The sequence below is a fragment of the Manihot esculenta genome, chromosome 2 (assembly GCF_001659605.2).
Source record: "Manihot esculenta cultivar AM560-2 chromosome 2, M.esculenta_v8, whole genome shotgun sequence".
Classification (NCBI taxonomy): domain Eukaryota; kingdom Viridiplantae; phylum Streptophyta; class Magnoliopsida; order Malpighiales; family Euphorbiaceae; genus Manihot; species Manihot esculenta.
Genome location: NC_035162.2, coordinates 27680096 through 27824274, shown reverse-complemented (window position 1 = coordinate 27824274; position 144179 = coordinate 27680096). Strand labels below are relative to the sequence as shown.

The window sequence follows — 144179 nt, the reverse complement described above, 5'->3', positions numbered from 1 at the left end:
AGTCTGCTAAAATTCGTGGCTGTCAATGAGAGTACCTTTTTATAGAGATTAGGTGCTGCCCTAGGTCTTCCTTGCTTCCTAATTAGTGTAGAGGCTGCCCATAATGCTGCCCATGCTCAACTTGCTGCTCAAGTTGTTGCAGAAGAGGAAAGAATCGGACTGCAAGGCTTCAGAAGGGAGTTGGTGTGCAGATTGCTTTCAGAATAGGAAAGGGACGTACCTTGTGCTTGAAAAGGAAGGAAGAGTGATTCAAGGCTGCCAATAGAGGAAGATGGCGCGGCTTGACCTTCAGGAGAGAGATGTGCGCGCGGATGGCATTGAATAAGAAGGAGGCGCGCGGATGGTGCTCTGCAGAAGAGGCAGGCGCGCAGATGCTTCTGAATAGGAAGTACGAGTTGTCCAGATTTCCTATTGAGGTGGAGCTTCTTTTGAATCTTGAATCTGGACTAAATAAAGGCCAAGTGCATTGAGATCTCCTTCCTGAATAGAGAGTGGTGCGCGGATCATGCTGCAGAAGGAAGTTGGCGCGCGGTCATTAAATGCAGAAGGGAAAGTGCATCTGTCCAATCTTTCCTTTTTAGGTGGAGCCTTCGTTTGAATTTTGAACGCTGAACGCAAGAGAGGTAAGTGTGCCTTCATGAGATCTTGCTGCCTAAATTGAAAGATATGACTGCTGCAGTGTGTGCACATCTTTGAACAAGGAAAGAGAGATCTGCGATTCAAATTTCAAATAATCTTCTGACTGAGCTTTCCTTATTTACTTTTGCTTCTGCACTTTCCTCATTTGAAGACTTTCCTTTTCTGAAAACTTGCCTTATTTGAAAACTTTCCTTTCTTGGCACATGTTCTAAATAAGGCAGGAAAGATTCTGAAGTTCAAATTTCGGACAGTTTGCTAATTGTGCTTTCTGACTCTTTCCTTATTTGGCACTTTCCATATATGAAGACTTTCCTTATTTGGAACTTTCCATATATGAAAACTTTCATTTTCTGGAACTTTCCATATTTGGCACTTTTTGTCAGTTTTAAGAGCATTTTCTCCAGATTGTCTTTTCACACATAAATTCTACAAAACATGAACAAAACCACCAAATTAGGTAGAAAAGGTGCAAATAAATATCATTAAGATCATGATAATATGGCCTAAAATATGCTCAGTCAAATTGACCCATTACAAGACTTCTCACAGCAGAGGTTAGTTCAGAAATTTGAGAAGTGAGAGCAGATATACTTACTTCATTGACTCTCCTTGGTAGCTGCCTTTCATCTCCATATTGTCTAGATGCAGCTGCAAGTGTTGAAATCAACTCTCCAATTGCTAGAGGTGTTCTATCTTCAATTGAACCTTCACATGCTACATCAATGAATTTTCTTTCGGATGGTAGCAAACCTCCATAGAAATATTCTATGAGTGATTTATCTGAGATGTCATGTTGTGGGTAGCTTGTGCACAATCTCTTGAATCTTTCCCAATACTCATACAAGTCTTCAGTCTCTTTTTGTTTAATGCCACTAATCTCTCTCCTTATGCCTATGGCTTTAGAAGTTGGGAAATATTTATTCAGAAAAGCTCTCACCATACCATCCCAAGAAGTGATTGAACCAGGTGGTAGGTAGAATAGCTAATCTTTGGCATAATCATCAAGTGAGAATAAGAATACTCTTAATTTCACATGCTCTTCAGATATGCCTTGTGGCCTCATGGTAGAACACACTATGTGGAATTCCTTCAAGTGTTTATGGGGATCTTCATTCTCTAAACCTCTGAATTTAGGTAGGAGGTGTATCAAACCTATTTTTAGCTCAAAAGGGGCTGTTAAGGGCGGATAAGTGATGCAAAGAGGTGTTTGGTCACCTATAGGTGCTGCCAACTCTCTTAGTGTTCTTTCTCTTGGAATTGGTACCCTTATTGCTTGATTTTCTAGTTCAATTTCAGCCAAGAAAGCAGGTTCAGCTGGTCTTCGAACTGGTGCAGCAGGTTGCACATGAAATTCAGCCATCTCAGCGGTTGTTTGGGCAAACTCAGCAAAGTTGTGTTCTGTTTCAGTAGCTTGCTGTTTTGTTTCAGCAATAAGTGTTGCTGGTTCAGCTGGTTCGGCAATTTTTTGGTGCAATTGTGGTAGTTTCAGTGTGTGCTATCCCTTGGACAGCAGCAGCTTTAGCAGGTGCTGTTTGGACAGCAGCAGCTTTAGCAGGTGCTGTTTGGACAGCAACCGTTGATGAGGATGGCTTTGAGGCTTGACTCCTCGGGTTGGCTTGCTTCCTCAATTGTTTTGCTGTACGCTCAATTTCTAGATCGTAAATTAGAGTTTCCTTGCATCTAGCCCTGGTCATGAAAGAAAAATAAATTAGTTAAATCAAGTTTCCGACAACGACGCTAATTTTTGACTGTGCGATTGTCGAAGCCGGTCAAAAATAACTTTTTTGGTTATCCACAATTTTACAATAGTAGATAATGGTAAAAGGATCGAATCCACAGGGAATTGATACTTACCTATTTTCCTTATCAAAGACCAAGTAAATAAACTGAAAATAAAATAAAGGGGGGTTTTGAGATTGATGAACTAGTCTAGAATTAAAAGTAGTAAGGTAAAGCAAATAATAAAGTAAAGGAAATTCAATAATGAGAAAAGCCTAGTTGAAGAATTGGATCCACTTCAGTTGTTGGGATTTATCATTGACACTTATATTCTTTTATTGACTCAATAAATTAGTTATGGAGTGAAAGACGCTTCTCACCTCCTGTAATACCCGGCTAGACTCCGGCAACGAAATTCCTACCGTCCGGTGGAATCTCGGATGTCGAAACTCTCTAGAGGGGTAAAATCATGTTTTCATAAAATGTTTTAATGTATTTTATGGTTTTAGGTAAGAATGGAATTGAGTTTTGAATGAAAAAGACCATGGAGGCATTTCTAGGTTCGGCCGCCGAACATGGGATAGTTTCGGGGGGTAAGTTAGGCTTCCGAAAGTGGCTCAGGTTCGGCCACCGAACCCCATGTTCGGCGGCCGAACTTGCATGAGTTTTGTCTCTGGAGGGAACCTTCGGCCGCCGAAAGTGCCGCCGAAGGTGCATGACTTTCGGCTCTAGAGGGACTTTCGGCCGCCGAACCTACCGCCGAAAGTGCCCTGTTCAGCCTTCCTTTGCATGATTTCTATGATTGTTTTAAGGTGTTTTAGGGGGTTTTTGGGGAGTATTTTTAGAGTCATGTTCATGTTGTTTGGTCCCTCATTTGAGTCCACCTGTGTAGGTTCGGACTTGAGGAACCGAGGACCCCAACAGTGAGATAGCTGCTTTAGTGTCTTGTCAGAGCTAGCCTGAGGTGAGTAGAATAAACCTTTATGTTTCAAACCAATTAAATAAAAGCTTTAGCATGATTCACGCATCATGAATACCATGAGATATATTAGGTTGTTTGCATTAGAATTCACGAATATGTTGCATTGCATATTATGTTGTTGATGTATATGAACATTGAATGATCCATTAGTCCTCGTATGAAATGATATGGAATGATATGATGATGATATTGTATGGAAGTCCAGGAAGACCCATTCGACGTCCCTGGCACTTTGGAATGTTATGATATGTTATGTAAGAGAAAGACCAGGACCCATTCTACGTTTTGGCACTATGGAATATGTTGAGAGCTATTGGTGATAAGTTCATCCTTAATGTAATTTGTTTGTGATGTGATGCATTCCATGAAAGCATGTAATTAAAAGTAATGTTTTATTATTCTGCTCACTGGGCTCTAGTAGCTCACCCCATTTCCCTTAACCCCCAGGTTTGCAAGTACGGGATAGATAAGGAAGTCAAGAGTAAAGTTATGTTTTATGTAATAGCTAGTTGTGGACATGAGAAAGACATTGTAATGATGTTTATTGAGGATTAGAGATTGTGCTTGACCCTATGTGTTTGGTTATCCCTTTGATACATGATCTATAAAATGTTTTATGATGATAATGTGTAACCAGGCTTAATGTATGATATGATACCCCATTGGAGCATTTGATGAGGACTCCAGTGTGTGGTTTATGTTGATGGGTATGTGCATGCACAGGTTAAGCTTGGTAAAAGAAAAGAAAAAAATTTACAGTTTCATGTTTATGTATGATCATGTATGGGATTAAACAGGATCTGGATCCTAGCACCGGTAGCGGTCCGGTTTCCGGGCTGTTACACCTCCATATCCCTCCTTAAGCATAGATTAACTAGGAAACGTTCTCTAATTAATCACGAATCAACAAGTTGCCAAGGAACGTCCTTGGGGCTTCAGCATCATACAACTATTAATTGCATTAAGAAATAGAGAGACCTAATTCTAGCTACCCAAACGTATGGTGAGCTTGCTAGATTATGCAATCTCCTTGGTTTTTACACCAAGAGTTACTTGTGTTTGAATAATTCAAGCAATTACGGACTTAAACTACTCAAACTAATAAATTATCACTTTGCAATCAAGAATCAATTGGCCCTATTGATCTAAACAACAAAGCAATAATAGAATTAAGCATGAAATTGCATAAATATTGATAAATAAAAGATAAACAACATGAGTTCAGATCTCACAATCCATAAACAAACTGAAGTTTCACCTAATCTTCAACTAGAAAAAGGGTTTCAGCCACTCATGGCTGAAACTAAAACAAAAATCAAGAAAGAAAACAAGAATGGAGGAGTGGAGGGGGCAGTGGTGCGGCGGCAAGAGGCGTGCGACTACTGTGGTGATTTTCGAAGAGGAGATGATCTTTTTCTTGCTGGTTTGCTGTCTCTTTTATAGCTCAATAGGCTGCCCTTAGTTTCTTGATTTGTTGGAGTTCTTTTCCTATTTGGGATTGGATTCTTGGAAGGCAATTGAATCTTCTTGAGATTTGGCTTCCTTGGTATGTGGGATAAAGTGCTGAGGTGTCCTGAAGATTTGCTGAGCTGTCCTCACGTGTTTGGGGAGGAAAAGACCTCTTGAAGGCTTGATTTCCAAGTTTCTCGTGTTTCTGCTGTCTGCTGTTGCAGGTTCTGTTTGCCCGGGTTGTTTGGGCAAACAACTCGGTCAAACAGTCTGTTATGTCATTTTGTCTCTGTTCTGTGGGTCTGTTTGCCCAGTTTGTTTGGGCAAACAATTTGGTCAAACAGCAAATCTGCGCTTTTCTCATCCTTCTCCCATTTCAGCTTCAACTTGGTTTGGGCAAAGCAGGCTTGTTCTCTTTTGTTTTAAGGCCATTTTCACCAAATCACCTTTTTACACCATTTCCTGTAAAATAAGATCAAAACCGTAAAATTAGGTAGAAAATGTGTAAATTAGCATTAATAACAACATGAAAAATGGGTCTAAATTTGGCTTGATCAAGGATCAAGGATCAAGGCATATTTTGGTCAGTTTGATCCGTTAGCTTATACCTTCCTTCTATTTTTTTTTCCTTTTGTCTTCTAGTGACATGTAACCACCGTCATGCATCTGTACATCTTGTTATTGTCACATTGGGCCATACGTACGGACGTATTATATGCTTTCCCATCATTAGGTGGTCATTTAATTCCCTCCGAAGCTAAGTGGATATGATTCTAAATGTCCAAAGCTCTGTTGCCCCATGGATCCATCAAATTGATTGGGCTGGACCTCCTACACATAGGCCTGAGCCCTATATTGTCCAGTTTGTCCAAGCGAGTCCTGGACTGTGTATTGGGGGATATCCTGTGTATTGGATTTTGATAGGGTTATGTCCTAACCTTTCCAACGTGGACTCAGTAATAGCTTGGGTATCCAAGGCCTGGTGGTCATTAAGTGCGCCTTTACCTGCTCATTAATTATTCCATGATTAATGAGGGGTTAAATTTCAAAACTCTAATTATTACTGCGTGATCAAACATAATTTAGGCACATTTTTCCTACTATTATTAGTACTGAATTAAATATTTTCTAGCTAGTTTTGTAATTTTGGTTATATTTTACAAAAACGCATAAAGAAAAGGAGATTTGATGAAAAATGGCTTAAAAACGTAGAAACTGACTTGACTAGGTGATTTGGGCAAATTGTACAGTGTATTTCACAGAGGCCAAAAGATTGCACAGAAATCTGAAACTAATCAGACCTACAGATAGTGATTTGCCTATAATGATTTGCTCAAATCAACTGGGCAAATCAACAGATTGACTAGAGAGTTGCATGAAAATTCAGAATTGCCCAGACTCACATAAACAGTTCTTAGACAGTGATTTGCCCAGAATGATTTGCCCAAATCAACTGGGAAAATCGACAGTATGCACAGAATCAGCAGCAGGCAGGAAAAATTCTAGATTTGAAAATTTAGAGACCTGGTCATCACATTAAAAATGCGGGGCCCACGCTAGAATCTCCTCAAACATACGGCACAAAGACTTCTTTAAATCAAGGACTTTTATTCATGAAGAAGCACATTTAAGGAAGGAATCCAAAATCAAATCAAAGAAGAATTTCATTTCAAAAAGGATTGCTGCTAGGGTTTTAATGCCTATTTAAACATAGCATTGAAGACAGCCAAGGAGAGAGCATCAAATCACAATTTCGGACAGCACCGAATCTGCATCTTCATCTCTTTTCTCTTTTGTGTTTACATTGCAAGCCATGAGTGTCTAAATACTCTATCTCTAGTTGAAATTAGAAAGAAATTTTAGTTTCTATATGAATTGGGAGATCTAAACTCCATTGTTAATCTTTTATTTTCAATATTTATGCAAATTCTATTCTTCATCTTATTATTACTTTGTCATTAGATCAATAGGGCCTGTTGTTCTTGATTTCAAAGTAGTGTATTATTAGTTTGAATTCTTGAAGTCCGTAATTGTTTAAATTGTTCAAATACAAGTAACAATTAGTATAACAACTAAGAAATTGCATAATCTAACATAAACTCACCATGCGGCTGGTCAGTTAGAATTAGGTCTCTCTATTACTTAAAGCAGTTGAGAGTTGATAAGTAAAAATTCCAAGGACGTTCTTTGGGCGATTTATTGGCTAGTGATTAATTAGCAAACGTTTCCTAATAAATCTAAATCTAAATCTAAAGAGAGATTTAGTTATGTGGAGCATCTTCTATAACTAAAACTAATTTATTGAAATGAATAAAAGAATTCAAGTATCGATGATCAATTTTCAAATTAAAATGGATTCTACACTTCAACTAGAACTTGTTTACATTGATTTATCTCTCCTTTAATTATCACTTTCTTTAATTGCTTTAATTTTTATTTCACTCATTATAAAAATCTCCCTTATTTTATTTTCATTGTTTATTTGTCCTCGTCATTGTTTGAAAAGTCATAGTGTCAATTCCCTGTAGATTCGATCCTATTACCACTATACGCATTTCTTAATATTTATATTTTAATAGGTTATTTTTTGTGGTTTCGACACCCATCACTGCGCGACTCTAGGAGTGCTCTTTTCAAAATGTCTTCTTTTTGCCTTTACCCATTTCATATTTACGCTTTTGATTCCACTTATTTTTCTGCCTTTTGCACTGCTTCTGCTATTTCGCCATATCTCTTCTCTATAATTTCTATTTTTCTTATTGAGGTACATTTTACTCTTCTCATGACTTCCGTTAGAATTCTCGATGTTGTGTGTCTAGTGTCCTCTATCACCCCTTCCTCTCTTTCTCAATTCTTTTCTAGCGACTATGTTGATACCACCATATATAAGATTAGAGCTCGCCTTCCTAATAAAAGGATTGTCCTTCCTAACCCACCTTCGGTGGGCTTAATAGATGCTCAGTAAGGGCGCAACCTGGTCTTCTTTGTCAAACAGTGCGATTTCGGGTTGACCTTCCCTTTTACCCCTTTCTTCATTGAAGTCTTCCGTCACTTTAGGGTGACTCCTCGTATGTTGTCTCCCAATTTCATCCTATTCATGTGCTGCTTTGAGTCTGTTTATTTGTGCTGAGATTTTGCCCCCTCTATTTCATTATTTTGTACTTTCTTTTGTCTCGTTAGGTCCACTCATGGGTTCTACTACTTTGGTCCCCGGGTAGGGTTGTCCATCTTTGCCGGGTATAAGGACTTGATAAAAGGTTGGCTTGAGGCCTTTGTGATAGTTGAGCTAAATGAGAGCTCGGGGATCAATTGGGATGTCGAACTCTCTTGGTAGGAAGTCCCTTAAGGCTGAAACGACTTTTCTAGGTTAACTGAGGTGGAGCAAGTCTACCTTCTTCGACTGACCTCTATAAAGAAGAAGTATGACGTCGAGAAGTGCATGTTTATGTCCAGCCTTTGAGACTGCCGGGAAGTTGGTATTATTACTTTTTTGTTTTTCTTTCTTGTTGTATTTTCCTTTTGTTACATTGAGTTTTAACTAGATTGATATTTTCTTTTCAGCTTCTGCCATACCCATAGACACCATCAAGCTTCCAAAAAACTTCACCTTATCTAGGGAAAGCATGAAGGCAACTCTAGCAGCCTTTAAGCCAACAAGACGGTGCCTGACATAACCTAGGAGGTCTTCCAGGCTGCAGGCCCTGCAACTGTAACTCATCGTGCTGCCCCTGCCCCTGCGCCTTCTCCGGCCTTGGTACTTGTCACAAGGAGTTCTCACTTCGAGGCCTCGAGGACGTCCATTCCTGCTAAGGCACTGGCTCTAACCAAGACTTTGTCTACTCCTAAATAGACTCCTAAAGAGCCCATCGCACTTAGCAAGTCCGTCGAGAGTAGCTCGACAGAGGGCATTAGGGTTGTCTCTCTGGACGTCCCACCCCTCTAAGCTGCGAGGGCTGTTGTGATTGGAGGCGAGGCTGGCAAGTGGGCCCAAATCTCGGAACCTATCACTGAGAGTAGGGCTGCCAAACGAGCTCGCACTATAGAGCCTGCGAGAATAACCCCTCCCCCCTCAGCAGACAAGGGGAAGAAAGCAGTGGAGCACCTATCGTATGCTCCTGACAACGAGCTGTTGAATGCCATTGAGGTGACCCCTGAGTCCACGCAAGCTTATGCAGCTAAGATGTTGTATGAAAAGATGTTCGAGGGATTCCGGATGCTTCTGATCCTCGTTTCTTAACTTTTATCAACCACCTCGCCTGCTCCACCAAGCAACATGAGGTTTTTAACTCTCGCTCTTTGGATGACCTTAGGGATAGTTTGAGGGAGATGTTCCTCATGGTAAGTCATATGCTCTCTTAAGGATATCTCTGATTTCTTTGGCTTTTTAACCCTATTTTTGTTTTTTTGTGGCAGGCCCTTGGGGCATTCATAGAGATGATGCCTAAAACTAGTCCTTTCAGAGCTCGATGGAGCAGTGTATTGCTGAGGAGCACCGAGATGAGAAAATTGTTGCCACTGGTGAGGCCCATGGACATATCATTGTGTTCCAAGGGCAAATCAAGGACCTCACTAAGCGACTGGGGAGATAAGGGAGGAGGTTACCTAGACTTCCCAATGAGCTTCTACGGTTGAGTCTCAGCAAGATGAGGCCTTAGTACAATTGTCCTCTTTGAAGGAATCCTGCCACCAACATGATGATGCCAAGGCCCAGTGTGATGATGCTAAGGCCCAGCGTGATGAGGCCTTAGCTCGTGCTTTTGTCCTTTAGTAGGAGCTCAATAAATACATTAAGGACTTGAAAGGTATGGTTTCAGCGGCAGAGGAGTCCTGCCTTCAGCAACAACAAGTCCACCAAAAGGTCTCTGCCCTAAAGGAGTGGTGTACTTCATTGCTAAGGGATGCCCGAGCTGCAGAGGACAAGGTCCAGCAAGCTCGTGAGGAGCGTTTGCAAGAGTACAAGAACTCTGCAAAGCTGAAGGATAAAATCTAGCAGGCCTGTGAAGCGCAACTAGAGGAGTATAAGGCCTCTATGGAGCTGAAGGAAAGAGTGTACAAAGAGGCCTTCCATATGTTCGCTTCGAGTTTCAACCAAGGCCTTAAAGCAATTAGAGATGCTCCCTCAACTCTGTTAATGGACCTACGAGTCCCCAAAGAGGATTCTGACGGTGAGGAGGTGTGCTACGGAGAGGATGATAACCCTTTGCCTAAGAACACTCCTCATTTGTCTTCTGAACTGCAGGGGGGACTACTGTAGAGAATAATCTTGTAAATGATTTAGTCAGTTCTGCTCTCCCTTCCCCTACTGCCTTTGTAACTCATTCCAACAGTAAATAAAGATTTTAATTTTTTGCTATTTTTTCCCTGTCTGCTTTTATTTTCCTTTTTTATTAGATTTACTTGTATTTTCATACTTAGGCTGTTTTTTTTTTGTGTATTGCCTGTGAACTGTACCGGGCTGATTGCTCGTTGGCTTATTTTGCTTGTAAAGCATCTTACTTGTTATATTGTGTTTTCTGTCTATTGAATGCCTTAGTATTTTTATGTTCCCTTGAAGCTTTTAGCTAACTGGGTCTTTGTATGTTATCGCATTTAATTTTCATACAACCCTCTATCTCAGCTCATATTGCCTTCAAGTTACATATTTTACTTTTATTTGTATTCTGTCATTCGTGGGTTTGTTTTTGGATTTTAGTGATAAATCTTACTTTTATTTTGATTTTGCCTTGGCTTTGCTTTCCTTTGGGCTTTAAGAGCACTGAACTCTTTTTCGAGGTCAGCATTGTGCCTTGGTTTTGCAAGGCTTAGATTAGTCTTTCAGTGAGCAGTACTCCTTAGGTTAATTTTACTATGTGTTGGGCTCTATCATGAGGTCGGCCTCATGCCTTAGGTTAGTTTCTCTAAGAGTCGGGCTCTTTCGTCAGGTTGAAATCTTGTTTTCTTGCGATTTGAGCCCTTTGGTGAGGTCAAAACTAGGTTTTTTGCTTATATTTCTGTGATCCGAGCCCTTTTGTGAGGTCGTAACCAAGTTTTGACTTATACTCCTGTACGATCCGAGCTCTTTCTATGATGTCGGGACCAGGTCTTTGCCTCATTATCCTGTGAACCAAGCTCTTTTATGAGGTTGAAACTAGTTCTTTACTAGTTTTCCTATAATCCGAGCTCCTTTACAAGGTCAAAATTAGGTTTTTTGCTTGCTTTCCTGTGATCCGACTAGGTTCTTTACTTTTTTCCTATGATCTGATCTCCTTTGTAATGTTGGAACCATGCCTTAGCTTTATTTTTATCTGGACATTGTAGACGCCAAGGTCTTTTCTTGAAGTCGACCTCATATTTTTTGTTCGTTTTCTTTTAGCTTATAGCCTTGCTGGTATGGGTCCTTGACTGTGCGGTTGTTGAGGCTGGTCAAAAATAACCTTTTTGGTTATCCACAATTTTACAACTATAAACAGTGGTAAAAGGATTGTATCCATAGGGAATTGATACTTACCTATTTTTCTATCAATGATCAAGTAAATAAACTGAAAATAAAAATAAAAGGGGTTTTGAAGTTTGATGAACTAAACTAGAATTAAAAGCAATAAAGTAAAACAAATAATTAAGTAAAGGAAATTCAATAATGAGGAGAGTCTAGTTGAAGCATTGGATCCATTTCAGTTGTTGGGATTGATCGTTGATACTTAGGTTCTTTTATTTGATTTAATAAATTAGTTATATGGGTGGAAGACGCTTCTCACCATCATATCCCTCCTTAAGCATAGATTAATTAGGAAACATTCACTAATTAATCACTAATTAATAAGTTGCCAAGGAACGTCATTGGGACTTTTGATTCATACAACTGTTAATTGCATTAAGAAATAGAGAGACTTAATTCTAGCTAACTTAACGTATGGTGATCTTGAGCTAGATTATGCAATTTTCTTAGTTTTTACACTAAGAGTTACTTGTGTTTGAATAATTCAAGCAATTACAGACTTAAATTATCAAAACTAACAAATTATCATGTTACAATCAAGAATCAATTGGCCCTATTAATCTAAACAACAAGGCAACAATAGAATTAAGTATGAAATTGCATAAATATTGATAAATAAAATATGAACATATTAGGTTCAAATCTCCCAATCTATTTAACAAACTAAAAATTTCACCAATTCTCCAACTAGAAATTAGGGTTTCAGCCACTCATGGTTGAAACTAACATTGAATTAAAGAAAGAAAACAAAGAAAAGTAAATTTGGACTGCTAGGGCAGCTTCGGCCAGCTGCTGTGGTTACTGTCCCTCTTCGGTTTCTCCTCTCTCTGATGTCTCTTTTTACTGCTGGAAGGCTATGTATTTATAGCTGAATGGAAACCCTAGGTCAGCCCTTAATTGGATGGAATTCTTCTCCAATTGGGACTTTAATTCCTTTTGAAATTGTGTTTCTGTGCACTTAAGGGGCTGCCGTCGGCTAGGGTTGCTGTTGAGGGGTGTTTGATAAATTACTGATGTGTCTTGATGTGATTGAGATAGGTTAGAACTCTGAAAATTCGAATTTTGGCTTTTCCTGCGTTTCTGTTGAAAAACTATTTTACTAACTATTTGATCACATAGCCAGTCAAACAGTCAGTTCTGGGTTGTTTCTGCACTGTTGAAAAACTGTTTAATCCTCTGTTTGATCAAACAGCCGGTCAAAAAGCAACTCTACACTGTTCTTTTCCTTCTCATTTCCTGCTGTGAAGTCTGTTTGACTAGCTGTTTGAACAAATAGTAGGTCAAATAGCAAGACACTTCATTTCCAGAAGGCTGTTTGAACTGTTGTTTAATCAAACAGCTCTTACCACCCCAGCTTGTCTTCTTGGCTTTTCTTCCATTCAATTGAATTGCTTCCTTAGCCATTTCTTGAGGATAGTTTTGTAACGACCCAAAAATCGGACCGCTACCGGCGCTAGGATCCAGGTCGGCTTAAGGCCGCCGGAACCCGTAGCAAGCCTGACATACAACCTGTAAACCTGTTTAACCCCATACATGATCAAGAACATACATAAAAATTAAAAACTTTTCTTTCATTCATACATCAAACTCAACCTGTGCATGCACTGAACATAATCATAAACATGATCCCTCTGTGGGATCTCATCAATGCCCCAATGGGCGATACAACATATGTTGAGTTGGTTTACATAAACATCATAAAAGATCTAGGATCATGCATTAAAAGGGATACCTTACACATAGGTCAAGCACAATCTCTAATCCTCAATATCATTACATTACATAACTATTCATAACTTTACAATTTATCATATCCACATTCTATCTATTACATACAAATGACTTCAATACTCTTGCTGACCTCCTGGTCTACCCTGTACCTGCAAACCTGGGGAATTTGGGAGAGGGGTGGGCTACTAGAGCCCAGTGAGCAGAATAATAAAACATTTATATTAAAAGTTCATGGAATGCGTCACATCACAACAAATCATATCAAGGATGAACTTGTCACCATTTAGCCCTCTACATATTCCAATCATGCCAGGGGCGTAATGCAGGCCACACCTGATCTTTCTCTTATACATAACATAACATACATAACCAACGGTGCCGGGGGCGTAGTGCAGGCCACATCCGGTCTTTCTCTTACATAGTGCCAGGGGCGTAGTACATGCCACACCTGGACTTCCATATCATATCGTCATGTCATAACATATGAGGGCTAATGGATCATTCAACATTCATCCACAACAACAACAACAACATATTGTGCAATGCAACATATTCGTGATTTCTAATGCAAACAACCTAAAATATCACATGGTATCCGTGATGCATGAACATGCTCAAAACTGATTTATTTACTTGAAACATAAAGAGTTATTCTACTCACCTCTGGATAGCTCTGACCAGACACTGGAGCAGCTGACTCACTGCTGGGGTCCTCAGTTCGTCGGGTCCGAACCTACACAGGTGGACTCCAATGAGGGACCAAACATACATGAACATAACTCTAAACTACTCCCCAAAAACCCCCTAAAACATCATGAAACAAACATAGAAAAACATGCAATGGAAGGCTGAACAGGGTAGGTTCGGCGGCACCTTCGGCGGCCGAAAGTCCCAGACAGAGACGAAAGTCTCTTTTGGGGGGCAACTTCGGCAGCCGAAAGGCCTGCCTCCCAGGCAGGTTCGGCGGCCGAAAGTCCTTCGGCTGTCGAACCTGGTTTCTGCCGAAGGGCAGAAACTTGGTTCCCTTTGCACAAAAGCCTCCCCTTTCCACTTCAACATGCATACAACTCATTCAAATCATGCATAGATACATACATCAGCTCCTAGGGGCTTCAAACTATCCTAAACCCCATCTACAACACATCAAGCATCCACATTGCTCATAAACACAAATAAAACCCATAAACCTAACCATAAGCTAAACATGCATTCTACCCCATAGATCTACTTAAAACTTACTTAAAACATGCAATAAGGTCAAGATCGGCCCTTACCTCTTGAAGATCGAGAGAAGAACGACCCTAGCTCGGAAAAATGGGAGAGAGAGAGTTCCTTGAACCTCCAAGCTCCAAAACTTGCTCAAAAGCTCAAAACCTTCAAAACAAAGTTGCAAACTCATAAAAATCATGAAGAATGGAAGGAAGAAACTCAAGATCGGTGAGGGACAGCGGAGAGCTCACCTTGGCCGAAAATGGGGAGAAAAGCTTGCCCATTTCGGCTAAGGGACCCCTTTATAGGTGGCTGGCCAGGCCACGTTCGGGAGCCAAAAGTGCCTCCGCATGCATTCCATGTTCGACGGCCGAACATAAGGTTCGGCGGCCGAACCTGGACTTCCCTCACATATGCTTTCGGGGGCCTAAGGCACACCCGAAGCGCATGCATGTTCGGCGGCCGAACTTGGGGTTCGGCGGCCGAACCTGAGTTTTCCTCCAAGGTTGTTCTCATGCAAAAACTCATTTCCTTTTTACTTAAAATCATGAAATACATTAAAACATTTTAAGAAAACATGTTTCTACCCTACTAGAGGCTTCCGACATCCGAGATTCCACCGGACGGTAGGAATTCCGATACCGGAGTCTAGCCGGGTATTACATTCTCCCCCCTTAAGAACATTCGTCCCCGAATGTTCCTCAACTAGCACATGCAAGGCATACAACATATCATATACATAAAACACATGAAACATATAAGAAACTAACCTTAGAAAAGATAAGGGTATTGCTGGAGCATGGACTCCCGTGTCTCCCAAGTGCATTCATCCAAATTGTGGTGGTTCCACAGGACTTTCACCATCGGGATTTCCTTGTTTCTCAGCTTCCTGATCTGGGTGTCTATGATCCGTACAGGCTGTTCAACATAGGTGAGATCCTCTTGGACCTCCATATCAGGCTCACTAAGAACCTTGCCCGGATCTGACACAAACTTTCTCAACATTGAAACATGGAAAACCGGATGGATTCTTTCAATTGAAGCAGGTAAATCCAGCTTGTACGACACATTCCCAATCTTTTGCAAGATTTCAAAGGGTCCGATGTATCGTGGGGCTAGTTTACCTTTCTTCCCGAAGCGAACCACTCCTTTCATAGGAGACACTTTGAGCAATACCAGATCCCCCTCCTGAAACTCTACCTGTCTTCTGCGGATGTCTGCATAACTTTTCTGTCTGCTTGCAGCAGTCTTGATCCTTTCTCTGATTATGGGTACTACCCTGCTGGTAATCTCTACTAGCTCAGGCCCTGCCAAGGCCTTTTCTCCAACTTCTTCCCAGCAAACAGGTGATCTGCACTTCCTCCCATACAAAGCTTCATATGGAGCCATCCCGATGCTAGCATGATGGCTGTTATTGTAGGCAAACTCCACCAAGGGTAGATGCTGCCTCCAAGAACCGCCAAAGTCCAGCACACACATTCTAAGCATATCCTCTATGGTCTGGATGGTCCTTTCTGATTGTCCGTCCGTCTGTGGATGGAAAGCAGTGCTAAAATCCAACCTGGTACCCATGGCGTTCTGCAGACTCCGCCAAAATCTGGAGGTGAACTGGGGCCCTCTATCGGACACTATCGTAACAGGAACCCCATACAGTCTGACGATCTCATCGACATACACCTGCGCCAACTTGTCCACAGAATAGCCACTCTTGACAAGGATGAAGTGAGCAGATTTGGTGAGTCTGTCCACAATCACCCATATGGAGTCCAATCTGTTGGACGCCGCCGGTAACCCCACTACGAAGTCCATAGCTATATTCTCCCATTTCCACTCTGGAATAGGTAGCGGGTTAAGCATTCCAGTCGGCTTCTGATGTTCCAGCTTCACCCTCTGACACACTTCGCAGGCTGACACAAACTATTCCACTTCTTTCTTCATAGCTGGCCACCAATAAACCTTCTTCAGATCTTGATACATCTTGGTGGCTCCGGGGTGAATACTGTATCTTGAATTATGAGCCTCTCTCATAATGTCTCCTTTTAGCCCTATGTCATCTGGTACACATAGTCTGCTCCCATAGCGGAGGATCCCTTTGCTGTCGAATCTGAACTCACTATCTTTGCCTGACTGAACAGTCCTGGCAATCTTCACTAACTCTAGGTCCTCATGCTGTTTCTGAGCCACCTGCTCCAGAAACACGGGTGCCACTCTCATCTGGGCTACCAAAGCACCTGTACCAGACATCTCCAACTGTAGACCTTCCTCAATGAGCTTGTAAAACTCTTTCACTATTGACCTCCTCTCTGCCGATATGTGGGATAAACTACCGAGTGATTTCCGGCTTAAGGCGTCTGCCACAACATTCGCCTTACTCGGATGGTACTGAATCTTGCAATCATAGTCACTCAGCAGCTCCACCCATCTTCTCTGTCTCAAGTTCAAATCTCTTTGACTCAGGATGTACTGCAGGCTCTTATGATCTGTGAAGATCTCACATTTAACCCCATAGAGGTAGTGCCTCCACATCTTGAGTGCAAAGATTACTGCTGCCATCTCCAGGTCATGTGTGGGGTAATTCAACTCATGCTTCTTTAGCTGCCTAGAAGCATAAGCAATCACCCTTTCATTCTGCATTAGCACACAACCGAGTCCCACACGGGACGCATCACAGAAAACTGTGAAATCCTTATTGCTAGCTGGCAAAGCTAACACTGGTGCTGACGCTAACCTCTTCTTGAGCTCTTCAAAACCCTCTTCGCACTGGTCGGTCCACACAAACTTTTGATTCTTCCTGGTTAACCTGGTCAGAGGAGCTGCAAATTTTGAGAAGTCCTGAACGAACCTCCTATAGTAACCTGCCAAACCCAAGAAACTTCTAATCTCTGACACTGAAGTGGGTCTAGGCCAGTTAGCCACAGCTTCTACCTTCTTGGGGTCCACCTCTATCCCATTTTCTGTCACAACATGCCCCAAGAATGAAACGCTCTTCAGCCAGAACTCACACTTGGAGAACTTGGCATACAAGCCATGCTCCCTCAAGGTCTGTAGAACCATCCTCAGATGATGGGCATGCTCCTCTGCATTCCTGGAATACACCAAGATATCATCTATGAAGACAATAACGAAGTGATCTAGTTACTGGCTAAACACTCTATTCATGAGATCCATGAATGCTGCAGGGGCGTTGGTTAACCCGAACGGCATTACAAGGAACTCAAAATGCCCATATCTGGTCCTGAAAGCTATCTTTGGCGCATCTTCCTCTCTGATCCTCAGCTGATGATACCCGGACCTCAGATCTATTTTGGAGAAACAACCCGCTCCTGCTAGCTGGTCGAATAGATCATCGATCCTTGGCAAAGGGTACCTATTCTTGGTAGTGACTTTGTTCAACTGCCTGTAGTCGATACAAAGTCTAAGGGATCCATCCTTCTTTCTGACAAACAAGACTGGAGCACCCCAGGGTGAGGTACTCGGTCAAATGAAGCCCTTGTCTACCAGCTCTTGCAACTGTTCTTTCAACTCTTTCAATTCTGCTGGTGCCATCCTGTAAGGAGGGATAGAGATCGATCGGGTTCCAGGCATCAGTTCTATCTCGAACTCTATCTCCCTAAAAGGTGGTAAACCTAGCAGTTCGTCTGGGAACACATCCAAAAACTCTCTGACCACCAGCACCGAGGCGGACTCTCTAACCTGACTGCTAAGCTCTCTCACATGAGCCAAATACCCCTGACATCCCCTCCTAAGCAACCTACGAGCCTGAAGAGCTGATATCAGACCTCTAGGTGTACCCCTCCTGTCTCCTCTGAAGACTACCTCTGACCCATCCTGACCTCTGAACCTGACTACCTTGTCCCTGCAGTCCAAGGTAGCACCATGGGTAGATAACCAGTCCATCCCTAGAATGACGTCAAAATCTGTCAAATCTAGAACCACCAGGTCGGCGGACAAGCATCTTCCCTCAATAAAAACAGGACTACACTGGCAGACTGACTCTGCCACTGATGGATCACACTTGGGTCCACTGACCCAGAGAGGACACTCTAACCCAGAGATCATCAACCCCAACCTCTCAACGGCTCTCGGAGCAATAAAAGAATGAGATGCACCAGGGTCCATCAAGGCATACACATCTAAACAACCAATGACTAAGTTACCTGCCACCACGGTGTTAGATGCATCTGCCTCCTGCTGTGTCATCGTGAAGATCCGTGCTGGAGCTGATGGACCTTCACCTCTAAAACCCGATGAAGAAGAGGCTGCCCCTCTCCCTCTACCTCTACCACTGGCCTGAGTCGTGGCTGGAGCTGCTGGTTGCGCTACACTACCAGAAGCTGTCTGTTGGGACTGTGCCATCGGGGCTGTTCTTGGACATTCTCAAGACATATGCCCCTCCTGACCACATCTGTAACAGGCTGTCGTCCCAAACCGACATACTCCCCTGTGTGGCTTACCACACCTTGCACAAACTGCATTATCCGCACCAGAGCTTGAGCCACTTCCAAATCCCAGACTGGACTTAACCTTGTTCCAGAACTTGTTCTTCTTCGACTTCCTAGGGCCTCTGTCCCACTTTTTACTACCTGAAGCTGCTGCACTCAGAGAAGAAGAGCCTGGGGTCTTAGAACCAGAAGGCTGTGCCACTGACTGCTTGACTTTCCCCTCGATGATAGCACTAGCCTCCATCCTCCTAGCCATATCCACTATATGGCATGGAAGCTCTCCCTATCTGCGAACTGGATCAAGGAGGAATACCTGGAGTGAAGTTTCATGATATACCTCCTTGACTTCTTCTGATCTGTGTCAAGAGTTTGCCCTGCAAACGGCAACAGCTCCAAGAATCTGTCGGTGTACTCCTCTACACTCATTTTCTCTATCTACCTTAACTGTTCAAACTCAATCATCTTCAATTCTCTTGAACTGTCAGGAAAAGCCCATCCTGCAAATTCATTTGCAAACTCCTCCCATGATAGGCTGTCCAACCTCGGGCTCACATAGTTCTTAAACCACTCACGGGCCTTTTTGCATTTTAATGTGAACCCAGCCATCTGAATGGCTCTACTGTCATCTGCCCCTATCTCATCTGTAATTGTTTTGACCCTCTCAAGGTACACAAACGGGTCATCACCGGTTTTAAACTGGGGAGCACCCAGCTTCATATAGTCGGTCATCTTGACCTTGCTCCCACCAGATGAGCTAGGCTTAGGCATATGGGTTGCTGGAACTGTAGGTTCTGCTGATGGTGGAGGGGGTGCAACATTTTCTGAGGTAGGGTTTGCTGGATGTGGATAGTAAGGTGGGGGTGGATACATTGGGTATTGTGAATATGGTGGGTAGTAGGGTGGGTATGGCATCTGTGTGGGATAAGGGGTAAAACTAGGGTAATCCGATGTACCTCCCATCGAATACCTGGGATTTTGTGAGAAGTGTGGGTAGTGGGGTGGCTGAACATGTAACAGCCCGGACGTGATCCCCGGCACTGTTACCGCTCACACCCAGGGCTATCCCTCGCCTGGCCTCTTGCCACCTCGGGCTTTCCACTGGCGTATGAACAGCTCTTAACATCCCTTCACCCTCACGGGTTCCAGGCAGGATTTGTCCCCTTGGGTTCTCGTCAAACGCATCCTTCCCCAAGTGGATTTGGCCCAAATTTCCCTTAGGAAATTAGGTCGCCTCCCCCACTGCTCGAACCCTTGACCTCCCACTTTAAGGGAATAGTCTGGTGAGAGTGAGTACCAATTATTCCAACAATTGGTACTCACTCTCACCAGACTATTCCCTTAAAGTGGGAGGTCAAGGGTTCGAGCAGTGGGGGAGGCGACCTAATTTCCTAAGGGAAATTTGGGCCAAATCCACTTGGGGAAGGATGCGTTTGACGAGAACCCAAGGGGACAAATCCTGCCTGGAACCCGTGAGGGTGAAGGGATGTTAAGAGCTGTTCATACGCCAGTGGAAAGCCCGAGGTGGCAAGAGGCCAGGCGAGGGATAGCCCTGGGTGTGAGCGGTAACAGTGCCGGAGATCACGTCCGGGCTATTACATAAAAAGGTGGGGTAAAACTAGGGTAATCCGATGTACCTCCCATCGAATACCTGGGATTTTGTGAGAAGTGTGGGTAGTGGGGTGGCTGAACAAATCCCGAGGCCTGAGTGCCTCCTTGGGACTCTCTCATTCCCTCTTCTGACATGCTAACTCCCAGACTGCCATCCCTCCTCTGCTCTACGTCCATATCATCCCCCATGTCCTCTGACATTCCTCCCTGAACTGTTCCCCTCACTGATCTGCTTCTACCCAAATCCAGAGACCTTCTAGGGTCTCTTACTGCTCTTTCTCTGTTAGACCTACTAGACATTGCCCTAGGCAATGTAGGAGGACGGGCGCTCGTGCCCTCATCCTCAGGTGGCACTCCAGTCAATCGTGCAGATCGACGAGTTTCTCTCATCCTTTTTCCTGAAAAACAGCACAAAACACATAAACATTCGCATCATATGGTTCATGTGGGAACACATGAACCCGCATCACATACATCACATAACAATCGTAACATTAATGCACATGCATATTATCATGGCATTTCACATAATTATACAAGACAGGACTCCACATCCTATCCTAGTGGACATGATCTTTCCTATTGTGCTTGACCTTCTATAACATCTATGAGCCCGACACTCTAGGTCCGATCATATGAACCTAGAGCTCTGATACCATTCTGTAACGACCCGAAAATCGGACCGCTACCGGCGCTAAGATCCAGGTCGGCTTAAGGCCGCCGGAACCCGTAGCAAGCCTGACATACAACCTGTAAACCTGTTTAACCCCATACATGATCAAGAACATACATAAAAATTAAAAACTTTTCTTTCATTCATACACCAAACTCAACCTGTGCATGCACTGAACATAATCATAAACATGATCCCTCTGTGGGATCTCATCAATGCCCCAATGGGCGATACAACATATGTTGAGTTGGTTTACATAAACATCATAAAAGATCTAGGATCATGCATTAAAAGGGATACCTTACACATAGGTCAAGCACAACCTCTAATCCTCAATATCATTACATTACATAACTATTCATAACTTTACAATTTATCATATCCACATTCTATCTATTACATACAAATGACTTCAATACTCTTGCTGACCTCCTGGTCTACCCTGTACCTGCAAACCTGGGGAATTTGGGAGAGGGGTGAGCTACTAGAGCCCAGTGAGCAGAATAATAAAACATTTATATTAAAAGTTCATGGAATGCGTCACATCACAACAAATCATATCAAGGATGAACTTGTCACCATTTAGGCCTCTACATATTCCAATCATGCCAGGGGCGTAGTGCAGGCCACACCTGGTCTTTCTCTTATACATAACATAACATACATAACCAACGGTGCCGGGGCGTAGTGCAGGCCACATCCGGTCTTTCTCTTACATAGTGCCAGGGGCGTAGTGCAGGCCACACCTGGACTTCCATATCATATCGTCACATCATCACATATGAGGGCTAATGGATCATTCAACATTCATCCACAACAACAACAACAACATATTGTGCAATGCAACATATTCGTGATTTCTAATGCAAACAACCTAAAATATCACATGGTATCCGTGATGCATTAACATGCTCAAAACTGATTTATTTACTTGAAACATAAAGAGTTATTCTACTCACCTCTGGATAGCTCTGACCAGACACTGGAGCAGCTGACTCACTGCTGGGGTCCTCGGTTCGTCGGGTCCGAACCTACACAGGTGGACTCCAATGAGGGACCAAACATACATGAACATAACTCTAAACTACTCCCCAAAACCCCCTAAAACATCATGAAACAACCATAGAAAAACATGCAAAGGAAGGCTGAACAGGGCAGGTTCGGCGGCACCTTCGGCGGCCGAAAGTCCCTCCAGAGCCGAAACCCAGGCAGGTTCGGCGGCACCTTCGGCGGCCGAAAGTCCCAGACAGAGACAAAAGTCTCTTTTCGGGGGCAACTTCGGCAGCCGAAAGGCCTGCCTCCCAGGCAGGTTCGGCGGCCGAAAGTCCTTCGGCTGCCGAACCTGGTTTCTGCCGAAGGACAGAAACTTGGTTCCCTTTGCACAAAAGCCTCCCCTTTCCACTTCAACATGCATACAACTCATTCAAATCATGCATAGATACATACATCAGCTCCTAGGGACTTCAAACTATCCTAAACCCCATCTACAACACATCAAGCATCCACATTGCTCATAAACACAAATAAAATCCATAAACCTAACCATAAGCTAAACATGCATTCTACCCCATAGATCTACTTAAAACTTACTTAAAACATGCAATAAGCTCAAGATCGGCCCTTACCTCTTGAAGATCGAGAGAAGAACGACCCTAGCTCGGAAAAATGGGAGAGAGAGAGTTCCTTGAACTTCCAAGCTCCAAAACTTACTCAAAAGCTCAAAACCTTCAAAACAAAGTTGCAAACTCATAAAAATCATGAAGAATGGAAGGAAGAAACTCAAGATCCGTGAGGGACGGCGGAGAGCTCACCTTGGCCGAATATGGAGAGAAAAGCTCGCCCATTTCGGCTAAGGGACCCCTTTATAGGTGGCTGGCCAGGCCACGTTCGGGAGCCGAAAGTGCCTCCGCATGCATGCCATGTTCGGCGGCCGAACATAAGGTTCGACGGCCGAACCTGGACTTCCCTCACTTATGCTTTCGGGGGCCTAAGGCACACCCGAAGCGCATGCATGTTCGGCGGCCAAACTTGGGGTTCGGCGGCCGAACCTGAGTTTTCCTCCAAGGTTGTTCTCATGCAAAAACTCATTTCCTTTTTACTTAAAATCATGAAATACATTAAAACATTTTAAGAAAACATGTTTCTACCCTACTAGAGGCTTCCGACATCCGAGATTCCACCGGACAGTAGGAATTCCGATACCGGAGTCTAGCCGGGTATTACAAGTTTGACCAAGTATCTTTGGCCAAAAGTATATTTGAGGGATTTTAGGCCATTTTTCACCAACTTTACATTTTCTACTATTTTCTGCAAAACAAGATCAAAACCATAAAATTAGGTAGAAAATGTGTAATATATCATTAACAATAACATGGAAAATGCGCCTAAATTTGGTTCGAACAGTCCTCATTATTGGCCTTTATCCTCTCAATCGGTTTTGGGGTGTCGACGGTGTAACGACCCAGAAACTAAAGCACTACTGGCGCTAGGGTTCAGATCGATTTAAGGTCGCCAGAGTCCGTAGCAAACCTATAATACATCTTGTGCACCTGATAAAAATCCCATACATGCTCACATAAAAACCAAAACTTAAACATTCCATGAACTAAAACTCGACCTATGCATGCATCAAAATTGAAAATATAAACCCATACTAGAGCCCTCATCAAATGCTTCAGTATAGTAAACATCACATGCCTCAAGTTTAGTTCAAACATAACTCATAATTAAAACTTTTACATAAGGATAATGAAAATAGGGATTACAAGGTCAAAAACTAGGGTAAAGCACAATTCTAATCCATTAAATAATACATGTCCACAATTATACTATTACATTAGACTGTACCAGCAACTATGCCGACTTCCCTAATCTATCTTTGACCCTGCAAACCTGGGGTTAGGGGAAAAGGATAAGCTACAAGAGTCTAGTGAGCAGAATATAAAAACAGTTTCATAAACATATGATCGAATGAAATGCGTCACAACACAAACATTACATATCAAGATGGACTTGTCACCAGTAACTCTCTATATATTCCAATAATGCCTGGCCCACAATGGGAGCTCCTCAGAACTTCCTCTTAAACAGAACATAACATATCCATAATGCCAGGAGCGTAGAATTGGCCTTGACCTAGACTTCCGTATCATATCATAACATATTATACTCGAGGGCTAGTGGGTCATCCAATATCCATCCACATCAACAGTAAATTATGCAATGCATCATATTCGTGAATCCTAATGCAAAACAACCTAATAAATATACATGGCATTTGTGATGTATGAGCATGCTTAACAGATTTAATTTCTCAAAATAATGATTCAGTTTAGTTCTACTCACCTTTGGCTGATGCTCGCCTAACACTGATGCAGTTAATTCACTATAGGCCAATACGGTCTCCCAGGTCCGATCCTATACAGATGGACTCAAATGAAGGACCAAACATAACCTTTACAAGACTCTAGACACATCCCCAAAAATCCCCTAAAACATACCAAAGCATGCATACAAAACAAGCAAAAGAAGGCTGGGCAGGGGACTTTCGGCGGCAAGTTCAGCGGCCGAAAGTCCCTCACAGATCCGAAAGTCAGGGTCTTTCGGGGGCAGGTTCGGTGACCTAAACTCCACACAGAAAGTCAGAGACTTTGGGAGCAGGTTCAGCAGCCTAAATCCTACACAGATTTCAAAGTTGAAACCTTCGGAGGCGGGTTTGGCGGCCAAAAGGCTGCCTCCACAAGCAGGTTCGGCGGCCGAACCTTGTTTTGGCCGCCGAACCTGAGTTCTCCAGCAAGGTAGAACCCGATTCTGCCCTATGCACACAGCCACCAAACACTCCGATCCTCACACCCAACTATTCATAAGCATTCATACTCACTTATCATGCAAAAAGGACATAAAAACTAGTCTAATCCCCATCAAGCAACCACAAAAACAACACAGGAGCAAACATTCATCATCAACCTAATCCAAATCCTAAAACTTTAGATTTAACCATTTCATGCATTAACAACCCTTAACCCCTTCTTAAACTTATTTAAAACATATGAAAAGTACAGATCTAGACTTACCTCTTGGAGATCTAGAGGTGACAGTAACTCCAACTTGGAGATGAGGTAAAACGGTCTCCGGAGGTCTCCAAGGTTTAAAAACTCAGATTCAAGCTCAAATCTTCAAAAACAAGAGAAAACTCATGAACTTTTTGAAAGATTTGAAGGAATTTCAACAAGAACATCAAAGGGAGGGCATGGACCTACCTCTGCCCAAAAATGGAGAGAAAACATTCTCATTTTCGGGCTGAAGGCCTCTTATAGGTGGCTGGATAAACCACCTTCAGCGGTCAAATAGGAAGGTCCTGCGGCGGTATGAAAGAACCACATTCGACGGCCGAACTTGATGGTTCGGCGGCCGAACTTGATGGTTCGGCGGCCGAACTTGATGGTTCGGCGGCCGAACCTGGGGTATTCCTTCAAAACTCTTTTCTTTCTTTTTAACTCAAAACCTTAAAATTTCAAATTCATTTTATGAAAACCTTATTTTACCCTTCTAAGGAGATTCCAGCTTCGAGATTCTGGATTCCAATGGGGATTCCATCGGAAGGTTGGAATTCCGACACCGGAGTTTAGTCGGGTATTACAGACGGTCTTATTTTCGAGATCGGCCACCTACCTCATTGTGGATTCATCTCCCCAACTAATTTTGTAGTACCGGTGGTCTTATTCTAAGATCGGTCACCCACTTTATTGGAGTCTTCATTTCCTCAACCAGTTTTGTGGTGTCGGCAATCTTATTTTCAAATTGGTCACTACCTCATTGAGGGCTTCATCTCTCCAACCGATTTTGTGGTGCCGACAGTCTTATTCTAAGACCGGTCACCGATCTCATTGGAGTCTTCATCTCTTCAACCAGTTTTATGGTACCGGTGGTCTTTTTCTAAGACCTATCACCCACCTTATTGGAGTCTTCATCTCCTCAATCGGTTTTGTGGTGTCGGCAGTCTTATTTCTGAGACCGGTCACCTACCTAATTGAGCGCTTCATCTCCCCAACCGGTTTGTGGTGTCGGCGTTTTTATTCCAAGACTAGTCACTCACCTCATTGAGGTCTTCATCTCCTCAACTAGTTTTGTGGTGCTATCAGTCTTATTTTCAAGACCGATCACCTACCTCATTGAGGGCTTTGTCTCCCCAACCGATTTTATGGTGCTGGCGGTCTTATTTCAAGATTGTTCACCCACCTTATTGGGGTCTTCATCTCCTCAATCGATTTTGTGGTGTCGGCGGTCTTATTTTCAAGATCGGTCACCTACCTCATTAAGAGCTTCATCTCCCCAACTGGTTTTATGGTGCTAGCGGTCTTATTCCGAGACTAGTCACCCACTTCATTAGGATCTTCAATACCTATTCAAGAGTGCTTTAGGAGTAAAAAAGAGCATAATTTTATTCATATTTCAAGCACATCAGTTACATTGTATACTTTTATGGGAAATACCTCTTTAGGTGTTGGATGTTCCAAGCGTGAGGTTCTGGATTTCCTTGCAGGTCTTCAATTCAGTATACCTCGGGTCTAATGACCTTGGTAATTCTGAATGGGCCTTCCCAGGTTGGCACTAGTTTCCCAACAGCAACTCTTCTTCTCGTGGCTTCTAATCTTTTTAAGGCTAGATTCCCAACCTTCAAGTTCCTCTCACGGACTTTCTGGTTGTAATACCAAGCTGCCTTCTGTTGATAAGCAGCTGTTCACACTTGTGCGTCATCTCTTATTTCTTTTAAGGCATCCAGGTTGCTTCTCAATTTCTCACCGTTGGTGCTTTCATCATTGAATTGGACCCGGTGAGTAGGGATCTGTAGCTCTACGAGGACTACAGCCTCTGTCCCAAATGCTAAAGGTGTCTCCCCTGTTGGTGTCTGAGGTGTAGTCCGGAATGCCCACAAGAAGCTATGTAGCTCGGCTGCCTAGTTGTTTTTAGCATGTCTAACCACTTCTTTAGCCCTTGGAGGATAGCTCAATTCATCACTTTAGTTTGGCCGTTCATTTATGGATGAGCTACTGAGGAGAACTTGCGCTATATACCAATATTTCTTGTAAAATCTTGAAAAGAGTTGTAGTCAAACTGCTTCCTATTGTCTGATATGAGCATCCTGGGTATCCCAAATTGGCATATAATGTTGCCCCATATGAAGTTTATTACATTTCGGGCTGTGATGGTGGATACGTCTTCTGCTTCGAGCCACTCAGAGAAGTACTCCACGGCTACAATCACAAACCTTTTCTATCCTACAGTATTGGGGAACGAACTCAGGATGTCTATCCCCCAATGTGAGAACAACCATGGGCTCGATATGCTTAACTGTGGCACAACCGGGCTGTTGATAGCATTGGCGAATCTTTAACAAATATCACATCTATTCACAAACTCCCCAGCTTTGTAACACCCCTTACCCTATCAAAGTGTAGACAGAGCAAAGAATGTCACAAGTTATACCTTTTTAGATATTTTAAAACTAAATAATTTTCTTTATCTGTAATTACTAAGTTATTAGGTAGTTCAAGTAAATTTCATAAAGAGATTAAAGTAAATGTGAGATTTTAAACCAAAATTTTGGCAGAGTTTCCACTGTTTCATCAGCATTTCAACCTGTAGTACATAAAAAAATCACACTTATAAATATACTATCAACTGTCATTTGTTATCTTACTATTATTTAATTTAGCACACATTTCATAACAACATCACCCCTTATATTTCAATGGATATCATCAAATGCAAATGCTTAACTCTTTTTCTTTATCCATACATAATTACATTATTTGATTTACATAACCTTTATAACCCACTCTATTTAATATGTACATGCCAAAATATAAATGTACTATGACTCAGAGACTCAAAACAACCAGCTATGATAATGGCCTTAATGTTTGATGTAGACCTCTAATGACCTCCACGTGCCTACTTTATCTACAACCTGCGTGAGGTAAAAACCAACACGTTGAGCTAATGCTCGGTGGGTGATTGCAAATAAAATGATAAAATAGAGCAAACATGTTCACGTATATAGATAATTAAGTAAACAATTACAAACTTGTCAAATGTAGTTAACATGATACAAAGCATACCTGTCAAACTTCTTGGTATAAAATATGAGTGTCACATGTATCCTTGTGCACGACAAGAATTTCCTTCACATTCAATAAAAACATCTTCTTTTGCCTTTATTGCACATTTTATATTTATAGCAAATAACCATAGCTTAGTGTATGCAATAGATGCAGACATGTTAACATTCACTGATAATTTCACAAAATACATAATTACATTATTTGATTTACATAATCTTTATAACCCACTCTATTTAATGTGTACATGCCAAAATATAAATGTACTATGACTCAGAGACTCAAAACAACCAGTTACGATAATGGCATTAATGTCTGATGTAGACCTCTGATGACCTCAGCGTGCCTACTTTATCTACAACCTGCATGAGGTAAAAACCAACATGCTGAGCTAATGCTCAGTGGGTGATTGCAAATAAATAATAAAATAGAGAAAACATATTCATGTATATAGATAATTAAGTAAACAATTACAAACTTGTCAAATGTAGTTAACATGATACAAAACATACATGTCAAACTTCTTGGTATAAAATATAAGTGCCATATGTATCCTTGTGCACAGCAAGAATTTCCTTCACATTCAATAAAAATATCTTCTTTTTCCTTTATTGCACATTTTATATTTATAGCAAATCACCATAGCTTAGTGTATGCAATAGATGCAGACATATTAACATTCATTGATAATTTCACAAAATTGAGTATCAATCTTAATTAGGTTCTCAGCCCTTATAAACACATAGTAGGGTCGACTAGGTAGATAAGGAGTTATAATGGTAGGCACAGGATGCCAAACGGTAGGCATAGGGTGCCAAATGGTAGGCTCAGAGGCCAAAACTGTGAAAGCAGGGCTTTGTGGCCATACTTATGAGGTACATGATATGTAACCTCAAATATAGATCATGTATCGGTAGTAGTACTGCGAACTCTGTATGTTTATATAGCATGCCATACCCTTAAACTAACCTCGACTCCTATTAAGTTTACCAGGGCCAAGTATCATTAATTCAATGTATCAATTGTTCAATGTAAATGCATGTCATTTGAAACTATTTAAATTCATTTCCAAAGTACATATATCATATGCCAAGGTTAACAAGATGAGAAACTCATGGCAAATAGTGTAAAACTTTATTGACTTAGCATTCCAATATTGCATCAAGTTAATCCATTTCTTGCATTTCGTAATATTAATAAGTAAAGAATGACAAATTTTACTCAAATCATCATGCATAAATAGGTATTATTGTCAAGGAAGTAGGTTCGAAAATAAGTACGATAAGAAAGCACGTGCGCAATTCTTACCAATTAAGCAAGCATGTCAATTTGTATGCATGTCAATTTTTATGCATTTCAATTTGAGAAAACTGCATTCTGCCATATATTGCATAAACTTTTCAAGTAGTTTAGAGTTACAATTTGACTTCAGTTTCTCATAAAAAATGTACATTTATGTCTTATCTTTCCAACAAAATATAATTCATACAAATCTGATCACCCTAACTTAAATTATGAATTTTTCTTTACAAGCTGATCAATAAGTTCTTAATCATTCTAGTATTGGTACTTGTTTATAGCATCACAAAATATATCAGATTCATGCATTTTTATACAAATTCAAGCTTAAGTGTCTTCTATAAAATTTTAGGTATACTTCTTAGGATTCATTTGGCACTGGTCTTAACAAATTTAATTGAGTAGATAATTACTTATGGTATAATTAATACACTCTATTCCAGATACTCTAACATTGTGTCCAATTTAGGATCACTTATAATTTACATTATCTTACCTACAGATTCAGAATTTGGTCAACTTAGAAAAATTTTATCTCTTTGCCTCAGCTTTCATTTTTTATATCTTAGGCCTAATTTCAATAACTGCATAATAAGTTATGAAGTCGTTAACACAAGCTGCCCTATTACAACCTATTCTGCCAGGTTTGCACTTTTAGCTCTCATGTTAAATTTCTTTACTCTAAACCTTTCAAATACCATTTTAATATTCATATAACATACAATAAAAGTAATATTTCCAGCAAGTAAAATTAATCCCTAATTTCACATATTCATGATAAAATCAAAGGAAAATAGAAAATCATACAGACACCAAACCTTTCTTGAATTTCTCTTTCTTTTCCTCTTCTATTCTCTAGCTATCTCCTTTCCCTTTGATATTATTTCACCTAGGTCAATTTATATCTTAGGAAAGGATTGAATAAATTGAAAATTAAACCTTTATAATTCAAATTCATGCATGAAGAAATGAGAAGATGCTATTTCTTACACATTTCTAAGCCCACCTTTGATTTTCAAGTTTGGTGCATATGAAACCCTAAACTTTTCTTCTTCAATTTTTTTATTATTTGTCTCTTTCTTTAGCTATTGATCTTAGGGTGAATTTTGGTTAAAGAAAGAAATTGATTGGGTGAGAGTTTGGCTTAGCTTTGGTGGGAGAAAGAAAAGCAAAGTTTTTTTTTCCTTGAAAATGGAGTGACCTATGGCAAAATGAAGGAAGGAAGAGGACAACCTCTTTCTTTTTTTCATTTTCTTGGTCATTTCTTTCATTCTTAGTTAGGTGACACATGGATGGTTTAGGTGAAGAGGTGGGAAACATGAAGGACTAAACTGAATTTTATCTTTAAACTTCCATATTCACACTTTAACCTACTAAACTCTTTACCATGTTTCAATTTAGTTTTCAAACTTTCAATATTCATAGATTGACCTACTAAATTATGCTTTTAGCCTTTAGAAGTCCTTTTCACTTAAGTAAGCGTGACGGATTATAACAAGCACCTGAAGTAAGCACGTCGAGAAACCGAAGCACCTCCCTTAAGTGACTCATTTCCAACTCGCTAATCACATTATCTATTTTATTTTTGGATGTGCCTGTTTCTTTATTTGAGTTTTCTATGATTCAATTATTAACAACTTAGAGTTATACTAGCACCTCCCCTAAGTAGGTCGGAGTAAACTAGCACCTCCCCTAATGCCACTTGCTCTAGTAGTGAAATAGCCTAACCCATAGCTAGTGATGTCACTACTCTAGTTATGGGTTTGAGGATGTTACAAGCTTCCTTCTTTATTGTAGGCCAATAATATCCCTGCCGAAAAATATTGTTCGCTAGTATGGCTGCCCCCTCATGAACTCTGTAGACCCCTTGGTGTATCTTTTGGATTACTCTGGTCGCCTCTTCTAGGTCTACACATCTCAGCCACTGGCTCGATTTCACCCTCCGGTATAGGGTCCCTCTTAATGCTTGGTAATTGACAGTCTTAGCTGAAATTTTTTAGGCTTCTACTTTATCCTCGGGCAATTTCCTAATTTCAAGACACTCTAGGTATGGGGTCATCCAGTTTCGTTCTTCATTAATCTACATGATGAGGGTTGACTTTTTGAAGGATGGGGGTGTCTATTTGCTGCACATACACTTCCTCTGAGAATTGTTCTAGTTCTTCCATAGATAATTTGCTGAGTAAGTCTGCCTCTTCATTCTCTTCTCAGGGTATTCTTTAATATTGTACGGTGATTCCCTAATTACTGAGCTCGGTTTCTAAAGCTCGTACTTTGGCTAAATACGTCTGCATAACGAAATCCTTTTTCTTGGAACACTCCTATTATTTGATTCACTATAAGCTGAGAATCGCTGTTTATTCTGAGGTCGATTGCCCCCACTCTTAAGGCTATCTGTATCCCATTTAGAAGAGCTTTGTATTCCGCCATGTTTTTAGATGCTAGGAATCCGAAGCGTAGGGCATAGCGTACTTTGAACTCATCTGGCCCTTTTAATAGAATTTCTGCCCCACTATCTGTGTAACTCGATGCCCTATCTACGAATAGGTTCCACCTGAATTCATGTGGTTGTTGGTCCCCATCTTTTTCTTTTACTAAACTCAACAATATGTCATCCAGCTCTTTCTTATCCGAGTTGAAGGAGCACTCAGCTATAAAGTCAGCTAAGGCCTAGGCTTTGATTGCTGTCTGAGGTCAGTAAATAAGGCAGTACGGACTAATTTCTACAGACCATGCTAGCATCTGTCCTTAAGTCTTGGGCCTATGTAAGATCTTTTTCAAGAGCTGGTCAGTCGTCACTACCCCCTGGTGGCTTTCCAGATACATCCTAAACTTTCTCACTGCCAACAACAAAGTGAATGTCAGCTTCTTAATATTCATGTACCTGACCTCGACGTCTTTGAGCACCTTGCTAATGTAGAAGATAGGCTTTTGGACCTTGGCTTCTTCTCTCACCAGTAAGACACTCACTGCCTGTTCGAATGCAGCCAAGTAAATCAATAGTTCCTCTCCTATCAGGGGACTACTAAGCACATGTGGGGAACTGAGGTACTCCTTAAGGTTTTTGAAGGCTTCCTAACAATCCTCTGACCATTCAAAGTTTGGGACCTTCCTTAGCTTCTTAAAGAAAGGAATGCATTTCTCTGCTGACTTGGACATGAACCTATTGAGTGCAACTACCTTTCTGGAAGCCTCTGGACATCCCTTACATAAGTTAGCTCAGGCATAGTCAGTATAGCCTCTACTTTCTCTAGGTTTGGCTCTATGCCCTTCCCATTGGCCATATCACCCAAAAATTTCCCTCCTCTGATGAAGAAAGTGCATTTCGCTGGGATTAACCTCATCCTGTATTGCTGCAGCACCTGAAAAACCTCTTTCAAGTCGGTCAAGTGTTGCTGGAAGGTCTAGCTTTTAACTACCATGTCATCGACCTTCACGTTTCTCCCTATCTGATCTTTAAATATTTTATTCATCAACTGCTGATATGTTGCCCTAACATTTCTCAACCCGAAAGGCATAGCCTTGTAGCAGTATGTTCCATCTTCAGTTATGAAGGAGGTCTTCTCTTTGTCTGACCTGCCCATAGAGATCTGATGATACCCTGACATAGCATTTAAAGATGATAAGTAGTCAAAACCGGTCGTAGAGTTGACAATTTTATTAATATCTAGAAGGGGATAACAATCCTTTGGGCAGGCCTGATTTAAATCAGTGAAGTTTATACGCATTTTACATTTTCCATTGACTTTTTTCACTAACACAGGGTTAGCTAACCACTATGGGTACATTACTTTCCTAATAAATCCAGCCTCTTCTAATTTTCTGCACTTCTTCTCTTGTAGCTTGTTTTTTCTCCTTCCCAAAGACCCTCTTCTTCTGCTTCACCGGCTTGGCCCCGGGGAGGATGTTCAACTTGTGGGTCATTACCTCAATATCAATCCTGGCATATCTGAGGGCTCCCAGGCAAAGCTTGAGGCGTGCCCTCTGATTAAAGCCATCACAACTTCCTTCTAGCTCTTCTCTAGGCTCGAGTTTATGCTGAAGACTTTGTCGCTTTCTTCCTCGGATAATGGGAAGGTCTCCAATATTAGTGTATTTGCCCTAAGCCATTATCTTGGACCTTTTTATATGTCATTTTGGTTATTAATTAAAAGAGGTTTTATTATCATTATTATTTGTGTGCATGTTACATAATAATGATTAATATCCTTGGTTACTTATTATTATGTTGATAATAATAAAATATAACTAGTATGATTATTGATTGATAATCATGAGATGATTATGTATATGTTGATATAAATTAATAATCATAAATACTTGTTAGGGAACAAAGTATTGAATGGACCCACATTGAGATCACTACATGGGTTATTGTTATAAGTGAATCTCAAAATAGTTATATCTTAATCCTTTGACTTGAGATTGTCATAGTTTTCAACATAAGGACTGTTATATTTTGACATAACCAAACATTATCTTTAATCGGACAATCATAAAGGTTATGATTAAGTATAATAGAAATTATATAGAGGAAATTGAACAATTAAGATAGAATTTATCCCTCTCTTTGAGAGAGATATCTTCTGGGCCCCTCGATAAGTGAGACTGAGAAATGCATGGCCGTGCTCAAATGAATTGATAGTGTGATCAATATCATTTGATTTTATCAGTCTACTTAGAGATCAAGAAATCATAAGTTTGACATTAACTATGACTTATGTTCAAATTAGATATCGTGTGACAAAGGGATTAATATATATTCTATTTATTAGGCTTTATCGGATTATCGATCCTCATATTAGTTGGGTAGTCATAATATCTTGCTAGAGGCTGCTTATGATTTATGGGTCTTGTGGGACTAGGCCTATTGCCAATTAATGTGAGCTTATTGGATCACACACAAAAAAACGTTGATGATGTGCTATATTAATGGGCTAAAAGCCCATTAGTATAATTAATAATAATAAAGATATTATTATTAATATTAATTATTATTATAAGATAATAATATTTAAAAGATCTGCAGTCTATCTGTAACTATTACAGATAAAAGATTTTCAATTTTCCTTATCAAAACAAACTATCACGTAAGATATTTGAGTATTTGCGAGATTGTGATAGTGGGTGAGCAACACAACTCTTTTGCGAAAAGAATTGTGGGAAAACTAAAAGACTTAAAACGTATAAAACTCCTACTGCGAATTATTGGGGTGACGTTTTTTTATGGAATAATTGTTTTGAGCTGCAGATTGGAAAAGCACATAGCTTATCCATCTTTGAGAGAGCTAGCACTCTAGAAGGATAAAAGACGTTCGTATGGATACCATTGAGGGTGTTCGTTTGAAAAGCAACACCTTGAGTCCGGAATTGTATCTTCTTGTCGAGTCTAACAGGTTAGTCCCATATCCTTCTTTTCGAAATAAATGAAGCACTTGGATCCTGGGAGGGAAACATAGATTTTTTATTTTCCGCTGCGTGTTTTGGGTTGCAGTAATCTCTGGGTTTCCTAACATCCAGCTTGTCTACAGGCTCAGTCCTGGCCTCTTTCTTTTCATCTTAGACCTCCATAACTTCAAGGTTTATTTCTTCTGACTGGGCGCTTGGTTCCTCCACTGTGGCCAGGTACACAGCTCTGGTCTCCTCCTTTCTTCCCCAGACTACACCTATCCCTGCCTCTGTAGGAAATTTCATGGTTAGATATCGAATGCTAGTCATTGCTTCAAAGTCATATAGCATCAGTTTTTCCAAGATGGCTTTATAGATCAGGGGTAGCTTTACCACTAGGAACACTCCATAATGGGTTTGGAATAGGGGTGGCTCCCCTAAGGTGAGGGCCACCATTACTTTCCCTTCCACCGCCACTGGGGTTCCTCCTATCCCCTTGACCGGAGCTTGGTCCCTGACCAATTGCTCTTCGGATATGCTCATCTGCTGGAAGACCCATTAAGATAGTAGGTTCACCTTATTGTCGTCATCTGCTAAAACTTTTCGGACCCAAAAGTTATGAATGATGGCCTCAATGACCAAGGCATCGCCATAAGGATCTACACTCCTTGAGACTCTAGAGAGAAAGAGATGGTCACTAGGGAGTGTTCTACGATCTGCATTACTTCAGCGCTGCTCCCCTCCCCATTTCGGCTTCGTTTCTTCCCTCTCTGACTTATACGGCCTCTAGTCTCTCCTACAATTATATTGATCATCCCACAAGATCCGTCATTCACAGGTACCCCTATCTATCTCCTGGGTCTTTCCCCAGCTGTGTTCTATTGCAGTCTCTAGCCCTCTGGCTTTTTTACAAAGTTCCTGAGGTGTCCTCCCTTGATGAGCCTCTCTATTTCATTTATCAACTGGTAACAGTCGTTTGTATCATGGCCATGAGTCTGGTAGTACTAGCAATACTTATCCAAGTCCCTTCTGTTCGCTTTTGCCTTCATTGGTTTGGGCCATTGTATGAAGTCTTTGTCTTGGACTGCCATAAGCACTTCCACTTTGGCATTCAGAGGAGTGATCTCCATAGGGATCCGGAGTTGATAAGTTCTTTGCTCCTTCCTCTCCCTTCGGTGTCTGTTTAGTGCTTCAGGCTCCCGGTTCTGTCTCCTCTCTAACCTATCTTGCCTCTTGTCCTCCTCAACCCTTCCTTTATCTCCTGCCTCCTTAGTGAACTTGCTTATGGTTAAGGCATCGTCCCGCCTTATATTCTTTTCTGCCCTTTTCATCAGCTCTGCCAAGGTGGTAGTTGGCTTTCTGTATAATGATTAGAAGAACCCTGGGGAGGTGGTTGATAGAGCCAAATTTAGACCCATTTTCCATATTGATATTTATGTTGATTTACACATTTTCTGCCTAATTTTGTGGTTTTGATCTTATTTTGCAGAAAATAGAGTAAAATGGTAATTTGGCAAAAATGGCCTTAAATCTGCCCAAAAGAGAGCAAGACTGCACAAGCATGGTTTGCCCAACTTGTTTGCCCAAACCAAAGTGAAGCTGAAATGAAGGAGAAAACTGATGAACTGACTGACCAGACTGTTTGCCCAAGACTGTTTGGGCAAACAACGGAGCAAGACAGAGACAAGGACCAGGCATGCAGACAACAGCCACGACAGACAGCCTGTTTGCCCAAACAACGTCGGACAAACAGCATCAGCAACCAGAAAACCAGCAGATCTGCAGAATTTGAAGACCAAGTCAAACACGAGTCTTGTTGCACTCCAATCACGTGGGACAGCTCAGCAACACATAATTCCACCTCAGCAATCTCTCCTATATACTTGGGAAGCCAAAAATTAAAAAGACAATGATACCCTCCAAGAAACCAAGCTCAAATAGGAAAAGGAGTCCCAATTCAACAAGGAAACTGACTCGCGGTTGTCGAAGCCGGTCAAAAATAACCTTTCTGGTTATCAACAATTTTATACTTACAGATAATGGTGAAAGGATCGAATCCACAGAGAATTGAGAACTCGCCTATTTCTCTTTTTATGACCAAGAAAATAAACTAAAACGATAATAAATTAAAAATGAGATAAAAGACTGAAAGTGGGATCAAATGAGATAAACTGAAAATTGGGATCAAAACTGTCAACAAAATAATAGGGGGGTTTGAGATTGATTGTAGTAAACTAATAATGAGAATAATAATGGAAAGCAAATATTTAAATAAAAAGTAATCAGTAATGAGAAAGCTCTAGTTGAAGTATTGGATCCACTTTAGTTGTTGGGATTAATCACAGACACTTTGTTCTTTTGGGTTGACCCAATAAATTAGTTATGGAGTTGGAATAAGATTCTCACTACCATTATCTCTCCCTAATATTAAATTAATTAGGAAACATCCTCTAATTAATTACTAATCAACAAGTTGCCAAGGAACGTCCTTGGGCCTCAGGCAACAAACAACTGTTAATTGCATTAAGAAATAGAGAGATCCAATCCTAGCTACCCAAACGTATGGAGATAACGCTAGATCATGCAACTTCCTTGGTTTTTATGCCAAGTGTTCTTATGTAAGAATAATCTAAGCAATTACGGACTTAAATCATTCAAACTAACAAATAATTATTTTGCAATCAAAAATCAACATAGATCTCAATAACAAAGTAATATGAAAATTAAGTATGAAATTGCATGAATATTGAACACCCAAAAGTTAAACAATATTTGATCAAGTCTCACAACCCATTAAACAACTAAAGCTTCAACCAATATCCAACTAGATTAAAAGAAATCAGCCATTCATGGCTGAATTAAAAACAGAAAAATAAAAGGAAAAAAGAAAGGAACCGATGGAGTTGAAATCTTGGATTCTGCCTTGCGGAAATTGCCGAATTGAGAGTGATTGATCTTCTGCCTGATCGGCCGCTTAAGAGTCCTTAAATAGGATGAGAGGAGTGCGTGCCCTAGCTCCCAATTTCGGTCCACGTGCGCATAAACGGTGAAGTCCATGTGCAGATGAGTATTGAAGTGTGAGTGTCCCATGTGCGTTGGCGGGTCCATGTGCGTGAGCTTGGTCCACGTGAAGTGCTTGGTCCTTGATTGCGAGAATGGGTTGTCCAAGTGCACGTGAATGTGCGGGTCTATGAGCTTGGCCCATGATGAAGTGGATCAAGTGTCCTTAGCAGCCCATATACCTTTATGAGTTTGACCAAGTGCCAAGTTGCTTGAAGATTTAAATTTCAAAATATTTTCCTCATATAGCTTGTCTTGAATCCAACTTGGCAGACCTGCTCTCTTTTGCTCCAAATAAGGCAGTTTTAGGGGGATTTTCTCCAAATTGCCCTTTTACACCATTTTCTGCAAAATAATATTAAAAGCACTAAATTAAGCAGAAATCATGTAAATAGTCATCAATAATACTAATATAAATTGGACTAAGTTATGCTCTATCAAATACCCCCACACCTAGCCTTTTGCTTGTCCTCAAGCAAATAAACATAGTCAAATAAGCTTTCCTTGCTACTTGATCCTTATTTCCACTTAAACTCTTACTCAAGACACCTATTTTGAATCATTGCAGTGAAGAATATATGCATGAAGATTACTCACCTTCTTTCCTTGTTTCCCTTTGCTTACCATGGCTAGGATTTATTTTACTCAAGAGAGAGATCATACATGCACATATTATTTGTTCAGATAAGACTTTTTCTAGCTTTCAGAGTGACTTGCCCTTACCTTGAAGTACTTTATTCAGCTTTTTGCACTTTTAATTTTGCTTGAACAAGTCACCAACCTTTTGACGTGAAGGTACATATTTGTGATATCCACCCCCAGTTACTCAGTTGGTCATCTGTCCAAGTGGCTACTAGCTCTGTTCATAATCTTTTGACCATTGGAACAGTTTTCAATTTGTGCTTTTGAAGTCTAAGTCTTTGTGAATTTCTTTCTCTCAATGATTTGGGCAAATCAACACCAATTGCTAAATCAAGTCCTGTTAAGTTCATTCACACAATTTCAATTCATTCTCTTTAATGAGTGTCATCAATACATTTTTCACCATGGCAAGCTCAAAGATTCAATTCAAAAGGCAATTCTCAAGCATGAATATAACTCACTGCAATTGATTCAACATAATTTTAAAGAGTTATCACATCAATGGGGTCATGGAAAGAAAACTCATCCAACATAGTCTATATGATGAGTAAAGCATCTCAAAAATGGAAACAAAATAAATAATAAATAAAAAAAATGTGGCTATCTGTGTGTGTTATTGAAAGCAAAAATAATAATAAAAAAAATCAACTGTGGCTATTCGGATCAAAGCAAAATCGCAGAAGGGAAACTGAAAGGAGAAGAAAATGCAAAACTGAAAGGAAAAATGCGAAAATTGAAGTTTCAGATTTATGCACCCCCACACCTAAATCATGCATTGTCCTCAATGTATAGAAAAATTTAAAATGCAAGAGAAACTGAGTACTCCCCTTGGGTGATGGAGTGCAATCTGCGATTCTTTAGGCTGAATGAGTGACGAACAGATGTTCGTCTGGGAACTCCTCCTTGACTGGGCATGGCGCAGAGTTAGAAGAGAGTTGGCTGAGGTGATCTGCTACTAAGTTCTCTTTCCCTTTCTTGTCTCTTATTTCTATATCAAATTCTTGTAATAGCAGAATCCACCTAATGAGTCTTGGCTTTGCTTCCTTTTTCTTGATCAAGTATCTCAAGGCTGCATGGTCAGAATAGATAATAACTTTAGTTCCCAAGAGGTATGGCCTAAATTTTTCCAAAGCAAATACAACAGCTAAGAGCTCCTTTTCTGTTGTTGAGTAGTTGCTTTGTGCAGCATCCAATGTGCGAGAGGCATAGTGAATGACGTGGGAGGAGTTTCCCACATGTTGCCCCAAGACAGCCCCTACAACATAGTTGCTTGCATCACACATGATCTCAAAGGGCAAGGTCCAGTCAGGTGCTTGAATGATTGGTGCAGTCATAAGCAATTCCTTAATTAGATCAAAAGCTTTTTTGCAATCTGCATCAAAATCAAATGTTACATCTTGTTGAAGCAATTTGCATAAGGGCAATGTGATTTTAGAGTAATTTTTAATAAATCTTCTATAGAATCCTGCATGGCCTAGGAAGGACCGAATTTCTCTAACACTTGTAGGATAAGGCAGATTCTTGATGGTATCCACCTTTGCTTTGTCCACTTCAATTCCCTTAGCTGAAACAACATGGCCTAGAATCAAACCTTGATTAACCATAAAGTGGCATTTTTCATAGTTTAGAATAAGATTTGATTCAATGCATCTCTGAAGGATCTATTCTAGATTGGCAAGGCACTCTTCAAAGGAGTTGCCATGCACTGTGAAAACATCCATAAATACCTCAACGATGTTCTCAACATAGTTAGAAAATATGCTCATCATGCATCTCTGGAAGGTAGCAGGTGCATTGCAGAGTCCAAATGGCATCCTTCTAAATGCAAAGGTGCCAAAAGGACAAGTGAAGGTGGTCTTTTCTTGGTCCTCTGGAGCAACTAAAATTTGATAGAAACCTGAAAAGCCATCAAGACAATAATAATGGGACTTACCTGCAAGCCTCTCTAGCATCTGATCAATGAAAGGTAAAGGAAAGTGATCCTTCCTTGTTGCAGCATTGAGCTTTCTATAATCCATGCAGACTCTCCAACCATTCTGAACTCTAGTGGGAACAAGTTCTCCCTCAGCATTTGGAACAATGGTGATACCTGTTTTCTTTGGAACTACATGTACAGGACTCACCCATTTATTATCAAAGATAGGATAGATAATACCTGCATCTAGGAGCTTGACTATTTCCTTTTTCACCACTTCCATCATAGGAGGATTCAATCTTCTTTGAGCATCTCTAACTGGCTTGCATTCTTCTTCCATGTGAATTCTATGCATGCAAGTGGTGGGAGAGATACCTTTTATGTCATCAATGGTCCATCCTATGGCTCCTTTGTGCTTCTTTAGTACTTTTAGGAGGCTTTCCTCTTCATGTTGGCTCAACTGATTTGACACTATTACTGGATGTGTCTCATCAGCTCCTAAGTACATGTATTTCAGATGGTCTGGAAGAGGCTTCAGTTCTGATTTTGAAATTTTCTAGTCTGTAGTCTGCTGTTTTGGTAGACAAGTGTCTGTCAATTTAAGCTGTCTGGCAGAACTGGATTTTGGAATCTCCTTCTGCGCGAAGCTTGACTGCAAAGGAAGATTGGAGGAGTTCATATGCAATGGAAGTGGAAAGGGTGCACAAGGATGGGTTTCAGATTGCGCAAGGCCCTTTCCCTTTTCCTCAGGTGTTGGTTTGCAGCTCATCTGCTGAATGCTGCAGACGGTTTCTTTTAGTTTTGGTTCTGTCTGGCATTCATTCCTACAAAGATCATCATTCAGAAAATCATCTTGATTTTTATCAAAAATTTCCTGGCTCAAGCAGTACTTAAGAAAAGACATATCATGTGGATATTTCATAGCATCATAAACATTAAATTTAATCACTTCCCCTTCAAACTCCATAGTTAATGTGCCATCATGCACATCTATCTTAGTCCTGGCAGTACTTAAGAAAGGACGTCCAAGAAGAATGTCAGAAGTAGTGTTACAACATTCTTCCTTAGTATCAATCACATAAAAATCTGCAGGAAAGACAAGTTCATCTACTTGCACTAGAACATCTTCTAGAACTCCTATAGGATGTACCACAGATCTGTCAGCCAATTGAATGACTACTCTTGTGTCTTTCAGTGCACCTGCATTCAAAGAATGATAAATAGAAAGAGGCATAATATTAAGTGATGCACCAAGATCACACATGGCTTTCTTAATCCCAACATTGCCTATCTTGCAAGCTATTGCAAACATGCCTTTATCTTTGCACTTAGTAGGGAGTTCTCTTTTAATAACAGTAGTCACAACCTCACCTACATTTACTTTTTCTCTTTCTGCAAGCTTTCTTCTATTAGTGCAAAGTTCTTTAAAAAATTTAGCATGCCTGGGAATCTGCTTAACAACATCTAGCCGAGGTATATTGATTTGCACTTTTCTGAAAGTATCAAGAATCTCCTTTTCTTCTTTTTCTTTTTGTGTTCTTTCAAATCTCTTGGGAAAAGGAGGTGGAATGTGAAAACTTACTTTCGGATCAGCTCTTTGCGCAGGGGGGCTTCAGTTTGCGCATGGGTGGCTTCCAGAGGGGGTGTTTGCCCAGTATGCTCTTCTGCAATGGGTTCTTGCGCATGGCCTATAATACCCGGCTAGATTCCGGCATCGGAATTCCGACTTTCTGGCGGAATCTCCGTTGGAATCTAGAATTCTGGCGATGCTAAGAGTCTTCTAGAGGGGTAAAATGTGTTTTCTAAAATGTTTTCATATGATTTTATGGTTTTAAATGGAAAAGAAATTGAGTTTTGAAAAGAATAGGCTAAGAAGGCATTTGCCAGGTTCGGCCGCCGAAAGTGAAGTTCAGCCGTCGAACATGGGGCTGTTTCGGGAGTGCTTTAGGCTTCTGAAAGTGTGAGGGCAGAAACCAGGTTCGGCCGCCGAACCTCAAGTTTGGCCGCCGAACCTCAAGTTTGGCCGCTGAACATGCATGAGTTTAGGAGGCACGTTAGACTTCCGAAGGTGGCTTCCTTTCGGCCGCCGAACCCCAAGTTTGGCGGCCAAACGTGGTGAAGTTTTGCCAGCAGCTTTGGTCGCCGAAGGAGGCTTAGCCGGCCACCTATAAATGGCCCTCAGACCGAAAATGGGCGAGTTTTCTCCCCATTCTCGAGCTCAGGTGTGTTCATGTCCTCCTTTAGTCATTTTCATGCTTTTTCTTCAATCCTTCACGTTTTTATAAGTTGCATGGTGGTTTTGAAGAGTTTTAAAGCTTGGATCAAGGTTTTGAGAGCTTGGAGACTCTTAGAGCTTGGGTTCTCCATATCTCTAGCTTTGGGTGGCACCAACCCTCGATTTTCAAGAGGTAAGTGTAGATCCTTGCTTTCCTTGTGTTTTAATGAAGTTTTATGAAGTTTTAATGCTTGAGTATGGGTAGATATGCATGTTTAGGTTTATGTGGGTTTTGTGCCCAATGTATGTTTATGTGATGTTATGTTGAGGAGTTTAAGCTAGTTTGTGTCCCTTTATGCTTGTGGGAGTGTGTATGCATGTTTGGGAGAGAGTATGTGAGGTTTTGGTTTGTTTTGGGGGGTTGGGAGGCTTGTATGCACAAGGGCTGAGTTCTGGATGAACTCAGGTTCGGCCGCCCAAGGTAGTTTCGGCCGCCGAACCTGCTTATGGATGCATGGTTTGGCCGCCTAACCTTGCCCCCGAAAGTTGTGTTTCGGATCTGGAGCAGACTTTCAGCCGCCAAAAGTGATGTTCGGCCGCCGAAAGTGCCTGACTTTCAGATCTGGAGTGAGGGTTCGGCCGCCGAAAGTGCCCCCGAACCTGCATGACTTTTGGCTCTGGAAGGGACCTTTGGCCGCCGAAAGTGCCCTGTCCAGCCCTTTCATGGGTGTTTTCTATGCATGTTTTGAGGATGTTTTAGAGGGTTTTTGGGGAGTTGTTTATGAGTTGTTTAGAGTGTGTTTGGCACCTCATTCGAGTCCACCTGTGTAGGATCGGACCCAAGGGACCGAGGAGGCCATCAGTGCTAGCTATTGCAGAGTCAGTCCAGCGTCTGCCAGAGGTGAGTAGAACTAACTAATAAAATGTTTTAAGCATATTTCACGCATCATGAATGCCATGTATATGTAATAGGTTGCTTGCATTAGAAATCACGAATATGTTGCATTGCATAATTTGTTGTCGATGTGGATGGACCAAGGCGACTTCAATAGCCCATAGATCTGTCATTATTGAAAGTCCTGTGTGAGCTCCTTCGGGGGCCGAGCACCATGTTATGTAATGAAAGTCCTGTGTGAGCTCATTTCGGGGCCGGGCACCGACAGAGGGAGTTTTGAGGTCATGTCCAATCCGTGATGTGAAATGTCTGTGCTGTGACGCATTCCATGATAGCATGTTTTATTATATTGTGCATTGTTTCTACTCACTGGGCTTTTTAGCTCACCCCTCTCCCCTAACCCCAGTGTTGCAGGTCAGAGGTAGTCCAGGAGGACGTCAAGGGTTAATGTCATGGTTATGTAATAGATTAGTGCTTTAGAGTGGACATGTAATGTAAATTGATATAATGGATTGTAAGATAATGAAATGTAATGTAATGCAAGTATAGTAGAGTTATGTTTATGTATTAGTAATGTGTTTGGCCCTAAGACTTGGTTAGTCCCTGCTTAGCACATGATGTATATTATGTTTAATGTTGAGTTGTGTTTGAACTAAACTTGTGGCATGTGTTGTTTACCACACTAGAGTATTTGATGAGGACTCTAGTGGAGGTTTTATGTTTATGGTTTTGATGCATGCTCAGGTTAGGTTTTGGTTCATCTGATGTGATCTAGGCTTGATGTATGTATTGTTGACCCAGCTAGGGCATTTGATGAGAGCTCTAGCATGGGGTTCTTTTATGTTTCCAGTTATGAAGCATGCAGGTCAAGCTCAGTATATACATCAGATGTTTAAGTTTTTATGTAAATGTTTTGATCATGTATGGGATTTGACCAGGTGATAAGAGGTATGTTAGGCTTGCTACAGGTCCCGGCGGCCTTAAGCCGATCTGGATCCTAGCGCCGGTAGCAGTTCAGTTTCTGGGTCGTTACATGGCCCTTCCTTTCATCTGTCTTGGCCTCTTCAAGCTCTCTTCCACTTCTCAAAGTGATGGCACTAACATTCTGTCTAGGGTTAGTTTCAGTTTGAGAAGGGAGTTTACCTTGTGATTCAAGTTTGGGTGGTCTCTCCAGCCAAGATTGTATGTGTTTGAATATGGATCATTCCTAGGCTGGTTGTATCCTCCAATGGTATTAACTTGTTGATTATCTTCTTGAAGGGTAGGACATTGATCAGTGGGGTGTCCTACATAAGCACAAATACCACATGGCCTAGGAGGCTGAGGTGGTGGAGCCTATTGTGTTTGGCCTAAGATAAAATTTTTCATGACAGAGGTTAGTTCAGAAAGCTGAGATGCAATAGTAGAAGTAGTTACCTCATTGGCTCCTCTCTGCAGTTATTTTTCTTCTCCATATTGCCTAGAAGAGGCTGCAAGGGTGGAGATCAACTCTCTCATCTCCCTAGGTGTCTTATCTTCAATCTGTCCTCCACAGGCAACATCAATGAATTTTCTTTCTAAAGATAGCAAGCCTCCATAGAAAAATTCTATGAGTGACTTGTCTGAAATATCATGTTGAGGACAACCTATACACAGTCTTTTAAATCTTTCCCAATAATCATATAAATCCTCAGATGGCTTTTGCCTTATGCTACTGATTTCTCTTCTTATGCCAATGGCTTTAGAAGTGGGAAAGTATTTATTCAGAAAAACTCTTACCATGTCATCCCAAGATGTAATAGATCCAGGTGGGAAATAAAATAACCAATCTTTGGCATAATCATCAAGGGAAAAAGGAAAAGCTCTCAACTTGACATAATCTTCAGTGATACCTTGGGGTCTCATAGATGAGCAAACAATATGAAATTCTTTCAAGTGCTTATGTGGATTTTCATTTTCAAGACCTCTAAATTTAGGGAGAAGATGAATCAAACCTGTTTTGAGTTCAAAAGGAACTGTCAGAGGTGGATAGTTGATGCAAAGTGGTGCTTGATCAACTATAGGTACTACTAACTCTCTCATGGTTCTTTCTCTTTGCACTGGGGCCCTCATGGCTGGATTTTCTTGAATTATTTGGTCTTGGACAGCATATCCATTGTGGGCAGCATGTTGTGGATGTGGTTCAGCCATGGATGAAGACGAATGGTGCGATTCAGTGGTGTTCAGAAGTGCTTCTGCGCAAGGCTCTCCCTGTGGTGCGATTGGAGCTTCTTTCGGAGGAACTGCTTGCTTTCCTAATCTTTTGAGAGTGCGTTCTATTTTCGGATCGTAAGGCAGAGTGTCCCTACGTTCAAATCTGGTCATGAAAGAAAAATAAATAAGTTAAATCAATTCCCCAGCAACGGCGTCAATTTTTGACTTGCGGTTGTCGAAGCCGGTAAAAAATAACCTTTCTGGTTATCAACAATTTTATACTTGCAGATAGTGGTGAAAGGATCGAATCCACAGAGAATTGAGAACTCACCTACTTTTCTTTTTATGACCAAGAAAATAAACTAAAATGATAATAAATTAAAAATGAGATAAAAGACTGAAAGTGGGATCAAATGAGATAAACTGAAAATTGGGATCAAAACTATCAACAAAATAACAGGGGGGTTTGAGATTGATTTTAGTAAACTAATAATGAGAATAATAATGGAAAGCAAATAATTAAATAAAAAGTAATCAGTAATGAGAAAGCTCTAGTTGAAGTATTGGATCCACTTTAGTTGTTGGGATTTGTAACGACCCGAAAATCGGACCGCTACCGGCGCTAGGATCCGGGTCGACTTAAGGCCGCCGGGACCCGTAGCAAGCCTGACATAGAACCTGTGAACCTGTATAATCCCATACATGATCAACAACATGCATAAAAATTAAAACTTTTCTTTCCATAAACATCAACCAAACTCAACCTGTGCATAAATATGAACATAACTTTGATCCCTCTGTGGGATCTCATCTGTGCCCTCAAAGGGTAACATAACCTGTGTTGAGCTGGTTTACATAAACATCATCAAAATCTCTAAGATCATGTATAAAAAGGGATACAACATTCTATGGTCAAGCACACACTAACATCCATAAAACTCATTACATAACTATACTGTACTTTTACATTACAATTTGATCATGTCCATTGCTAGCTATTACATAGGCATGACTGCTTTACTCTATCCGGACTCCCGTACTATATCCTGTACCTGTAAGCCTGGGGGAAAAGGGAGAGGGGTGAGCTAAAAGCCCAGTGAGTAGAGCTATTAAAACACATCAACACTATGCTCTATGAAATGCATCATAACACAAACAATTCACATAAGGGTTGGGCGAACTCGTCACCAATTAGTCCAAGTTAACTCTGTGCCAGGCCTGTAGAATGGGGTCCTGGTCTTTCCTGTCAGAACATACATTACTTACCATTTTCCCAGGGCCTCCTCTGGCTCCTGGTCTTCAAGTCCCATAACCGTGCCTTACTCTGTGCCAGGCCTGTAGACTGGGGCCTGGACTTGTTTACTCTGTGCCAGGCCTGTAGCATGGGGCCTGGTCTTCCTGTCTTGGACTAACTGGGTCATCCGACATTCACCCACAACAACAACAATTTATGCAATGCGGCATATTCGTGAAAACTAATGCAATCATCCTATTGCATAATCATGATGCATGAAACATGATAAAGCATTTAATTTAAAAGATTAAGTTATAGTTCCACTCACCTCTGGCTGACTCTGACAATACCGAAGCAGCTGAACTCACTGCTGGGGTCCTCGGTTCCTCGGGTCCGAACCTACACAGGTGGACTCAAATGAGGGACCAAACATACCTGAACATAACTCTAAAATATTCCCCAAAAACCCCCTAAAACATCCTGAAAATATCACATAGAGATATGCATGAGATGGCTGAACAGGGCACTTTCGGCGGCACCTTCGGCGGCCGAAAGTCCTGGACAGAGACGAAACTCAGGTAGGTTCGGCGGCACCTTCGGCGGCCGAAAGTCCCAGACAGAGACGAAAGTCTCTTTTCGGGGGCAACTTCGGCAGCCGAAAGGCCTGCCTCCCCAGCCATGTTCGGCGGCCGAAAGTGCCTTCGGCTGCCGAACCTGGTTTCTACCAAAGGGCAGAAACTTGGCTCCTTTGTGCATTTCGCCTCCAAACCTTCCAAACATGCATATTTTTCAACCAAAGCATGCATACAAGTTCCTAGGGGCCTCAAACATGCATATACCCCATCTACAACACTTCAATCACACACAATCAAGCTACATTGTTCAAAAAGTCATCAAAAACCCATATGTTCAACATATGCCCTAACATGCATTCTATCCCTTAAAACTTCATAAAACTTGTTTAAATTATACATTGAGCTTAAGATCGGCTCTTACCTCTTGAAGATCGAGGATTGAGGAGATCTAAACTTGGAGATGGGAGAAGTTCCAACTTTTGGTCTCCAAGCTCCAAAACTCGTTCAAAGCTCAAAGATCTTCAAAACCAAAGTTATAAACTTGTAAAGATCATGGAAAAAGGAAGGAAAAACTCAAGATTGGGGAAGGATGGCGGAATGCTCACCTTGGCCGAAATGGGGAGAAAAAGCTCGCCCATTTTCGGCTAAGGGACCCTTTTATAGGTGGCTGGCCAGGCCACGTTCGGGGGCCGAATGTGCCTCCGCATCCATGCAATGTTCGGCGGCCGAACTTGACTTTCGGCGGCCGAACCTGGACTTCCCTCACTCATGCTTTCGGGGGCCTAACGTGCCTCCAAAATGCATGCATGTTCGGCGGCCGAACTTGACTTTCGGCGGCCGAACCTGGGTTTTCCTCCAATGCTATTTTCATGCAAAAACTCATTTTATTTAATACTTAAAACCATTAAAAACATGAAAACATTTCATAAAAATATGATTCTACCCTTCTAGAGGTCTCCGACATCCGAGGTTCCACCGCACGGTAGGAATTCCGATACCGGAGTCTAGCCGGGTATTACATTCTCCCCCCCTTAAGAACATTCGTCCCCGAATGTTCCTCAACTAACATACAAGGGATGGCATCAATCATAACATACAACATAGCATACAATATATCATACATGCAACACATAGAACTACTAACACTCACCTTAAAACAGATGGGGGTATTGCTGGAGCATGGACTCCCGTGTCTCCCAGGTGCATTCTTCAATATTGTGGTGGTTCCAAAGGACTTTCACCATTGGGATTTCCTTGTTTCTTAACTTTCTGATCTGAGTGTCAAGAATCCGCACTGGCTGCTCAACATAGGTGAGATCCTCTTGGATCTCCACATCAGGCTCACTAAGAACCTTGCCCGGATCTGACACGAACTTTCTCAACATAGAAACATGGAAAACCGGATGGATTCTCTCCATTGAAGCAGGTAAATCCAGCTTGTACGATACATTCCCAATCTTTTGCAAGACTTCGAAGGGTCCGATGTACCGCGGAGCCAGTTTACCCTTCTTCCCGAACCGAACCACTCCTTTCATTGGAGACACCTTGAGCAATACCAGATCCCCCTCCTGAAACTCTACTAGTCTTCTGCGGATGTCTGCATAACTCTTCTGTCTGCTTGCAGCTGTCTTGATTCTTTCTCTGATCATGGGCACCACCCTGCTGGTGATCTCTATTAGCTCGGGTCCTGCTAAAGACCTCTCTCCTACCTCTTCCCAGCAAACAGGTGACCTGCACTTCCTCCCATATAAAGCTTCATATGGGGCCATCCCGATGCTAGCATGATGACTGTTATTGTAGGCAAATTCCACCAAAGGTAGATGCTGCCTCCAAGAACCGCCAAAGTCCAGCACACACATTCTCAGCATATCTTCTATGGTCTGGATGGTCCTCTCTGACTGTCCGTCTGTCTGTGGATGGAAGGCAGTGCTGAAATCCAATCTAGTACCCATGGCATTCTGCAGACTCCGCCAAAATCTGGAGGTGAACTGGGGCCCTCTATCTGACACTATAGAAACAGGAACCCCATGCAGTCTGACTATCTCATCAACGTACACCTGCGCCAACTTGTCCACAGAATAACCACTCCTAACAGGGATGAAATGAGCAGATTTGGTGAGTCTGTCCACAATCACCCATATGGAGTCCAATCTGTTGGACGTTCCCGGTAACCCCACTACGAAGTCCATAGCTATATTTTCCCATTTCCATTCTGGAATAGGTAGCGGGTTAAGCATTCCAGCCGGCTTCTGATGTTCCAGCTTCACCCTCTGACATACTTCGCAGGCTGACACGAACTGTGCCACTTCTTTCTTCATAGCTGGCCACCAATAAACTTTCTTCAGATCTTGATACATCTTGGTGGCTCCGGGGTGAATGCTGTATCTTGCATTATGAGCCTCTCTCATAATGTCTCCTTTTAGCCCTATGTCATCTGGTACACACAATCGACTCCCATAGCGGAGGATCCCCTTGTTGTCAAATCTGAACTCGCTGTCTTTGCCCGACTGAACAGTCCTGGCAATCTTTACTAACTCTGGGTCCTCATGCTGTTTCTGAGCCACCTGCTCCAGAAACACGGGTGTCACTTTCATCTGAGCGACCAAGGCACCTGTACCAGACAACTCCAACTGTAGACCTTCCTCAATGAGCTTGTAAAACTCCTTCACCACTGGTCTCCTCTCTGTCGTGATGTGGGATAGACTGCCTAGTGACTTCCGGCTTAGGGCGTCTGCCACAACATTCGCCTTACCCGGATGATACTGAATCTTGCAATCATAGTCACTTAGCAACTCTACCCATCTCCTCTGTCTCAAATTCAAATCCCTCTGACTCAAGATGTACTGCAAGCTTTTATGATCTGTGAAGATCTCACATCTTACCCCATAGAGGTAATGCCTCCACATCTTGAGTGCAAAGATTACTGCTGCCATCTCAAGGTCATGTGTGGGGTAATTCAACTCATGCTTCTTTAGCTGCCTAGAAGCATAAGCAATCACCCTCTCATTCTGCATAAGCACACAACCCAGTCCCACACGGGACGCATCACAAAAGACTGTAAAGTCCTCTCCACTAGATGGCAGAGCTAAAACTGGTGCTGAAGTCAACCTCTTCTTGAGCTCTTCAAAACTTTCCTCGCACTGGTCGGTCCACAGAAACTTCTGATTCTTCCTGGTTAGTCTGGTTAGAGGAGCTGCTATCTTTGAGAAGTCCTGAACGAACCTCCTGTAGTAACCTGCCAAACCCAAGAAACTCCTGATCTCTGTCACTGAAGTGGGTCTAGGCCAGTTAGCCACAGTCTCTGTCTTCTTGGGGTCTACCTCTATACCATTCTCTGACACTACATGCCCCAAGAACGAAATGCTCCTCAGCCAGAACTCACACTTGGAGAACTTGGCATACAAGCCATGTTCCCTCAAGGTCTGTAGAACCAACCTCAGATGATGGGCATGCTCCTCTGCATTCCTGGAATACACCAAGATATCATCTATGAAGACAATAATGAAGTGATCCAGGTACTGGCTAAACACTCTGTTCATGAGGTCCATGAATGCTGCAGGGGCGTTAGTTAACCCGAACGGCATTACAAGGAACTCAAAATGCCCATATCTGGTCCTGAAAGCCGTCTTTGGAACGTCCTCTTCCCTGATCCTCAACTGGTGGTACCCCGATCTCAGATCTATTTTGGAGAAACAACCCGCTCCTGCTAGCTGGTCGAATAGATCGTCGATCCTTGGCAATGGGTACTTGTTCTTGGTAGTGACTTTGTTCAACTGCCTGTAGTCGATACAAAGTCTAAGGGATCCATCCTTCTTTCTCACAAACAAAACTGGAGCACCCCAGGGTGAGGTACTCGGTCGGATGAAGCCCTTGTCTACCAGCTCCTGTAACTGCTCCTTCAACTCTTTCAATTCTGCTGGCGCCATCCTGTAGGGAGGGATAGAGATCGGTCGGGTTCCAGGCATTAGTTCTATCTCGAACTCTATCTCCCTAGCAGGTGGTAAACCTGGCAGCTCGTCTGGGAACACATCTAAGAACTCTCTAACCACTGGCACTGAGGCGGGCTCTCTAACCTGACTATTAAGCTCTCTCACATGAGCCAAATACCCCTGACATCCCCTCCTAAGCAACCTACGAGCCTGAAGAGCTGAGATCATACCTCTAGGTGTACCCCTCCTGCCTCCTCTGAAGACGACCTCTGATCCATCCTGACCTCTGAACCTGACTACCTTGTCCCTGCAGTCCAAGGTAGCACCATGGGTAGATAACCAGTCCATCCCTAGAATGACGTCAAAATCTGTCAAATCTAGAACCACTAGGTCGGCGGACATGCATCTCCCCTCAACAAAACTGGACTACACTGACAGACTGACTCTGCCACTAATGGATCACACTTGGGTCCACTGACCCAGAGAGGACACTCTAACCCAGAAGTCATCAATCCCAACCTCTCTACGGCCCTCGGGGCAATAAAAGAATGAGATGCACCAGGGTCCATCAATGCATATACATCCGAACATCCAATGACGAGATTACCTGCCACCACGGTGTTGGATGCGTCTGCCTCCTGCTGTGTCATTGTGAAGATCCGTGCTGGGGCTGATGGACCTTCACCTCTGAAACCCGCTGAAGAAGAGGCTGCTCCTCTCCCTCTGCCTCTACCACTGGCCTGAGTCATGGCTGGAGCTGCTGGCTGCGCTACACTGCCTGAAGCTGTCTGCTGGGACTGAGCCATTGGGGCCGCTCTTGGGCAGTCTCGTGCTATATGCCCCTCCTGACCGCATCTAAAGCAGGTGTTCGTCCCAAACCGACATACTCCCTTGTGTGGTCTACCACACCTTGCACAAACTGCATTATCCGCACCAGAGCTTGAGCCACTTCCAAATCCCAGACTGGACTTAACCTTGTTCCAGAACTTATTCTTCTTACCCTTGGGTTTACTCCATCTTTTACTGCCTGAAGCTGCTGCACTAAGGGTAGAGGGATCTAACTTTCCCCCACCCGGAGTTTTAGAACCAGAAGCTTGTGCCACTGTCTGCTTAACTGTCCCCTGAATGATGGCACTAGCTTCCATTCTCCTAGCCATATCTACTATGGCGTGAAAACTCTCTCTATCTGCTGACTGTACCAAGGAGGAATACCTGGGATGGAGCTTCATGATATACCTCCTCGACTTCTTCTGGTCTGTGCTAAGGTCTTGCCCTGCAAATGGCAGCAACTCCATAAACCTATCGGTATATTCGTCTACACTCATGTCATCAGTTTGCCTCAACTGCTCGAATTCTATCATCTTCAATTCCCTTGAACTATCAGGGAAAGCCCATCCTGCAAACTCATTTGCAAACTCTTCCCAAGTCATGTTGTCCACTCTCGAGTTCACATAATTTTTGAACCACTCCCGTGCCTTTTTGCACTTAAGCGTGAACCCGGCCATCTGAATGGCTCTACTGTCATCCGCCCCTATCTCATCTGTAATTGCCTTGACCCGCTCCAAGTACACGAACGGATCATTACCGGTTTCAAACTGGGGAGCACCCAGCTTCATATAGTCTGTCATCTTAACCTTGCTCCCACTGACTGAGCTAGGTCTAGGTGGTTGAGCAACTGGGGCTGCTGGTTCTGCAGGTGGTGGAGGTGGTACAACATTTTCTGAGGTAGGGTTTGCTGGATTTGGATAGTAGGGTGGAGGTGGATACATTGGGTACTGAGAGTATGGTGGGTAGTAAGGTGGGTATGGCATCTGTGTGGGATAAGGGGTGAAACTAGGGTAATCCGATGTACCTCCCATCGAATACCCGGGATGTTGTGAGAAATGTGGGTAGTGAGGTGGCTGTACAAATCCCGAGGCCTGAGTGCCTCCTTGGGATTCTCCCATCCCTTCTTCTGACATACTGACTCCCAAACTGCCATCCCTCCTCTGTTCTACGTCCATATCATCCCCCATATCCTCTGACGCTCCTCCCTGAACTGTTCCTCTGACTGATCTGCTTCTATCCAGATCCAGAGACCTTCTAGGGTCTCTTACTGCTCTGTCCCTGTTGGACCTGCTTGACATTGCCCTAGGCAATGTAGGAGGACGGGCGCTCATGCCCTCATCCTCAGGTGGTACTCCAGTCAATCTTGCTGATCGACGAGTTCCTCTCATCCTGTTTTCTGAAAAACAGTACACATCAAGCAAGCATTAGCATCATATGGTTCATGTGGGCACACATGAACCCTCATCACATACATCACATATCATAGCATATCATTAATGCACATGCATAAAGTCATGGCATTTCACATCATCATGCAAGACAGGACCCACATCCTATCCTAGTGGACATGATCTTTTCCTATTGTGCTTGACCTTCTATAACATCTATGAGCCCGACACTCTAGGTCCGACCATATGAACCTAGGGCTCTGATACCATTCTGTAACGACCCGAAAATCGGACCGCTACCGGCGCTAGGATCCGGGTCGACTTAAGGCCGCCGGGACCCGTAGCAAGCCTGACATAGAACCTGTGAACCTGTATAATCCCATACATGATCAACAACATGCATAAAAATTAAAACTTTTCTTTCCATAAACATCAACCAAACTCAACCTGTGCATAAATATGAACATAACTTTGATCCCTCTGTGGGATCTCATCTGTGCCCTCAAAGGGTAACATAACCTGTGTTGAGCTGGTTTACATAAACATCATCAAAATCTCTAAGATCATGTATAAAAAGGGATACAACATTCTATGGTCAAGCACACACTAACATCCATAAAACTCATTACATAACTATACTGTACTTTTACATTACAATTTGATCATGTCCATTGCTAGCTATTACATAGGCATGACTGCTTTACTCTATCCGGACTCCCGTACTATATCCTGTACCTGTAAGCTTGGGGGAAAAGGGAGAGGGGTGAGCTAAAAGCCCAGTGAGTAGAGCTATTAAAACACATCAACACTATGCTCTATGAAATGCATCATAACACAAACAATTCACATAAGGGTTGGGCGAACTCGTCACCAATTAGTCCAAGTTAACTCTGTGCCAGGCCTGTAGAATGGGGTCCTGGTCTTTCCTGTCAGAACATACATTACTTACCATTTTCCCAGGGCCTCCTCTGGCTCCTAGTCTTCAAGTCCCATAACCGTGCCTTACTCTGTGCCAGGCCTGTAGACTGGGGCCTGGACTTGTTTACTCTGTGCCAGGCCTGTAGCATGGGGCCTGGTCTTCCTGTCTTGGACTAACTGGGTCATCCGACATTCACCCACAACAACAACAATTTATGCAATGCGGCATATTCGTGAAAACTAATGCAATCATCCTATTGCATAATCATGATGCATGAAACATGATAAAGCATTTAATTTAAAAGATTAAGTTATAGTTCCACTCACCTCTGGCTGACTCTGACAATACCGAAGCAGCTGAACTCACTGCTGGGGTCCTCGGTTCCTCGGGTCCGAACCTACACAGGTGGACTCAAATGAGGGACCAAACATACCTGAACATAACTCTAAAATATTCCCCAAAAACCCCCTAAAACATCCTGAAAATATCACATAGAGATATGCATGAGATGGCTGAACAGGGCACTTTCGGCGGCACCTTCGGCGGCCGAAAGTCCTGGACAGAGACGAAACTCAGGTAGGTTCGGCGGCACCTTCGGCGGCCGAAAGTCCCAGACAGAGACGAAAGTCTCTTTTCGGGGGCAACTTCGGCAGCCGAAAGGCCTGCCTCCCCAGCCATGTTCGGCGGCCGAAAGTGCCTTCGGCTGCCGAACCTGATTTCTGCCAAAGGGCAGAAACTTGGCTCCTTTGTGCATTTCGCCTCCAAACCTTCCAAACATGCATATTTTTCAACCAAAGCATGCATACAAGTTCCTAGGGGCCTCAAACATGCATATACCCCATCTACAACACTTCAATCACACACAATCAAGCTACATTGTTCAAAAAGTCATCAAAAACCCATATGTTCAACATATGCCCTAACATGCATTCTATCCCTTAAAACTTCATAAAACTTGTTTAAATCATACATTGAGCTTAAGATCGGCTCTTACCTCTTGAAGATCGAGGATTGAGGAGATCTAAACTTGGAGATGGGAGAAGTTCCAACTTTTGGTCTCCAAGCTCCAAAACTCGTTCTAAGCTCAAAGATCTTCAAAACCAAAGTTATAAACTTGTAAAGATCATGGAAAAAGGAAGGAAAAACTCAAGATTGGGGAAGGATGGCGGAATGCTCACCTTGGCCGAAATGGGGAGAAAAAGCTCGCCCATTTTCGGCTAAGGGACCCTTTTATAGGTGGCTGGCCAGGCCACGTTCGGGGGCCGAATGTGCCTCCGCATCCATGCAATGTTCGGCGGCCGAACTTGACTTTCGGCGGCCGAACCTGGACTTCCCTCACTCATGCTTTCGGGGGCCTAACGTGCCTCCAAAATGCATGCATGTTCGGCGGCCGAACTTGACTTTCGGCGGCCGAACCTGGGTTTTCCTCCAATGCTATTTTCATGCAAAAACTCATTTTATTTAATACTTAAAACCATTAAAAACATGAAAACATTTCATAAAAATATGATTCTACCCTTCTAGAGGTCTCCGACATCCGAGGTTCCACCGCACGGTAGGAATTCCGATACCGGAGTCTAGCCGGGTATTACAGGATTGATCACAGACACTTTGTTCTTTTGGGTTGACCCAATAGATTAGTTGTGGAGTTGGAATAAGATTCTCACTACCATTATCTCTCCTTATTATTAAATTAATTAAGGAACGTCCTCTAATTAATTACTAATCAACAAGTTGCCAAGTAACGTCCTTGGGCCTCAGGCAACAAACAACTGTTAATTGTATTAAGAAATAGAGAGATCCAATCCTAGCTACCCAAACGTATGGAGATAACGCTAGATCATGCAACTTCCTTGGTTTTTATGCCAAGTGTTCTTATGTAAGAATAATCTAAGCAATTACGGACTTAAATCATTCAAACTAACAAATAATTATTTTGCAATCAAAAATCAACGTAGATCTCAATAACAAAGTAATATGAAAATTAAGTATGAAATTGCATGAATATTTGACAGAGCGCATTTTAGGCCATATTACCATGATCTTAATGATGTTTATTTGCACAGTTTCTGCCTAATTTGGTTGTTTTGTTCATGTTCTACAGAAACTAGGTGTGAAAAGACATTCTGGAGAAAATGTGGTTAAAACTGCCAAAAAGTGCCAAATATGGAAAGTTCCAGAAAAGGAAAGTTTTCATATATGGAAAGTTCCAAATAAGGAAAGTTTCATATATGGAAAGTGCCAAACAAGGAAAGAGTCAAAGAGCGCAGCCAGCAAACTGTCCGAAATTCGAACTGCAGAATCCTTCCTGCCTTGTTTAGAACGTGTGCCAAGAAAGGAAAGTCTTCAAATAAGGCAAGTTTTCAGAAAAGGAAAGTCTTCAAATGAGGAAAGTGCAGAGGCAAAAGCAAATAAGGAAAGCTCAGTCAGAGGATTATTTAAAATTCAAATCGCAGATATTTCTTTCCTTATTCAAAGATGTGCACATACTGCAGCAGTCATATCTTCCAATTTAGGCAGCGAGATCTCATGAAGGCACACTTGCCTCTTCTGCGTTCAACGTTTAAAATTCAAACGAAGGCTCCACCTAAAAAGGAAAGACTTGGCAGATCCACTTTCCCTTCTGCATTCAATGACTGCGCACCACTTGCCTCTTGCAACACAATCTGCGCGCCACTCCCTATTCAGGAAGGAGATCTCTATGCACTTGGCCTTCATACAGTCCAGATTCATAATTCAATAGAGGATCCATCTAAATAGGAAGTTTGGACAGCAAATATTTCCTATACAGTGCTGTCCGCGCGCCTACCTCTTCTGCAAAGCCTGATCCACGCGCCTCCTTCCCTTTCAGTGCTATCCGCGCGCATGCCTCTCTCCTGCAGAGCAAGCCACGACTTTTCTTCCTCTATTGGCATCCTTGGATCGCTCTTCCTTCCTTTTCAGACACAAGGTACGCTCCTTTCCTATTCTGAAAGCCATCTGCGCGCACCTGCCTTCTGAAGTGCATGCACTACGATTCTTTCCTCTTCTGCAACAACTTGGGCAGCAAGTTGAGTTTGGGCAGCAACTTGGGCAGCCTCTACACTAATAAGGAAGACCTAGGCAGCATCAAAACTCTATAAAAAGGTACTCTCTTTGGCAGCCACGAATTTGGACACTTTCAGACTCATCTTCTCCTTCTCCATCCGGATCAAGCAAGGCCGCGCCTCCACCACCTTCGGCTTCTTCTTTTCTTCTTCTACCTTTCTTTATGGTTTTTGTTTCAGCCATGAGTGGCTGAAACCTTTCATTCTAGTTGAAGATCAAGTGAAGCTTTAGTTGTATTGTGGATTGAGAGACTTGGACATTCATTGTTTTACCTTTTGTTATTCAGTATTCTTGTGATTTCATGCTTAAGGATATTATTGCTTTGTTATTTAAGATCTCCATTGATTTTTGTTGCAAAGTGATATATTGTTGTTTTGAATGATTTTAAGTCCGTATTTGCTTGAATCGTTTAAACATAAGAACACTTGGTGCACAACCAAGGAAATTGCATGATCTAGTGTTGTCTCTATGCATGTGGGTGACTAGAATTGGTTCTCTCCATTACTTTATGCGATTGACTTTTGCAAAAGGCCTAATGCTCAAAGACGTTCTTTGGCAATTGTTAATTAGTAATTGATTGGTGGACTTTCCCTAATTAATTTAATCTAAAAGAGAGACTATGGATGTGAGAAGCTTCTTCAATCTCCATGGCCAATTTATTGAATCAACAAAGGAACTTTTGAGTCAATGATCAATCCCATCAACTAAAGTGGATCTAAATCTTCAACTAGAGCTTTTACCATCATTGTTTTACCCTCAATTTACTTTCTGCTTACTTTTTAATTACTCTTTTCATTAGCTTAATCAAATCAATCTCAATACCCCCATTTTTACTTTACATGCACTTGCACTTTCTTTTCTTTTCTGCTCTCTTTAATTTGGTCTATTCAAGGAAGGTAAACGAGTATCAATTCCCTGTGGATACGATCCTCTTACCACTGTCTGCAATTTTAATATTGTTGGTAGTTAAACAGGTTATTTATTTTGACCGGCTTCGACAACCGTTCTGTCAAAATTGGCGCCGTTGCCGGGGAATTGTCTAACTTGTTTATTTTCTTTCTTTTATGACCAGATCTGGACGCGAGGAAATTCTACCTTACGATCCAGAAATTGAGCGCACAATCAGGAGATTAGGTAAGCAAACAGGTACACATTTGAGGACTGCGCAATCCGGATCTGCGCAAAGACACCTTGAAATCGCAGATCAGCCTTCTGAAACCACTCCAACGCATCCTGAACCATCTGAAATGGCTGAAAACGTGGCACCACCTGCTGTAGATGCTGAACATGCTGTCCGTGAGGAAATACCTCAAGGAAATCCAGCCGTAAGGGCCCCAGAGCCAAGAATAAGAACCATGGGAGAATGGGCAGCCCCAACAGGTGATCAAGCACCTCTGTGCATCAACTATCCACCTCTGACCGTTCCTTTTGAGCTCAAAACAGGTTTGATTCATATTCTCCCAAAATTTAGAGGGTTAGAAAATGAAAACCCACACAAGCACTTGAAGGAATTCTCCATTATTTGTTCATCCATGAGACCTCAAGGAATTACTGAAGAACATGTTAGATTAATAGCTTTTCCTTTCTCTCTTGAGGACCTTGCTAGAGATTGGTTATTCTATTTGCCACCTGGATCTATTAATTCTTGGGAAGAAATGGTTCAAACTTTTTTGAACAAATACTTCCCAACATCTAAATCAATTGGCATAATAAGAGAAATAACTAGCATAAGACAGAAACCTGCTGAAGATTTATATGACTATTGGGAAAGGTTTGAAAGGCTTTGTACAGGTTGTCCACAACATGATATGACAGACAGGTCCCTTATACAATTTTTCTACGGAGGATTGTTGTCATCAGAAAGGAGATACATCGATGTAGCCTGTAGGGGATCCATCAAGGACAAGACACCTGGAGAGATGAGGGAGCTGATCTCCACTCTTGCAGCCTCATCTAGGCAATATGGGGAGGAAAAGCAGATGCAAAGAGGGATCCATGAGGTAAGTAATTCTGATTCTCAAGTTTCAAAGCTAACTTGTCTTGTGGAAAAGCTTCTCCTTAGCCAAGCTCAACAAGTTCATCAAGTCCAACAGCCTCAGCAACTTCGACCATGTGGTTTATGTGCCTATGTGGGACACCCAACTGATCAATGTCCCACACTTCAAGAAGAGGACCAGCACGTTAATGCAATTGGAGGGTACAACAATCAGGTAAGACGTGATCCTTATTCTAACACATATAACCCAGGTTGGAGAGACCACCCCAATTTCAGCTACGCCAGGACAAACAATCAGATCAGCCCCAGGAATCAAGTCCAACCAGCACCTGCAAATTCAGACCATGCCATTGGTGAGTTGACAAAGACGATACAAGTGCTGTAACTGCAGATCGGGGAATTGGCCTCCGCAATGAACAGATCTGGCATTCAAGGTAAGTTACCTTCTCAAACAGAAGACAATCCTAGAGAGAATGTGAATGCTATAACACTGAGAAGTGGGAAGGAGCTCCAACATGCCAAGACAGATGAGCCAGAAACCATTCCTGCGCAAGAATCAGAGGTTTCGGCTGAAACCACCCCTGCGCAACATCCACCTGAGCCAGCTAGCCATCCTCCTGCGCAAACTGAAGCACCTTCTGCGCAAAAGGATGACCCCCAGGTACGTTTTCAGATCCCTCCCCCTTTTCCGAAGAGATTTGAGAAAGCACAGAAAGAAAAAGAGGAAAGGGAGATCCTTGACACCTTCAGGAAGGTGCAGATCAACATACCTCTGCTAGATGCTGTGAAGCAGATTCCCAGGTACGCGAAATTTTTGAAAGAACTATGTACCAACAGAAGGAAGCTGGCAGAGAGGGAAAAGGTAAGTGTAGGTGAAGTTGTGACAGCTGTCATTAAAAGAGAACTTCCATCCAAGTGTAAGGACAAGGGCATGTTTGCAATCTCTTGTAAGATAGGAAATGTTGGGATTAGAAAGGCTATGTGTGATCTAGGTGCATCGATAAATGTTATGCCCCTGTCCATTTACAATTCTCTGAATGCAGGTGCACTGAAGGAAACTAGAGTTGTAATTCAACTAGCTGACAGATCCGTGGTATACCCAAAAGGTGTGCTCGAAGATGTTCTAGTGCAAGTAGATGAGCTTGTCTTCCCAGCAGACTTTTACGTGATTGACACTAAGGAAGACCGCTGCAGCACATCTTCAGACATCCTTCTTGGACGTCCTTTCTTGAGCACTGCCAGAACCAAAATAGATGTGCACGATGGTACCTTGACCATGGAATTTGAAGGGGAAGTAATCAAATTTAATGTCTATGATGCAATGAAATTTCCCCACGATTTTTCCCCTGTTTATGGTTTAGACATGATTGATTGTTTGAGTCAACAGATTTTTAATGAGAATCATGCTGATGTGCTAAACCGTGACTTTTGCAGGGAATCTGATCTGAAAAATGAAGAGTCAGAATTGACAGAAACCGTCTGCAGCATTCAAGAGCTGAGCTGCAAACCACTGCAGGAAGAACAGGTGGAAATCGCACCACTCCAGAAAGGACTGCAGGACCAATCGCAGAAGACCTTTCAGCTTCCGCAGAAAGGCATCCTTAGGCCGCCGAACTCCTCAATGCCTCAATCGGCGCCTCCTGAGCCACTTCCGCAACATCTTCTGCCTCCAGCTCCAGCGCAAATGGTTCATGAACAAACAGAATCCCCTTCACAACAAATTCTGAAGTCTGAAGAGAGTGAGAATGACCTCTATGAGCAGGTCCACCACACCCAGGATGATGAACCATGGTACGCAGATATTGTAAACTACCTTGCTACAGGTAATCTACCTTCTGACATGCCCAAGCACACAAGAGACAAAATAAAGAATGATGCAAAGTACTATGTTTGGGATGAACCATACCTGTGGAGACATTGTTCTGATCAGATGATAAGGAGATGCATTCCAGATCAAGAAATCGCTTCAGTACTCACATTCTGTCACTCATACAGTTGTGGTGGCCATTTCGGACCACGAAAAACAGCTCATAAAATACTTGAATGTGGATTCTTTTGGCCTACTCTTTTTCGAGATGCTAATCTGTTTTGCAGGACATGTGGTAGATGCCAACAAACAGGAAATCTTGGCAACAAAAGCCAAATGCCACAAAACCCCATCATGGTTTGTGAGGTATTTGATGTATGGGGCATAGATTTCATGGGCCCCTTCCCACCTTCTTTTGGATACACTTACATCATTCTTGCAGTGGACTATGTGTCCAAATGGGTGGAGGCCAAAGCAACTAAGACAGATGATGCAAGGGCAGTAGTTGATTTTGTAAAAACTAACATTTTTGCTAGGCATGGAGTTCCCAAGGCAATCATCAGTGACAGAGGCACCCACTTTTGCAACAAGGTCATTGCAAATCTTCTCAAGAAGCACAATGTGGTGCACAGAACATCCACCGCATATCATCCGCAGACTAATGGACAAGCTGAAGTGTCCAACAGAGAGATCAAAGCCATTCTAGAAAAAACCGTGTCACCTAGCAGAAAAGATTGGAGTACAAAACTGGAAGACGCCTTGTGGGCATACAGAACAGCCTACAAAACACCCATAGGTATGTCTCCTTATAGACTGGTCTATGGAAAAGCATGTCACCTTCCAGTTGAAATAGAGCACAAAGCCTACTGGGCTGTCAAGAATTGCAACATGGATCTAAAAGAAGTTGGACACCATCGCAAGTTGCAACTGCAAGAGCTAGAAGAGATAAGAAGAGATGCATATGACACTTCGTGGGACTACAAAACCAAGATCAAGGCCTCCCATGACAACCGAATTTCAAGGAAGCACTTCGAGGTTGGTGATAAAGTCTTACTTTTTGATTCTCGTTTGAAACTGTTTCCAGGGAAGCTACGATCTAGGTGGATTGGACCATTCATTGTTGAGTACACTTACCCTCATGGAGCAGTAGACATTCGCAGTATAGATACAGGAAAGCAGTTCAAGGTGAATGGCCATCGCCTGAAGCCTTACTACGAAGGATTCAAAGTACAACTAGTGGAAGAAATTCCACTAGATCGTCACTCACTCTGAATAGGCTCATCGCACCATGCCAACCACACCAAAGGGAAGTACTCAGTTTCTTTGTTCTTTTATGTTTCTATTACATTGAGGACAATGTATGATTTAGGTGTGGGGGTACGGCATTTTAATTTTTGTTTTTGCATTTTAATTTTTGCTTTAGATTTTTGCGTCTTTGCTTTCAGTTTTTCAGTTTGCGTTTTTTTTTGCTTTCAGTTATTCCTTTCAGTTGGCGTTAGCTTGCTTTCAGTTTTTTTAATTTTTCGTTTTTCTTGCTTTCAATAACACACACATCCACAATCTTCTTCTTGATTTGCTTTACTCAAACTGACAAACTATGTTGAATGAACTTTCTCTCCATGACCCCATTGATGTGATGACTCTTTAAACCTAGGTTGAATCAATTGCAATAAGATGTATTCATGTTTGGGAATTGCTTTTGAATTGAATCCTTGAGCTTGCCATGGTGAAAAACATACTGATGACCCTCAACTGATGAGAATAAATTGAAATTGTGTGAACGAACTTAATGTGACTTGTTAGCAATTGGTGTTGATTTGCCCAAATCATTGAGAAAAGAAATTCAGAAAAGGCCTAGACTTCATAAGCACAATGTGAAAACTGTTCCAATGGTCAACAGACTATGAACAGAGCTAGTAGCCACTTGGACAGGTTACCAACTGAGTAACTGGGGGTGGGTATCACCAATATGTACCTTCACGTCAAAAGGTTGGTGACTTTTCCAAGCAAGTTTAAAGTGCAAAAAGGCTGAATTAAGTACTTCAAGGTAAGGGCAAGTCACTCTGAAAGCTAGATTAAGTCTTTGAATGAACAAGAACTAATGCATGTATGATCTCTCTCTTGAGGAAAACCAATCCTAACCATGGTAAGTAAAGGGAAACAAGGAAAGAGGTAAGTAACCTTGATGCATACATTCTTTATTGCAATGATTCAAAATAGGGGTCTAGAGTAAGAGCTTAAGTAGACATAAAGGATTTAAGTGAAGAGAGTTTGTTCAACTGTGTTTGTTTGCTTGAGGACAAGCAAAGGGTTAGGTGTGGGGGTATTTGACAGAGCGCATTTTAGGCCATATTACCATGATCTTAATGATGTTTATTTGCACAGTTTCTGCCTAATTTGGTTGTTTTGTTCATGTTCTACAGAAACTAGGTGTGAAAAGACATTCTGGAGAAAATGTGGTTAAAACTGCCAAAAAGTGCCAAATATGGAAAGTTCCAGAAAAGGAAAGTTTTCATATATGGAAAGTTCCAAATAAGGAAAGTTTCATATATGGAAAGTGCCAAACAAGGAAAGAGTCAAAGAGCGCAGCCAGCAAACTGTCCGAAATTCGAACTGCAGAATCCTTCCTGCCTTGTTTAGAACGTGTGCCAAGAAAGGAAAGTCTTCAAATAAGGCAAGTTTTCAGAAAAGGAAAGTCTTCAAATGAGGAAAGTGCAAAGGCAAAAGCAAATAAGGAAAGCTCAGTCAGAGGATTATTTAAAATTCAAATCGCAGATATTTCTTTCCTTATTCAAAGATGTGCACATACTGCAGCAGTCATATCTTCCAATTTAGGCAGCGAGATCTCATGAAGGCACACTTGCCTCTTCTGCGTTCAACGTTTAAAATTCAAACGAAGGCTCCACCTAAAAAGGAAAGACTTGGCAGATCCACTTTCCCTTCTGCATTCAATGACTGCGCACCACTTGCCTCTTGCAACACAATCTGCGCGCCACTCCCTATTCAGGAAGGAGATCTCTATGCACTTGGCCTTCATACAGTCCAGATTCATAATTCAATAGAGGATCCATCTAAATAGGAAGTTTGGACAGCAAATATTTCCTATACAGTGCTGTCCGCGCGCCTACCTCTTCTGCAAAGCCTGATCTGCGCGCCTCCTTCCCTTTCAGTGCTATCCGCGCGCATGCCTCTCTCCTGCAGAGCAAGCCACGACTTTTCTTCCTCTATTGGCATCCTTGGATCGCTCTTCCTTCCTTTTCAGACACAAGGTACGCTCCTTTCCTATTCTGAAAGCCATCTGCGCGCACCTGCCTTCTGAAGTGCATGCACTACGATTCTTTCCTCTTCTGCAACAACTTGGGCAGCAAGTTGAGTTTGGGCAGCAACTTGGGCAGCCTCTACACTAATAAGGAAGACCTAGGCAGCATCAAAACTCTATAAAAAGGTACTCTCTTTGGCAGCCACGAATTTGGACACTTTCAGACTCATCTTCTCCTTCTCCATCCGGATCAAGCAAGGCCGCGCCTCCACCACCTTCGGCTTCTTCTTTTCTTCTTCTACCTTTCTTTATGGTTTTTGTTTCAGCCATGAGTGGCTGAAACCTTTCATTCTAGTTGAAGATCAAGTGAAGCTTTAGTTGTATTGTGGATTGAGAGACTTGGACATTCATTGTTTTACCTTTTGTTATTCAGTATTCTTGTGATTTCATGCTTAAGGATATTATTGCTTTGTTATTTAAGATCTCCATTGATTTTTGTTGCAAAGTGATATATTGTTGTTTTGAATGATTTTAAGTCCGTATTTGCTTGAATCGTTTAAACATAAGAACACTTGGTGCACAACCAAGGAAATTGCATGATCTAGTGTTGTCTCCATGCATGTGGGTGACTAGAATTGGTTCTCTCCATTACTTTATGCGATTGACTTTTGCAAAAGGCCTAAGGCTCAAAGACGTTCTTTGGCAATTGTTAATTAGTAATTGATTGGTGGACTTTCCCTAATTAATTTAATCTAAAAGAGAGACTATGGATGTGAGAAGCTTCTTCAATCTCCATGGCCAATTTATTGAATCAACAAAGGAACTTTTGAGTCAATGATCAATCCCATCAACTAAAGTGGATCTAAATCTTCAACTAGAGCTTTTACCATCATTGTTTTACCCTCAATTTACTTTCTGCTTACTTTTTAATTACTCTTTTCATTAGCTTAATCAAATCAATCTCAATACCCCCATTTTTACTTTACATGCACTTGCACTTTCTTTTCTTTTCTGCTCTCTTTAATTTGGTCTATTCAAGGAAGGTAAACGAGTATCAATTCCCTGTGGATACGATCCTCTTACCACTGTCTGCAATTTTAATATTGTTGGTAGTTAAACAGGTTATTTATTTTGACCGGCTTCGACAACCGTTCTGTCAATATTGAACACCCAAAAGTTAAACAATATTTGATCAAGTCTCACAACCCATTAAACAACTAAAGCTTCAACCAATATCCAACTAGATTAAAAGAAATCAGCCACTCATGCCTGAATTAAAAATAGAAAAATAAAAGGAAAAAAGAAAGGAACCGATGGAGTTGAAATCTTGGATTCTGCCTTGCGGAAATTGCCGAATTGAGGTGATTGATCTTCTGCCTGGTCGGCTGCTTAAGAGTGCTTAAATAGGATGAGAGGAGTGCGTGCCCTAGCTCCCAATTTCGGTCCACGTGCGTGCAAACGGTGAAGTCCATGTGCGGAAGAGTATTGAAGCGTGAGTGTCCCATGTGCGTTGGCAGGTCCATGTGCATGAGCTTGGTCCACGTGAAGTGCTTGGTCCTTGATTGCAAGAATGGGCTATCCAAGTGCGCGTGAATGTGCGGGTCCATGAGCTTGGCCCATGATGAAGTGGATCAAGTGTCCTTAGTAGCTCATATACCTTTATGAGTTTGACCAAGTGCCAAGTTGCTTGAAGATTTAAATTTCAAAATATTTTCCTCATTTAGCTTGTCTTGAATCCAACTTGGCCGGCCTGCTCTCTTTTGCTCCAAATAAGGTAGTTTTAGGGGGATTTTCTCCAAATTGCCCTTTTACACCATTTTCTGCAAAATAATATTAAAAGCACTAAATTAAGCAAAAATCATGTAAATATTCATCAATAATATTAATATAAATTGGACTAAGTTATGCTCTATCAGAAACCCTAGGGCAGCCACTCTAACCTATAAAAGGACCAGCAAACCAGCAGAAGAAGCATCTTGGAATCTTGGCATCCTTGATCAAAACACATTCTCGGCACCACTACAGCAGTTGCGCACCCCTTGCGCCAGCCCTTCTCTCTTCCTTTTTGCTTTCTTTCTTTTATTTTTGTATTAGTTTCAGCCATGAGTGGCTGAAACCCTTTTTTCTAGTTGAAGAATAAGGTGAAACTTTGGTTGTTTATGGATTGGGAGATCTGAACATGTTATGTTAATCTTTTATTTATCAATATTTATGCAATTTGATGCTGAATTCTATTGCTGTTTTGTTATTTTAGATCAATAGGGCCCATTGAATCTTGATTGCAAGGTAATAATTTGTTAGTTTGGATAGTTTTTAGTCCGTAATTGCTGGAATTATTCAAACACAAGAACCCTTGGTGTAAAAACCTAGGAAATTGCATAATCTAGCAATATCACCATGCGTTTGGGTAGCTAGTGTAATACCCGGCTAGAGTCTGGCATCGGAATTCCTATAGTCCGGTGGAATCTCGGATGTCGGAATCCTCTAGAAGGGTAAGAAGCATGTTTTACTAAATGTTTTTCATGAGTTTTAATGTTTTAAGTGTAAAGGAAATGAGTTTTTGAAAGAAAAGCACCAAGGAAGAAAAGCCAGGTTCGGCCGCCGAAGGTGATGTTCGGCCGCCGAACATGCATGGCTTTTGGCTTCACATTTGGCCGCCGAAGGTAGTCTGGCCAGCCACCTATAAAAGGCCTTAGGTCGGTGAAATGGATAAGATTTCTTCCATTTTCACAGACCAAGGTGAGACCATGATCTTTCTTGGGTGATTTTCATGTTTTCTTCAAATCTTGCAAAGGTTTGATGAGTTTTAAGTTGTTTTGAAGCTTTTGAGCGAAAATCCAAAGTTTTGAAGTTGTGGAGACTTTGAGGGAGAGTTTCTTCATATCTCCATGTTGGGATCGTTTATCTTCTTGTTTGTAAGAGGTAAGTGTAGATCCTGAACTTCTTTTCATGATTTATGAAGGTTTTATGGTGTTTTATGGGTAGAAATGCATGAATAGGTTAAGTTGAGGTTTTGGTTGATTTTTGGTCAAAGCATGTTTATGTGATGAGTTGTGTTGTTTGTTGGGGTTTTAAGTTAGTTTTGGACCCCATTGTGCCTATACTTGAGTATATGCAGGTTGTGGAATGTTGGGTTGCATGTTGTGTGAAGTTTGGGGGAGTTATGCATGAGTTGGAGCAGGGTTCTGCCTTACTGGCAAATCCAGTTTCGGCCGCCGAAAGAGGGTTCGGCCGCCGAACATGCTAAGGAGGTGGCTTCGGCTGCCTAAACCCGCCCCTGAAAGTTTGGACTTTCGGCTCTGGAGGGGGGTTTCGGCCGTCGAAGGTGCCGCCGAAGGTTTTGGACTTTCAGCTCTGGAGTGCCTTTCAGCCCCCAAACCTTGCCCCCGAAAGTGGGTTCGGCTGCCGAAGGTGAAAGTTCGGCCGCCGAAAGTGCTTGAGTTTCATCTCTGGAAGGGGCTTTCGGCCGCCAAACCTGCCGCCGAAAGTGCCATGTCCAGCCTTCTTTTGCATGTTTTATGAGATTGTTTTAGGATGTTTTAGGGAGGTTTTGGGAAGTTTTCTAGAGTTGTTTATGAGCTAGTTTGGTCCCTCATTTGAGTCCACCTGTGTAGGAACGGACTAAAGGAACCGAAGAGAGCAGCAGTGAGCACTGCTTTAGAGTATTCAGAGTCAGTTCAGAGTCAGTTCAGAGTCAGCCAGAGGTGAGTGGAACTAAACTTAATCTTTTATCATGAGAAATCAAATGCTTTGAGCATGTTTCATGCATCATGATGTATGATAGGTTAAGTGCATTAGAATACACGAATATGATGAATTGCATTATTCAGTGCTTGTACGGATCGGACATAGTGGATTCATTAGCCCTCGTAGTAAAGTCCTGAGGAGCCCTAAGAGGGCCGAGCACAGGCACCCTAGGGTGCGTAATAAAGTCCTAAGGAGCTCCTTCGCGGGCCGGGCACAATTGAGGGATTTTTGAATCAGTCCGTCTGAGATGATGTGATTTACTTGTGATGTGATGCATTTCATGTGAGCATGTTTATTAACATGATTTTATTGGTTCTACTCACTGGGCTATAGTAGCTCATCCCTCTCCTTAATCCTAGTTTTGCAGGATCAGTGGTCAGGGGAAGTTCAGCAGGGTTCAAGAAGAGTTTAAAGTTTTGTACTAGCATAGTGTGGACATGTAATCTTGTAAAGAGATGTACTAGATTTGTATAGAGTTGTATAGTATTGTGCTTGACCCATCTGTATTGTGAATCCCTTCTGTATACATGGTTTGTTTTATGTAAATGTTTTTATGAGTATGTGAAAACCAGGCTTAACATGTATGAGTTTAACCTGTCTAGAGCAAGCTCTAGTAAGGGGTTCTGTAGTACAGAGATAGTGCATGCACAGGTTGAGCCTTGGTTCAGAGTAAAGTTTTAATTTTTACAGAAATGTTTGATCATGTATGGGATTTATACAGGTACTCAGAGAGTATGACAGGCTTGCTACGGGTCCCGGCAGCCTTAAGTCGACCTGGATCCTAGCGCCGGTGGCGGTCCGATTTTCGGGTCGTTACAGATTGGTATCAGAGCCCTAGGTTCATATGGTCGGACCTATAGAGAGGGTCGGGCTCACAGAGGTCATAGAAGTTATAGTAGGGCAAGCACAATAGGAAAGCATGTCCACTAGGATAGGATGTTGAGTCCTGTCTATATGCTGATGTGAAATGCCATGATTTATGCATGTGCATTATTGTTATGTGATGTTTACATGCTAATGTGTGCTATGATGTGTTGTTTTCCAGAAAGTTAAGATGCGAGGAACTCGTCGATCTGCACGATTGACTGGAGTCCCACCAGTGAATGAGGGTTCAGATGCTCATCCTCCTACTTTGCCAAGGGCAGTGTCTCAAAGATCTAGCAGGGAAGGTACGTCAAGGGACTTTAGAAGGTCTTTTGACGAGAGCAGAAGAGGAACAAATAGAGGAGGGAGGTCAGATGAAGCTAGGGAGGCTATGGATGTTGATGAAAGCATGGGAAGGGACAGGTCGGAAGAGGGTATGGGAGAGTCTCAGGGAGGCGCTCAGGCCTCGAGATTTGGTTATCCACCCTTTCCACAGGGCCCGGGGTATCCGATGGGAGGTACGTCGGATTACTCTAGTTTTACCCCATATCCCACTTACATGCCTTATATGCCTTATCCTCCATTTTACCCACCATATCCCATGTATCCACCCACACCATTTCATCCCAGTTCAGCACATCCGGATTCCAGAGATACAGTACCTCCACCACCAAAATCAGAACCAGTAGCCCCTGTTGTCTAAGCACCTCAACCTAGCTCAGCTAAGGGAAGTAGAGTGAAAATGACAGAGTATCTGAAGTTGGATGCTCCCAAATTCAATACGGGAGATGATCCATTCGAGTACCTCAGAACGGTTAAGATGATAACCGATGAGTTAGGAGCTGATGATAGTAGAGCCATTGAGATGGCGGGGTTCACACTCAAATGCAAGAAAGCTCGATAGTGGTTTAGGAGTTATGTGGATCCCAGGTTGGACAGCATGTCATGGGAAGAGTTCGCCAATGAGTTTGCTGGGTGGGCTTTTCCTGACAGTTCTAGGGAAATGAAAGTAATAGAATTTGAGCAGCTGAGACAGACGGAAGAGATGAGTGTTGATGAATACACAGACAAGTTCCTGGATCTGCTATAGTATGTGGGTCAGGCTTATGACACTGACCAGAAGAAGGCAAGGAGATATACTATGAGACTTCATCCTAGGTATTCCTCCTTAATTCTTCCAGCAGAGAAGGAGAGTTTCCACTCTATAGTGGATGTCGCCAGGAAGATGGAGGCGAGTGCCATTATTCAAGGAACAGTAAAGCAGCAGGTGGCACCGTCTTCAGGTTCTAAGACCCCCAGTGCAGCAGTTTCTGGCAGCAGGAAAGGAGAAAAGTTTAAAGCTAAGAAAGGCAAGTTCTGGAGCAAGATCAAATCTGGTCTGGGAATGGGTAGTGGCTCAAGCTTTGGCACAGGCAGTTAAGTTTGTGTGAGATGTGGGAGACCACACAAGGGAGCTTGTCGGTTGGGATCTACAGCCTGCTATAAGTGTGGGCAGGAGGGACATTTTGCTCGGGAATGTCCTCAGATGACCTTTATGGCACCATCCCAGCAGATGAGTTCAGGCAGTGTGGCACAGCCAGCAGCTCCAGCCATACCTCAGAGCAGTGGCAGAGGTGGAGGGAGAGGGTCAGCCTCTTCTTCAGCAGCAGGTTCCCGAGGTGAAGGTTCGGTAGCCCCAGCACGGATCTTCATGATGACACAGGAGGAGGCTAACACATCTAATACAGTGGTGTCAGGTAATCTCAGCATTGGGTGTTCTGATGTGTATGCTTTGATGGACCCCGGTGCTTCTCACTCTTTTATTGCTTCGAGAGCCGTGGACAGATTGGGTCTGATCATTTCTGAGTTAGAGTGTCCTCTCTGGGTCAGTGGACCCAAGTGTGACCCATCAGTGACAAAGTCAGTCTGTCGTTTCAGTCCAGTGTTCATCGAGGGTAGATGTCTTCCAGCTGATCTAGTGGTTCTAGATTTGACAGATTTTGATGTCATTCTAGGGATGGATTGGCTATCTACATATGGTGCTACTTTTGACTGTAGAGACAAGATAGTTAGTCTCTGAGATCAGGATGGGTCAGAGTGTGTCTTCAGAGGAGACAGGAGGGGAACACCTAGAGGTTTGATCTCAGCCCTTCAGGCTCGTCGTTTGCTTAGAAGGGGTTGTCAGGGGTTTCTAGCTCATGTGAGAGAGCTAGATAGATCGGTTAGAGAGCCAGCCTCAGTACCTGTAGTCCGAGACTTTCCAGACGTTTTCCCAGATGAGCTTCCAGGACTACCACCTGATAGGGAGATAGAGTTTGAAATAGAATTGCTGCCTAGTACCAGACCTATCTCTATTCCTCCCTACAAGATGGCGCCAGCAGAGTTAAAAGAGCTGAAAGAGCAGCTGCAAGAATTGGTAGATAAGGGTTTCATCCTCCCTAGTACCTCACCTTGGGGTGCTCCAGTACTGTTTATCAGAAAGAAGGATGGATCCCTCCGACTTTGTATCGACTATAGGCAGTTGAACAAGGTCACTACCAAGAACAAGTATCCCCTGCCTAGGATCGATGATCTATTTGACCAGCTAGCTGGAGCGGGTTGTTTTTCGAAAATAGATCTGAGGTCCGAGTATCACCAGTTGCGAGTCAAAGAAGCAGATGTGCCAAAGATAGCTTTCAGGACCAGATATGGGCATTATGAGTTCCTAGTAATGCCGTTCAGGTTAACTAATGCCCCTGCAGCATTCATGGATCTCATGAACAGAGTTTTCAGCGAGTATTTGGATCACTTTGTTATTGTCTTCATCGATGATATCTTAGTGTATTCCAGAGATGCAGAGGAGCATGCCCAGCATCTAAGGATAGTTCTGCAGACACTGAGAGAGCATGGATTATATGCCAAGTTCTCGAAGTGTGAGTTTTGGTTAACCAATAGTCAATCATTTAAATCATCTACTAATTCCATATTATATCAACTATTAAAATTAATTTATTAATTAATAGTATACTAATTATAAAATACAATAAAATATTATTTAGATTTCAAATACAAATTTTCTAATATAATAAAAATATAATTAAAAAATATAAATTAAAAATATCATACAAAATTATATGAAAATAAAATAATTAAATTTAGAAATTACATTTTAAATAATACCGAAGCAAAAAATATATAATTTAGTTTATAATTATACACTTTTAAATTTTGTAAATTAAAAAAAAAAAACTTAATTTTAATTTTTCAAAAATTAAAAATATTAAAATAATTTCTTCATATCATTTTAATTATTTTTAGAAATATGACTAAATTAACCAATTTTTACTAGTACTGCAAGCATTATGCAGAGACCAATGAATCCGATATCAAGTGCTCTGGTTGTGCAACCAAGTTACCCAAGACCCAGATCACCAAGGCCCAACTTTACTTCCCTTAACAAATTCAGTCCATTACAATCCCCCACAAGATTAATAGAACCAGTAACACCATCCACCTTTAAGCAAGCTGTTACAGGCCCATCTACTCCAAGCCCAATAACTTTACAAGAATCGGCCCAATCAGAATATAAATACAAACCCATTGAAGACTATGTACTTACAATAGAACCTGAATATTGGGCCCAAAATCCCAATTTAAATGTCTACCAGTTTTGTGAATCCATTTTTTCCAAAACCCATTATTATATTCCAGACAATTTCCACAAATCTCAGCAATATTATGAAGCCATCCTCATCAACACAAACTCCATTCTTATTCACAATAATTTTGATCCAAAATTTCCTAACAAGCTGAGGTATTGCAAGGTACGTATATTAAAAATATGGACAATCTCAAATTGGGGACAAGAGCCCCATAAGACAAAAAAATTACTTTGACCAATGGACAAATGAGACAAATTGTTAAATATAATTATTATGATTACCAAAATGCTTGGGAAAGAACATTTCTGAAGCAAAATGACCAATTATCTGTCTCTTTCTTTTTCTTCTTTTCTGACAATTTTATGTATCCTATACCATATTGGTTCCATCAATGGTGGAACAAATTTGGTATAAGCAAAGATATTATTCCAGACCAAATCCAAATTGCACAAGACCAATTCTTTTGAGAAAAACCAATTACCAGATACTATTAATTGTTCTCCCAAATGGCTAATTTATTGCCATTATTTTCATATACCATGGATCCTTATGATAGAATACCAAATAAAAGACCAGTCTACTGACAATTTCCAAATATCAGTCCTTATCAGAAAATATAAAATCAAATGGTGGATCAAGACTGATTTACAAGCTTGTGGCTCAAAAGCCATAGACCAATTCTTTCTAAAACATCCTGAATATTGCAATACTGCCAATCTAGGCATATCCACTATAACCAAACACGAAACCTTTTTGGCAAAGAAACAACAAATAATGTCTCAAATGGCTGCATGTACTTCAGAAGAAGAATATGGAAAATTATTGGAAGAGTTAAAAGAGACAAGAAGTTCTACAGCATCACCAATTGATCTCTCTGATGAAAATGATGACTTCTTTACTCAAGTGGAAATGTGACTGACAAAGACTTGACTCAATAAAGCTGACAAAGACAAAGCACAACCGACAAATGACTCAGCTATGCATTTAACAGCACTGGCTGACATGACAGTGACACAAAGCACAAACCGACAAATGACTCAGCATGTAACAGCACTGGCCGACATGACAGTGACACAAAGCACAAACCGACAAATGACTCAGCCAAGTATTCAAACAATACTGGCCGACAAAAGAAAAAAGCATGACAGGTGATGGACATGTGACTCATCAAAGCACCAGACAAATGACAGCTCAAAAGAAAAAGCATCAAATTTATTTGAAGAAAAATTTGAAGTCTGAATCTATAAATACAGCTATGCATTTCATTGTAAGGGCATCGAAAAATTTCTCTGATTTTCTCTTCATGTTCTTCATGTCTCACTACCAAAGATTTATTTGTATTTCTTCTACAAATTGTAAGGAGACCATAGTTTACTACAACTTGGTCGTAGCAGTGTAATTGTATTACAAATTAATACAAAGTGAGTATTTGTATTTACATTCTGTATTATATATGAATTGATACTTGATAAGTCCGTATTGACGGCAATATTCTTTCTCTCTTCTCACTCCACTCTGACTTAACTTTGGGCAATCCAGGTTAAGGTTGCAGGAACCCTAGCCATTTAAAATTATTTATCATCAAATAAGTATGCTCTGTGGTTGTAGCTTTAGCTGATCTTCCATATCAGAAATTGTGTTGATCATTTAGTTGCATTAAAATTAATTTGAATTCGAACAATAAATGTATAAATAAATGTATGTATGCTTTATGTATGTATGCTTTATGCTTTTATAACTGTAATGTTATCTTTATAATATTGTTTAAATCAAATAGAATTCCGAAAGTTTTGTTTAAATCAGTTAGAATTCCAAAGTCAAAGGTTTATAATTTATAACTAATCTCGGTGCTCCTCTTTCTAATTCTGCATTTTTTATTACATAAAAGGCCGCACAAGACCAGGGGGATTTGCTCGGTCTAATTAAATTTTTTGTTAATAAATCTTGGATTTCTTTTTTGCAATATTCTAGCATTTCTTGGTTCATTTGTATGGGTCTAGTTTTTGTTGGAATATCTTGTTCTCTAAAATCTGGTTCATAAGGTAGTGTCACTATATGTTGTTTTCTATTCCAAAAAGCTGTAGGTAAATCAGAACATAAATCTTTTTCAAATTTTTCTTGTATGTTTTTTATTTGCTGTTGTAGATTTGGCGTATCTAATTGTTCATCAATTTTTTTAGAATGCAAATCTTCTTTTAAGAATTTTATTTGCTTTTCTATATTATTTATTTTGCTTACATTTATTTGTTGAAATAAATTTACATCATGATGTGTAATTGGGGATATGAATTTGAATATAATATATTGTCCTAAAATGTTGGTTTCTAATCCTAATTGTGTTACTTTAAAAGGATATAACATTTGTAAAAAAGGATTTCCTAGTATTATTTGGGTATTAAGATTTTTTATTAACATAAAGTTTGTTTTAAAACAAATATTATTATTACAAATATGTGCACTAGGTATTTTATACTCTATTTTTACTTTAGTCGAATTTGCTGCTGATAGGATTTATTTAGTTTTATAAAAATATTTACTAGGGATTATTCCTTGGTCTATACAATTCATATCCGCACCTGAATCTAGCATAGCTATTGTTTCTATTTTAAAATCTTTAATTGTTAAAGCAATTTTAACATACCATTTTTGAAATTTAATTCTAGTAATATTATTAAATTTTAATTCTTTGTCACTTTCGTTATCTGAAACAACATCTTCTGGTTTTATTTTGATTTTTTCTAAGCTTTGGTTTTGTTCTAATTGATCACACCTAAGTTTTAATTGTCTTACTTCTAATTTTAATTGTTTTATTTCCGACTGTAAATCCATAGAAGAGATTGTTTTTATTGGTTTCTTTTGTTTAAACATTTGTTCTATTTCTTCAAAAGTTGTTGGTGATTCTGTTCCTTGTTTTATTTCTTCATTTATTATTTTTATTAATTTTTTGAAGAATTTTCTTTTTATATTAGAATCTTGCACTTGTTCTATTTGCTCTAATATTTGGTTATATTCTGTTAACATATTTATTTTATTATTACAAACACATATTTCTCCTTTGCAATTATGCTCACTACTTCCTATTGTTTCTGAGGAATAGTCACTACTGTAATCATCATCTAGTTCTGATGAGGATAAATTAATCTGATCTATTTTATCTAATAATTGTTCAATATTGTCAATTTTTAATTCTAATCTTAATTCATGTATCTTTTTTCTTGCAGGGCATTCTTTAGCAAAATGTCCTTTTTGATTACATAAATAGCATGTTATTTTGTCTTTTGACCTGATTTTTCTATAATTATAATTTCTTTTTCTAAATTGTTTTTTCTTATTTAGTTGTTTGTTATTTTTATTTTCATATTGATGATAATTAGATTTTTTGTAAATTTTATCTGTCCTAAAAGACTTATATTTCTTTTGTTTTGGTTTCTTTGTGCTTCCAAATCCAAATTGTTCGCACCAGTTCCCTAATTCTTTTCTTGATTGTCTGTTTTCAGTTTTTAATTTATTTTGTAATTTTATATCTCTACACAATCTTAATCATATTAAATTTACACAAGTTATTAAATCTCCATATGTTAAATCATCATAAGAAATATGTCCAAATTTTTGTTCTATTGTTTCTTTTACTTTTGTCGAAAATAAATTAGGTAATCCTGTTAGAAATTTCTCTTTCCAATGGTAAGCATTTGGATCAGCTAAGGCATAAACTCTTTTTAGGAAGTTGTCTTTATACCATCTAAAATTTTCTAATTTTCTGCATTTTAAATTTTGTAAAATTTCACTATTTCTTTCAGTATATAGGTCTAAATCTCCTATGAAATAGGATATAATATTATATACTAAATATGTTAATATAAAAGATTGTGGTTGTCCTGTTGATGGGTCAATAATTAATTCTCCTGTAGTTGTATTAATTCTTCTGGCTGATAATATATTTTCTCTTATTTCATTACTAAGTAATTTGTCCCACCATGTTCTTAATTCTCCTGTAAATCCTAATATTATATTTTCTGCAGCTTCTTTTTCTGTAATTCCAACTCTTTGTTTATAAATATTTCCTACTATTACCATTTCTTTTGTAATTTGTATTATTTCTACTTCTGACCTTTCATCAATATTCCATTCATATATATTTTTTGCATTATATTGTTTTTGTTTTCTATCTAAGATTTTTAAATCATCAGGTTGTCTATTATGTTGTCGTTCTATATTATTCAAAGGAATGATATAGTCTTTGTCAGAGTCTGATGCTTCTAAAGGATTCTCTATTGTTTCATTATCTGAAGAAGAAGTTTCATTGTATTCAGTTAACACAGTAATTTTTCCTTTATCTTTGTTAGTAATTTCTTCTTTAATTTCTCCTGAAGTGCTGGCTTTTGAAGACTTATTTTGTTCATTAATTATTTTTTGTAATAATTTTGACATATCATTTAGTTCTGTTTTTGGATTTATTGTGACTATATCTATGGGGTTTTGTGATGGAGGTATCACTTTTGTGAAAGGTTTATTTATTGGTTTTTTCGTGGGATCTATGGTATATGGTCTCGAATTAGTATATCTTTGAGAAACATATGTAGTGTTGGGTTTATATGCTATAGGGGATTGTGTCTTTGGTATTTCTATATGATCTATGTCTGTTATGGCTTCATGATTTTGTTCTATCTTTTCTTCTATTCTATCTAATTGATTTCCTAATAAATGTAATGTTACATTTGTCCAGTTATTTTGTAGGCAGATATCTTTCATTTCATTATTTTGTATATTATTTGTGTGTATAATTGGTTGTATACCATTATATACATGATCTTTTTTAAAAAATGCTCTACTCATTGGTGGTCTTTCTGTTTCATAATATTGGTCACTTGGTTCTCCAATATTATTTACCTTGTTCCATTTATGTATTTTCTTTTCTAAAACATTTAATCTTACTTCATGGAAATATTTTACGTACATAAAAAATGGTATATTTGTTTCTACTTGAGTGCAAAATTTAAAATATTTTTTCTTGAGCATACTTTGTTCTTTTCTGGAATAGGTTTTAAGAAATATGTCTCTTTTCCCCCGGTTTTTATCTGACATATAGTCAGTTTGAATTTGGTCTTTATCTAAAAGAAAGGTATGTGATAAAGTATTTATGGTAAAATCACTATCTTCATATGGTTGACTGAATTGTCCTTGTCTAAAAATGCCTTCTTGGATTTTTATTCCTTTTGTGGTATTTTGTGGTTTGGTTTGTTGGTCAAAGGTTTCTTCTAGAGGTTTGGTACCAGATGTTTCGCCAAAAAAGGGTCCTTTGTATGGAGGAACAGTAGATTCCTCTGAAATACTAGTATCTGTTTGTATTTCTATATTGTCTTCTCCTTGAGGATTCTAAAGAATGTCTAGAAGGTTGATAAATAGTGGAATTGGTTTGCCGAAAAGAATTTGTTCTTTTAAATTTTAGTTCTACTGAACCATCTTCATTTTGTATAATATAATCTAATTCTTTATTTTCTTTGAAAGGTAAATTTGGTATTGTTTTTACTGGGTATTTTCAGCTTTCAGGTAAACTTATATCTTTCCATTGTATAGTTTTAGGAATAGTTATATTTGCTTTAGATTGATCTATTTCCCAGAAGATTGTTTCGCCTTCTACTCTATTATGGTCTATTGCATTAGGACATAAACCTGTGTTCATTATTTTATAATTTAACCTATAAAATATTTCATAAATGTGTGAGCCTTTTAACATATTGTAATTGTGTGTCAATATATCTAAAGTTAATATCTTCATTATGTGTGGATCTGTTAATGATATTGTAAAATTGGGAAAACAATTTGAATATATTGGTCCGTTTGTTAAACTGGTTTCAAATAATCCTAACAAAGAATCTTTATAATTTATGTGTCTACAATCTCTTAAAGCTACATGCATACTGGTATTTAATCCTTCTACTGTTAATGGTTTAATTGCAATTTGTACTAATCCTATATGCATAAATCTATATCCTTGATTAATATATTTTATTATTGTCTTTTTACTGAGTAAACTCATGGATTGGTTTTCAGAATATAAAGGTATTACTTTTTCTTTAGTTTTAATAGCTCTTGCAGATTTAAAATCTAAAATTCCTTTCTTATATATAGTAGATATTGGAGTTATAGGTGGCTTCCAATTAGCTAATTATTTAGTATTCCAATTACTTTCTCTAGATAATATTGTTCTATTATTATCTTTAGTTATGTTTAAATCATTTATAAGTTCCTCATCTGAGTTTCAGGACCTAGAAGATCTATTTCTTCTAAACAGACTCATCTTAAAATTCTAGGGTTTTCACATACACTTCCTTCTCTACTCGTTCTGCAGGTCTTACACCTTTCTGCCTGACTTATGACTTTCGTGATCACAGTTTCAACCCTAAATTTTTAATTTGAGTTTATTAGAATAGATAGAACTTCAATAGGCTCTGATACCATTTTTGAAACTTCGTTAATGATTTAAACAGTAAACATACAAATAACAGTTTTAAACAGTAAACATACAAATAACAGTACAATAAACAACAATAACAACAGTACAATAAACAGTCACAACAGTATAAAAGCACAATTTCTGATGTGGAAGATCAGTCAAAAATGCAACCACAGAGCATACTTATTTGATGATAAATATTTTTAAATGGTTAGGGTTCCTGCAACCTTAACCTGGATTACCCAAAGTTAAGTCAGAGTGAAGTAAGAAGAGAGAAAGAATATTGCCGTCAATACGGACTTATCAAGTATCAGTTCATATATAATACAGAATGTAAATACAAATACTCACTTTGTATTAATTTGTAATACAATTACACTGCTACGACCAAGTTGTAGTAAACTATGGTCTCCTTACAATTTGTAGAAGAAATACAAATAAATCTTTGGTAGTGAAACATGAAGAACATGAAGAAAAATTCAGAGAAATTTTTCGATGCCTTCTTAATGAAATACATAGCTCTATTTATAGAAGCGGATTTCAAATTTTTCTTCAATTCAATTTGATACTTTTTCTTTTGAGCTGTCCTTTGTCTTTTGTCGGTGTCACTTGATGCTTTTTCTTTTGAGCTGTCCTTTGTCTTTTGTCGGTGATGCTTTTATTGGCCAATTACTGAGTGCATCGCTGCGTCACTTGATGCTTTTTTCTTTTGAGCTGTCCTTTGTCTTTTGTCGGTGATGCTTTTGTCGGCCAATTACTGAGTGCATCGTTGCGTCACTTTGTCTGTTGTGCTTTATGTCATTGTCTGTTGAGTCATCATTTGTCTGTTCTGCTTTGTGTTAGGTCTGGGTCATTATTTGTCGGTTACATTTCTACTTGAGTAAAGAAATCATCATTTTCATCAGAAAGGTCAATTGGTGATGCTGTAGAACTTCTTGTCTCTTTTAATTCTTCTAGTAATTTTTCATATTCTTCTTCTGAAGTACATGCAGCCATTTGAGACATTATTTGTTGTTTCTTTGCCAAAAAGGTTTCGTGTTTGGTTATAGTGGATAGACCTAAATTTGCAGTATTGCAATATTCAGGGTGTTTCAGAAAGAATTGTTCTATGGCTTTTGGGCCACAAGCTTGTAAATCAGTCTTGATCCACCATTTGATTTTATATTTTCTGATAAGGACTGGTATTTGGAAATTGTCAATAGACTGGTCTTTTATTTGGTATTCTATCATAAGGATCCATGGTATATGAAAGTAATGGCAATAAATTAGCCATTTGGGAGAACAATTAATAGTATCTGGTAACTTGTTTTTCTCAAAGAATTGGTCTTGTGCATTTTGGATTTGGTCTAGAATAATATCTTTGCTTATACCAAATTTATTCCACCATTGATGGAACCAATATGGTATGGGATAAATAAAATTGTCAGAAAAGAAGAAAAAGAAAGAGACAGATAATTGGTCATTTTGCTTCAGGAATGTTCTTTCCTAAGCATTTTGATAATCATAATAATTGTATTTAACAATTTGTCTCATTTGTCCATTGGTCAAAGTCATTTCTTTTGTCTTATGGGGCTCTTGTCCCCAATCTGAAAGTGTCCATATTTTTAAAATACGTACCTTGCAATATCTCAGCTTGTTAGGAAACTTTGGATCAAAATTGTTATGAATAAGAATGGAGTTTGTGTTGATGAGGATGGCTTCATAATACTGCTGAGATTTATGGAAATTATCGGGAATATAATAATGGGTTTTGGGGAAGATGGATTCACAAAACTGGTAGACATTTAAATTGGGATTTTGGGCCCAATATTCAGGTTCTATAGTGAGTACATAGTCTTCAATAGGTTTATATTTATATTCTGATTGAGCCAATTCTTGTGAAGTTATTGGGCTTGAAGTAGATGGGCCTGTAACAGCTTGCTTAAAGGTGGATGGTGTTACTGGTTCTATTAATCTTGTGGGGGATTGTAATGGGCTGAATTTGTTAAGTGAAGTAAAGTTGGGCCTTGATGATCTGGGTCTTGGGTAACTTGGTTGCAGAACTAGAGCACTTGATAAATGATCCATTGGTATCTGCATAATACTTGCAGTACTAGTAAAAATTGGTCTAGGAACAGAAGATTGTCCAGAAGTAAATAATTGTAAATTTGTCAAATTGGTCTTAGTAATATTTGTCTGAGATCTCAAAGATATCTTTTCAGTATCTTTTCTTTTGTACATTATTTGCCTTGTAAGAATTCTCGAGTCAGGAAATCTGCAATAGAATTATTAGTTCCTTTAATATGAGTAATCTCAAAATCAAATATAGATAAAAAAGCTTGCCATCTTGCAAATATATGTTTGGCTGTTAGATTTTTTACATCTTTTGTTAACACATCTTTAGCTGCTTTGCAATCTACTCTAATAGTAAACTTTTGGTTTAATAAATCACTTTGAAATTTAGTAACACATAAAACTATGGCTAAAATTTCCTTTTTTATTGTAGAATATTTTTCTTGTGTTGGATTCCAAAATCCTGAATAATATCTTATAATACAATCTTTATCATTTATCTTTTGTTTGAGTATACCTCCATATCCTAGATCAGAAGCGTCTGTTTCTACTATTTTTGAAAATTTTGGATTACAAATATTTAAACATGGTAAATTCTTTACATATTTTTTAATTTCTTGAACTATTTTTGTATGTTCATTACTCCATGGCTTAGGATTTGTTTTTAACCTATTATATAGTGATTTGCAAAAAATTCTTAATTTTGGATAGAAATCAGAGATGTAGTTTAGAGATCCTAAAAACCTTTGTAATTAATTTTTGTTTTTAATTTCATCTGAGAATTTGTCTGCAAATTCTATATTTCGTTGAATTGGTATTATTGTATTTTGATAGATTTCATGTCCTAAAAATCTAATTTTTGTTTGGAATATTTTCATTTTTGGTTTGGATAATACTAATCCATTCCTTTTTATGGCATTATAAAAAATTTGTAAATGTTTAATATGTTGAGAAATATCTTGACTAAAAATTAAAACATCATCTATATATGTAATAATAAAATCATATGGGTTAAAGATGTCATTCATTATTTTTTGAAATTCACTTGGTGCATTTTTTAATTCAAAAGGCATGATGTTCCATTCATATTGTCCAAATGGTACCAATCCAAATTATGTATCTTTTTATTGGTTAACCAATAGTCAATCATTTAAATCATCTACTAATTCCATATTATATCAACTATTAAAATTAATTTATTAATTAATAGTATACTAATTATAAAATACAATAAAATATTATTTAGATTTCAAATACAAATTTTCTAATATAATAAAAATATAATTAAAAATATAAATTAAAAATATCATACAAAATTATATGAAAATAAAATAATTAAATTTAGAAATTACATTTTAAATAATAACGAAGCAAAAAATATCTAATTTAGTTTATAATTATACACTTTTAAATTTTGTAAATTAAAAAAAAAACTTAATTTTAATTTTTCAAAAATTAAAAATATTAAAATAATTTCTTCATATCATTTTAATTATTTTTAGAAATATGACTAAATTAATTTTGTAAAAATTAAAAATTAAAATATATTTTATATATTATTTTAACTCTTTTAAAAAACGTGACTATTTTTAAATTTTGCACAAATTAAAAATTAAAATAATTTATACATATTAATTTAACTTTTTTTATGAATGTGACTAATTTTAATTTTATATAAATTGAAAAATTTTTACACTTGAAATAATTATAGAAAAATAAAATAATGTATCTGTAAAATATATTGCAGGTAAAAAAAATATGACTAATTTTTAACTTTTTAAAAATTAAAAAATATAAATAAAATAATTGAATTGAGATATTACATTTATAATAGAGATATAAAAAATTTAATTAGTATTTATTCAAACTAAATATAAAAACTAAAGAAGATAAAGATAAAATTAGAATTTAGAATGTATAATTTACTATAAAATGATTATTTATTTGTTAAAAAAAAATAAGAGTCAACCGTAAAAAAAAATTATATTTTTGATTTTATTACAATTATATTTTATATTTTTTCATCAACTAAAATTTAAATTTTAAAATTGTTCCAATTATATTTTACTGTTATTTGTGCCATTAAAAATTAACATAATTGCCACAACACCCACTATGTCGATACCATATAATATGTTATGTAGTATGCCATGTCAGTAAATGTTATGATAAAATTAATAATAATTTAAAAGTTTAGGATAGGATTATAACAAAATTAAAAGTATAGAATTTTTTGATAATTATTTATTTTATTAATATTTTTTTAATAAGGAGAAATGAAAATTGAATTTAAAATTTTAAATAAATTATATATATTTTTAGCTATTTAATTAAGTCAGATTAAATAATTAAATATTTAAAAATAATGCTAAATAGAAAGTATATTAGAAAAAAAAAACAGTTGATAATAATTTTAGTTAAAATAAGATCAAAATAAATTATTATTATAAAATTATTGATAAAATTTTTAAAAATAAATAATAATATAAATAGTAATTTTAAAATATATTTAATAATAAAAAATAATAATTTAATAATTTTATAAAATTTTAACTATATAGTAATGGTAAAGTGCATTTAATTAAATAAAAAATAAAGTTTAATTGATAAAAAGTAAAAATATAGGTTACAATTATAATAAAAGTAAAATACATATGTTTTTTTGCGATTAATTATAAACTTTACTCACATAGTGGTGTGGTGATATGAAATGACAATTTTGTTATTTTTTTAAGAGTATAAATAAAGAAAAGATATAATTATGTTAATTTTTTAAGAGTATAAATAATGAGAAAATATAATTAGAATAATTTTAAAAAATTAAATTTTAATTAATAAAAATATATAAAATATAATTACAACAAAATTAAAAATACATGCTTTTTGTCATTAACTTAATAATTAAATATAATTATTTAATTAAATTTGTTAGTTTGAATTGATTAAATTTCATGAATTAAATTATTCTGTATTTTTAAATTAAAAAATTAAAAAAAATTTGGGCTGTTCAAGTTTGTGTGTGCTGGCTGAGTCGCAACCCAGCCTGCTTGAGCTTAGATTGCTCGGTCGCTCAGTCCAAGCTCAATCAAGCTTGACGGTGGGCCATATCGATACACATTGACGTCGTGCGACAGTCGACAACATGGCTCGATAAAATATTAATACAAAATGGACACCAAATTAGTTGTTTTTGTAGTCGGAATCGAAATAGATTTCAATTTCATTATTCATGATTCCGAAAATTACATGAGAGGTGATATTAAAATAAGCCACTGATGAAAATTTAAGTGTTGTACATCCCTCCGATTTCTAGACCGATGACAATCGACCGTAATAAAAAAGTTGTCGGTCATAAAAAGGCTCATTAAATTGTTTCATCTCTAAGAATATTTTGATATTTTTTATAAAAATTAATGATAAATTAACTCTAATTTTAACGATAAAATTTAAATTATAATTTTTTTTATTGTCAAATTAAATTATAAAATTTTAAAAATATTAAAATTAAAATAGACATTTTATTAAATTAAAAAAGTTAAATTACATTTTACTCCATAAATAATAAAAATAAAATCTAATCACCTTCCTTTTCATTCTCTTTGTCACGTCGTCTTCCGTAGCTTTTATTCCCTTGTACACATCGTCAACTCAAATAGGGATCAATTCTTCTTCACATATACGTCAGCCCTCAAAATCTTGCTTTTATTCATTCATTGCCCTTCTCCTTAAAACTGGCCTCTCCAAATTATTCATATTCATGTCAAGATCATTAACAAAGAGAGAGAGATAGGTTGTCTTGGCGGCGCAAAGACACTTCCAGCATAAAAAAAGAAAAATTGTTTGAAAGGAAAAAATAAAAATTTCATAAACATAAAGTTGGTAAAAGTCAAACTCCGAAAAATAAGTCTAAAGTAGGCTTAAACAGATCCCAAATCCACCCGCTAATTATGTCCTTAGAGCAGGATTCATCACCACCTCCCTCCTTCAGCAGGGACTGGTTCTTCCCTTCGCCTTCCTTCATCCACCAATCTCCTCCCAAAACCAATAAATACCGTCGTAGATTCTCCACCACACCGAGGATCTCTCATCACAGACCATTCGATTCCAATTTCCCCAAAACGTCCTCGTTTGCTTTGCCCGCTTCGTCCTCCACTTCCACTTCCACTTCCACTTCTTATAGAGATGCTAAGTATGCTAGGCTTCGACGCCAACGAGTCGAGTTCCCCCGCCGTTCTGATAACTCATCAAAACAAGAACAGGATGATGCTGCCATTTCGGGAGAAAGGGCATCGTTCTGTGAGAGGACTGCCGGGTTTTCGGGCCATCGGATTAGAGCCCGGTGGCGTATGGCCATTTCAGCGGCGGTTAGTCCGTGTTATCTCTTTCTATATGTAGGTGGGTATATGTGACGAGTGTTTAGTGAATTTTGATAAAGTGGAAGCTGTTTGGTTGTTGCAGATTGTGATCATATCTCTTGCCTCTTTGGTGCACAAGAATTTCACTTTACACAATCAAGTTATTGATTTGCAGGTAAATGATTTCAACTCAAGCTTTGAATCGAAAATGGTTTAGCTTTGTTGCTTGTTTTACCATTTGTTACATTGTTAATAGAACCTTATTTTCTGCTTGCAGAACCAAAATTCAAAACTCAATTTTAGGTTAAGAGCATGCAATTTATCATCTCAAGTAGATAATCTTGAATCCATTTCACTGGAGATTGATGATCAGCATGCGAATGGCTTAAAAAGATTGGCTCTTGTTTTCTCACTTACTCTTTTATCCATTCCTGTTCTTATTTACAAATACGTTGATTTTGTATCTAAATCAAAATCATCAGATAATGTTTCCGAAGAAGCATCTCTGAACAAACAGATTGAATATTGGGTGGATGTCTTTTTATCAGTCCATCCATATGCCAAGCCACTTGCATTGTTGGTTGCTACTCTATTACTTATCTGTCTTGGTGGTTTAGCACTTTTTGGCGTGACAGATGATGGTTTGGCTGATTGTCTTTGGTTATCTTGGACATACGTAGCTGATTCAGGCAACCATGCTAACTCTGAGGGTATTGGTCCAAGACTAGTTTCTGTTTCAATTAGCTTTGGTGGGATGCTTATTTTTGCAATGATGCTGGGACTTGTGTCTGATGCAATTTCTGAGAAATTTGATTCCTTGCGGAAAGGAAGAAGTGAGGTAGTTGAGCAAAACCACACCCTGATTCTTGGATGGAGTGATAAACTGGTGAGAAACTGATTTCATGCCCTACCTATGTCAAACTTGTTTGATTTCTTTCTTCTTCATGTGAAACATTTTCTGAATTTGTTTCATAAATGGTCATTAGTTCACACTTGCACAAGATTAAATTAGATAAATTTAAAACATTGGTATAAAATGTTTGGAATTTAAATCTAAAGTTGCCGAGTGTTTGATGCACAACATGAATCACAGGCATACGAACACAAGATTTGTGATTTGCGAAGTTGATGTGGATTATCTCAATTTATTATCTTCCAAATTACAATAGTAATCAAACATTTTAATTTTTTGTGTTTTAATTGAAACATATAAATCTTAATTCCAGAATTCTTGTAAATAATATGTCATTTTTTTGTTACTAAATAGGGGACCCACGTGGACATTTTGACCTAATTAGTAAGAAAGCATACTTATATACTGCCATTATTTGCAAGTTAGTCCTTGCATTTTGAGAATTTCATTGAAAGGTTAATAACTTCTGACTCGATTAACTATAAATATCATTAATAAAAGGGGTGTTTCTATAAATATCATTAATTCAATTAATTAAACTCTTTAATCAATGAATAAATTGGTACTACTTGCTAAGAGTAGTTTTGTTTTGTGTGATTTTTAGGTCCATAACTAATATGCAATGAGAGTATCAATATAATGATATTTATACCATTTCTATTATATTTAGAGTGAAATTTCCAATTCACTATTGGCTTTCATAAGTTATGTTTAAACCCTAGCATAGCATGCAATGACTGCCTAATTAGTAATGGATGAAAATATTCCCATTCTTTAGAACCTTGATCATACATATAGTGCACTAAAATATCTTTGTTACAAGATTTTGATCTTAACTAGAGTCATGGTAAATGTTAAATCCTAAATGTCGTTGATCATATCGCTACATCTTAATTTCAATTCTTGATTGTAAAAACCTACTCTTAGAAACACCTTTCTGATTGAGCCTTATCGTCTTATTTAATAACTTGATGTATTAAGAACAATTAAGACACAATTTTACTGCTTTTGACTTAGGCTAACAAATTCCTTTTTGATTGTTTACCTATCTCCATATACAACTGTACTTGTGCTAACACATGCCAATATACTCATATATTGTACAAATATATAAGCAATATCAAATTCGAACCATCTATATATGAGATAACCATGTCATCTCAGGTTAAGAGATGATAGCACTATCATGATCGAGATGATAGAACATATCATCTAAGCGCTTATCACGTAAGTGTCTACTGTATTTGTTTAAATAGCACTTGTTGCGTGGCATGAGATTCACCATTCCACTTTCATTAGTATCTCATGCTACCTGTGAAGATAAAGAGGTGACAATCTAGTTGGATAAATTATATCCAATAAGGTAACATTCAGCGTTATTAAGGTGAGAGGTGAGGTGAGGCAATGCGTTCTTGAAAAAGGCGACAAAGCCAATTTTTTGTATAATTTACATATACATGTTAATATACATTAAATGTATCACCAATTATAGTTTATATATTTTAATCTAACTAAAGAAAGTTTATGTATTTTAATCTAACTAAATATTAATTTCTTTAGTTAGATTAAAATGTATAAAATATGGTTGGTGATAAATTATATCTAAATAATGTATAGAAGATTAATATTAATTTTTTAATATATATAAATAAATTAAATAATAATAAAATTAATAATTAATTAAATAATAATATTAACTAATAATAAAATAATTATATATAAATTTCTAAATTATATAAATTACATATACTATGTAATGGAATAATATAATAGAATGTATATATATATAATAAATAATATTAACTAATAATAAAATAATGTATAAATTTCTAAATTATATAAATTACATATACTATGTAATGATATAATATAATAGAATACAATTATTTATTATATATATATATAAAATAAATAATTGTATTATTTGACATAATATAAATATAGAATATAATTATAATATATAATATAGATTAATAATATAATGTATATAATGAAAAAATAAAAAAAATATATAAATATAAATAAAGAAATTAATATTAATTTTTTATAAATAAAAGGTTAAACATAGACTGGTAGGTTGAAGAATTTGGTTAGTGAGATCAAGTTTAGTTTGAATGTTGGAACAAGCAAAATTTTGGTTAAAGACAAGGAATCATGTAATTGTGCTCTGCCAGTTTGGTTTATAATATATGTATGGCCATCAGGTAAACAAATATAAGAGATGTTTGTATATAGGTGACATCATGTAGTAATTTGGGATAAAAGGTCATATGGTTTGAGGCTCCAACGTATAATTGAAATCTTTCCTTTTCTTTCCGGCGTAGCAAACCAACTTAGGATAGAGATCACTAGCAAATCTATGAGGGTGAATGACTAAAGGGCCTGAACTTGTCATGACTGTATTGGCTGCTACTATAGGTTTCCCTTTCAATAATCCCTGCATTTCCAATCGCAAACTCTCCAATTTGGAACTTAGCTCGTTAAAGTTTGCAGTAATAGTTCCATTTTCCAGAGGTGACTAACCCAAAATTATCCACTGGATCTATTTTGATTTCTACCTATGCAACAAAATTTGCCTTTGCATTCTAATTCTGCAAGCTTTGATGTTGATTCTTGTTTTTCCTCTTGAACCACTATGGATACCCTATGAGTTTAAAGCATCTAGCTCGTGTGGCCATACATATTACAATAATCACAATGACCTTTCCTAGGATCATATTTCCTATACTTATTTTGTTTTTGTTTTTGTGGCTTGACAGTTAGAGTAACTAATTTAATAGTTCCTAAGATATTCATATGCACCTCTCTTTAAGCCTCGACTCTTAGAATCATAGGTTAGGCTTTGCTAACAGTAGTCAAAGGATTTAGCAAGAGGATTTAATTTTGCACTTGGTCATATGTATCATTGATACCCATGAGGAATTGCATCAACCTATCATTATCCCATAACTGCATCAGTTTGGTGTAGAACCCTAACCAGCAACAGCAACAGACATGCCTTGCTGCAGCATTGAAGAAATCTTCCTTTTGATTTATAAATCGACGACCCATTACTTTCTCCAAACCTCTCCAATAATTCTTCCCACAGTGTGTGAGCTGATGTTGTGTATAGAATCCTCCCACTAGTTCCTTATTGATCGTATTCAGAAACCAGGAGGCCGTCATCTATCACATCTTCTCTATTCTTCGTAATCTTTATTTCCTTCTTCTAGTGCTACAATCTTTCCATTAACAAATGCTAGCTTATCCTTAGCATCGAGTGCTATTTTCATGTCCTTGCTCCATGATCTATAATTCTTTCCTATTAGTAATGTAGAAACAAGACCTTTCAATGAGTTCCTCAAAATGCAGTTATGGATTTGTAAAATGTTGACTTATTTGCTGATCCTAACTGATTCTAGGGGGCATGATTTGATTTGATTAGGATCCTTAATTATCTCTGTAATTATTATTTGATTATTTGCTTTCTGTTTAGATATAATTCTTTGTGTATAAATAGTCATATAGACCAATTGTAGAGATTAAGAGTGAAATACAATAATACTCTAAATTTTTCCAAAATTCTTCATGGTATCAGAGCCTTTTCCTGATTTTAGGGCTCAAATTCAATTTTTCCTCTTTAAGGTTTCAAAACCCTAGAACTACCTTTTTGGTACTAACCCATCTAGGAGCCTTTCCTCCTCTCACCGTCGACACTAGGAGAATTACCGGACTGTCGCCAGCCGATCGCTCAGCTCCGACGCCGGAAAAACCTGTGCGTGAGGCTCACACGCCTCCCTTTCCCAGTGCGTGACCCATCATTTCTCGGCGCGTGACCCATTGCTTGACGTTGCTTCGCCGCTCCGATCACTCCGGCGACGATTCTGACTATCTTTCCGGTCTTCCCGTGCTGCTACCCGGTCTTTTGGTGAATCGATTGGGCTCTCTTGTGTGTACAACCTTCGATACCTCCTATTCTGTCACAATTCATAAACCTTTACCATGGCAGAAGGTAAAAGAGTCTCGATTCCTAACTTTGATTACTCATCCTCCAGTGCCACATCTAACTTTGTAAAGTCAGGTAATGCTTCCTCTCTTAATAATATTCCATGGATTATCGATTCTGGTGCGAATAGACACATGACAGGCTCTTTTAAAGGCTTTCTCAATTATTTTCCTTCTCTAACCAAAAATAGTGTCAGAATTGCTGATGGCTCTTTTACTCCCATATCCGGAACAGGTTCTGTTATTTGCATATCCAATATTAAATTATCATTTGTCCTCTATATTCCCCACTTTCCTGTCAACTTTTTATTTGTCAGTGCTATCACCAATGCCCTTAATTGTAAAATTGAATTCTTTCCTGATCATTGTGTTATTCAGGATTTTCGCACAGGAAAGAGGATTAACATTGATAGGTTGCATGATGGCTTATACATGTTAGAGGGTGATCCAGGTTCTTCGACATCTTAAGCCTGTTTTGGAGAAAATAAGAATGTCAATCAGGAAATAATACAGTTGCATAGGCAGTTAGGGCATCCATCATTTTTTGTCTTAGAAAAACTTTATCCTAATTTATTTGCTAGAACTCAGTTTGGTTCTCTATTTTGTGATGCTCGTGAGTATGTTAAACACACTAGGACATCCTATCCTTTGAGTTATAATAAAAGTCAAATTCTTTTTGTGACTATTCATTCTGATGTTTAGAGGCTTACTCAAACTGTTTCCTTGTCTGGTAATCGATGGTTTGTCACCTTTATTGATTGTTGCACTCAAATGACTTGGGTCTATTTGATTAAAGCTAGAAGTGATGTCTTTTCTTGTTTTCAATCCTTTCATAAGATGGTTTGTACTCAATTTGATATTAAGGTGAAAATTTTGAGAACTAACAATGGAAGAGAATACATGGATAGTAGCTTTTTTGCTTATTTGGAGAGTAATGGGATAGTTCACCAGACTAGTTGTCCTTATACTAGTTCTCAAAATGGCGCTGCTGAAAGGAAAAATAGGCATCTATTGGAGGTAGCTCGATCTCTTATGTTCACCATGAATCTACCCAAAGCATATTGGGGAGATGCAATTCTTGCATCTGCTTATCTTATCAATGGAATGCCTCTCAAGACTTTTGACTTTATGAGTCTTTTGGCGGTTTTACAAGGGAAGAATTCATATGTTGTTCCACTAAAAGTATTTGGGTGTGTTTGCTTTGTCCATATTAGGACGGCAGGGAAATTGGATCCCAAGGCCCTTAAATGTTTATTTGTTGGGTATTCTCCAACACAGAAGGGATACAAGTGTTATCATCCTCCCTTTAGGAAATACTTAGTCAATATGGATGTTACCTTCTGAGAAATTGAACCCTACTTCAGTGCCACCCACTCACCTCTTCAGGGGGAGAATAATGAGTAAGAAGAGGTGATCCCGAATTCTGTGATTCTGAATGATATGGTTCAACTAGAAAGTTTGAGTTCTAGTAGACAGGGGGAGATGTCCAATCTGGAAGAGAGAATTGGTCGTTTGGACAAGCCAGATTTGAGAAGGTATTCGAGGAGAGACAAGGCAGAAGAAGCCATTATGCAGTCCACTTAGAGTCAAGAATCTTCTTCTGGTGGGTTACCCACAACTCTTGAATGCTCCAATGACTTAGATAAACCTATTGCACAAAGAAAAGGGGTCAGATCTTGTACTAAACACCCTATTTCTAACTTTGTTTCTTATGAATCCTTGTCTCCTTCCTATAGAACCTTTGCCTTGTCTATTTTCTCTGTCTATTCCACAAAATTAGAAGAAAGCTCTTGCAGATCCTAAATGGAAGGAAGCAATGATTGAAGAGATGAAAGCATTAGCTAAAAATGAGACCTGGGAGCTTGTCACTCTCCCACCTGGGAAGAAACTCGTTGGTTGTAAATGGGTGTTCATAGTGAAACACAAAACTGATGGCACAATTGAACGGTATAAGGCCAGATTGGTTGCTAAAGGATTCACTCAAACCTATGGAGTGGATTACCAAGAGACATTTGTCCCAGTTGCAAAAATAAACTCAATCAGAGTTATGTTATCTTGCGCAGCCAACTTGGACTGGGAGTTGCAACAGTTTGATGTGAAGAATGCTTTCCTCCATGGAGATTTAGAGGAATAAGTGTTCATGGAAATTCCTCCTGGATTCGCTGATGAGAAGACACAAGGAAAGGTGTATAGGTTAAAAAAGGCTTTGTATGGGCTAAAACAATCTCCCAGAGCTTGGTTTGTCAGGTTTAGCAGAGCCATGATGTCTTTGGTTACCAACAAAGCAATGCTGATCACACTCTGTTTATCAAACATCATAAGGGTAAGATCACCCTTCTTATTGTTTATGTTGATGATATAATGGTGACAGGTAATGACAAAGAGGAAATGGCTCAACTAAAGAGGTTGTTGGCTCAGGAATTTGAAATCAAAGATCTAGGAAAACTGCAATATTTCCTAGGTATCGAGGTGGCTAGATCAGAAAAAGGAATTTTCATCTCCCAAAGAAAGTATATTCTAGATCTTTTGAAAGAAACTGGTATGATGGGGTGTAAACCAACAGAATCTCCCATTGAAAGTAATCACAAGCTAGAAGCAGGAACTGGTGAGTCTGTGGATATTAGAAGATACCAGAGATTGGTAGAAAGGTTGATTTATCACTCACACACTCTATCGGATATAGCCTATGCTATTAGCTTAGTCAGCCAATTCATGCATGTCCCTCGCGAGACTCATATGCAGGCTGTACTTCGCATCTTAAGATACCTAAAGTCTGTGCCAGGAAAATGGCTTCTTTACTCCAAACATGGTCACCTCCGAGTTGAAGCTTTTACAGATGCAGATTGGGCAGGATTTCTTGATGACAGGAGATCCACCTCTAGCTACTGCACAGTTGTGGGAGGGAACCTTGTCACCTGGAGGAGCAAAAAACAAAGTATTATTGCTCGGTCAAGTACTGAAGCAGAATACAGAGCAATGGCCCAAGGTGTATGTGAACTCTTATGGTTATAGAAGTTATTGGAAGAGTTGAGGTTGCTCGAGAGAGACAAGATAATTTTGTATTGTGACAATAAAGCTACTATAAGTATAGCACAAAATCTAGTCCAACATGACCGGATGAAGAACTTTGAAATTGATCGACACTTCATTAAAGAAAAATTAACAGACGGTGTCTTGAGTCTAGTTCATGTGATTTCTACTGGGCAACTTGTGGATGTGTTTACTAAAGGGCTCAACAACAAGATCTACCATAATCTGATTTGCAAGTTGGGCATGTGCGACATCTTTGTACCAACTTGAGGGGGAGTATTGACTTATTTGCTGATCCTAACTGATTCTAGGGATATGATTTGATTTGATTAGGATCTTTAATTATCTCTGTAATTATTATATGGTTATTTGCTTCCTGTTTAGATATAATTCTTTGTGTATAAATAGTCATATAGACCAATTGTAAAGATTAAGGGTGAAATACAAGAATACTCTAAAATTTTCTTAAATTTTTCCAAAATTCTTCATAAAATAATGACAATTCCAAGGACAAAGTCATAAGTCTTCCCAGTAAAGAACTAAACATGGTTAGAAGTTGTAGTGAGATGGATTTGTAGAAAATTTGTGTATTTTCTCTATTGAACAAGGAGTTTTATAGACAGATTATAAGACCTTATTAAGGTAACAAATTGCTCTTCTAAAAATTCTCTATTAATCAATTAGCCCTATGATTTTGCGATCTATTTTAATTATGTACTAATTATGTTCATATTACAACAATCCCCTTCAAAGGGGAGCATAAATATTTATCATGCTTAGTTTGTTATAAAGATATTCTATTCTTGGACCATTTAATGTCTTGGTGAGTAAATCACCCAATTGCTCTCCTGTCTGGTTGAAATTAAATTCTCTTGAATCTTTTTACGAATAAAATGACAATCAATTTCAATATGCTTCGTTGGCTCATGGTATACAAGATTAGAGTCAATGTGAAGAGCAGCCTGATTATCACACAAAGTTTTGCGGGTGTTGCAGGCTTGTAGCATCCATACCAACTTCTTTTAGCAGATGATTTATCTACAAAATCTCACAAGTGGATTGAGCCATAGCCCTGTATTCTGATTTGGTGCTGGATTGGATATGACATTTTACTTCTTACTTTTCCAAGATACTAAGTTTCCTCTGACAAACATATAGTAGCCTAGTAGATCTTTTATCACTTTTGGATCCTGCCCAATTAGTATCTAAAAAGTACTCAACTGTAGTATGTTCATGATCATTGTAAAGTATACTGAGTCTAGGAATCCCTTTTAGATAACATAAAATTTGTTCTAGGGCGGCCCATTATTTCATTGTAGGTGCAGACATGAACTAGCGGACCACACTTATGGCAAAAACAATATCTGACCGAGTCATCACTATTGATCTCCTCAAATATTGCACCACCCCAGCCAGGTTCCAAATATTTCTGGGTTCTTGTTATTTAATGAAAGAGAAAAAGGTTCTTGTTCTTCCAAATTGGTCTGGTTCCAAAAAAGCCTTAATTTGACTTCTGTTGCAACTGAATAATGCTCACTTATGGGCGATGCTGTTCTCTATATTTCTTTAAACATGGTACTCCTTGAGATCAGAATATAGATTGAAATTCTAAAAGTGTCTGGATACAAAGTTAGGAGGCAATATTAATAAAGTTTGGTTCTGATGGCATCCTTTGTAAATGTTTTCTCCTGGCTGCCAATGGTGTGGTTGTCAAAAGGGATCACTATTGAACCAGCTTGCCATAGCCAATGAGAGTTTGGGTGGAGGAATTGTTGTGGTGATGGCTGAACGAGACAAAGAGGAGATGGAAATTGACATTGCTAAAATGGAGTTTGATTTCAAAGGAACTAAAGTCATATGCAGAAGTGGAAGTCCTCTGATCCTTGCTGACCTCAAAAAGGTATGCTTCATGTGTTTATTATTGTAACTGAAATTCACTGAATGCACTATTTAAAAAGTTTTAGCATGGTGAATTACCTTCTTGAACAGTTGAACTTGACTGAATCTGAATCGATGATTTTACTTGACATGAAATGACATCAAACTCGGAACAAGCCCAATATCTGTTTTTGTTCAGTTTCAGGATAATTAATTTTTATTTGTTTCAAGTGGATGCATAATGAATTTTGCATAGTGTGTGGTGTGGCAGTTACCATCGCTAAATTAATATATAATTTTCTAACTTACTCTTGAAGGTTGCATATATCATTTATTGTCATTTCTGCCCTGATGGCAAACACATGTGGTTCTCTTATCAAATCTTATCTTAACCTTCCTGTTATTTGCTTTATGTGGGCAATCCTCTAGTTCTTGTTTACTTGTGTATACTAGCATTATCCTTATCTTCCTTCCAACATTTCCAGTGTCATGATGAAACTTGCCTGTGTTTGCTTCCTTGCATTCATACAGTTGTTGCAAGTAGTTTTCTTTCGCATCAGCTGTGCAATGTGGTGGACTTCTACCTTATGATTAATTATTAAACATTATTCTATCTGCTGCTTCTCTTTGTTTGCTAATACCATTAAAGTTTTCAGGTTTCTGTCTCCAAGGCCCGTGCAATAATTGTTCTTGCCGAAGATGGAAATGCTGACCAGGTCTACTTGAGTGAAATGATTAATGTGCTTCTTGTTTTACATTGGATTAGGTGGCTGCCGTTAACTAGTTCATTGTTTCTTGTAGAGTGATGCTCGTGCATTAAGAACAGTTTTGAGTTTGACAGGAGTGAAAGAAGGCTTGAGAGGGCATATTGTGGTTGAACTCAGTGACCTTGACAATGAGGTCCTTGTAAAACTTGTTGGCGGAGATCTTGTTGAAACCGTTGTAGCTCATGATGTCATTGGTCGCTTGATGATTCAATGTGCACGGCAGCCAGGACTTGCACAGGTCAATTGTGGCAAGTCTAACCCTAATGCTATATTTGCTTGTACAAGAATCAGAGCTAGGATTATTTTCCTAGTTGATTAGTTTGAGCAAAGTTTTGCTCTTTTATCACTGTTATGTAAAGTATTTTACTCATTTTTTGTACTTTTGACATTAATAAACAATATCTGACAGATCTGGGAAGACATCCTTGGGTTTGAAAATTGTGAGTTTTACATAAAAAGGTGGCCGAAGTTGGATGGCATGCAATTTGAGGACGTCTTGATTAGTTTTCCTGATGCCATACCTTGTGGGGTCAAAGTTGCATCCTGTGGTGGTAAGATTATCCTGAATCCTGATGACTCGTACACACTGCAAGAAGGTGATGAAGTGCTTGTTATTGCAGAAGATGATGATACATATGCTCCATCAACATTACCAATGGTGCTTTCATTTTTCTTCAGAAAATGTAGATTTTAAATAAAATTCCTTTTTTTTTGTTTTTTTTTTTGCAAAGCTTATATTCTGTTTATTCTGTGGTCCTATTGGTTTGGATACTAGGAGAGTTTACCTATAATTCACCACTCAGCAAAAGAAAATTTAGCAAAATTATCTTTGTTTTTCAATCCTACATGTTATATGCAATAGGTTTGCTTCACCATGGCCTTTGCGTCCCAGGAAAAGAAGTCAGACTTATGTCCTACACAAAACAAATTGCATTTATAGGAGTTAAAAGTTTAAAAAGAGAGAGAGAGAAGCAAATTGGTATGTATATTGACAAGAAATCTTTAAGATGCTAGCTAAGACAAGTCATGGGGCTTGCCATGAAATAGTTGAGCATTTTGTAGTCCTTACAAATTAAGCATTTTGTTTTTTATTGCCTAAGGAACTTGGCATTCATTTACCACAGTCTGAAGCAATCATTTTGTTTACTAAGCTCATGATTTACAGCAAAAGTGATTTTGATCCACAATTTGTCCCCTTCTTCATGAAACTAGGAAAAAATTTCTTGGTCATGTTGATACTCTATGCGAATGATTCATCACGTTGTCTTTTAGTATGAGGCCTATTGTTCACATCTTGTGCATGTTTATTGTCTGGAACATTATTTGGTTACAATGCAGTATTGTAGAGCAAAAAGCTTTGCAAAGTGTTAAATTTGGGTCAGGCCTAATTCACCCCAAAAGCTAGCTTAAGGGAGAGGACTGCCTATGACCCATATAAGGGGCACATTACCCCTTTCCACAACCGATGTGGGATTCAACACCCCCTCACGCCCAGAATTTTATTGGTGCGTGACATATTTGTGAGAGGCCCAACATCGGTTGGGGAGGCTCTGATACCATGTTAAATTTGGGTCAGGCCTAACTCACCTCAAAAGCTAGCTCAAGGGGGAGGATTGCCTATGGCTCATATAAGGGGCACATTACCCCTTTTTACAACCGATGTGGGATTAAACACACCCCCTCACGCCCAGAATTTTACTGGTGCGTGACATATTTATGGAAAACCCAACATCAGATGGAGAGGCTCTGATACCATGTTAAATTTGGATCAGGCCTAATTCACGGTTCACCCTAAAAGCTAGCTCAATAGGGAGAACTGCCTTTGGCCCATATAAAGGGCACATTACCCCTTTTCACAACCGATGTGGGATTCAACACAAAGCATGTCGGGTCATCAGTTCTCTCACTGTACATGCGCATACACGTACATGCACAAATGCATATATGATATCCACTTTAGGTGCATGTATTGACATTTTGCAATGTGAATATGAATTATTGGCTATATGTGCTTGCTTTCTGGCTGTATGAAATATGTCATTGGCTACACATGCCTAAAGTCTCTGCTCATTATATGTTTTGTGATTCATTTTTGCATCTGTGTGGCTAGTGGCTGCTTTGGTGCTGCCATACTCTTGGGATCTGCACTATGGAGATGTTTCATCTTATAGATGGTAGTTCTTATTTCTGCATGCTAAAGTATCATAAAGGATATTGTTGACTTTTGATATGATGTAAATGTCCTTATAAAATCAGTAAAGGGGAAAACAGTAAGTCACAGTCAGGCCACTCATTCATGGTAAAGGAATCTGTTCCAGATTTCCAGTTTGTGCACACATTTGGATGAGCCTTCAGTGGAATTCAAGTGGCACATGCTATTAGTAAGAAACTTATAATGCAATCAATTTCATCATTCAGGTTAATGAAGCATCATTCATTCGCATTGCCCGACCAGCAAGAAAGCCACAGAAGATTCTACTTTGTGGATGGAGGAGGGACGTAGATGATATGATTGTGGTAAGTTCTTTCCATGAAGCCCCTAATTCTTTCTTTTCTTCACCTGAATGCTGCAGGTATGGAGAGGAAGTCTACCCAAAGACTTCATTGTTCCAAAGTCTGCAGAAAGGATACTTTTTTGTGGTTGGCGACGAGATATGGAAGATATGATTATGGTAATGTTACAAGGATTCCACAATCATACTCCCAACACTTCTTGGGTGCAACAAAATGGTTATAGATATCTCAGAATTCCTCTGTATTAATACTCAATTTTGCTCTCGGGAGCTGTCTATTTTATGGATTTTTTTCCTAGAAAGCGTTATGCCTTCTTCTTGTGTTTGCAGTGCTTAGGAAAAATGGTCAAAGGAAAATGTTTCCCAGTTAAACAGAATCTAGTTTATTTCCTGGACTGTCACAATCCTATAAAAGAACTATAAAAGCGCATAGCTAATGTTCCAGCTGTTGTTGATCATCTTTGCCCAGCATTGGCAGGCCTTTAGCAAAAACGTTTTGATGTTAATGTTTTATCCGGTCCTTGTTGGATCAAACATGTTCATAGTCTTCCTTAGTCAAAGAAAATTAGGAGTTTCCTATGTTGTTCTGCACGCTAGAAAATAATTGTCCACTGATTTATAGCAATGTAACCAAACTAATTTTTCTGTGTAACAAAATGGAGCCTCAGTTACAATATTTTCCATGTACCCTATGTTTCTCTGTTTACATGCTTTTTAAGGAAAATGAATAGTTTGCTCATGTAATCTCTTTTCTTTTACTCCACAAGATTAATGTTGCTTGAACTGATTTATTTTCTCTAGGTATTAGATGCCTTTCTAGCACCTGGTTCAGAGCTCTGGATGTTCAATGATGTTCCTGAAAATGAGAGGGAAAAGAAGCTTATTGATGGTGGCCTGGACGTAAGCAGGTTGGCGAATATATCTTTGGTTAATCGAGAGGGGAACGCGGTTATACGGCGTCACCTGGAGAGTCTTCCCTTGGAGTCTTTTGATTCAGTGAGTCACATAACATTCAAAAATAAATTGAAAAATTGTGGATATATGCAGTATGAAAATTGTGCTTAAATTTTATTATGTTTCATAGGTAGATTTTTTTGTTATGGCTGGTGTACAGATCTTAATTTTGGCTGATGAGTCGGTGGAAGATTCAGCCATTCAAGCTGATTCCAGATCTCTTGCTACATTACTTCTGATACGTGATATTCAGGTGCTTTGAAATTTTTTCCGACTAAAATTTGCTGGATAGGCTAAATATTCACCAACATATTTTCTTTCTATGTGCTTTTATTACTCATTATATTTTAATAAGAATTATTCTTAATACTATTGATCAACGACTATTGATATATTAGTATGTATAACAATTAGCTGTAAGAGTTTCTATTATCATTCGTAGCTTGATAGTAAGGTCAAATTCTAATCAAACTGAAATAGATTCAAAACGAGGTTACGAGGTGAAGCTACTCACCTGTAGATGATGCATGTACCTCTTTTTGTGCCTGACGTAGGCACTTGAACAATGTTACTAACGCGAGAGGTGATACTAAGACGATAGGATACCCAATGGTCTCAGGCAAGAGGTGAGAGGAGGCGCAGGCCTTTTGAAGCAAGGCGCCATAGCCAAAGTTTATACATAGTTACACACACACACTCACGCTCTAGAACACCCATCTATAATTGCAATAAGCAATAAACATGCTGCTGTTATAAACAAACAAAAAGCTGCTGCCATAGTAAAAAGGTAGTAGAAGAAGAAAAGAAGAGTAGAGAGAGAAGGAGAGAATAAAAGAAAGAAAAATTTAAAATAAAAGAAGCAAAAGAAATAGAGGATCTGCTGCCTTGCCAGGTCCAACAAAGAGAGGAGAGGAAGAGATTACAATGATTATTGTGGTCATAAAAACTTACTGATTTGGAGGAGAAACTGACATGATCACAGATTTGTTTGCTATGGTGTATGGCAGTGCATGTTGATGAAATGACATTCACAAAATGGGTATGGCAGACACATATAATAGGATACATGAAACACAAGAAAAGAATGGAGAAGGAATGATTATAGTAGGAGAAGGTGGGGGTGTTACAACTGACTGTAGACTAATCCACTACTTTAATCCTTAGTCATAATAGGGGGTGGATCGAGATAGTTAGACCATGTAGTTTAAGGTTGGTCAATGCATTGATGTAAAATTTGAACAAATATAAATTATAAGATCGAAAAGTAGGATAGAAGACAACAAATTGGAGTAGATGAAGTGTTTAAGAAAGATCCATCATAGATTTTCTTGAAATTTTTAGCCTAAAATTTATCAGATTGAAGGAAATGTTACGTTTTGCAAACCTTAGTATAATTACGAATTACGATTGCAGCTGAGTTGAGTTGTAATTAGTTTTTTTTTTTTTTTTTTTTTCATTTAAATTTGAATGTTCTCAAGTCTTAACCACTATCCTTAAGAGCATTTTTATTCTGTCTATTACCTTTTCTTAAGAAAGTTTGTTGGTTATATCCTTCCATATCCCATCCTAGGATTTCATAAAAAATTAAAACCTGGGTAACATTCACAATTTAGATGATTGAATGAGAGTTCCTTCAAATACAAGAGGAGGGATAAGCAAGGATTAGAGCAGACATGGCTTAAAATAAGTCTGATATGGATAGAAAAGAGAACCTTCAACAAGCTGAAATGAATCAAGTTTAATAGGAAGTTAGGGATCTATTCATAAAGTTTGTTCCTAAACCAAGAAAATTGTATTTATTATTTGTTATTAGGCCTATTAACCAAAATAATCCAAACATTTCGGTAAATTCACGTTTGTATCCTTAACTTTCAATTTTTAATAACTAAACCAAATCTTTATGATTTATCATCATTTTATCCATGAGCCTAAATCAATTTTGATCAGAATTTGAAAATGCCACCTGTCATCCCACATGACTTTTTCTTATTTTTTAATTAGTTATATTTTTGGTCTATTGGATGAAATAATTCAAACTTTTCATAATTTCACATTTATATCCTAACATTTTTGTCTATTGGATAAAATAATTTAAACTTTTTCACAAATTCACGTTTATATCCTAATAATCAAATCATGAAAAGGGGGAATGCAGTTATCACGATACACAAAAGATCAACGATAGCATTTTTGACCAAGGCATTGGCACTGAAAAAAGTCAAATTGGTCAGCGGCATTCTTTGCAGCTCTAGTCATAAGAATAAGAGAGATGATAAAATCTAAATAAATAGAGTGGTAATAAAAAAAGAAGTAATGAGTGAGAGTTTAGTTTTAAGAAAACAACTATTTATCTCTTCCTATCTATCTTCATCTCCAAATTAGTCTCTCTTGCTCGTTATTTTCTTTTATTGCCATTCGTTTAGGTTCTATCATCTCCATTACAATTAAAACTACGAAAAAAGCGACTAAACAATTTAGTTTTTACTTCTCCACCGGTGCCTTAGTGAAGGATGTGACCAAATGTCTTGATAATTGTTTTCGCAATTATCCAATATTGAAAGATTGGAATATAAAATGTGAATTTCTTGAAAAGTTTGGATTATTTTGTCTAATAAACTAAAAAAGTTGGGATATAAATGTGGAATTATAAAAATGTTTGGATTATTTTAGGCAATAAATAAAAAATATATATTAAATAATAATTAAAAAAGTCACGTGAGAGGACAGGTGACATTTTCAAATTCTGATTAAAATTGATTTGGTCTTATAGATAAAATTGTGACAAATATTAAAGGTTTAATTTAATTGTTTAAAATTCAAAATTTAATATATAAACGTGAATTGACCAAGGCGTTTAGATTATTTGGGTTAGTTGGACTTATTATTTTTTGGTCTATGGGACAAGATAACTCAAATCTTTTGACAAAAACACGTTCATTTTCCAATCTTTCAATTTTGGATAATTAAACCATAACTTTGATATTGATCGCGATTTTAGCCATGAGCTAAATAAATTATGACCAAAACTCGGTTTGGCCACTTGTCATCCTATGTGGCCTTTATTATTATTTTTTTCTTAATTTATATTTTTGATTTATTTGACAAAATAATCCAAATCTTTTTGTGATTATATTTCAACTTTTAAATTCTTGAATAAAATAATCCAAACCTTTTAGCGAAATCACGTTTATATCTCTACTTTTATATTTTGGATAGTGCGAATATAATTATCAAGAAATTTAGAAGATCAATGATTACGTCCTTAGTCGAGATACCGATCGAGGACTAAATTGGTCAGCTCCCGCTATAATGGAATGGTAAAACCTAAGCAAATAGAGTGACAACAAAGAGAGTAGTAATGGAGCTAGAGGTTAGTTTGGAGGAGAAAGAGATAGAAGAGAACATGGTATAGTTTATTCGAAGGCAGCCATGAATCATCAGCTACACCGAGTGAGATTATAGGTTTTGATAAGTGAGATTTTGATGCGTGCTGAGAAAGTGAAGAAAATTAAATTTTGATGAATTTTATGAATTTCAATATATATAGGGTCTTCAATTTGGGTATTTAAGAGGTTTTCACTAAGGGTTAACTGTAGTTTAATCGTGATCAATATCAGAGTTATAGTTTAATTGTCTAATATTTAAAGATTGGGATATAAATGTGATTTTGCGAAAAGGTTTCGATTATTTTAGTTAATAGGCCAATTATAATTAATTAAAAAATAATATAAAAAGCCAAGTAGAATAACATGCGGCAAATTTGGGTTTTGATAAAAATTAATTGGAATTCATGGTTAAAATTGTGATAAATGTCAAAGTTATGGTTTAATTGTACAAAACTGAAAGGTAGGATATAAGTGTGAATTCATAAAAAAGTTAGGATTATTTGTCCAATAGGTCTTTTTTTTTTCAATATCCTTTTTATTTACTTTTTTAGCAACATTTCTTTTGGGGAACCTTTGATTTGCCCCAAGGTAGAGGAAAAATTGATTGGAGATTTCAGGGTGGCATTTGTTAACTTCTAGATTTTATGGGGTCAGCCATCAGCCCATCAATATAATGGAGAACCATAAAAAGAAAGCCACATGCAGTTTACTTGATTATGAGATTTAGTAATTTTTTCACCATTCATTTTCTAATTCTTATGCTTCTTGCAGGCAAAGCGCCTTCCATATAGAGAGGCTATGGTGACCCAAGGTCACAGAGGAAACTTCTCACAGGGCTCTTGGATTGGGGAGATGCAACAGGCTTCTGATAAATCAGTAATAATAAGTGAAATTCTGGATCCTAGGACTAAAAATCTATTATCCATGTCAAAAATCAGTGATTATGTTCTGTCAAATGAACTTGTCAGCATGGCATTAGCTATGGTTGCAGAAGATCAACAAATAAATGATGTATTGGAAGAGCTCTTTGCAGAGGAGGTATTGTTTCCTTTTGAGTAATTCTCTGATTGATCTTTTGCATTTTGGGGTAAAATCTATTTTCTCAGTGCTAAGCTTAGAAGGTTGCAATAGGAAAAGTTTTTCCTAGTAGTTCGCATGTTAGTTCCCTAACCTTTATTAAATTAAATAAATGTCAAGAAGTTCAACTCAGCCTTTATGGATGTCATCAAACTGCATGAATATTGAATATTTTTTTTATTTTTTTTGGGTAATTTACATCCAAGTCCTTGAAGTTTAACAAAACCCACAAGTTAGTCCTTATTTTAAGTTTATGTAACAATTGGGTCCTTCAGTTTCAATTCTGGTAAAATCTTCTTTTGCTTTCTTTGTCCCAACTTTTTCTTCTCTTTTTTATTCTCTCAAATCCCTCAAAACATGACATCCCAAAGTGCTTATTTGCTTTTGGATATGCTCCTATTGATTCGACTCCCACTTAGGAAATGCCTGAACTCAATGACCCATCGAATTTGGTGGTGGTGGTGTCATTCTATAAATTTACTGATTTTCCTGGTCACATGGATATGCAAAAGTACTTGAAAGACCCTTGCAATAAACTGGTACTTTGCTTTCATTATAAACAAAACCTCAATTGCATTTGATGCTCGGTAGAAGGAGGAATCAAGGGCAATAACTTTGGATTTATGGATTGGTAAATCACCAGCATTCATCTAAAGGTGATAGAGGCTGTGTTATCCGATGGGTGAGCAAGTGTTCATGGGTCTTGTCATTAGTAAAGGCAATAAAGGGCCTCTTTGTTTTGTTGATCCTTGTTGCCTCTTTTCATTTTTTTGAAAATGGAGATTTAATCTACCATTATCAACAAAAATAGCTCGTGGGCAAGAATGTTATGCAGATATTCGTGGTGTCTCCAATTGCTATGCTGCAGCTGCCAATAGAAAGGAGTTGGGTCAATTATGTAGTCTTGAGTTTTTGGCAATGATGCAAGAGAAAATAAGAAACCAAGTGGGAAGATACATGTTTGGCATTTAGCAAAATGGACTATATATATATATATTTATATTTATATTTATATTGTTGAGATGCTTTCTCTAAATAGCTTAGACTTATAGTGATTGTATACATAATTAGGCGCTTAAATTATGTGATATGATTCGTGTTATGGATATGCATTATCCTTCTATTTGATTGATTATGATCAAAGTGGTTTTAACAAATAAGATCAGTATCTTAATTTGTTATCTCTAATTTGATTTTTAGTTGCTATCTTTAGTTTAATTTTTAAATTTTAAATTTAAATAAAAGATAGGAAGTATTTTGAATTTAAGTGTTGATGCAATCTGAATGTAGCTTTCACTATAAAAAGGCACTTGAGATCATTGAATAAGACATTCAGAAAATATCATTTATCAGTTTCTGAGATCCGAGAATTCTCTCAAACTCTCTCAAACGAGTTCTCAATTTATTTCACAATAGGTTCCTCAAAGAAAAGCAAAAATATTAATAAGGGAAAATCAGTCTGGCGAATGGAGGATTTTCGGTTAATCGACCTGTGACGAGATCCTATTTAAGGGTCCATAACAATTTGGTATCAGAGGCGGTCATCATGGGCGATTCAACAAATCTAGAAGAAAAGTTGAACTCTTTCAGGAAACAAACCGAAGCTCGATTTAACGACTTGGCTCATCAAGTTTCAGAGCTCATTCGCACCTTCAATAGAGGAGCAAACCAAAATCAAGATGGAACGAGTAGCTGTCAACAAAATTTTGTCCGACCAAATAATGATTGTTCTGAATGGCATGTAGTGCCTAGATATACGAAACTTGATTTTCTCTCATTTTATGGCTCCAACAACCCACTTGGATTGCTTAATCGCTGCGAATAATTTTTTCAAAATCAACGAATGGTGAAGCAAATAAAGTCGGTGAAGCAAATAAAGTCGGTGAAGCTGCCTTCCATCTTACTGGTGAGGCTTAATTTTGGTTTTAGTGACTTGAACAGGAAGAACTTGGAATGACATGGCAAGTGTTCAAGGGTAATTGCAACTTGTGATTTGGTCATGCTTTCCGTAGCAATCCCTTGGGGGAGTTGGTGAATTTGAAGCAAGTTGGATCAGTAGAAGGCCAATTTCAATCCTTATTGGCAAGAGTGATGACTGTTCGAACCAACCAACAAATTGACTTTTTTACTGCAGGATTGTATGAGACTATCCGACTTGAGTTGGAATTACAAAACCCTCCCAATTTAGTTACAACAATGAATTTTGCTCGAACATTCGAGAAGATAACAATTGGGTTAGATAATGACAACTTACGGGTCATTTCAAGAGTATAAGTGAAATAGTAATGCAGTATCTTCAAATGTCGGAAGCACCTCAACTCCATTTATTAAAAGACTTAGCAGGACAGAAATGACTGAACGTTGAGCTAAAGGTCTTTGCTACAACTGTGATGAGACATATTCTTTTAACCGTCAGTGCAAAAAATTATTTTGGGTGGGGTTAGGGTCTCCTATTATTGAATCAGAAGATTAGGGACAAGCTTGAGGACAAGCTTGAAGACAAGCTTTTTCTCCAAGAAGGGGGTAATGTTATGGATATGCATTATCCTTCTATTTGATAGATTCTGATCAAAGTGGCTACAATAAATAATATTAGTATTTTAATTTGTTGAATCCCACATCGGTTGTGGAAAGGGGTAATGTGCCCCTTATATGGGTCATAGGCAATCCTCCTCCTTGAGCTAGCTTTTGGGGTGAGTTAGGCCTGGCCCAAATTTAACATGGTATCAGAGCCTCCCCATCCGATGTTGGGCGCCCTATGAATATGTCACGCACCAGTAAAAATTCTGGGCGTGAGGGGGTGTGTTGAATCCCACATCGGTTGTGGAAAGGGGGCGTGAGGGGGTGTGTTGAATCCCACATCGGTTGTGGAAAGGGGGCGTGAGGGGGTGTGTTGAATCCCACATCGGTTGTGGAAAGGGGTAATGTGCCCCTTATATGGGTCATAGGCAATCTTCCTCCTTGAGCTAGCTTTTGGGGTGAGTTAGGCCTGACCCAAATTTAACGTAATTTGTCATCTCTAATTTGATTTTTTAGTTATTATTTTTAGTTTAATTTTTAAAATTTAAATTTAAACAGAAGATAAGAAGTATTTTGAATTTAAATGTTGATACAATCTGAATATAGCCTTCACTATAAAAAGGTACTTGAGATTATTGAATAAGATATTCAAAAAATATTATTCATCAGTTTATGAGATTCAATAATTCTCTCAAACGAGTTCTCAATTTATTTCACAATAGATTACTCAGAGAAAAGCAAAAATATTAACAAGGGAAAATCGGTCTGGTAGAGGAGGATTTTCTAGTTAATCGATCTGTGACGAGATCCTATTTAAGGGCCCATAACAATTCGGCTATAATAATGGGATTGTTTTTGTTTGTTATCTATTATGTATTCTTGTAAGTAGTATATTGTTACAGAAACCCTAACAATGGATCTCGGTAATCATAGAAATAGAAGAAAAAAAAAGAAGAGTTTTAGGGAGAAGAGATAGAATAGAGAGAGAGAAGAAGAAGAAGAGAAGTATTTGAGAGAGAGAGAGATAATTCTTCATTGATCTTGGAAGATGACCAATACAGCTCAGCTAGTCTTTTACGCTGTAGCTGGAAGGTAGTTACAACTAACTTTACAATCTACAATTATACTGTCACTTAACATCTTTTCCCTCCAAATCCTGAGCATACTTATTCCTATATTTTCTTTATATGTGACAATACCCCTCCCTTGAGAACCTTCTTGTCCTCAAGAAGGTTAAAAGGCTGGAAACTAAGATTGAATAAAGGTCTTATCTTCCCAAGTTGCATCTTCAGATGGCATACTTTTCCACTTGATGAGACCTTGAAAAACACTCAGACCCTTTCCTGTCAATTGTTATGGTCTGCACAAACAGCTTCCCCAATTTATGAACAAAAAAATTGGAAATAGAGGCATTATTGTCACTCTTATTGATAATAACATTTTAATGCACAAATCCTACCTTGACAAAATGGCACTTTCTTCTTCTGTCTCGTCCACATTTCAAATGCATCCTCTTTGAGTATTATATGCCTACATGATCCATGATCCCAGCTCAAGTATACTATTCCCGAAATTGCAAGGCTCTTTTCTATACCCTTCTTCTTCATAAACTTCCACATCCTCATCTTGATTTGATATATTCTCCACAAAAACACCATTGTTATGTTCAAACACTTCGAAAATTCCAACATCAAGACGACTATCTTCATTATTTCTCCAGTTATAGAACGAATCCCAATTTTTGTCCTTGGAGAAGATACCTTCTGCCAAGTGTTGCAATTAGCAAGTGTCACCCTCTTTCCTTGTTTTCCTTCAAAGATATTTCCTAGCTCCAGTTCTTGAGATCTTGAATTTACAAGGGAAGCTTCAAAGCTGTTTTCATGCTCAAAACCTTGAATATTCTTATCATTTGTACCATTGACATCATTAGGTTATTTGCCCTCAAATGCAATCAATTCTATCTTTGGCAAAATAGATTCAACAACAGGATAGTTTACAGAATCACCTTGGTCTTTGGCAGATCCAAGATTGGGGTTAGGAAGCAACACTCTGTTTTCCCGAACCTTGTTTTCAGTGACTCTGTTTACTTGAGAATCTTCTGAGTTGCTGCATTTTTCTTTACCCTTATCCTTCATGTCTTTCAATGCAATACCCATAAAAGCACACACTTCCTTGAATTTGTTGTTCTCAGCATCAGTTTTATTGAATTTTTCTTTCAGTATCTCCAGATCCTCAACATTTGTCTGCACTGTCGATTGCAGAATCCTGATTGCTTCTCCAATTCTGCAACCTAACTCCTTGGCCTCCCACCTCATTTCTTGGCCTACCACCACACTTCTTGAGATGTTCCTCATCTTTTTTTTCTTTATTTTTCTTTCAATAGTTTCCAATAAACTCTCAAGATCCTCTTGGTCCAAAGATTGTACTTCCATATTATGAAGAAAAGAAAACCAAGATATGTATTATGATAGAAACAGAAGATTTAAAGAAAGAATTATGAACAGTGGAAAAATAGAACCAAACAAGAAAGTAAGTGAAGAAATGAATGTGATATTACAAGAATTTCAAGAAACAGATTTCTTGAAATACAGGAATTGAGAAGTGAAGAAAGAACCAGAAAACAACTAGAAAAAGAAGAAAATCTGATTCAAGAATTCAAGAAAGAACAAAAAGGTGGATAGAAATTTTAATGAAATAAAGAAGAAATAGAGAGCAGAAAGAAAAGAAATTTCAGGGATCAAAAAGAAGAAAAATTAGAGGAAGGAAGAGAAGAATCTTAGAAAAGAAGGAAAGAAGGAATAGAGGGAAGAAGAAAGAAGAATTTAGAGGGAAAGAAGAGAAAAAAAAAAAGAAGAGCAGAAAGAAACCTGATTCTGCCATGGATGCGACCTAAATCAGCCATTTGCAGCTCAATCCCACTCGAAAACAAGCTCTGATACCAATTTATCATAGAAACCCTAACAGTGGGTCTCAATAATAATAGAAATAGAAGAACAGAAGAAGAGTTTTAGGGAGAAGAGATAGAATAGAGAGAGAGAGAGAGAGCGAGAAGAAGAGAAGTATTTGAGAGAGAAAGAGATAATTCTTCTTTGATCTTGGAAGATGACCAACACAGCTCAGCTATAGTCTTTTATACTGTAGCTGGAAGGTAGTTACAACTAACTTTACGATCTACAATTATACTATCACTTAACATATTTTCCCTCCAAATCCTGAGCCTGCTCATTCCTATATTTTCTTTATATATGACATATATATACTCCAATTAGCTTGAGGGGAATAATCAATCATCTTTCTCTCAAAATCTATCTTCCTCTCTCCCTTTTCATTGTAGTTTTATGGTATTAGAGCCAAACACAAGCATGTATCCATTAGGTGTGTAAGCTTGCCAAACACAAGCGTGTATCTTTTCCAGCTAGTAATAAAAGAAGCACCATTCCTTTCTACCTGATTCACAGTGATATTTGTGGTCCATCTACTGTTTCTGGTGTGTCTGGGCCTAAATGGTTATTTCTTTTATAGATGATTGTACACGGGTTACATGGGTTTTTCTGCTTAAGCACAAGTCTGATGTTAGTAATGTATTTCCCAACTTTTGTTCTATGATTAAAAATCAGTTTAGAGTTGAAGAATTTTGGAGAATTTTAGAGTATTCTTGTATTTCACTCTTAGTCTTTACAATTGATTTACACGATTATATATACACCAAAATTATAACCAAGCAGGAAGCAAATAATCAAATAATAATTACAGAGATAATTAAGGATCTTAATCAAATCAAATCATATCCCTAGAATCAGCAAATAAGTCAATACTCCCCTCAAGTTGGTGCAAAGATGCTGCACATACCCAACTTGCAAATCAGATTATGATAGATCTTATTATTGAGCCTTTTAGTAAATACATCTGGAAGTTGCCCAGTAGAGGTCACATGAATTAAGATGAATTGCCGATCAATCGCAATATGCTTCGTTCGGTCATTTGTGCTATATTGATGGCAACTTTGTTGTCACAATACAAAGTTATTTTCTCTTTCGGGCAATCTCAGCTCCTCCAATAACTTCTGCAACTATAGAAGTTCACGCACACGTTGGGCCATTGCTCTGTATTCTGCTTCAACACTTTATCGAGAAACGACACTTTATTTTTTGCTCCTCCAGGTGACAAAGTTCCCTCCCACAATTATGCAGTAGCTAGAGGTGGATCTGTCATCGAGAGATCCTGCCCAATTTGTATTTGTAAAAGTTTCAACTCGGAGGTGACCGTTTTTGGAGTAAATAAGCCCTTTCTCTAGCACAAACTTTAGGTATCTCAAAATACAAAGCTAACAGCATAGGCTATATCCGGTTGAGTGTGTGAGATAAATCAACCTCCATACCAATTTGTGGTATCTTCCAATATCCACGGACTCACCAATTTTTGCTTGCATCTTGTGATTACTTTCAATGGGAGATTATGCTTGTTCACACTCCAACATACCAGTTTCTTCCAAAAGATCCAGAATGTACTTTATTTGCGAGATGAAGATCCCTTTTTCTGATCTAGCCACCTCAATACCTAAAAAATATTGCAGTTTTCCTAATTTTTTATTTCAAATTCTTGAGCCAACAACATTTTTAGTTAAGTCATTTCCTTTTTGTCTTCACCTGTCACCACTATATCATCAACGTACACAATAAGAAGGGTGATCTTACCCACTGTGATGTTTAATAAACAGAGTGTGATCAGCAGAGCATTGGCAATCAAAGGACATCATCGCTTTGCTAAATCTGTCAAACCAAGCTCTGGGAGATTGTTTTTGCCCATACAATTTTTTTTAACCTGCACGCTTTTCCTTATGTCTTCTCATCAGTGAACTCAGGAGGGATCTCCATGAATACTTCTTCCTCCAAATCTCCATGGAGGAAAGCATTTTTCTCATCAAACTGCTGTAAGTCTTAGTCCAAGTTGGCTGCACAAGGTAATAGGATTGATTGAGTTTATTTTTGCAACTGGGCAAATGTCTCTTGATAATTCAATCCATAGGTTTGGATGAATCCTTAAGCAACCAATCTGGTCTTAAACCGTTCAATTGTGCGATAAGCTTTGTGTTTCACTATGAATACCCACTTACAGCCAACAAGTTTCTTTCCAGACGAGAGAGTGACAAGCTCCTAGGTTTCTTTTTTGGCTAATGCTTTTATCTCTTCAATCATTGCTCCCTTCTATTTAGAATTTGCAAGAGCTTCCTTCGAATTCTATAGAATAGACACAGAGGAAATAGATAAGGCAAAAGCTCCATAGGAGGGAGACAAGGATTCATAAGAAACAAAGTTAGAAATAGAGTGTTTAGTATAAGATCTGACTCCTTTTCTTTGTGCAATAGATTTATCTAAGTCATTGGAGCATTCAAGAGTTTTGGGTAACTCGTCAGAAAAAGATTTGACTCTGAGTAGACTGCATAATGGCTTCTTCTCCCTTGTCTCTTCTCAAATATCTCCTCAAATCTGGCTTGTCAAAACGTCCAATTCTCTCCCTTAATTGGACATCTTCCCCTGTCTACTAGAGCTCGAACTCTCTAGCTGAAATATATCATTCAGAATAAGAGAATTCGGAATCACCTCTTTTTGCTCATTATTCTCCTCCTAAAGAGGTGAGTGGGTGGTACTGAAGTAGGGTTCAGTCTCTCGGAAGGTAATATTCATATTGACAAAGTATTTCCTAGATAGAGGGTAATAACATTTATATCCCTTCTGTGTCAGAGGATATCCAACAAACACACATTTAAGGGCCTTGGGGTCCAACTTTTCTGTCATCCTAGTATGGACAAAGCAAACACACTCAAATACTTTTGGTGAAAAAATATATAAATTCTTTCCTTGTAGAATCTCTAAAAGACTCATAAAGTCAAGGGCTTTGAGGGGCATTCTATTGATAAGATAAGCAGATATTGCATCTCCCCAATATTCTTTGGGTAGGTTCATGGTGAATATAAGAGATCGAGCTACCTCCAATTGATGCCTATTTTTTCTTTCAGTAATGCCATTTTGAGCACTAGTATAAGGACAATTGGTCTATTGTAATATCCCATTATTCTCAAAATAAGTAGAAAAATCACTATTCATGTATTCTCTTATATTGTCAATTCTCAAAATTTTCACTTTAGTATCAAATTGAGTGCAAATCATGTTATGAAAAGATTGAAAACAAGAAAAGACATCACTTTTAGCTTTAATCAAATAGACCTAAGTCAATCGAGTGCAACAATCAATAAAAGTGGCAAACCATCGATTATCAGATAAAGAGACAGTTTGAGTAGGTCCCCAAACATTAGAATGAACAGTCACAAAAGGAATTTGGCTTTTATTATGACTCAAAGGATATGAGTTTCTAGTATGTTTAGCATATTCACAAGCATTACAAAATAAAGAACCAAATTGAGTTCTAGCAAACAAATTAGGATAAAGTTTTTCTAAAATAAAAAATTATGAATGCCCTAACCGCTTGTGCCACTGTATTATTTCCTAATTGACATCCTTATTTTCTCCAAAACATGCTTGAGATATTGGAGAATCTGGATCATTTTCCATCATATATAAGCCATCATTATAGCCTGTTAAATTTGGGACAGGCTTAACTCACCCCAAAATCTAGCTCAAGTGGGAGGAGTGCCTATGGCCCATATAAGGAGCACATTACCTCTTTCCACAATCGATGTGAGATTCAACATACCCCCTCAGGCCTAGAATTTTACTGGTGCGTGACACATTTATGGGAGGCCCAAAATCGGATGGGGAGGCTCTGATACCATGTTAAATTTGGTGTCGGCAGTAAGAGGTGGGAAGGTTCCTAGATGAGTTAATATCAAAAAGGTATATCTAGGGTTTTGAAACCCTAAAAAGGAAAAAATTAAATTTAAACCCTAAAACCAAGAAAAAAACTCTGATACCATGAAGAATTTTGAGGAATTTGAGTATTTTTGTATTTTACTCTTAATCTTTACAATTAATTTACATGACTATTTATACACAGAATTATAACTAAATAGAAAGCAAATAATCAAATAATAATTACAGAAATAATTAAGAATCCTAATCAAATCAAATCATATCTTTAAAATCAACAAATAAGTCAACAGGAGTCAACATCAAAAGAATTAGATCAGATAATGCCAGGATTATTTCAATCAAAACCTTACCCCATACTTCCAAAGAGAGGGAATAGTACATGAGTCACCTTGTGTTAATACACCACGGCAAAATGGGGTAGCTGAAAAGGAAGACGGTCACCTTCTTGAGCAAACTAGAGCTTTATTGTTCGTCTAGGCTTTTTGGGGGGAAGCAATCCTTACAGCCACTCATGTGATAAATCGTTTGCCTTCGAGGGTCTTGGGTTTTAAGAGCCCTATGGACATGCTTTCTACTTTTTATCCCAACCTAAAGACTACAAACAACCTTGTCCCTAGGATATTTGGATGTGTGTCGTATGTTCATGTTCATAGTCAAAACAGGGGAAAATTAGATCCAAGGGCGCTAAAATGTGGCTTTGTGGGCTATTCTTCAACTCAAAAGAGTATAAGTGTTACCGTCCTCCATCAAAGAAATTTTATATCTATGGATGTCACTTTCAATGAGAAAGAATCTTATTTTACCAAGCCTTATCTATAGGAAGGGAGCTCAACTAGAGAAGATAAGGAAGACTTTTTATGGACCTACCATCCATTTCTATGCCTAAAACATCAGATTCTGTTCCCACAGATTCTGGAACAACAGCTTCAGGTTCATCTTGTTTGGATCCCGTGCCCATAAGTCCCTCTAAATCCTTACCTGAAACGAGTCCTTCTAATCCTCTAGCTGAAATTGCATCCATACCTGATCCCAAGGCTGATTCTACTCCTGGTAATGTGAAATTTGACAAAGTGTACGCTAAAAGAAAGAAGGCTGTCCCCGAATCTATGCAGGTCCAAGAGTCCAACTTAGATCCTTTATATGAGGTAACAATTTCTAACCATTTGCTGCAAGATGAAAATGAATCTCAAGTTGATAATGATGATCAGGACATGGACCTTGCAATTGCCATTAGGAAAGCAACTGGAAAATGCACAAAACAACCATTATATACCCTAGCTAATTTTTTGTCTTTTAAGAATTTTTCACCATATCATAGAGCCTTTCTTGTAAGCCTAAATGCTATCACCATTCCTACCACTTTTTTTGAGGCTTTGTCCAATGAAAAATGGAAGCAAGCCATGAATATGGAAATGGAAGCATTAGAAAAGAATGAGACTTGAGAATTGGTGAATTTACTAGCAGGAAAGAAACCAGTGGGTTGTAAGTGAGTGTATACGATGAAATATAAAGCCGATGGGTCAATTGAGAGATATAAGGCGCAGTTGATAGCCAAGGGCTATACTCAAACCTATGGAATTTATTATTTAGAGACCTTTGCTCCTGTTGCAAAGATGAACATAGTTAGAGTGCCGTTATCACTTGCAGCTAAATATGGTTGGGAATTGCAACAATGATGTGAAGAATGCTTTCTTACATGGGGAATTAGAGGAAGAAATTTACATGGATGTTCCACCCGGATATGGCAATAACTTGGCTGCTCATACTGTGTGTAAATTAAAAAAAGGCGTTGTATGGCCTTAAGCAATCACCACGAGCATGGTTTGTGAGGTTTGCAAGAGTAATGTTGGCTATGGGAAATACAAACAACGCCAAGGAGATCATATATTGTTCATTAAACACTCTCCTTTAGGAGGAGTTACAGCCCTTTTGGTGTATGTTGGTGATATAATAGTGACAGGAGATGATCTCCAAGAGCAACAGGTTTTAAGTAAATATTTGGCTAAAGAGTTTGAGATTAAAACATCGGGGAGATTGAAGTATTTTCTTGGGATTGAGGTTGCTCATTCTAGGCAAGGGATTTTTATCTCTCAACAGAAAATATGTCATGTATCTTGTCAAGGAAACTGGTATGATTGGCTGCAAACTAGCAAGTACTCCCATGGATTCCAATTCTAAACATGGGAAAGCAGAGCATGATACTGCAGTAGACAGAGAAATGTACCAATGCCTAGTAGGAAAACTCATTTATTTGTCTCACACCCGACTGGATATAGCATATGCAATGAGTGTAATAAGTCAGGTTATGCATAGTCTGAAGGAAGTCCATCTACAAGCAGCTAATAGAGTTCTACAATATCTCAAAGGAATGCCAGGGAAAGGTATCTTGTACAAAAGTAATGGAGAATTGTTACTCGAGGCTTATACTGATGCTGATTATGCTGGATCAATTGTTGACAGAATATCAACCTCAGGATTTTGCACTTTTCTTGGTGGGAATCTCATAACATGCAGAAGTAAAAAACAAGGTGTGGTATCTCGATCAAGTGCAAAAGCTGAATTTAGAGCAATGGCTCTAGGGGTGTGTGAATTACTGTGGGTTTAGATCATTCTTGATGATTTGAAGTCTTTAGTGGAATGATCCTATGAGACTCTATTGCGATAATAAATCTGCAATCAGCATAGCTCATAATCCAGTATAACATGACCGGACAAAGCACATTGAGATTGACAGACACTTTGTCAAAGAAAAATTAGAAAGTGGACTGATTTGTACACCTTTCATGCCCACCAATAGTCAACTCGCTGATGTTATCACAAAAGGTTCAAGTAGTTCTGTGTTCCAGTCTATTGTATCCAAGCTGAGAATGGAGAATACTTATTCACCAGCTTAAAGGGGAGTGTTGGATTGTAAAGGTTTTTAGGAAATAACTTTTATTTTATCTATTTTGTTGTAAATATGGAAGATTCCATTGTATATGGATACCCACTAATTTATGGATTTCATATTAGGATCTCCCTAATTTAGGGATTTGATATTGGGATCTCCTCTAATTTAGAGATTTGATTACAGGGGTTGGTAGAATAGTTTGTATATAAGTTGCAGTGTACCTTCTTTCAGAATTAACGTGAATTTTCTCTTCAAACAATAGCTTCCCTTTTTAATAAAGAATCCCTCTCTTTAGAGTATATCCCTCGTGTTCATTGGTATCAATAGCTAATTGGGACAACAAATTGCTGGCTTGCACATCTCCTGTGTAGCTGGCAGCTAGGGATGACATCCAAGTGGGTTGTAGCAGTGTAGTAGCCAGTAGCCTGAGCAGCAAAGCATTCGACTCCCGTAGGTCTTCTTTAAAGAGCATCAGCTGCCTTATTTCTGCCCCTTTTCTATACAAAATTCTATAATCCAGCCCTAGCAGCTTAGAAACCCCTTTTAACTGCAAATTGGTGTGCAAGCTCTGTTCTAAGATGTGTTTAATACTCTCATGGTCAGTTTTGATGTAAAGGATCCTCGCCCAAGGTGTGCCTCCATTTACCAGTAATAGCCAACAACTCTATCTCATAAACCGACAACTTTTGACTCTTCGGACTAAATGCCTTAGATACATAAGCAATAGGGTGCCCATTTTGCCACAAGACAACCCCCATACCAACATTGCTTGCATTAGTCTCCACTATAAAGGATTGACTGAAATCTGGTAAGGCTAGAACTGGTGTTTTGGTCTTGGCTTCCCTTAAGGTTTCAAAGTTTTTTGTGCTTCCTCACCCCATTGAAAAACCTCTTTCTTCGGCAGATTAGTTAAAGGTTTGCTAATAAGATTATAATGATGCACAAATTTTTTGTAATACCTAGTCAAATCCAAAAAACTTTTAAGTTCCTTCATATAGATTTAGGCACAGGCTAGCAACACATTATCCTTATCTTGGTAGGATTAATAGCTACTTCCTCAGCAGAAATGATATGCCCAAGTAATCAATTCCCGTCTTCCAAACCGGCACTTCTTTCTATTTGCAAACAACTGCTGCTATTGCAATGCTTCAAAGACAGCAGCCAGGTGCTCCAATGTTGTTCCTAACCTGAGCTATAAACTAGTGTATTATCAAAAAATATTAGTACAAATTTTCTGAAATAGGGTTCAAAAATGTGTTTCATTAGAACTTGGAAGGTGACAGGAGCATTAGTGTGTCCAAAGGGAATCCTTAAACTCAAAGTGACCATAGTGAGTTTTAAGGTAGTTTTAGGGATGTCTGGTGGGTCCATCCTTATTTGGTGATAGCTTGCCTTAAGATCTATCTTTGAAAATATCTTGGTCCCATGTAACTCATCTAACAAATCATCTATGATGGGAATAGGGAATTTATCTTCAATGGTGAGGCTATTCAGCTTTCTATAGTCCCCACAAAATCTCCATGCGCTATCTTTTTTCTTCACTAGCAAAATAGGTGAGAAGAAGGGACCGAAACTATCTTGATATTCCTCTACACTCCCCTCTTGTCTCATCTTCATGAATTCTTTAACAATATCTTCCAACTCTTGATTCCCAAATCTCACACACAATTCCCTCTCAAAATCTTCTCAAGAGTGGGGACCTTTACCCTCAACCTAATTGTGATACCAAATATCAGCTCTATCAATTAGGAATAGACTCACAATTCCCACCTTCTCTTCATTAGGAACTTTGTAAACTTCAAAATATTTAACAAATTTCCCCGCCCATACTCTAGGCTCCTTCCCTTCAAAGGTAATCAATTCAATTTTAAGAAGATATTTTTGCATACCTCAAGATCAACCAAAGATCCCAGTGTTGCTCCTATTGAATTTCCTCCTCTAGAACTAGATCCTTGCTTCTGGTTCAGCAACTTCTTCGAGGTGGATAACTCTCCTCGTTGACCGCTACTTTTTCCTTATTATTCATTATCCCAGTGAGAAGGGATTAGAATTCCTCTATAATAAAATTCTTAGCTTCTACAGCACTTTATTTCATTTCTTCTCGTAACAGCTCTATGTTTCTCCAGGGAAAGAGGAGGAGACAGAATTAGAGAGGAAATAGAGACTGAGATTGTATTTGATTGATTTAGAATGCCTCTCTACAATTGTGATACTCCAATATATGCTGTTTCAAGACATAGGACACTTGGATAACAAACTACCCACTGTATAACTACTTATGAAACTATACCTAAACTACCTCACCTTATTTTCCTACCAATTTTAATTACATTTTCCTCTCTTCTATCTATAATATGTAACAGTTTCCTACTGAGAATTCCAACCAATTGTCTCTGCAAGTTTTTGGATGTATATGTTTTGTTCATGATCATACTCTTGGCAAAGAGAAACTTCATTCTAAATCCATTAAATGTGTCTTTCTTGGATATTTATAGTTTCAAAAAGGTTACAAATGCAATGATCCTACTACCAACAGATATTTTGTATTTGTAGATGCCACCTTTTTTGAAACTTCTTATTTTCTGTGGATCGAGCACACAAAACATTTGCTAATACAAAACCTTTCCACTTCTATACTACCTCTTTAGGTGTGCTCACGTCATCCTCATCCCCTTGCTAACAACAATGATGTTTCTCTTCCTACTGCAGGTAATTCATCATATTCTAATTACTTACATCCCGTTTCACCATCACTCACTTTGGTCATTTCTTCAATGGAAGCAGCTATTCTTATTACTATTCGCAAAAGCAGTTGCTCTTCTTGGAATCTTCATCCCATTTTAATTTTTTTGAGTTATCATCACTTGTCTCCTCCCTACTATACTTTTGTTTTCACTGTATCTTCTGTTCCTATACCAAAGACAAGTAGAGAAGCATTGGATTATCTAGGTTTAGTGTAATGCAATGGTTGAAGAGAGGACTACTCTCCATAATAATGGGACTTGGGAATTGGTAGCTTTACCACATGGCAAATCCATTGTTGGTTGACAATTTGTTTGCACCGTGTCTTCTGTTGCTATATCAAAGACCGTTAGAGAAGTATTAGATTATTCAGGTTGGTGTAATGCAATAATTGAGAAAATGACTGCTCTCCGTAATAATGAGATTTGGAAATTGATACCTTTACCACATGACAAATCTATTGTTGGTTGTCGATGGGTTTACATAGTTAAAGTGAGACTTGATGGCAAAATTAATCAGCTGAAAGCTCGCCTTGTGGTTAAAAGTTACACTGATTTTTTGGCTTAATTATATTGATACATTGATACTTTCTCTCCAGTAGCCAAGATAGCTTTTGTTTGCCTCTTTACTCGTTAGTTACAATCAACTGGATCTTTCATCAATTAGGCATTAAAAATGCCTTTCTGCATAGTGAACTAGATGAAGAAGTCTACATAGAGCAACCACCAGATTTTGTTGCTCAGAGGGAATCGGCTTAGTATATTGTCTTCGACAATCTTTGTATGGATTGAAGCAATTTTCGAGAGCATGGATTGAACGATTTGGTACTATGATTCAACAGTTTGGAATGTCTCGAAGTGAATATGATCATTCTGTATTTTTTCGTCTTGATAGTGATAAATTCATCTATTTACTAGTCTATGTTGATGACATTGTTATTATTGGAAATAATTATTATGGAATCCCTCAATTTAAGCAATATTTGTTCACTCGTTTTCAAACTCAAAATTTGGAAAAATTGAAGTATGTCTTGGGAATTAAAATGAAACAATTTAAAACATGTGTTGTCATTTTTCAACGGAAATATACTTTGTACATGTTGGAAGAAGTTAGCATGTTAGATTGTAGAGACGTGGATACTTCGATGGGTGCAAATGTCAAATTGCTATAAGATTAGTTGGCAAAGTCAACTATCTCACTATCACACAACTAAATATTTCCTTGCAAGTGTGGTTAGTCTATTTTTTCAAGTCTTATACAATAGCGCCATTGGAATGCAGTCGTTTACATTCTCATATATATTAAAGGAGCTCTAGGATAGGGTGTGCTATATGAAGACAAGGGTCGAGCTTGAATTCGACTCGTCTAAACTTGTTTGCTAAATGAATCAAGTTTAAGTGTCTTAATACTCTGCTTGAGTTTGAAATGAGTAAACCTCGAACTCGGTTCGAGATTGAAAAAATTTTGACAAACCAAAATTGAGCTCCCAAAGTTCAGGTTGGCTCGATTCGTTTACACCCTTATATGCAAAACTTAGTTTTGGTTATTCTTTTCATGACACAACAAGAATTCAATTATTTACAAAATATTCTATATTCTTCTATTATTTGCTGCAACTTTATGAGTTAATTTATTCATGATGTCGATAAGTAGTATTAGTCAGCTTCTTGTCTGCCCAGAAACAATCCTTTTGGTGAAGTTATTTGTTTCCTCAATCAAGCTTTTCTTAGTTGATGAAATTTTTCTTACTTTAGTTTTAGAATTTATTACCTATTAATAGATTAGTTGGTTATCATCGTTAGATTGTATTTGCATCGTGCAGGGAAATGAGATGCATATAAGGCCAGCAGATCTGTACCTCCGTGAAGGTGAGGAGTTGAGTTTCTTTGAAATACTTTTACGAGCTCGACAGAGGAGAGAGATTATCATTGGTTACCGTACTGCTAATGCAGAAAGAGCGGTCATAAATCCGCCAGCTAAAAGTGAGAGGAGGAGGTGGTCCCTGGGGGATGTTTTTGTGGTAATTGCAGAGAAAGAATGATCATTCATGTCAAAGTATTTAATCTTTGGAAAATAGTTTGCAGTAAAATGTCGGCTCTGATGTGTAATTCAAATACATTTCATGTGCAGTCTTTCAAAAGTTGCAAGACCATAGGTTTCAATACTCACTTCTTATTTTTCTCTTTTATATAATTATTTCCGATAAGAATCGAACTGGAGACTTAATTTTGAAAACGATTCTTGTTTGTTTTAGTTATGCTTAAGAGCTTTTTGTTATTTTGGTGATGAAGAGAAAAAAATGGTCAGTTTAAGGTTGGGTAAAAAAAATTTGCAGGCTTTTTTTTTTTTTACCGATGCTTTTAATGTCGGCTCTAAGTGGCACTTTTATTTTTTATTTTTTAATTATTAATAATATAATATATATTATATTAATTTAATAATATTATTTATACTATATTTTTATGATAATAAATATTTTTTATAATTTTAATATATTGATATTTAATATATTTTATTATTAATATTTAAATAAAAAATTATTTATATTATATAATTTTATTGTCATAAAATTAATATTATATTGTGATTAGTTTATGATTAAATGTGTAAAAATAAATAATTAAGTGATATCGTATGTGATAAATTGTTTAATTATTTTTTATAATATATTTTATTATTTTTAACATATTAATATGATAATACTGTAATTAAACAACATTAGTGATTTAGTACAGTTTAATCATAAAAAAATATTATCTCATGATTAAATTTTTTGTTATCAATTTTTATACTATCTATATATTGAGAATAATAATTATATTAAATATAATAATTATGTATTAATAAATTTATAAATTGATACTACTTTTAATTTTGATGTTATTATAGTAATTTATTCAAAATAATATTAAAATATTTATTAGTATAAAAAACTTATATTATAAATAATATTAAAATATTTCAAAGTTTAATTCTTGTAATTTTAAAATTAATTAATTACTTTTTGTATGATATTATTGAGTTGTTTATAGTTTAATAAATAAATAAATATAAATATTTAATATTAATTTTTATTTGGTTATTTCTGCGCAACCATAAAAGTACTATAATTATAAAAATATGATAATAATAGAAAAATATTTAGAATTATAATATTATTTTGTTATTAAATGTGTATAAAATCATTGGATTATTTATAATTTATTAAAAAAATAAATTAATCAATTAATTTAATTATAGAATAAATTAATTATTTAATTTATTTTTTTATCTTTTGAAGAATTATAAATAAATCGGTAATTTTCAATATATTCCATCACAACATAATTTTATTCCATACTTCTAAATATTAATATATGAAATTAAAAATATTACTCTACCCTATGTAATTTTAATATTATAAAATTAATATTATTCTATTATTAGAAGTGTACAATTATATAAGAGCAATTTAATAAAATATAAATTTAATTTTTATAATTTTAAATATTCATAGCACTCATATCTCGTATATTTCAAAATTTTTAATAAATATATTTAAAAAATTTAAATAAATTCTTTTTTCTAAAAAAAATATTTAATAGTTTAAATTTAAAAATATTTAAATAAAATATTAAAATTTATTATGATAATTAAATTATAATTTAAGTGTATTAAAACTTATCTTATATTCTCTATATAAAGCTGTAAAACACTGTGTTACAGTGAAAACCCTAGAAAAATCTTTTGATAGTTTCTATTTTCTTGTAATTTTATTTTTTTATTATTAAAAAAATAATATATAAAAATTTATTTATGAGAAATAAATTTATTTTATTTCATGATTTTATTAAAATTTATATGAAAATTTAATTTTTTTGAGTATTAAAAATTTTTATTTGAAAAATAGTAATATATTATGTAATATAATGATTAATCAGCTCTGATTGAACGAAAAAGATAACATTCTTAATTTTTATTTAATTTTTTTTTATATATTATGTTGATTAAAAAATATTTTTTATAGATAAATTAAAAATAATATAAACAATTCACAATTAGTGTAAGTTTTGTATATTTTATTTTATAATATATAATATTTTAATAATTATAAAAATAATTTATTTAATATTTATACAATTTTTTATTTTAATTTTTGTTTAAAGTAAAAAATATTTATAATATTATACAAGTGAATTTAATTTTTAATTTTATTAATTTTAAATTTAGTATAATTAAATTACTTATTATACTAACAATAATTTATTAATTAAAATGTTAACATTTAAAAATTTTATATATTATATAATCTATATTTATTTAATTAATTATAAATATATAATTAAAATTTAAGTAGATAATGATTTTATTATTTAAATTAATTGAAAGTTAATAAAATTTTATAGGAGTTGGAGTTACAGAAAGAGAAAGAGAAGCAGTAGAAAATATAATATTAGGATTTACAGAAGAACTAAGAACTTGGTGGGACAAATTATTAAGTAATGAAATAAAAACTAATATATTAACAGCTAGAAGAATTGATAGTACTACAGGAAAAACCAGTTATTGACCCATCCACAGACAACCACAATCATTTACCTTAGCTTATTTAGTTTACAATATTATATCTCATTTTATTGGAGACTTAGATTTATATACAGAAAGAAATAGTGAAATATTACAAAATCTTAAGTGTAGGAAGTTAGAAAATTTTAGATGGTATAAAGACAATTTTCTAAAAAGAGTATATGCATTAGCTGACCCAAACGCATACCATTGGAAAGAAAAATTCTTAACAGGTTTACCTAAATTGTTTTCAACCAAAGTTAAAGAAACAATTGAACAAAAATTTGGACACATTTCTTATGATGATTTAACATACGGAGACCTAATAACATGCGTAAACTTAACAGGAATAAGATTATGTAGGGACATGAAACTACAACAAAAATTAAAAATGGAAAATAGACAATCTAGAAGAGAGTTAGGCAATTGGTGTGAACAATTTGGCTTTGGAACAATTAAAAAACACAAACAAAAGAAATATAAACCTTTTAAAACAGATAAAATATACAGAAAATATAATTATAGACATAAACAATATGATAAACCAATAAATAAGAAACCTTTTAAAAGGAGACCATTTAAGAAAAATAATTATAGAAAAAATAATTTCAAAAGACCAAATAATAGAAATCATATAACATGTTATTTATGTAACCAGAAATGACATTATGCAAAAGAGTGTCCTGCAAGAAGAAAAATACATGAATTAGGATTAGAATTACAAATAGATAACATAGACCAATTGTTAGAAAAAATCGATCAAATTAAGCTATCCTCTTCAGAATTAGATGATGAGTATAGTAGTGACAATTCTTCAGATACAATAAGCAGTACAGATAGTAACCATAATTGTAAAGGAGAAATTTGTAACTGTAATAATAAAATCAATGTTTTAACAGAATATAACCAAGTACTAGAACAAATAGAACAAGTACAAGATTCAAACATAAAAAGAAAATTCTTTAAAAAATTAACAAAATTAATTAATGAAGAAATAAAACAAGAAACAGAAGCACCAACAAATTTTGAAGACATAGAACAAATGTTTAAACATAAGAAACCGGTAACAACAATTTCTTCTATGGATTTACAATCAGAGATAAAACAATTAAAACTAGAAGTTAGACAACTTAAACTGAGGTGTGATCAGTTAGAACAAAATCAAAATTTAAAGAATAAAGAAAAAATTGTAGAACATAAAGAAGAAATTATTTCAGAAAATGAAAGTGACAAAAAATTAAAATTTAATGACATTACCAGAATAAAATTTCAAAAATGGTATGTAAAAATTACTTTAACTATAAAAGATTTTAAGATAGAAACCATAGCTATGCTAGATTCAGGAGCAGACATGAATTGCATAGACCAAGGAATTATACCAAGTAAATACTTTCATAAAACTAAACAAACCTTATCAGCAGCAAATTCAACAAAAGTAAAGATAGATTATAAAATACCAAGCGCACATATATATAACAATGGAATTTGTTTTAAAACAAGTTTTATGTTAATTAAAAATCTTAATACTCAAATCATATTAGGAAATCCTTTCTTACAAATGTTGTACCCTTTCAAAGTAACACAATTAGGATTAGAAACCAATGTATTAGGACAATATATTATTTTTAAATTTATTTCACCAATTAATTACCATGATGTAAATTTATTCCAACAAGAAAACATAAGTAAAATTAATAATATAGAAAATCAAATAAAATTTCTAAAGAAAGATTTACATTTTATAAAAATAGAAGAACAGTTAGAAAAACCAATTATTCAACAACAAATAAAAGAGATCCAAGAACAATTTCAAAAAGATTTATGTTCAGATTTACCAACAGCATTTTGGAATAGAAAACAACATATAGTTACTTTACCTTATGAACCAGATTTTAGAGAACAAGATATTTCTACAAAAGCTAGATCTATCCAAATGAACCAAGAGATGTTAGAATTTTGTAAAAAAGAAATTCAAGACTTATTAACAAAAAATCTAATTAGACCTAGTAAATCACGATGGTCATGTGCAGCTTTCTATGTTATAAAAAATGCTGAAATAGAGAGAGGTGCACCCAGACTTGTAATTAATTATAAACCATTAAACAAAGTTTTAAGATGGATTAGGTACCCAATACCAAATAAACAAGATCTTTTAAATAGATTATATAGGGCTGAAATTTTTTCAAAATTCGACATGAAATCAGGTTTTTGGCAAGTACAAATAGATGAGAAAGATAAATACAAAACAGCATTTACAGTACCTTTTGGACAATATGAATGGAACATAATGTCATTTGACTTAAAAAATGCACCAAGTGAATTTCAGAAAATTATGAATGACATTTTTACACCATATGAGTTTATAATTACTTATATAGATGATGTTTTAGTATTTAGCCAAAATATTGACCAACATAGTAGACACTTACAAATCTTTTATAAGGTGATAAAAAGAAATGGACTAGTATTATCTAAACCAAAGATGAAAATATTTCAGACAAAAATTAGATTTTTAGGACATGAAATATATAAAAACACAATAATACCAATTCAACGAAGTATTGAATTTGCAGACAAATTTCCTGATGAAATAAAAGACAAAAATCAATTACAGATATTTTTAGGATCATTAAATTACATTTCAGATTTTTATCCTAACTTAAGAATATTTTGCAAACCATTATATAATAGATTAAAAACAAATCCTAAACCATGGACAGAAGAACATACTAAGATTATTCAATAAATTAAAAAGTATGTCAAAAGTTTACCATGTTTGAATATTTGTAATCCTAATTTTCCTAAAATAGTGGAAACAGATGCTTCTGATCAAGGATATGGAGGTATTCTTAAACAAAGAATAAATGAAAAAGATTGCATTATTAGATATTATTCAGGATTTTGGAATCCTACTCAAGAAAACTATTCTACCATTAAAAAGGAAATTTTATCAATTGTTTTATGTGTAACAAAATTTCAAAGTGATCTTTTAAACCAAAAATTTACCATTAGAGTAGACTGCAAAGCAGCCAAAGATGTTTTGACTAAAGATGTAAAAAATTTAGCTGCTAAACATATCTTTGCACGATGGCAAGCATTTTTATCTATCTTTGATTTTGATATTATTCATATAAAAGGAACTGACAATTCTATTGCTGATTTTTTAACCCGTGAATTTTTACAGGGAAAATGACTGACAAGGGAAAAGAAGCAGAGAATATCTCTCTGAGATCACAAACAAATACTTCCAAGACCAATATGACAAAGTTGCAATTAATTACTTCTGGACCATCCACTAATCAAAGACCATTGTATACGAGTAGTACCAGTATTATGAATAGACCATTAACACCAATGTCAAGTGCATTAATAACCCAACCAAGTTATCCTAGGCCAAGATCACCAAGACCGCATTTTACTTCACTAAACAGATATAGCCCATTACAGTCTCCTATGGGTTCTATAAGTGTAACGACCCGGAAATCCGACCCGTTACCGGCGCTAGGATCCAGATCGGCTTAAGGCCGCCGGGACCCGTAGCAAGCCTACATACCTCCTGTAAACCTGTGGAATCCCATACATAACAACATATACATGATCTGTAAAAATTTTTCTTTTCTCTTATCCAAGCAAAACCTGTGCATGCACAAAATCATACATAAACCCCACACTGGAGTCCTCATCAAATACTCCAATGGGGTATCATCATCATACATATCAGCTTGGATAATCATGGTCATTAACATCATTACTCATTAAACACTCTGTACATAATGGGGATTCACACACCTCTAGGTCAAGCACTACTATAATCCTCAATACATCATCAAATCATTCATTACATTACATGGTCATATATATACTCATTACATCATGTTCATGTCCACTACTATCTATTACAACATACATGACTGAACTTCACTCTAGCCGACTTCCTGATCTATCCTGTACCTGCAACTCTGGGGATAAAGGGAGTGGGGTGAGCTACTAGAGCCCAGTGAGCAGAATAATAAAACATCAATTTAAATCATGCTTTCATGTATGCGCCATAACACAAACATTTCACAACAAGGATGAACTTGTCACCATTTAGCCCCTATCTTTCTTACTTATACATGCCGGGGGCGTAGAGCCGTAGCAGGCACACCCGGACTTCCATAATCTGTCATAGTGCCAGGGGCGTAGAGCCGTAGCAGGCACACCTGGACTCACATAGGCTATCATGACATACAAGGGCTAATGGATCATTCAATATTCATCCACATCAACAACAAAGTATGCAATGCAACATATTCGTGAATTCTAATGCAAACAACCTAATATATCTCATGGCATTCATGATGCGTGAATCATGCTAAAACATTTCATTAATTTGCTTTAAAACTTAAAGTTTATTCCACTCACCTCTGGCTAGCTCTGAAGAGACTCTGAAGCAGCTGGCTCACTGCTGGGGGTCTCGGTTCCTCGGGTCCGAACCTACACAGGTGGACTCAAATGAGGGACCAAACATACATGAACATGACTCTAAAATACTCCCCAAAAACCCCCTAAAACATCCTGAAAACATCGCATGAAAACATGCAAGAACTGGCTGGACAGGGCACTTTCGGCGGCAGGTTCGGCGGCCGAAAGTCCCTCTGCAGCCGAAAGTCATGCAGGTTCGGCGGCACTTTCGGCGGCCGAACCTCCCAGACAGAGACGAAACTTGAGTTTCGGGGGCAGGCTTCGGCAGCCGAAACTGCCTCCACAAGGGGGTTCGGCGGCCGAAAGTCACTTCGGCGGCCGAACCTGAGTTTCTGCCGAAGGGCAGAAACTTGGCTCCCTTGTGTCCACAGCCTCCAAAACGCCTCAAAACATGCATAAACTTGTTTCTACACATGCATACACATCATACATCACACCTAGGGGTCTCAAACTATAATATACCCCAACTACAACACTTCAAACAACACATTTCCAACATACATTGTTCAAAACACAACATAAACCCATAAACCTAACAACAAGCCTAAACATGCATTCTACCCCATCAACTTGCATAAAACTTTCATAAAACATAAAAGAAGCATAGATCGAAGCTTACCTCTTGAAGATCGAGAGGAAGAACGACCCTAGCTCGGAAAATGGAGGGATTTAGCTCCAAGACTTCCAAGCTCCAAAACTTGTTTCAAAAGCTTAAATCTTCAAAACCAAGGGAAAACAAGTGAAAATCTTGAAAGATTTAGAGGAAGAACATCAAAAATGGGTGAGGGGCGGCGGAAAGCTCACCTTGGCCGAAAATGGGGAAAAACTCGCCCGTTTTCGGCTAAGGGACCCTTTTATAGTGGCTGGCCAGACCACGTTCGGGGGCCGAATGTGCCTCCGCATGCATGCCATGTTCGGCGGCCGAACATGAGGTTCGGCGGCCGAACCTGGACTTCCCTCACTCATGCTTTCGGGGGCCTAACGTGCCTCCAAAACGCATGCATGTTCGGCGGCCGAACTTGACTTTCGGCGGCCGAACCTGGGTTTTCCTCCAAAGACTTTTCATGTAAAAACTCATTTAATTTCTTACTTAAAAACATGAAATACATGAAAACATTTCATAAAATCATAGTTTTACCCCTTCTAGAGGTTTCCGACATCCGAGGTCCCACCGGACGGTAGGGATTCCGATACCGGAGTCTAGCCGGGTATTACATTCTCCCCCCCTTAAGAACATTCGTCCCCGAATGTTCCTCAACTAACATACAAAGCATGGCATCAATCATAACATACAACATAGCATACAATATATCATACATGCAACATATAGAACAACTAACACTCACCTCAAAACAGATGGGGGTATTGCTGGAGCATGGACTCCCGTGTCTCCCAGGTGCATTCTTCAATATTGTGGTGGTTCCAAAGGACTTTCACCATCGGGATTTCCTTGTTCCTCAGCTTTCTGATCTGAGTGTCAAGAATCCGCACTGGCTGCTCTACATAGGTGAGATCCTCTTGGATCTCTACATCAGGCTCACTAAGAACCTTGCTCGGATCTGACACGTACTTTCGTAACAGAGAAACATGGAAAACCGGATGGATTCTCTCCATCGAAGCAGGCAAGTCTAGCTTGTACGACACATTACCGACCCTCTGAAGCACCTCGAAAGGACCGATGTACCGTGGAGCTAACTTACCCTTCTTCCCGAACCGAACCACTCCTTTCATAGGAGACACCTTGAGCAAAACCAAATCCCCCTCCTGAAACTCTAGCTGTCTTCTGCGGATATCTGCATAACTCTTCTGCCGACTAGCAGCAGTCTTGATCCTCTCTCTGATTATGGGTACCACCCTGCTGGTAAGCTCTACTAACTCCGGACCCGCAAGAGTCCTCTCTCCTACTTCCTCCCAGCAGATAGGTGATCTGCACTTCCTCCCATACAAAGCTTCATATGGAGCCATCCCTATGCTAGCATGATAGCTGTTATTGTAGGCAAACTCCACCAAAGGTAGATGCTGCCTCCAAGAACCGCCAAAATCTAGCACACACATTCTGAGCATATCCTCTATTGTCTGGATGGTCCTCTCTGACTGTCCGTCCGTCTGTGGGTGGAAGGCAGTACTGAAGTCTAATCTGGTACCCATAGCGTTCTGCAGACTCCGCCAAAACCTGGAGGTGAACTGGGGCCCTCTATCTGACACTATAGATACCGGGACCCCATGCAGTCTGACAATCTCATCTACGTACACCTGCGCCAACTTGTCCACAGAGTAACCACTCCTGACGGGGATGAAGTGAGCAGATTTGGTGAGTCTGTCCACAATCACCCATATGGAGTCCAATCTGTTGGACGTCGCCGGTAACCCCACTACGAAGTCCATAGCTATATTCTCCCATTTCCACTCTGGAATCGGTAGTGGATTCAACATTCCAGCCGGCTTCTGATGCTCTAGTTTCACCCTCTGACACACATCGCAGGCTGACACGAACAGTGCCACGTCCTTCTTCATAGCTGGCCACCAATACACTCTCTTCAGATCCTGATACATCTTGGTGGCTCCAGGGTGAACACTATACCTGGTATTATGGGCTTCCCCCATAATATCTCCCTTCAGACCAATGTCATCTGGCACACATAATCTGTTCCCGTAGCGGAGGATCCCCTTATCATCAAACTTGAACTCATTACTCTGGCCTGACTGAACCGTTCTGGCTATCCTGACCAACTCTGGGTCCTCATGCTGTTTCTGAGCTACCTGCTCCAGAAACACGGGTGTCACTCTCATCTGAGCCACTAAGGCACCTGTGCCAGACAACTCCAACTGTAATCCCTCACTCATAAGTCTGTGGAACTCCTTCACCACCGGCCTCCTCTCCGCTGAAATGTGGGATAGACTGCCGAGTGATTTCCGGCTTAGGGCGTCTGCCACAACATTCGCCTTACCCGGATGGTACTGAATCTTGCAATCATAGTCACTCAACAGCTCTACCCATCTCCTCTGCCTCAAGTTCAGTTCTCTCTGACTCAGGATGTACTGCAGGCTCTTATGATCTGTGAAGATCTCACACTTTACCCCATAAAGGTAATGCCTCCACATCTTGAGTGCAAAGATCACTGCTGCCATCTCTAGGTCATGTGTGGGGTAATTCAGCTCATGCTTCTTCAGCTGCCTAGAAGCATAAGCGATCACCCTCTCATTTTGCATTAGCACACAACCCAATCCCACACGGGACGCATCACAATATACTGAGAAGTCATCATCACTTTTTGGCAGAGCTAACACCGGTGCTGAAGTCAACCTCCTCTTAAGCTCCTCAAAGCTTTCCTCACACTGATCGGTCCATATGAACTTCTGATTCTTCTTTGTCAATTTGGTCATAGGAGCAGCAATTTTTGAGAAGTCCTGAACGAACCTCCTGTAGTAACCTGCTAAACCCAGAAAACTCTTGATCTCGGTCACTGTGGTGGGTCTAGGCCAGTTAGCTACAGCCTCTACCTTCTTGGGGTCTACTTCAATACCCTGTTCTGACACAATGTGCCCCAAGAATGAAATGCTCCTAAGCCAAAACTCACACTTGGAGAACTTGGCATACAAGCCATGCTCTCTCAAGGTCTGCAAAACTGTCCTCAGGTGATGGGCATGCTCCTCTGCATTTCTGGAATACACTAAGATATCATCTATGAAGACAATAACGAAGTGATCCAGATACTGACTGAATACTCTGTTCATGAGGTCCATGAATGCTGCAGGGGCGTTGGTCAACCCAAACGGCATCACAAGGAACTCATAGTGCCCATACCTGGTCCTGAAAGCTGTCTTCGGTACATCTTCATTCCTTATCCTCAACTGATGGTACCCTGATCTCAGATCTATTTTGGAGAAACAACCTGCTCCTGCTAGCTGGTCGAATAGATCGTCGATCCTCGGCAAAGGGTACTTGTTCTTGGTAGTGACCTTGTTCAACTGTCTGTAGTCGATACAAAGTCTGAGGGATCCATCCTTCTTCCTCACAAACAAAACCGGAGCACCCCAAGGTGAAGTACTCGGTCGGATGAAACCCTTATCTACCAGCTCTTGCAACTGTTCCTTCAGTTCTTTCAATTCAGCTGGTGCCATCCTGTAGGGAGGGATAGAGATCGGTCTGGTACCAGGCATTAACTCAATCTCGAACTCTATCTCCCTAGCAGGTGGTAACCCTGGCAGCTCGTCTGGGAAAACATCTAAGAACTCACTCACCACAGGCACTGAGGCGGGCTCTCTGACATGACTATCTAACTCCCTCACATGAGCTAGAAACCCCTGACATCCCCTCCTAAGCAACCTACGAGCCTGAAGAGCTGAGATCAGACCTCTAGGTGTACCCCTCTTGTCTCCTCTGAAGACGACCTCTGACCCATCCTGATCTCTGAATCTGACTACCTTGTCTCTACAGTCCAAGGTAGCACCATGGGTCGATAACCAATCCATCCCTAGAATGACGTCAAAATCTGTCAAATCTAGAACCACGAGGTCGGCGGAAAGGCATCTTCCCTCTATGAAAACTGGACTACATTGGCAGACTGCCTCTGCCACTGACGGGTCACACTTGGGTCCACTGACCCATAGGGGACACTCTAACCCAGAGACCATCAATCCTACCCTCTCCACGACTCTCGGAGCAACAAAAGAATGAGATGCACCCGGGTCCATTAAGGCATACACATCAGAACAACCAATGATGAGATTACCTGCCACCACAGTGTTGGATGTGTTGGCCTCCTGCTGAGTCATAGTGAAGATCCGTGCCGGAGCTGATGGACCTTCACCTCTGTATCCTGCTGATGAAGAGGCTGACCCTCTCCCTCTGCCTCTGCCACTGGCCTGTGTTGCGGCTGGAGCTACTGGCTGCACCACACTGCCGGAGGCTGTCTGCTGAGACGGTGCGGCAAAGGCTGCTCTAGGACAATCTCGAGCCAAATGACCCGCCTGTCCGCATCTGAAACATGTGTTTGTCCCTGCCAGACATACTCCCTTGTGTGGTCTCCCACATCTCATACATGCTGTAACCTCTGCGCCAGAGCTTGAGCCACTGCCTAAACCCAGACCTGACTTGATCTTGTTCCAGAACTTATTCTTCTTAGATTTTCTGTGGCCTCTGTCCCACTTCTTACTGCCTGCAACTGCTGCACTCAGAGAAGAAGAGTCTAACCTTTCCCCACCTGGGGTCTTGGAACCAGAAGACTGTGCCACTGACTGTTTTACCTTCCCCTCAACGATAGCACTAGCCTCCATTCTCCTAGCCATATCCACTATGGCATGGAAACTCTCCCTCTCTGCTGACTGTATCAAAGAGGAATACCTGGAGTGCAGCCTCATAATATATCTCCTTGACTTCTTTTGATCTGTGTCCAAATTCTGCCCAGCATATGGCAGCAACTCCAGGAACCTGTCTGTGTACTCCTCCACACTCATCTGTTCAGTCTGCCTCAACTGTTCGAATTCTATCATCTTCTGCTCTCTAGAGCTCTCAGGGAAAGCCCATCCTGCAAACTCATTTGCGAACTCCTCCCAGGACATACTGTCCGCTCTCGGGTCCACATAGTTCTTAAACCAACCACGTGCCTTCTTGCACTCCAGTGTGAACCCAGCCATCTGAATGGCTCTACTGTCATTAGCCCCTATCTCATCTGTAATAGTCTTGACCCTGCTCAGATACTCAAATGGGTCATCGCCTGCTCGGTACTGAGGAGCACCCAACTTCATGTAATCGGTCATCTTGACCTTGCTCCCTCCAGATGAGGTAGGTTTGGGTACTGGTGTTTCCGGGACAGTAGGTACTGGTGGTGGTGGAGGTGCAACATCCCCTGGGGTAGGGTTTGCTGTACTGGTATAGGGAGGTGGAGGTGGGTACATGGGGTACTGAGAGTATGGTGGGTAGTAAGGTGGGTATGGCATATGTGGAGGATAAGGGCTAAAACTGGGGTTATCCGATGTACCTCCCATCGAATACCCTGGATGGTGTGAATAGGGTGGGTAGTGATGTGGCTGGACATAACTCGAGGCCTGAGTGCCTCCTTCTGATTCTCCCATGCCCTCTTCCGGCATGTTCACACCGAGACTGCCATCCCTCCTCTGATCTACTTCCATATCCTCAGACATTCCTCCCTGCACTGTTCCCCTTACTGATCTGCTTCTACCCAGATCCAAAGACCTTCTAGGGTCTCTAGCTACTCTGTCTCTGTTGGACCTACTGGACATTGCCCTAGGCAAAGCTGAAGGACGGGCATCAGCGCCCTCGTCCTGAGGTGGCACTCCAGTCAATCGTGCAGATCGACGAGTTCCTCTCATTCTACCTTCTGAAAAACAGCACATAGCATAAGCAATCATTAGCATCATATGGTTCATGTGGAAACACATGAACCCTCATCACATACATAGCATCACATCATAGCATTTATGCACATGCATATCATCATGGCATATCATATCATCATATAGACAGGACTCTACATCCTATCCTAGTGGACATGATTTTCCTAGTGTGCTTGACCTTCTAGAACATCTATGAGCCCGACACACTAGGTCCGACCATATGAACCTAGGGCTCTGATACCACTCTGTAACGACCCGGAAATCCGACCCGTTACCGGCGCTAGGATCCAGATCGGCTTAAGGCCGCCGGGACCCGTAGCAAGCCTACATACCTCCTGTAAACCTGTGGAATCCCATACATAACAACATATACATGATCTGTAAAAATTTTTCTTTTCTCTTATCCAAGCAAAACCTGTGCATGCACAAAATCATACATAAACCCCACACTGGAGTCCTCATCAAATACTCCAATGGGGTATCATCATCATACATATCAGCTTGGATAATCATGGTCATTAACATCATTACTCATTAAACACTCTGTACATAATGGGGATTCACACACCTCTAGGTCAAGCACTACTATAATCCTCAATACATCATCAAATCATTCATTACATTACATGGTCATAAATACTCATTACATCATGTTCATGTCCACTACTATCTATTACAACATACATGACTGAACTTCACTCTAGCCGACTTCCTGATCTATCCTGTACCTGCAACTCTGGGGATAAAGGGAGTGGGGTGAGCTACTAGAGCCCAGTGAGCAGAATAATAAAACATCAATTTAAATCATGCTTTCATGTATGCGCCATAACACAAACATTTCACAACAAGGATGAACTTGTCACCATTTAGCCCCTATCTTTCTTACTTATACATGCCGGGGGCGTAGAGCCGTAGCAGGCACACCCGGACTTCCATAATCTGTCATAGTGCCAGGGGCGTAGAGCCGTAGCAGGCACACCTGGACTCACATAGGCTATCATGACATACAAGGGCTAATGGATCATTCAACATTCATCCACATCAACAACAAAGTATGCAATGCAACATATTCGTGAATTCTAATGCAAACAACCTAATATATCTCATGGCATTCATGATGCGTGAATCATGCTAAAACATTTCATTAATTTGCTTTAAAACTTAAAGTTTATTCCACTCACCTCTGGCTAGCTCTGAAGAGACTCTGAAGCAGCTGGCTCACTGCTGGGGGTCTCGGTTCCTCGGGTCCGAACCTACACAGGTGGACTCAAATGAGGGACCAAACATACATGAACATGACTCTAAAATACTCCCCAAAAACCCCCTAAAACATCCTGAAAACATCGCATGAAAACATGCAAGAACTGGCTGGACAGGGCACTTTCGGCGGCAGGTTCGGCGGCCGAAAGTCCCTCTGCAGCCGAAAGTCATGCAGGTTCGGCGGCACTTTCGGCGGCCGAACCTCCCAGACAGAGACGAAACTTGAGTTTCGGGGGCAGGCTTCGGCAGCCGAAACTGCCTCCACAAGGGGGTTCGGCGGCCGAAAGTCACTTCGGCGGCCGAACCTGAGTTTCTGCCGAAGGGCAGAAACTTGGCTCCCTTGTGTCCACAGCCTCCAAAACGCCTCAAAACATGCATAAACTTGTTTCTACACATGCATACACATCATACATCACACCTAGGGGTCTCAAACTATAATATACCCCAACTACAACACTTCAAACAACACATTTCCAACATACATTGTTCAAAACACAACATAAACCCATAAACCTAACAACAAGCCTAAACATGCATTCTACCCCATCAACTTGCATAAAACTTTCATAAAACATAAAAGAAGCATAGATCGAAGCTTACCTCTTGAAGATCGAGAGGAAGAACGACCCTAGCTCGGAAAATGGAGGGATTTAGCTCCAAGACTTCCAAGCTCCAAAACTTGTTTCAAAAGCTTAAATCTTCAAAACCAAGGGAAAACAAGTGAAAATCTTGAAAGATTTAGAGGAAGAACATCAAAAATGGGTGAGGGGCGGCGGAAAGCTCACCTTGGCCGAAAATGGGGAAAAACTCGCCCGTTTTCGGCTAAGGGACCCTTTTATAGTGGCTGGCCAGACCACGTTCGGGGGCCGAATGTGCCTCCGCATGCATGCCATGTTCGGCGGCCGAACATGAGGTTCGGCGGCCGAACCTGGACTTCCCTCACTCATGCTTTCGGGGGCCTAACGTGCCTCCAAAACGCATGCATGTTCGGCGGCCGAACTTGACTTTCGGCGGCCGAACCTGGGTTTTCCTCCAAAGACTTTTCATGTAAAAACTCATTTAATTTCTTACTTAAAAACATGAAATACATGAAAACATTTCATAAAATCATAGTTTTACCCCTTCTAGAGGTTTCCGACATCCGAGGTCCCACCGGACGGTAGGGATTCCGATACCGGAGTCTAGCCGGGTATTACAATAAGGCCTATTACACCTTCTACGTTCAAACAAGCTGTTACAAACACCCCTTCTTCAAGCCAAAGCCCAACAATTTCACAAGGATTGAATCCATCAGATTACAAGTACAAGCCCATTGAAGATTACATTATTACAATTGAACCTAAATATTGGGCTAAAAACCCAAATCTCAATAGTTACCAAATTTGTGATTCCATTTTCCCTAAGACACATTTTTATATCCCAGACAATTTTAACAAATCCCAACATTATTATGAGAATATCCTTATCCAAACAACCTCTATTTTTATTCAGAACAATTACGATCCACAAAGCCCAAATAAGATTAGATATTGTAAAGTCCGCCTCTTGAAGGTATGGACCTTGGCAGAATGGGCACAAGAGCCCCACCAGACAAAAGAATTTCTTTTAACTAATGGACAAAGTATAAAATATAATTATTATGATTATCAAGTTGCTTGGGAACGAACGTTCTTTAAGCAAAATGAACATATGTCTATTTCATTTTTCTTTTATATTGCCTACACTTTTGAATATCCAATACCTTATTGGTTTCATCAATGGTGGAACAAGTTTGGTATACAAACTGATATTATTCCAGACCAAGTACAAACAGCCCAAATCCAATTTTTTGACATAACCAAGTTACCAGATACAATTACTTGCTCCCCAAAGTGGTTAATTTATAGTCATTACTTTCACATACCATGGATACTGATGATAGAATATCAGATCAAAGATCAAACAATTGACAATTTTCAAGTACCAGTTCTTGTTCGCAGATATAAAACCAAATGGTGGCCCAAGACTGATTTACAGGCTTGTGGCTCAGAAGCCTTAGAACCATTCTTTCTTAAATACCCACAATTGTGCAAAAGTCCAAGCCCAACCAATATCTCAAAACATGAAACTTTCCTAGCAAAAAGACAAATAATCATATCCCAATTGGCAGCCTGTACTTCTGAGACAGAATATGACAAATTGCTAGAAGAATTAAAAGAGACCAGAAGTTCTACTGTATCACCATCACCAGTAGATCTTTCAGACGACAATGATGATTTCTTTACACAAGTTGAAATGTGAGACAGAACAAAAATATTGATGTAAGCACTGACGTCACCCAGATAAAGACAAAAGCATTGACGTAAGCAATGACGTCACAAAGCACTCACCAAACAAAAGAAGTTGACGCAGCATGGCCCACCAAGCATTCAACATGGCCGACAAAGCGGCAGACATTGGGGTCCACAAAGAATTGACCAAAGACCGCTCAACCAAATTAAATTCCATTATGACGTCCGGACCGCTCAACTCCATTGAATAATTTTTGACGTCCGCGGCTATAAATAGAAGGTTCCAGGCCATTTGGAGGACACACCAAAATTTAGAAGCAAATTTCTCTCTATGTATTCCAAAGATAGTTCAGTTTTATTCTCAACAATCTGTAAGGAAACCGCTGTTTACTACAACACGGTTGTAGCAGTATTAGTTTAAATACTTGTATTCTACAAAAGTAAGAATTGGTATTGTATTTTGTTCAAATAATATATTTGTATTTTACACTTGATACTGTGTAAGTCCGTGTTAACGGCAATCTTATTCTCTCTCTCTCTTCGATTACCAGTCTGAGTTAATTCTGGGAATCCCAGGTTAACGGTGCAGGAACCCTAAACCAATTTAAAATCAATTGCATTCATGATAAGTATGCTCTGTGGTTGCAGTTTAAACTGATCTGCCACATCAGAAATTATGTTGTTCATCTAATCTAAACAGTAACTGCTAAACTATGTTTATCATTTTATTTGATATTATTGAAACAGAAAATGGTTATATTCTTAAATATTATATGTCAACAAGAATTGATTATCTTATTGCATATTATTTTTATGAATATGTTAATTAATTATTTACTTATTTAATCTGTTCTACTATTCATGAGACAACATAGAAATAGTAAATGTATGTGTTTACATTGCATATTAAATAGAATATAAGTAGGTTCGTTTCATTGTTATATATTAGTTTTGTGATAATGAGATTTATAATAACTGCATTAGAAAGTTTAAGTTTAATAGATTTAACAAACAAAATAGAAGTTGAAAGTTTTAGATCTTAGTTAATACAACAAGGAACTCATCTGTTTGAATGGCATATGACAAATCATAATAATTTTTGTGATTGTAGGGAAACACAAAGAATGTTAGATTTATTTAATTGTATGATAACGTATTTAGACCAATTACTAAGAAATAATAATTTTTAAATAAAAATAGTAAAACAAAAAGAAAATATTTAAATCAGAAAAAATATTTGAAATTTGAATCAATCATGAAACGTGAAATGGTATCAGAGCCAGTGAAGTATCTAGCAATTTTAAACTATTCAAATTAGAAATTTTAGGGTTGTAACTGTGTCACGAAAACCGTAAGTCAGGCAGAGAGGTGTAAGAACTGCAGTGTGAGTAGAGAAGGAAGTGTATGTGAAAACCCTAGGATTTTTAAAATGAATATGTTTAGAAGAACTAGATCTTCTAGGTCCAGACAACCAGATGAAGAACTCATGAATGATTTAAATATTAATACAGATAATAATACGACAATATTATCTAGAGAAAGTACTTGGAATGGTCAACAATTGACTAACTGGAAACTACCTAAAACAGATATATCAACAATATATAAAAAAGGAATATTAGATTTCAAGTCTGCAAGGGCAATTAAAACCAAAGAAAAGGTAATACCTTTATATTCAGAAAACCAATCAATGAGTTTATTAAGTAAGAAGACAATATTAAAATATATTAACCAAGGATATAGATTTATGCATATAGGCTTAGTACAAATTGCAATTAAACCATTAACTGTAAAAGGATTAAATACAAGTATGCATGTTGCATTAAGAGACTGTAGACATATGAATTACAAAGACTCTCTATTAGGATTATTTGAAACTAGCTTAACAAATGGACCAATATACTCAAACTGTTTTCCCAATTTTACAATATCTTTAACCGACCCACATATAATGAAAATATTAACATTAGATATTTTAACACATAATTACAATATGTTAAAAGGATCACACATCTATGAAGTATTTTATAGATTAAATTATAAAATAATGAACACAGGATTATATCCAAATGCTATTGACCATAATAGATTAACAGGAGAAACAATTTTTTGGCAAATTGATCAAACCAAAGCTAATATAACTGTACCAAAAACCATACAATGGAAAGATATTAATTTACCAGAGAGTTGGAAATATCCAGTCAAAAACCATACCAAGTTTACCTCCAAAAGAAAATAACGAAATAGATTATATTATACAAAATGATGATGGTTCAGTAGAATTGAAATTTAAAAGATCAAACTCTTTTAGGCAAACCAGTTCAACCATTTATCAACCATCCAGACATTCATTAGGATCTTCACAAAGAAGACCCAATATTGAAATCAATACAGATACTAGTATTTCTGGAGAAACTATTATTCCACCATATACAGGACCTTTTATTGGTGAAACCTCTGGAACCAAACCTGTAGAAGAAACATTTAATCATCAAACCATACCACAACCCACTGCCAAAGGTATAAAAATACAAGAAGGAGTATTTAGACAAGGTCAATTTAGTCAACCATATGAAGATAGTGATTTTACTATTAATACCTTAACTCAAAGTTTTGCAATTGATAAAGACCAAATTCAAGCTGACTATATGTCAGAACAAAATCGGGGGAAAAGAGATACATTTTTGAACACATATTCTTTAAAAGAACAAAAGACAATTAAACAACAATTTTTTAAATTTTGTGAACAAGTAGAAAAAACTATATCTTTCTTCACTTATTTAAAATATTACCATGGAGATCAGTTAAATGTTTTAGAAAAGAAAATACATAAATGGACTAAAGTTAATAGCATGGGAGATCCCAGTGACCAATATTATGAATCAGAAAAACCACCCATGAATAGAGCATTTTTTAAGAAAGATCATGAATATCATGGTATTCAACCTATAATCCATACACAAAATATACAAAACAAAGAAATGAAAGATGTTTATATACAAAATAATTGGACTAATGTAGTATTACACATAATAGGTAACCAATTAGATAGAATGGAAGAAAAAATAGACAGAAACCATGAAGAAATAACAAACATAGAACATATAGAAGTACCTCAGACACCATCTCCCATAACACCCAAACCAAACACAACATATTTATCTCAAAGATATAGTAATCCAAAAACATATAATATAGACCCAGCCCAAAAACAAGTAAATAAACCATTTACAAAAATGATACCACCATCAAAAAACCCAATAGACATAACAACAATAAATCCAAAGACAGAGTTAAATGATATGTCTAAATTATTACAGAAAATTATAAATGAACAAAATACTTCTCCACGAACCAGTACCACAGGAGGTATTAAAATAGAAGATCCAAGTACTAGTAAAGACAAAGGTAAGATAACCATTTTAACTGAATATAATGACACTTCTTCTTCAGAAGAAGATAATATATATAATCCCTTCGAAGTATCAGACTCTGACCAAGATACTGTTGTTCCCATAAATTGCTATAGAAAGACAATATAACAATAGACCAGATGATTTAAAAATTCTAGATAGAAAACAAAAACAATACAATGCAAAAAACTACTTTTAATTTTGATGTTATTATAGTAATTTATTCAAAATAATATTAAAATATTTATTAGTATAAAAAACTTATATTATAAATAATATTAAAATATTTCAAAGTTTAATTCTTGTAATTTTAAAATTAATTAATTACTTTTTGTATGATATTATTGAGTTGTTTATAGTTTAATAAATAAATAAATATAAATATTTAATATTAATTTTTATTTGGTTATTTCTGCGCAACCATAAAAGTACTATAATTATAAAAATATGATAATAATAGAAAAATATTTAGAATTATAATATTATTTTGTTATTAAATGTGTATAAAATCATCGGATTATTTATAATTTATTAAAAAAATAAATTAATCAATTAATTTAATTGTAGAATAAATTAATTATTTAATTTATTTTTTTATCTTTTGAAGAATTATAAATAAATCAGTAATTTTCAATATATCCCATCACAACATAATTTTATTCCATACTTCTAAATATTAATATATGAAATTAAAAATATTACTCTACCCTATGTAATTTTAATATTATAAAATTAATATTATTCTATTATTAGAAGTGTACAATTATATAAGAGCAATTTAATAAAATATAAATTTAATTTTTATAATTTTAAATATTCATATTAATTAAATTATTTATTAATCTGTCTTTTTTGATAAATTATTTAATATCATAATTTTAAATATTTTACTGTACAATGTCAATTTTTACAGTACTCTTATTTATTAAAAATAATAAAATATAATTACTATGTATCAATAAATTTATAATTGTATTATTTAATTACCGTGTTATTATAATAATATATTAAAAATTAAAAAATATATTATTATAAAAAATTATATTATAAACAATATTATTAAATTAATATAATATAAATATATTATTATAATATATTAATAATAAAAAAAATAAAAATTTTGATCTAGCGCCACTTTAAATGCAGTTGGGATCAAATTAAAATATCGGTCGATATATTTGAAAAAAACAAAGAAAATTCTAACGCTTTTATAGGAGCGCTAGATACAAACGCGCCAAAGTAAAATTTGATTGCCACGTGTATGTAGTTAAATCTCAAATCAGTAAATTTTTTTCTCCCAATCCTAAATTGACAAATGGTAAAAAGCCCTATGTTTAAAGATGTTAAATACTATTTCATTATTTCAGCTGTCCAACCTTACACGAGTTACACCTGTGATCAGTAGGCATTCGCGTCCTAAACGAGGCTGCTTTTGCTTCTGCGTGTACAAGATCATATCCAACAGGCGACTGAGCAAACATGTGTGTCCCACCCAGACAACCTGGCCTGAGCATTATTGAGATACAACCAAAGTGGTGGATAAAGGATGATGAAGAAACTATGCATCCACATTAAGATCTAAATCCAGCTGCGGTGATTCGGTAATCTGCTATTCTGAAGGGAATTGTATATTTTCAAAGATAAAAATTCAAGAAAGCATTCAACATTTCGACCAAATAATGGACACCATAAAAACAGCACAAAACATGGAAAACAATCCTCATCAATCTCATTGAAGAGTGCCTCAATACCTTCGTCTCTCTCAATTTTTACTAGAGAGGAAAAACCCTTTCATTTTATATTTTTTTTAAATTATGCATATTTTATAATATATTTATCATATTATGCTCAGATTGAAAATATTTTTGAATTTTATGTCAAAAATCCGACATTATTAATATCGAACAAGCCATTATTCGACACCAATAATGCCGAAGAGTGAGCTCTCCTACCACCTCACTCCTTTGGTGAATGCTCCCGTAGCTCTAAAGTCATACATGCCATGCATGACTTTGTCCAGCACTTAAAGTACTGGACATATAACGGTTTCACTGGTTTGACACTCAGAATGTCAAACTAGCCACAATGGTTAGTTCTGCACTTCAAGTGCCGAACTAGTCTAACGGCCACCATACCACCATCTCTTATAAATTGCTTGCCAAATGACAAACACCATCTCCTCCAACAAACTTTCTCGTTACTTATTTGTTTTCTTTCTTTCATGTTTTCTCTTCTCTCCTTTATAAATTTATAATTGCTTGCTTCCTTTGTTATTTTCTCCTATGTAACTTGTTTATTTTTTACTTCATCTTCTATAAAAATTAGTTTTTTTCCTCTACAAATTTCACAAAATTACTGTATCTAATTGTTTCAACTCGATTACAATAAAAAAGAACGTCGATAAATTTCAAATATTTTTCATTTAGAATTTAAATTAATTTTATTTTTTTAGTAAATTTAATAAATAAAAATAAATTCTTAACAGGAATTATTTTATTTGGGGGAATTGAAAGATTTAATTAGCTGATTACAACATGCTGTTGTATTGAAGTTGGTAGGATAGTAGTTAGTTTACTTGCAAGACTATCCTTTGTAACTTTTTATATAAATCAAATGCTGAAATGAATTGAGGTGTATTAAC

The 144179-nt window shown here is 38.0% G+C and overlaps 2 protein-coding genes across 11 annotated transcripts; both read left to right on the top strand.

Moving 5' to 3' along the window:
• The first annotated feature begins 58841 nt into the window (after positions 1-58841).
• On the top strand, positions 58842-62103 carry LOC122723083 (fibrous sheath CABYR-binding protein-like). The gene is made up of 5 exons (XM_043953838.1): positions 58842-58974; positions 59455-59594; positions 59982-60251; positions 60978-61413; positions 61934-62103. The coding sequence occupies exons 1-5, from the start codon at positions 58842-58844 to the stop codon at positions 62101-62103; spliced, it is 1149 nt and encodes a 382-aa protein (XP_043809773.1).
• A 22982-nt stretch (positions 62104-85085) lies between these two features.
• LOC110609158 (ion channel CASTOR) lies at positions 85086-121483 on the top strand. 10 transcript variants are annotated; one of them, XR_006348814.1, is made up of 14 exons: positions 85087-85757; positions 85852-85923; positions 86026-86634; positions 95393-95575; positions 96210-96269; positions 96355-96558; positions 96730-96978; positions 98739-98837; positions 99635-99829; positions 99918-100040; positions 103945-104049; positions 104142-104211; positions 121052-121097; positions 121182-121273. XR_006348814.1 is itself a non-coding variant. In XM_043951403.1 (13 exons), the coding sequence occupies exons 1-13, from the start codon at positions 85341-85343 to the stop codon at positions 121268-121270; spliced, it is 2613 nt and encodes an 870-aa protein (XP_043807338.1). In that variant the 5' UTR covers positions 85086-85340; the 3' UTR covers positions 121271-121483. The 10 variants fall into 10 exon arrangements, 9 of the variants coding, with proteins under 9 accessions (XP_043807338.1, XP_021604225.1, XP_043807340.1 ...); XM_043951403.1 differs by having other exon boundaries at positions 85086-85757; positions 103945-104211; positions 121182-121483; XM_021748533.2 differs by having other exon boundaries at positions 96730-96871; positions 96941-96978; positions 103945-104211; positions 121052-121483.
• The last annotated feature ends 22696 nt before the right edge of the window (positions 121484-144179 follow it).

Coding starts and splice junctions, on each gene's coding strand:
- LOC122723083 (XM_043953838.1), top strand. CDS start 58,842: ATGGCTGAAAACGTGGCACCACCTGCTGTAGATGCTGAACATGCTGTC. Junction 58,975..59,454: donor AGAATGGGCAGCCCCAACAG/GTGATCAAGCAC, acceptor TGTTGTCATCAG/AAAGGAGATACATCGATGTA. Junction 61,414..61,933: donor TGTAAACTACCTTGCTACAG/GTAATCTACCTT, acceptor CATTTTTGCTAG/GCATGGAGTTCCCAAGGCAA.
- LOC110609158 (XM_021748529.2), top strand. CDS start 85,341: ATGTCCTTAGAGCAGGATTCATCACCACCTCCCTCCTTCAGCAGGGAC. Junction 86,635..95,392: donor TTGGATGGAGTGATAAACTG/GTGAGAAACTGA, acceptor GGTTGTCAAAAG/GGATCACTATTGAACCAGCT. Junction 104,212..121,051: donor AAGAGCTCTTTGCAGAGGAG/GTATTGTTTCCT, acceptor TGCATCGTGCAG/GGAAATGAGATGCATATAAG.